The sequence below is a fragment of the Typha latifolia genome, chromosome 3 (assembly GCF_019914945.1).
Source record: "Typha latifolia isolate L0001 chromosome 3, TyphaL0001v2, whole genome shotgun sequence".
Lineage (NCBI taxonomy): Eukaryota > Viridiplantae > Streptophyta > Magnoliopsida > Poales > Typhaceae > Typha > Typha latifolia.
Genome location: NC_133088.1, coordinates 12696093 through 12838364, shown reverse-complemented (window position 1 = coordinate 12838364; position 142272 = coordinate 12696093). Strand labels below are relative to the sequence as shown.

At 36.1% G+C, this 142272-nt stretch overlaps 7 protein-coding genes across 15 annotated transcripts; 6 read left to right on the top strand and 1 right to left on the bottom strand.

Moving 5' to 3' along the window:
• The first annotated feature begins 2579 nt into the window (after window positions 1-2579).
• LOC140783290 (CLIP-associated protein) lies at window positions 2580-20415 on the top strand. Its single transcript, XM_073130118.1, has 21 exons — window positions 2580-3055; window positions 3787-3942; window positions 4038-4100; window positions 6351-6419; window positions 6589-6754; window positions 7218-7379; window positions 8403-8500; window positions 9964-10038; window positions 10112-10180; window positions 10276-10361; window positions 10437-10554; window positions 11110-11208; window positions 11290-11650; window positions 11843-13650; window positions 13949-14050; window positions 16415-16519; window positions 16609-16683; window positions 16762-16830; window positions 16944-17012; window positions 19320-19421; window positions 19856-20415. Exons 1-21 carry the CDS (start codon window positions 2723-2725, stop codon window positions 20012-20014), a joined length of 4344 nt encoding a protein of 1447 aa, XP_072986219.1. The 5' UTR covers window positions 2580-2722; the 3' UTR covers window positions 20015-20415.
• Window positions 20416-22182: 1767 nt separating this feature from the next.
• Window positions 22183-30688, top strand: LOC140783291 (chaperonin CPN60-1, mitochondrial-like). 2 transcript variants are annotated; one of them, XM_073130120.1, is made up of 19 exons: window positions 22319-22446; window positions 22579-22603; window positions 23062-23193; window positions 24306-24360; window positions 24593-24752; window positions 25304-25479; window positions 25643-25738; window positions 26479-26583; window positions 26672-26758; window positions 26880-26969; window positions 27055-27135; window positions 27219-27287; window positions 27587-27664; window positions 27773-27868; window positions 28964-29063; window positions 29136-29239; window positions 29328-29433; window positions 29527-29605; window positions 29978-30688. In XM_073130120.1, the coding sequence occupies exons 5-19, from the start codon at window positions 24695-24697 to the stop codon at window positions 30081-30083; spliced, it is 1431 nt and encodes a 476-aa protein (XP_072986221.1). In that variant the 5' UTR covers window positions 22319-22446; window positions 22579-22603; window positions 23062-23193; window positions 24306-24360; window positions 24593-24694; the 3' UTR covers window positions 30084-30688. The 2 variants fall into 2 exon arrangements, with proteins under 2 accessions (XP_072986220.1, XP_072986221.1); XM_073130119.1 differs by lacking the exon at window positions 24306-24360 and having other exon boundaries at window positions 22183-22446.
• A 1427-nt stretch (window positions 30689-32115) lies between these two features.
• LOC140783478 (uncharacterized) lies at window positions 32116-38985 on the top strand. Of its 3 annotated transcripts, XM_073130372.1 has the most exons (8): window positions 32116-32236; window positions 33470-33583; window positions 34539-34664; window positions 34865-34969; window positions 35051-35167; window positions 36619-36724; window positions 36799-36856; window positions 36965-38985. In XM_073130372.1, exons 1-8 carry the CDS (start codon window positions 32137-32139, stop codon window positions 38177-38179), a joined length of 1941 nt encoding a protein of 646 aa, XP_072986473.1. In that variant the 5' UTR covers window positions 32116-32136; the 3' UTR covers window positions 38180-38985. The 3 variants fall into 3 exon arrangements, with proteins under 3 accessions (XP_072986473.1, XP_072986474.1, XP_072986475.1); XM_073130374.1 differs by lacking the exon at window positions 32116-32236 and having other exon boundaries at window positions 33470-33615; XM_073130373.1 differs by lacking the exons at window positions 34865-34969; window positions 35051-35167 and having other exon boundaries at window positions 32124-32236.
• Window positions 38986-40766: 1781 nt separating this feature from the next.
• LOC140783213 (PHD finger protein ING1) lies at window positions 40767-45930 on the top strand. 4 transcript variants are annotated; one of them, XM_073130001.1, is made up of 8 exons: window positions 40767-40961; window positions 41612-41683; window positions 43069-43256; window positions 44401-44461; window positions 44567-44672; window positions 44747-44870; window positions 44979-45113; window positions 45350-45930. In XM_073130001.1, exons 1-7 carry the CDS (start codon window positions 40934-40936, stop codon window positions 45087-45089), a joined length of 690 nt encoding a protein of 229 aa, XP_072986102.1. In that variant the 5' UTR covers window positions 40767-40933; the 3' UTR covers window positions 45090-45113; window positions 45350-45930. The 4 variants fall into 4 exon arrangements, with proteins under 4 accessions (XP_072986102.1, XP_072986100.1, XP_072986101.1 ...); XM_073129999.1 differs by having other exon boundaries at window positions 44564-44672; XM_073130000.1 differs by having other exon boundaries at window positions 44979-45930.
• Window positions 45931-48408: 2478 nt separating this feature from the next.
• Window positions 48409-76618, bottom strand: LOC140784150 (uncharacterized). The gene is made up of 13 exons (XM_073131382.1): window positions 76165-76618; window positions 73558-73729; window positions 73255-73472; window positions 71561-71624; window positions 69358-69430; window positions 66757-66834; window positions 65948-66105; window positions 60327-60495; window positions 57312-57774; window positions 56708-57091; window positions 54575-54778; window positions 51626-51759; window positions 48409-48903 (listed from the first exon to the last, which is right to left on the bottom strand). The coding sequence occupies exons 1-13, from the start codon at window positions 76528-76530 to the stop codon at window positions 48723-48725; spliced, it is 2664 nt and encodes an 887-aa protein (XP_072987483.1). The 5' UTR covers window positions 76531-76618; the 3' UTR covers window positions 48409-48722.
• Window positions 76619-76821: 203 nt separating this feature from the next.
• LOC140784151 (protein LOW PSII ACCUMULATION 1, chloroplastic) lies at window positions 76822-80855 on the top strand. Its single transcript, XM_073131383.1, has 5 exons — window positions 76822-77083; window positions 78074-78646; window positions 78731-78781; window positions 79029-79194; window positions 80504-80855. Exons 2-4 carry the CDS (start codon window positions 78126-78128, stop codon window positions 79168-79170), a joined length of 714 nt encoding a protein of 237 aa, XP_072987484.1. The 5' UTR covers window positions 76822-77083; window positions 78074-78125; the 3' UTR covers window positions 79171-79194; window positions 80504-80855.
• A 4665-nt stretch (window positions 80856-85520) lies between these two features.
• On the top strand, window positions 85521-137840 carry LOC140784421 (DNA mismatch repair protein MSH1, mitochondrial). 3 transcript variants are annotated; one of them, XM_073131824.1, is made up of 22 exons: window positions 85521-85876; window positions 87610-87742; window positions 87848-87936; window positions 88553-88628; window positions 89320-89439; window positions 91776-91823; window positions 98514-98578; window positions 104770-104855; window positions 107765-107929; window positions 108193-108302; window positions 114486-114591; window positions 114688-114763; window positions 117263-117321; window positions 118677-118744; window positions 119425-119598; window positions 122579-122785; window positions 126573-126829; window positions 126985-127128; window positions 132958-133015; window positions 135466-135762; window positions 136463-137170; window positions 137255-137840. In XM_073131824.1, the coding sequence occupies exons 1-22, from the start codon at window positions 85764-85766 to the stop codon at window positions 137480-137482; spliced, it is 3387 nt and encodes a 1128-aa protein (XP_072987925.1). In that variant the 5' UTR covers window positions 85521-85763; the 3' UTR covers window positions 137483-137840. The 3 variants fall into 3 exon arrangements, with proteins under 3 accessions (XP_072987925.1, XP_072987924.1, XP_072987926.1); XM_073131823.1 differs by having other exon boundaries at window positions 87839-87936; XM_073131825.1 differs by having other exon boundaries at window positions 87610-87753; window positions 87839-87936.
• Window positions 137841-142272: the final 4432 nt, after the last annotated feature.

The following is a 142272-nucleotide window of genomic DNA, read 5'->3' as shown; positions in this document are numbered from 1 at the left end:
ATACTAGATGTCGATTTAATTTAAAATTACGCTCGAAGTCGATCTTTACGAGTTGATATTGATTAGTTGAGATAAATGTCTAGGTATAATGTTGAGATTCTTAGGTTCTGATACTTTGTAATGGTGATAGAAATTATTGGAGATGTTGATATGTTGAAAATTTATCTGAGATATTTTGAATAGATATAACATATTTCAAAATTTTGATATTTTCATGGATGAACTTAGGAATTAGAAAATGATCTAGATGTGAGTACATGTTCATCCTATTAATCTAGTCGAGGTAACTGATCTTTGTTGTAGTAATGGTTGGTGGGTGTATGAAGTGCTCTACTGAGTTGGCGATAGGTTATGGAGAGGTGGGTTGGGATTTTTATCGCCAATCGTCTTGAGCCAGCATGACCAACTAGGGTCATCGTGTTATATATCGATTCTTGTTGTTATAGTAGGTTGAGTGTTCTTATTTCTTCGGCCTCTTGAACATTTATTGAATCCCGATAAAGCCACACGGTGACTTTAGGCCGTTTGCTCCTACAAATTATCTAGGGTCATGCTTTTTTGTTATATTTTAGTTTATGCTTTTAAACTTAATATTTTGCTTTCTTTGATGGTACCGCTTATTTTTGTAACTAAATGTGGGACTTGTGTCAAATGGTCATCACCTTATCTCTCTCAAAATTTGTGTATTAGATTATCTCAATTATTCTATTGAAATTTTGTGTATACCGGTTTTCTCTTAAAAATAAAAATTAATAAATAGTAGATAATAGGGTGTGCAACTTCTTAACCCTACAATTGTAATTAAATAATAAAAATTATTATTAAAATGGAGTTGGCTAGGTTCGAACCATGCTCAAGTTAAGCTAAGCTATAAAGTAATCTTTTTCTTTAGAGTGAAGGAAGAACTTAATAGCGTCTCAGTTTGTTGTGTTAGCTACTATATCATATAAACAAAATGATACAAGTTGGCAATCACGAGATGAAGTAGAATGATCCAATTAACGGCTATATCATATAAGCAGCTGATCAGTTTAGCGTTTTTGTTATGACTATAGTGAATTAGACTCATTTAATAGTAAATTTGACGAGTATTCTATTTCGGTAAAAAAAAATTGGAACGAGGCTAGTTTGATCAAAAACTCTCCACGTGTAACCATAACTTCAATCCCCAAGCAAACATAACACACAAGCTTATACACTAAGTGGGGCTATATATACATACAAGCTTGAAAAATAAATATTCTTAGCTTTATATGTGCCCAAAATATTAGTTCTCAGAATCAATTCCAGCCCACTTCTATTATTAGATGTTGATGTACAAAATCATATCATATAGTCTATCCCTAATGCTATCGAACAAATGCAATCCTAACGTAACCCAACTTATCCGTAGGCCTACCTCAATAAGCATCCAAAATTGTACTCATCTAGGTATAACAAAATGGTTTAGGTTGATAAAGCACCAAATGATGTTCATAAGATTAATTTTATGTCTAGAATAAATTTTGTTTCGAACAATATTTGCCCATACTTTCTAATCTCCCTACAACTAAATTAGGGTTGGACATAATTATCTACTTTGACTTCCTTAAAATTCATGATTGATATAAAAAGAAGACATAATATATATATATATATTTTTTTGTATATCTGAAATCTTGTGCAGATTCCAGTAGGACCGCCTGCAGTTTGAGTCTTATACGAGATTAGCTTTGAAACTGGCGAAGGATAATTGTATAATAAATTGTAGGTATAAGAAATTGCAACCTTTTACTAGCCAGATCCTACGGTACAAAATTAACTGCAAAAATCGATCAGAGCCGTCCAAAATAGTGGAGGAAGAACTCTCGGAATAAGCTATCGCTAGACAATGCTGCATAATTGCATATAAATCCCCACTTGGAAATTATTTAGGATGAACCACCCTGTAATAGAATCCAAAAAAAATACAAGTGACAGCATGGAGACCTACCAACCGGAATGATGGTTACATCTCAACTAACTTTTTCTTCTCTTTTACCCTTTTTTTTTGTGGTCTTTTCACAAAATAGCCCTCTAATCTCCCATTATCCTCAAATCAGCCCAGTAGCCAGTAATTCTGTCCTAGCGCGAATCTTGGCGGACACGTGGCGATCAATCGGGTGGATGATGCAGTAATTAATTTGCATCTCCGTAGGGCCAACGGGCGGAGGATTCTACGATTGGGATCGAGCCACGTGTGATGGCAGGGGGCAATCCGTTAAATAGTCTCCATCGTGTGGCGATTTGTTAAGCTTTTGGTTCCAGAAGTTTCTTTAACTTCTAAGCAGCGATACCAGAAACAACGCCGGAGGTGAGCTCTGCATATAAATTTGCGTACGTTGTAGTATTGAGACCGTTGGATGGAGAATAAAAGCCGGATCCTTTTTTCCGCATACATTATATAGTATGCGGAGTAAAGTTTCACCGGGGTAATAAAAAATCAATTGCATTTATTTCCAGAGAAAGTGGCAATAACGTAAATTATTCTATTTTAAGTGGCAATTGGTTTCAATTCCTACTATCAAACCTTTTACCCCTTTTCTCTCTCCACTCCACTCACCTCTTTCCCCTTCTCTCTCTTCGATCTCGATCTCTTCCAATTCCGAGCAGATCCGAACCTTTCCTTCTGCTTCTCCTCGATCGGAAACCCTAACTAACCCTAGATCTCCCCGGAACCCTAACCGTAGCAGGGGAGGAAAGCATGGAGGAGGCATTGGAGATGGCGCGGGCGAAGGACACCAAGGAGAGGATGGCCGGGGTGGAGCGGCTGCACGAGCTCCTCGAGGCGACGAGGAAGGGGCTCTCGTCGGCGGAGGTCACCTCACTTGTCGATTGCTGCATGGATCTTCTCAAGGACAACAATTTCCGGGTAGCCCAGGGTGGACTGCAGGCTCTCTCGTCGGCTGCTGTGCTCGCCGGGGAACATTTCAAGCTCCATTTCAATGGGCTCGTTCCGGCCGTCGTGGAGCGGCTCGGGGATGGGAAGCAGCCAGTTAGGGATGCGGCAAGGCAGCTTTTGATCACTCTCATGGAGGTGCGACTTCGATTTCTCTCGGAAATGAAGATTTTTTTTCTAGACTTCGTTTCCCTTCTGATCTCTGTATTTGAAGAATTAGGAAGGTTCTAGTAGAATTTTAGTGGTTGGATTGGTGAAGGATGAGGGAGATTTGTGGAAATGCGGGGTGTTGGAATGTTTGGGGATCTTAGAGTGGATGGAATCGCTGGATCTGTTGATGCCTGAACTGCCTATCTCAAGTGTGGGGTTTTAGATCTTATTCGTCTTTAGATAACTACATAACAGCAAATAGTCTTGGATTTTTGCCTTTATATGGATATGCTGTCCTCAAATTCTAGTCAATTGGCGTCCATTGTGTTAATCCAGTATTTTGCTTAGATTGGTTGACCATGATAATTGATGATATAGTGGATCCTTGTTAGCTGACGGGTCATGATTTAGAACGAGGTGGTTGCTAAATACTTACCAAAGAAGGAACCATCCAAAGTCTCAAAACTTTGCTATTTTAGTTTTACATATTTTAGTTGTAATTTTATTTTTCTTCCTCCTGGACGTTAATGCATTCGTTGTCTAGCATGATCTTGAGTTTCAAAGTAGGGGCACTGTGTACTGGAGAAAAAAAAGCATCATATCTTTACTGTCATTCCATTTAAGGAATAACTCCGCTCATCTCTGTCTCTCCATTTTTGTATTGTTTTGTTTTGTTTTTCCTCTCAGTACTGCTTTTTTAACAGTATTATGTAAATTAGGTTTCTTCGCCAACAATCATAGTTGAAAGAGCTGGAAGTTATGCGTGGACTCACAAAAGCTGGAGAGTACGAGAAGAATTTGCCCGTACAGTTGCAGCAGCTGTTGGTCTTTTTGCATCTACCGAGCTTCCTCTTCAGCGAGTTCTACTTCCACCTGTATGTTTTCTTTTGATTTGCTATTTATGCTCTCTGTGTTCATATATATACTTTTCCTGGAGTTTGCTGCAGTTGATGCATTTGTTGCTTCACAGGTTTTGCAGTTATTGAATGATTCTAACCAGAGTGTCAGAGAAGCTGCTACATCATGTATTGAGGTTGGTTCGTTTTTATTTATCTGCTAGTTCACATATTCTTTAAATTTGCATAGGTTAACTATGGTTTTAGAGGATTATTTGTCATATATGTTGATTTTACCACCTGAGCAGCATGCTAATTGGCTTAAGTAATATTAAATTGGTATACTAAGTACATAGTTGTTCTATCTTCTGACGATCAATGTCCAAAAGTTAAAGCAAGAAGTAACACTTATTTTCAGGCAAATGACATGTTTGTCACAAAGTTGGTGATAAGCTATGATATCATACAACTTTTCTAGCAATGAGTTATTGGACATTTTCCCTTTTTTGCTGTGTCATTCGTCAAGGGTCACACTACTATATGATTGTAACTCTAATTATGGTCATTCAGTGTATAGTTGCTTACTTGCATACTTCTCTATACATGAGCATGTGTGATACTGAGATATTCAACACAAGTATGTGATTTTAACCAAAGAAATTTGATCTTAACAGAAACATAGGTAGATTAGATAATGCTTTTCACCTGGCTTCTATTATGTATCACAAATCATTCTTTTCACTTTTTCAAGCATTTCCTTTCCGACTGTCTTTAGAAATGGAATTGTGGTTCTGTAATGAGCCAAGCAACAACATTTTTCCCTTTTTGAAGATTTTCTTTTTTTGCAATCTATAGTCTCCCTGATGTAGCCTTGTCAAATCTTGGCAGTTCATATTAACATACAGTTGTCCCATGTTTTCAGACTTTTGGATGTCCTAACTTTACTGATAAAGCAATAAGCTGGCAAGGGAGTAAATGGTTAATAACGTATCTCAAGGAGCATGATTATATGACTTAATTAGTGAGAGAATTTAATTGAGCATATGTAAGAAAAGGAACCGGAAAAACTGGTGTATATCAATATATCTAGCTTCTTCTGAAACTTTAACCTTGATGTTATCAATGTACCGTCATGGAAAGGAATGTTGTGAACGTTGTTTTCTCCATCATTTAGCTTATTGATATGGGAGTCGAGAAGTTCACTTATTGAGGTTGTTAGTGTGGAATGAGCAACATCTTGATTCAATTAGTGAGCTAATGACTTGGCGGTCATATCAAGGAGGAGAATGTGACTGCTAATCGAAAATGACTCCATTGCTAAACCAAGTAAGCTAGAAAATGGGAGCTTAATTGGTCTTAATTGGTTCGTTCCAAGGGTTTTAGTTCTGTCAGCACACTGTGTGCCGGTGGCTTGCAGACGGAGACATGTGGGGCAGGTTTCCATGCCATTCGTCATATCCCATCATGCCATAAGGGAGCGGCAAAGGGAGGGATCAGTGAAGTACAGAGATTGCAGTGTGAGATCAATAGAGGGGGAGAGCATCAATTAGTGTGATAGGGCAGCTGATACATGATGAAATCCTAAGAAAAAAGAGAGGAGATGAGCCATATCAGGAGGCATTATAAGATGGGTAACTTATCATTCTAGCATTCTGCAACATGAGTGCATCAGTGGTACCAGTCGGCTTGTAGAATGCTGGGCAACACTTAAAAGTTAAATCCTGAGCTCTTAAGAAGGACTTTGTTAGTTGTTTGTTTTGATTTGTGGAATGGTGTAAGAATCTCCAAGTCTAGAGTCCTTTGTTTCATTTCATTGCTACTCTATTGTCGAAAGTGTAGCTTCTGTTGTTTTAGCTTAATACTTCTCCCTGGTCACTTGAAAATATGTTTCTCGCTTATCATAAAGGGAGAAAACAAGAAACTTCTTTGGCAATTTGTGGAGCTATGAATTGTATTTTTTGATTCTTTGTCTACTAAAGTAGAACAAAATATCATCATTCATTTTGTGAGTGCGTAAATTCTTTAAATTTTGCTGAGTTACTGACATCTTTCTGGAAATTGTAATCACATTTCCTGTAGAGCTGGCACCTTTGGATGTTGTCAGGGTTGCTTGTAGCAATTCCCATACTACTTTGAACTACTGTTTGGTGATGACAGCTAAAAAGAAAGCACTGATAAGTAGTTAAGTACATTAAAGCTAGATTTTCCTTCAACGCACCATTGTTGGCTGAGATGGCAAACCCCATAGTCATTGTTCTGAGATGTTTGATGCACATGCAAGATATGGCTGGAAAATTTCCTAACAATTTTCTTGAGATGGATGTTGTTCTAGCTAAAGTGTGATATCCGCCCTGCCTTGTATGTTCAATGAGATAAATAAATGATTGAGTTCTATATGAGCTGGACTTCTTTTAACTAACCTAATCTCGTTATGCTGTTTCCTGTAGGAGATGTACAAACATGTGGGGCCTCAATTTCATGAAGAATTGCAGCGTCATCATCTTCCTTCATCTATGGTAATATGTTAAGATTTGATATGTTACTCTAAGCCTTGTGTTTATGTGAAAAGTTTTGCGTGTTGTTTAAGTGTCTGTCTGCAACATGTGAGATGGCTTAGCATAGAGAAGCTATTTCGAGTTTCTGCACCAGAGATTACTTCTTGATATCAATTCTTGATATCTGCAGATGAAAGAGATAACTGCTAGATTAGAAAGGATAGAGCCAAAGGTTCGTCCATCTGACGGGTTTGGGGTTCAGTGCGTTTCCAAAGAAGTAAAATCTTTCAACACTAACCAGAAAAGAAGCAGTCCGAGAGCCAAGAGCACCCCAAGGGAAAGCTCACTGTTTGGAGGCAAGTTTAATTTTATTGAAAATTTAGCACATAAGTACTTACTTTCAATAGTAGTAGGAATATTTTTTTCAACATAGCTACTGAAGTTTACGCCACCTTTTATATTGTCGTTTCCCATGTTTCTTCATACAGTTCAATATTTCTACAATGTAAGCTGGGATATTACACTGTTTGGTTTTTGTTCTGTCCAAAATCATGTCATATTCATATGCAATGTGTCTACTTGTACTCATGAAAGTTAATCATGCTGATTTCTGGTTCTCAGCATATAGTTCGAACTTTGAATTGTCATCCTTATGGTGAATTTAATTGGTTCTTCTACTGTAGGTTTTATCTTTTACATTCTCACTAATATGCACTTTCCATGTACTATGCTTTATTTGAGGTCATTTTCCTCTGCTTTCTGCTACTTGTAACGACATATAATCAATAATATTGTATTATATATATATATATATTACAGGGGAAACTGATGTTACTGAAAAGCCAGTGGATCCAATTAAAGTGTACTCAGAGAAGGAATTAATTAGGGAAATTGAGAAGATTGCATCCACCCTTGTGCCAGAAAAAGATTGGTCACTCCGCATTGCTGCTATGCAAAGAGTTGAAGCTCTTGTTTTTGGAGGTAAAAGTTTGTAAGTTTATGTCATTATGCATTTCATGTGCCTGTTTACACTCTTACGATAAGGAAGTTGTTTTTGGTTGATCATTAATTTCTTGTTTCTGCAAAAGTTTAACTTCTTGTTGGGATACTTTAGGTGGATTGCATTTTTGCACATGTACTATTTTCGCCATTTAGGATCAGTAAAGTTTTTTGATATACTTTCTGCAAGATAACATTCATGGAATGCATAGTGTCTTCTGCCTTTGAAGACTGATGTACTTGGCTGTGCCCTCATAATCTTTTGTTCATAACAATGATCGCTTCAGGATAAGGATATGACCAAAAGAAATCATGTCAAGGAAAAATAATAAATTTGTCTATCTATGTTCCGCAAGTTTTTGGTCCCTGTCGTTGTTGAATGTCAGCAAAATAGGAAATACTTGAAGGTGAATCGGAAAAGGTTTTTGAATTACATGACTTCATGTTCTGCAAATTGTTGTGGTTGAATTAAGCAATACTCAGGCTTGAGTTAAGATACTCAGACCATTGAAAGCAAGGATGGTTTTGAAATTTCCATCTAATTACCAGTTCACCTAGATGTTCTGGTTTGTGTTTTTCTGGGTGGTCACTGACCAACCAAAAGAACTGGTCACTGTTGGTTAAATAGGAAAGATACTTTTTTCTGTGTCATTTGTTTTGGTTGTCTCTCGTTCTGATATATTACTGGAAGCGGAAGGCAAAATTTTACATGTGCCGCTACAGTGGCTTACGTGCTATTAGAAACATGAACCATGTAAAGCTTGACATGGATTCACAATTCCTACTTCTCTCTCATCATGGAACAGATTCTAATTATCGTGATTATCTCCCATTATAATTTTATTGCATCAGCTGGGTCTGGTGCTTTCTCAGTTATCTTTTTTGATATTTGTTATGAAATTTCCTTGAGCAAGTAGTGCACCTATATTGTGTAAATTGATTTTTTTTTTCAGATTTTGTGTTGCTTATGTTATCTTTTATTGAAAAGCTGATGTTTTCTATCAGGTGCTACTGATTATCCATCATTTCCCATGCTCTTAAAGCAGCTTGTTCCTCCTCTATCCACTCAACTATCTGATCGACGATCCAGCATTGTAAAACAGGTAATGCTTCCAACTTATAGGGTTTTCCTTTATATGATTTACATGCAACTTTTTCCTAATCTCTTCTTAATACATTTTATTTTTAATTTTTCTTCGGGGGAGGGTTAGAATGATAATTTGGACATAGAATTTTTTTGGTCGGGCTTTGACACAATAAAATGCTAAATAGGAAGTGCCACTGCTTTTTTTTTTAGCATGGCATAGGCTATGAAATAGTCAGGTATATTCCCAGCACAAAATTTGAACTTGCCAAAAAGTCAATTGCACCTCAAAAGTTTGAATCATATTCTTTATTTTGTACACTATAACCAGAACCAAGTAAGAAGCCATCATTGTCTCTCTTAATATTATGTATTTGTTCATAAATGGGACCTTAATGCATGATATCATTAATTTTATATCTGAATTGAGAAGTTGAGAGTTCTTTAAATCCTATTCCTTATATATGTAGATCCAAAATAGGTAGACTAGGCACAACTGTAAATTTTTTGTTTTCCTTTCAATCTGGAGATAGATGCCTCGGTTTGACTTTCATGCAGCATGATATTCATATGAGGTATCTAAATATGTACTTATGGTTATTCATTTTCAGTTTTGAAGTCCTGTATCTCTTTTAAACTTTATCTCATCTTACAAGTGGGCTTTAGGTAGAATTTATGGTACCTTGTATTATATGAAAGCTTTACTAGTGTTTTTAGGAATTTATTCCGAAATTATCTTTTTTGTTTTTTGGTTCTCCCTTTTCTTTTTTGAACTTCCGAGGTTTAACCCATACTAAAAATGATGAGCAGCAAGAAACTGAAATAAGAACGCAATGTTATGACTAGCTTGTGCGAAAAAGCCATCTGGTTAACGAGACCATTTTTGTCATAAAGGTTGAAAATAAATGTTGTCTATTGGTTGACTAGCATATTTTTTATAGAGGAAGTTCACATTTTCATGAGATTCTTATTTTCTTTTTCTTTTTTACCTCATTTTCTAGAAGCATATTTTGTTCATTCGCTATATCTGCATCTAAGTGATACACCTTTAGAGTTTAGACTCTTCTAGATTTTAGTATAGTTTCTCAACTTTTTTTAATTACAATTAAAACATCATCTATTGTTTCTTTTGTGGCCCCTTTTTATTCTTCCGATCAAAGTTCAACGATGAATTTATGTGGTCCTAGATGACTTCACGAAGATGACTATGTTGCAAAATTTGATACAAGAAGTTACGAGGGGACATGTCTTTGGCAGTTAGTACATCATGAAAAACATGGAACTTCATATGCAAATATGTGCCTCTATTGAAAATTTCATAGTGGTTCCTCTTTTTACCGTTTTGTCCATTTATATTTTTATATTGCTTTTTTCTTGCTCTTTAGATAGTGTTTTTTTTTTGGCTCCTTCATAGAACTGAAATGCATTCATAAGAGTGCATTATCAATTGTTGTGTTCTCTGAATATAGTAGCTTTCTGTAGGCTTGTCATCTTCTAAACATGTTATCAAAAGAACTTCTTGGAGACTTTGAGGCTTGTGCAGAAATATTTATTCCGGTAATTTTCAGCCAAACCTTCAAATTATGGATTTGGGTGTTGGGAACATTGCTAACTTGCTTGTATTCCTCAGATACTATTTAAGCTTGTTGTGATAACTGTCCTTGTGATTGCTGAATCTGCAGACAATTGCATAAAAACTGTAAGAACCACTGCCACCTGTTCTGCAATTATTATTCTTTACTATTATGAGGTTTCCTGCCTTTATTTCTTTTAGTAATTTGTGGCTTTATCTAGATGTTGCGGAACTGCAAGGTTGCACGTGTTCTTCCTCGGATAGCTGATGCTGCAAAAAATGACCGAAGTGCAATTCTTCGTGCTAGGTATGTGTATTTCCTATTTTATTGATGTTGAACTGCCTTCTGGAGTTGCTCAAGCTTACATGTCTGTTATATCAGGTGTTGTGAATATGCGCTTTTAATTTTAGAGTACTGGGCAGATGCCCCCGAAATACAACGTTCTGCTGATCTCTATGAAGATTTTATAAGGTGCTGTGTGGCAGATGCAATGAGTGAGGTAGGATATTACATTGTTACACTATCCTGTTATTCTGATAAAAAACATGTTGAACTCATTGTCAACCTAACAAAAAGGCATGGAAATTGCATTTTTTTTCTTGTATATGAAATTCAGAATATTAAGTATAATGTTAGTGTTTTACTGTAAATTGCTAAAAGTATTTCTTTCTTTGTCGACAAAAGGGCAGCAAGGCTGTGTTTCACTAGACAGAAAAGAGGAAAAAAAAACAGAACTCAGTTTTCCTCAAGGAATAATTAGACTTCAAAATACATCACTAAAAAATTATTTCATCCTTGCACACCTTTTTTTACGACCAACCTTGAATAACAGATTCTAAATAACAGTTTAATGATCACAAAATATACATCCTAAAGAAAACAATAAATTGCTCAAAATTTACATTTTATAGATCCTAACTCATTATAAGCTGAATGTTTTGTTTTAATCATTTCATCATCAATGAAGTTTTTCTGCAGTTGAATGTTTACTTTTAAAGAAAAAGGAGTTATTTTGATTTAACATGGCATTTGTGTCTTATTTAAATATCCATAGGTGCGTGCAATTGCAAGAACATGCTACAGGATGTTTACAAAAACTTGGCCAGAACGCTCACGCCGTCTGTTTTTGTCGTTTGATCCTGTTATACAGAGGGTATGCTGCATATTCTTTTATCTTTTTTATGTATCTTTTGTTAACATTATAGCTTTCATACTAAGGTATAAGCATTTGCAGATAATAAATGATGAAGATGGGGGAATGCACAAAAGATATGCTTCTCCATCGCTACGTGATAAAGGCATGCAGCTTTCACGTGCTCCATCACATGCTTCTGCTACAAATGTTCCTGGATATGGTACTTCGGCTATTGTTGCAATGGATAAGAGTGCAACTGTTGCTACGGAAGCATCTCTTTCTTCAAGCAGTCTTCTCTTATCACAGTCTAAGACACGTGGTAAAAGTTCAGAACGAAGCTTGGAGAGTGTGCTTAGTTCTAGCAAACAGAAGGTTTCGGCCATTGAAAGTTTATTGAAAGGTGTAAGCACATTGGACAAACAGAATTTTTCAATTGCACGCTCAACAAGCTTGGATCTAGGTATTGTTAAGATTCTTTGTTGAAATTGTTAGTTAGAAATCAAGTAATCAACAATAATTGTCATGTAGGTTCTAGGTAGTCTTCTCTCTACTTTGTGAAGAACTGTTTCTTTTAATGTGGTTATGGATCATATTTCATGACGGCTAATGTTTCCAGATGAGAGTTGCTTATTTCCTTTTCCTCCTAGTACAGGAGTTGATCCTCCATCTTCTCGGGATCCACCTTTTCCTCTTGCTGCTCCTGCCTCAAATCATCTATCTTTACAAAGTTCAGCATCAGTGGATTCAACTATGGCTAACATTTCAAGAGGTAGTATTAGAAATGGTGGTATGTTAGATGTCACGACTTCTCAGCTCCAGGCTTCAAAAGATCATTCAAGATCATCTTATTTGAGTCATCTGTCATCTGAATCTCTATCAGCTTTGTCAATTCCTTATATGAGAAGATCTTCTGAAAGGTTCCAAGAGGAAAGTAGCACTGAAGAGAATACTGATATCAGATCAACTAGGCGGTTTCCCAACATGCAGATTGATAAACATTTCTTGGAGATGTCATACAAGGATACTGGCTACAGAGATGCACATAATAACTATGTTCCAAATTTTCAGAGACCTCTTCTCAGAAAGCAAGTGACAACAAGGGCTTCTGCAAGTGGTAGAAATAGTTTTGATGATAGCCAAATCTTGGGGAGTGAAATGTCTAGCTATGTTGATACTCCAGCATCTTTAAATGATGCACTTTCTGAGGGTCTAAGTCCTAGTTCAGACTGGGTAGCCAGGGTTTCAGCTTTTAACTGTCTTCGGACTTTATTGCAACAGGGCCCAAAAGGTGTGCAAGAAATCACTCAGAACCTTGAGAAGGTCATGAAGTTGTTTTTCCGTCACTTGGATGATCCTCACCATAAAGTTGCTCAGGCTGCTCTTTCCACACTTGCAGAGATTATTCCAGCCTGTAAGAAGCCATTTGAGAGCTATATTGAAAGAATCTTACCTCATGTCTTTTCAAGGCTAATTGATCCAAAGGAATTGGTCAGACAACCTTGTGTAACAACGTTGGATATTGTTGGTAAGACATACAGTATTGATACTTTGCTACCTGCTCTTCTGCGTTCGCTAGATGAACAGAGGTCTCCAAAGGCAAAATTAGCTGTTATTGAGTTTGCAAATAAATCCTTCAACAAGCATGCAATAATTTCTGATGGTTATAGTAATAGTGGTTTTCTTAAGCTATGGCTTTCTAAGTTGGCACCTTTAGTAAATGGTAAGAACTCAAAGCTGAAAGATGCTTCAATTGCCGGCATCATATCAGTCTATTCTCATTTTGATTCAACAGCAGTCCTGAATTTTATTCTTAGTTTGTCGGTCGAAGAGCAGAATTTATTGAGACGGGCACTCAAGCAATATACTCCTCGTATTGAGGTTGATCTAGTGAACTTCTTGCAGAGTAAGAAGGAACGCCAACGTCTCAAATCCTTTTATGACCAGACAGATGTTGGAACTTCTTCTGAGGAAGGTTACATTGGCTTATCAAAGAAAGGGCACCATTTTGGTCAGTATTCAGCAGGTTCCCTTGATGGCGAAAGTGGGAGGAAGTGGAGTTCCATGCAAGAATCTATCATGCTTGATGCTTCTGCTGGTCAAGCAATCTCTGATGTGGCGCAGGAGCATATTAACCAAAACTTGGAAACTCGCAGTGAAACAGATATTCTTGTTGCTAAAAGCAGGGAATCAAAGATTCAAGCAAATCCTGTGGTGGAAAATATTGGTTCTTGGGCAAATAACCTTGAAAAGGCAGATGGCAGTGTGGAACGGGAGAGTTCTATCTCTACTCCACGTTTAGATATCAGCAAACTGGTCATTTCTGACGGGCATAAGGCTGTTGGGTTGACTCATGTTAGTGAAAGCATTCAAAATTCAGATCCCACAAATGAGAAACCTAATTCTGTCAAGAACAGTCCCCATATTGAGAATGGACCTAGCATACCCCAACTTCTTCATCTGGTATTTTCAAATCTTGCCTTCTTTTTTGTTAATTACTTTGGTCTTGTTTGATTTGAGGTTAAGCTCTGAACTCGATTAGTTAGTCTCGTTTTTTAGTCTTAATTTTTTAGAGAGTAAACTTGGTTAGATATAAAAAAGATAAAAAGATGTTTGGTTATTAAATCAGATTAGGGGTTCCTGAATCAGTTCAAGGGGGTCCCTAAATTCAAAACAAATAAGGCCTTTAAGAATGTGTTATTTAAGTCCTTTTTGTTGCTTGCAAATAGTAAATTGGACATTTTGGGGTACTGTTGTGCAGATATGTAACGGCAATGATGATAGTTCAAGTTTAGACAAGCATGAGGCATTACAGCAGTTGGCTAAAGCTTCTACAGTTAACGATAGATCCATTTGGACCAAGGTGTGCACCTATAGTCTGTACCATCTAATTGCTTTACCTGAACTAGCTTGTTATTCTAAATTTCGTGAGCTTATTTAATTATTGATGTCGTCATATTTCTATGAATTTCTTTTAATACTTTGACCTAATTTTTTAACCAATTGCTGGTGAAACCAATCTTTTGTCTAAAAAGAAAATCTGGAAGTATTATGGGATGCAAATTCAACCTTTTCAAACAATTAAGTGGCTTTGAAACAGAAGCCGAGTCTTAGATTTGTCTCTTGTTAAAAAGAAATTCATGAAGTATCATGGTGTAGAATTTCAACCTTTCAACAATTAAGTGCCTTGAAATTGAATCCAAGTCTCACGTTCATTATTAGGGATCATGGTGAACCAAAATATATTTTGGACTAAAGGACACGTCTTGCTGTGAATTGCTTTCTTCATGTTGGTTTGATTACTACTTGATTGGATATTTACTGATCTGACATTAAAAAACATATGTTAACTGATTCAAGTCAGATTTATCGATTATGTAGGGTTTTGAGGTGAAATCTTACACAGTAGCTATGCAAACATGCATTGTGAGTTCCAAACTTGATAAGTTGGTTCACTTTGAATGACTTGACTGGTTAGATTTGTTAATAGGCCATCGAACAATATTTGTAAATGTTGCACTATAATGGAGATCTAAGTGCCTTGGAGGCAAATACTGGATCAGACATGATTTTGGTGTATATATGGTTCCAATGATGATTTAAATAAGAATTCCTGCCTTTTATGAGAGAATCTACAGAATCTTATTAAGATTGTACTTGTCCATATATAGCACATGAATGACAACTAGGACAACTTGGCAAGGATTGTCGTGCCAACCCGCACGGGACACGCGGGGCAACACATACCATTTCGACACAGTGTCGGCACTTCAGAGGTTGTTTTGATGCGGAGGAGAGGTGGAGGATGCTATTGCAGCGGTCGAGGGGCAGAAGAGGTGGATTTCTTAGTGTGGAGGACATAGATTGTCACGGTGAAGGGCAGCTTGACGTGCTCAATCGTATGTGAGGCATAAGACGATCCACTCAACTAGATCCTCTTTTGAACCTCGACTCGTTAATAGGTTATTAAATAGTTCCAAACCATTTAATAAGTTGGATCCAACAAGAGGATCCAACTTAAATCCCCAATCCTTCTTCCTCCCAATCACCTAGGGGCATCCTGGCAGTGGAGATGAGATGGCTAGGAGAGAGTTATATATTTACAATGACGATAACTCAAAACCCAATTAAGTGTCCTGTCTCCCTCCCCCCTCTCTCTCCTCTTTGTTTTCCTCTTTTAAAGATTTTCTTGGTGTTGGCACAGTGTGTCAGCATGGCATGTGCCATTTTGATTGCCAACTGGCATGCCCCATGCCAACATCAAGTAAATCGTTTCAACTTGATATAAGATATGACATGTGCCAACAAGTAAATCCTTGCAACTTGGTATAAGACACGACACGTGCCAATAGCAAGTAAATCCTTGCAATTTGATATAAGATATATCTAGTTGCTTGTTGCAGAGACCTATGATTATTCACAGTTTCCAACTAAAAAAGATATTGACATGAACAAATTATCTGGCCATATCTTTGTGGAAAATTCCTGCAAAAGATAACACTCAAGGGTGTAGTATTTGCATGCATCCATCTACATAAATTTGTTTAGGCATCTATAAATGTGCATGTAGATCAAGAATGTATTTTGCATTTGTATTAGCAGATATATGATGAACCTTGATCATCAATAAAAGTGTTCTTTTAAGTTTTAGGGAAATCTATCAAAAATACCTATATTTTGCTTTTATTATAGTTTATATCCTTTCATATGGATATTTATCATTCGACCCTTGCATTTTGCCTAAAATTCTTCAAAAACACCTAGATTAACTTTATTCTTGCAGTAGTCAATGGAATAGAGAATATTTTGTTATTTTTAAAAATAAATAATTAAAATATATAAAATACCCCTAATTTGATTTTAATGATAGTCCTCTAGTTAATTTTACCTTAACCTAAAAAAACTTATTTAAGGGTATGGTAGTTATTTTGCACATATGGTTATCTTAACTCATCTATATAGTAATTGACAGTTAACAAAGCTAAGGGCATATTTTTGAGGAATTTTAGGTAAAATGTAGGGGTCGAATTATAAATATCTATATGGTACGGTGCAAACGATAATAAAAGTAAAAGATGGTGTTTTTGATAGATATCCCGAAATTTTAATGTATGGATTCTCTATGTTCCTGTCTTCTGTATTTATATGTTTGTTTATTCTTTTGCTATGTTAGAAGATGAAAAGATAAGTTTTATGTACATTCTAATCGTGGATTTATGTGTGTCAGTACTTCAATCAAATTTTGACAGCTGTCCTTGAGGTATTGGATGATTCTGATTCGTCCACGAGGGAGCTTGCTCTTTCTTTAATAGTTGAAATGCTCATCAATCAGGTCGATATGAAATCCATTGACATGTAAAAACTAGCTAGATCATTGCTTAATACATCATATTTTCCTACTAATATGTTGGTTCATTCCAGAAAGATGCTATGGAAGAATCAATTGAGATTGTTATTGAAAAATTGCTCCATGTGACCAGGGATGTGGTCCCAAAGGTATCAAACATATGTTCCCCTTTGAGAGCTACCTAGCTATAATGTCTTCTGTATCTTATTTCCTTCATTGTATTCCAGGTTTCAAATGAGGCGCACCAATGTTTAAGTATTGTGTTGGCTCAGTATGATCCCTTTAGATGTCTTGCAGTACGTATCAAAATTTAAATGGTTTTTCCTTTGCATTAGAAAAAAAAATCAAATTTCCTGTGCTTAATATTTTCCTTTTGTTGTCTATTCGTCTTGGTTGCAAATGCCATCAGGTTGTTGTACCTTTGCTGGTCAGCGATGATGAAAAGACACTTGTTGTCTGTATCAACTGTTTGACTAAGGTATTTCATTCTTGGAACTTAATTATTCATAATTCATTAATATGTTTGATGGTATTCCAAAATATTGTACTGTAGCAGCCAACTCACAATTATGAAATTCCTTCTGCTTTTCCTTTTACACATTCCCTATGAAGGGTACTTCAACATTCTTCCAGTGAAATGATTGCGCATGGTTGCCAATTATCTACTTAAGCGGGCAATTGGCCTGTATCTCATAGAGTAGTTGCTATGTCGCTATTTGCATTGGCAATTATGCTTGGCTGATGATTTGCTTCTCTTGGTATTATTTCCTGATGAGAAGTGTGTAACACTCATGAACTGACTCCTAAGCCAGATAATTCTGACTTTGTGACTTACTGACTTGTTAAAGTCTATTATTTGTTCACTGTAGTTATCAGAAATAACTACTCCATCAGTCCATCTGTGGTCTTCGGCAGCAATGTCTTGCCTGTACAAATCTCAGTTGTTGGAAATATCATTTCCTAAGGGTGCTATTTTTTATTGAAAGCAAATTGTACAATATAGCAGGCACAAAAATCAGATGCTGCCCATAATTACTGCTGAGAGCTACAATTAGCCTATTATGAGCTAACTTATGCACTACCTTATCTTTTGCTCTCCATATGTTTCAGGAAATGATATTTTTGTGTTGAAAATCTAGGACAACCAGAATCCATAGATTGTTTTCCATGGAATGCAGGAAAAGTAAACAGAAAGATCCTTTTTGTTTTGAAAATCTGCGCATCATATCAGGAGATATTCCAACTTGCTAATAGTAGTACGGAACATATCTTCATGAGACCTAATGTTTGTTAGTGATATGTAGGAGTAGTTGAAAAGGATAATCCTGAGTTGATAGATGATTGAAACTTCAACATTTAGAAACTAAATATTCTCTATATATGCTTAAGAATATTAAGGAATACTGAACCGAAGATGATTTTGTTTTCATTGTTAGAAATTTTCTTAGTAATTTTGTCCTGTCTGAGAAAGTAGGATTAGTATGTTGTTATGTCGAAAACAAGTCCTCTATTGCTGTGTTGGCCTGTTATTCTATTGATGAGGACCATTGCTACTACGGTTTGTTGCAATTGGGAAAATTGTGCTGCTTACTGAGAGACATGCTAGAGTGCTCTAGTTTGCAAGATAATGGGAATTAATTCTCATTTTAACCTTGTCCCACTTCTCAGCCCTACATGATTTAGATATGGTGCATAATGAGTGTTCTCAATCACAATTCCACTTCATATGAACATATAAGTGCTGAATGCAATTATGTTGCTGATAAATGAAAGAGAGTCTACTTGATCAACAAAGGGTTTCTTTTGCAGGTTTAAATTGTGATTTTCTAGTTCTATCAGTTAAACGAATAATGTTTTCTTGTATTCGTTTACAATTCTTTCGTAGGAAGAGAAAATGGCTATTGGTTTTTAACAGAAGTTTGTTCTGGCTTCTCCATAAATAATGATGGAACTATGGTGAGGTTACTATTCAAATGAGTTTTTGAATGGAGACAGGGAGATTATGCTAAAATTACTAGAAGAATAAAAATCCTAAGTTTTACATTAATGAAAGCTTCTCCCCCCTCATGACATGATTTCAAATTATAACATTAAAACCCTATTATCGTTCTGTAACTATGATATCATTTCCTGATGGGACTTGAGAATCACTTTACTTTTAGAAGCTGCGGATCAGTTTACAATTTTACACGGATATTATCATCTGAGAAATTGCAGAATTCAAGTGACTTCTCATAGGACACAATGGATATTGAATGTAACTTCTACTGCTTGTGACAGTAAGGCTTGCCCCTTACATCTAAAAGGTCACGGGTTTAAATCTTGGAAGCAACCTCAAAAATGAGGGTAAGCTTGTGTACATTTCTTCTCTAGGCAGGAACCTCATCTACTTGTGTACATTTCTTCTCTAGGCGGGAGCCTCATCTTTTCCAGTGCGTGGGTTATTCTTTTACATGATAGTTGGAATATTCCTTTGCTTTGTGGACACAACTTTGTCTGACCTTGAATTTATAAGGTTCGATCAGGAAGTATAATGAGTTGATCTGTTTATTATTTAGCTAATGTTATCTTGATCTTGTGCTTATACATGTGAAATGTTTGGAGCTTCCATATTATTTGTGGATGTTGTCAATGTAAATGTCTGTTGTCTGGGCAGATTGTAGAGTATCACCTGGTGCTTGTTTTTCAGTTGTGAAAATCTAATGAATTAGATTATCATATATCTAATAATACTTTTGTATTTCATGTTGAAGTGTCTGATATTGATCTCTGTTGTTCTTTTCAGCTTGTTGGGCGACTTTCACAGGAGGAGCTGATGACTCAATTGCCTACATTTTTACCTGCACTTTTTGAGGCTTTTGGCAACCAGAGCCCAGATGTTCGGAAGGTATAGAGTTCTCTTGCAACTATGCACCTTTCTCTTGTGATGCAGCAATAGTGGTTTTTCTTTTAATGCCTTGAAACTGTTTTAGCAAAATATTTCCCAAGAGGTTTTTGATGACTTCGATAATTGTAGTAGTACTAGTAGATACTCAAGAGTCAAGGCCATAATATGCAAACATGGGTAATTAAGTATTAGAATATTTTCAACAAGTCATGCCTATCTTTGTGCAATACATGGTCAATAAAACTCTTTGTAAAACTATTAGCTTTCATGCGGTTTACCCATGATAAGAGACTTGTACTGCTAATTATCTCCTTATTTCTTAGTTTTCATTTAGCTTTCTTGTTCCATCTTTTATATCATTAAAATGTTAAATCCAAGTCTCTGTCCTTCCATATGTTTCTGATCACAGTTGCTTTATTCTATTCTTCTTGCAGACTGTCGTCTTTTGCCTAGTGGATATCTACATCATGCTTGGCAAAGCATTCTTACCATATTTGGAGGGGCTCAGTAGCACGCAGCTGCGATTAGTAACTATCTATGCAAACCGCATTTCACAAGCGAGATCTGGTGCTCCAATTGATGCTAACCATTGACAGAGTGGTGTTATTCTTTCATTATATGTAAGTATTTGTTTGGATGAGTTGGGAGCATTTAGATTTCATTCTTTTTGTGTATTTGTATAGTAGAGACAAAATGTTCCCTTGAGTCAGGAGGGTGTGGCTTTTCCTGTGTGATATTTAGTTTCTGGTTTTAAGAAGGGCAAACGTTAGAGATGCCCGTGTGTTTAGCATTTCATACTGTACAAAAGAGTGAAAAGCGGCTTCATGGTTTTGTGCAAGAGGGACATCAAACTTTCCGCTGTTTCTTTGGTAGGTCGAGCAAGAGTTTGTTTGCCGGTATTATATCATGTTTGAAGGCCTGGTAAACACCATTGTTGAGTATGTAACATTTCCGAGATGCATTTCTGAAAGTTGTGTATTGGTTTATTCTTCAACTTGTGGTTTTGTAAATCTGTGGGTTTGGGCAGAATATAGACTCTTGGTACTACCAATATTCAACTCAAACTGGGTTCAATTTAATTTTTATTTAATGCCTGCTTGTTGCTTAGATTCACTAAAAGCGACCGCGTGACATTCTTTAATGGAAATTTCTGACGAATAATTAACGAAAGATACTTTACACGGTTAAATTGTCAACGTGTCCAAAAATAAAAATAAATGTGGAGGTCTATGTGCAAATATAGTTCATTTATGAGCGAGGTATAATTATAACTAGTAACAGGTTGCTTTTATATGGGTGAAAAAGGAGGTGGCTATCTTGAGGGGGCATAATTACCTTAATAAATTATGTAATTAATGTGATCCCTCTGTGCTATATATCCTTATCTACAAGGATAGTTTGGGTGATGGAAAAGATTGAGAATGGGTATTGTTTATGGGAGAAGAATTTGTAAGGAAATGGTAGATGTCGAAGGGTTGAATCGTTTAATTAAGTTGAATCGTTTAGGCTTAAAAATTTAGCCAGATTTTTACCTTTCTTGCGTGGGGTAGTGTATACTGGGCAGATGTTTAAAACCAGTTTATGCTGGTGAGTGCAAAATGGGAGAAAAATAAAGTTCTAGAAAGATATTTGGATTGCTCCTCTCTAGTTGTTAGATTTCCTTCTCTGTTTAATATGATCTAGGATGATCATGTGGTAATTGCTCAAGTTTGGGATGGTAGAGAACAGTATGGCAGAGCATTGGATGAGAGGATGATAGATGGAGAAGCAGTAGATGATCGTTGTTGGTGGTTCTCTTCTAATAGAATATTTCCGGTGAAATCTTTATATCGTTTTTTAAACAATAGTGGGCAATTGTTAAATGTTCTTCCTGAGATTTTGGAAGATTAAAATTCATCAAGTTGAGAGCATTCCTGTTGTTGGTTTACAATAACAAGATTTCGACCATGGATAACTTGATTCAAAGATCAAAAGTACTTTTCCCTACTGGATATATATAAATGCTGCTTAAGGAGAATAAATAGGCAAAGGTAAATAGGCAAAGGCAAGGAAGATGCTCCAGAAAGGGGCGACAGCCCATCAAATAGTGATCCTTTGAGATGAAGAAAGACTAAATAGGAGATATTGTCTCCTATTGTAAGGAATTCTGGGGTGTACTTGGTTAAACTTCTGGAACATTGTGGTTTGTTTTGTAGTTGTGGCTGTGCTGTTGTTCTAGGTGTGAGTTTGACTGGTGCTGGTGGTAGTTAGATGGATAGTTGATAATATTTTGTGTAAGTTTGTGGATTTGGATGCGGTTAGATTGGCTATTTTTTTTCACAGGATTTTGGTGGCCTAGATGACTTATATCCATGGTTGTTTATTATTATCTATGATGTTTTGGTGGGTTGTTACTAATGATTTTAGTCTAGCTGGGCTGAAGCATTTTGACATTTCTAATGAAACCAGATCTATAAATAAATAGTTGACATTTCCAGAGTAATGTTGTATTATAAATCTTCTGAACATAACAATCACATTAGTATAAATTCTCCAAGGGGGTAATTTGGGTCTTTTATAATTTAATTATTGGTTTTATTTTATAATAATAATTCGAGTTTTATATGCTAAATGCTGTTAAATCGTAATAAAAAGCTCTGATAACTTGTATACTTTTTAGTTTTTTAGAATGTAATGTGATATTAGAATGTATGTTTATATGTTTAAAAATATATAGTTTAGTAACAAGAGATTAGAGCGATGTGCATGGCACCTTCTCGCTAGTTCAAACCCAAATTTTACCATTTATTGTTAAACTCTTCTCTAAAGCCCTAAACCCTAGAAGAGAGTTTCTAGAAACTTCTGGTACTGCATTCCAATTTTCTCTTCAATCTCCCTCAGCCACTGACTGCTCTTCCATTCCAAGCTCTACTTCGATTCTTTAATTCTCTTGTCTCTCGACTCCTCGTCCTCTCAATCTCTTGGAGCTCTGCTTCCTCTCTCTGCAAATGTATCGTGCTGCCGCTAGCCTCGCCTCCAAAGCCCGGTATGAAATCGGTAGAGCTGTTAGAGCTGGGAAAAGTTTTGATCTTTTTGGTTGTTCGGTTTAATTGTTCCGTTCAGTTTGATCTTTTTGGGTTTTGGGCCTTGATGGTCTTCCTTTTTCTTCGTTTTGTAGGGTTGCCGGGAGCAGCAGTAGACAGGTATGATTATAACTTATTGCTGGAGAAAAGAGATTTTTTTTTTCCCTTTAATTCAATGGGTGCTGTGTTTTGATTTGGATATTTAGCCACTTGTTGGAATCTTTTGGTATACGGTGTCTTGGAATGCTTCCGAAGGGTAGGCGGTTTATTCCCATTCTTTTCAGTCAACCTTTCAATTTGTAAAAAGAATGGTTGCTGTGCCTGTTACATTTTGTGTAGGAATACTCTCGGGTTTGTTTAGAGGTTTACTGAGTTGGGTTGTTGGTTTTGTAACTCAAAATGGGGAAAATTAACTGTTATGATTATGTAGTTACTAGAGGTGATCCAATATTTCAATTGGAAGGTTGAGGTTTTTATTTGGGTTGGAATAAGATCAATTTGCTGCTTGGTGAAATACCTTCTGTGTTCTTGGAGTAGCTGAAGCCTGCCGAGTCATCAGATGAATTTCTGTGTTGCAGGTAGGAAGTAGGCTAGGTTGGAGCAGAAACTATGCTGCCAAGGACATAAGGTTTGGCGTTGAAGCTCGTGCATTGATGCTTAAGGGTGTTGAGGAGTTAGCTGATGCTGTGAAAGTGACTATGGGGCCTAAGGTATGAGTCATATGACATCATTTTATTTGCCATACATGCTTTTCTGGATGTTTTGATTTTAGAGGTTCCTATGTGTATAAGCTTTTCCCTGTGACTTGTGCTTAGACGATTAATAAATATGGTTTATTTCACTAGTGCAGAAAGCTATTAAAAATTTCAATAGATCTCTTATTATAGTCATCCTTTTGTTTCAGAACAATCCAGTAAATCTTGATATCTGCTTTCTATGAAAGAACCAAGATAATTTTTTCTTAATTTCCCAAATAGAATTCTCAATATTTGATATTTACCCATATGATTCTTTGTGATTTGTGGCAATAAGTCCTCAATTTTCTTTTCAGGGGCTTGCATTTCTTTTGGCTTTTACTTCCTTATGGATGGATACATGTGATGTGTAATCATCCACCACATGTAGCAAGATGCTTTTTATGTCTAGGCAGACAATGAAGAGTTTCTCATTGATCGTGACAAACAATTACACTTACAAAATCACCTTCTATGTTTTATGGCATGGGCCTCTTTTTATATACTATGCAAAAGTTGGGGCCTAATTGCAATTTATGGGGGCAGATTTACATCAAATATATAGCTATTCTTCCAAGAGACTATTTCACTATTATTTTGCATTCAGGTGGCTTTGTATTATTGAGATCGATTAACTTGCTTGTCATAGATGAAGTAAGAGTATCCCACTAAGTTGCTACTCTTAGGTTACCTGCAATATAGTCTGACTAAATTTATTGTAGGTTATGTGGTCTACCTTGTGTTAGCTCTAGGTATAGGTTCTTATTGAGCTGTTTTATTCCATTTGATCACTCATACCTACTGTTCATCCAATGGAACCTATTAGTTTATATTCACCAAAAAATGGTTAAGATGTCCTTATTAGCATGGATCCTAGTTTCAGCCAATCCCGAGACAAATTGGGATTGGTCATAGTTGATCCCGATTTCGGTCTTGAACTAAACAGTATGATGACCGGTTTCGGTCTGGCATTAGCCAGTTTTTGTCATATCAATCAAATTGGGATTAGTCGTATTGGTCAAAACTAGCCAAAATGATTTTTTCCCATTTGTCTCCCACTTTTAACTTCTCGTTTCTTACTGTTGCAGAACAACAGTGGAGAGAGAGAGTGATCTCTTCATCGCACTTCTGCAACAGTAATTTGTGAGTATAAAAATTTATCAAATTAGTTCGGAATTCATCATTGTTTCGAGTGAGTAACTTTTTTTAGTTTGTAGGCTTTATATGTGAGTAATTTTTATTTTCTTATATTTTGTCACTTTTTATAAATCTTTAGAAATTTTCCTACGTTCATACCTATTGAGACTCTTGACTTGTGGCCTGTCCTTGTTTAAGTTAGAAAACAATTTATGTCCTACTATGTTCTGCCATACAGGGCCGTAATGTGGTTCTAGAGCAAAGCTGGGGCGCACCTAAAGTTACAAAAGATGGGGTTACTGTTGCAAAGAGCATTGAGTTTAAAGACAAGGTGAAAAACATGGGTGCAAGCCTAGTGAAGCAGGTTGCTAATGCAACTAATGATGTTGCTGGTGATGGTAATGATAATACTCCCATACCTTATGTTTTTCATTCAGTCTGATTTATTTTATACAAATAATGTTACTTGCAAGGAAAAGATTATATGCATTTGTATGTCAAATAAAAGCGAAAGTTAGTATGTTGACAAAGACTAAGAAATGTAACTTATATTGTACATAATGAGAACAGAGCTATATATTGAGCTTCTCATGTGGAGTTTTTATTAATTGAGCTAATAATATGTTTTATTGTATCTGTACAACTTGCAGTACGGTTTGCCTTCATTAGCAATTGGAATGAAATTATTGTTGTAGTGCACATTCAAAATTCTGAAGTCTAGGAATTTTCCTGTACTTGTTGGCAATTAGCTCTATTGTTCCACAACATAGTCAATATCTGCATTAGCTTTGTCAATTAACATAAGGTTAGAATTCATATAGTTGAATCACTTCTGGGCACTTCCATCAAAAGGAATGATAGTTTATATTGATTTTGCCTCCTCCAAACTCATTTTTTCTTAATCATGTATTGATTTGATTGCCCTTTTTTATGTCTTAAATATTTGCAGGTACGACATGTGCCACAATTCTCACAAAAGCAATATTTGCTGAAGGATGCAAGTCTGTGGCAGCTGGAATGAATCCAATGGATCTAAGACGTGGCATAACAATGGCTGTTGATGCTGTAGTGACCAACTTAAAGAGCAGGACAAGGATGATCAGCACATCTGAGGAGATAGCACAGGTAGTTGAATGTTGATATTTTGAACAAACAAGACTTGTAAAATCTCCTACGTCATTTTCTTTCATTTACTATGTTTTATGCTTTTGTGTGGGTTAATAGAAGGAAGTTGCAGTATGCTTGTTTTTTTCTTCTTATAATCTTGATTATCCTTCTCCTTTGAAAGGTTGGAACCATATCTGCTAATGGAGAAAGAGAAATTGGTGAGCTTATTGCTAAGGCTATGGAGAAAGTTGGTAAAGAGGGAGTGATAACCATCTCAGTAAGTCATATATATATATATGCTAGTTTCTTATCAATAGCATGTTAATGGTCAGTTAATTATACTGTATGGATATATGCCAAGTTGACTTATTTAAGTTTTTTGTCAGTAGCAATTCTTTTGTTAAATATGCTCAATAGGCCAATCCTTTTTCTTCTGACTCACATGACTTGCCCTTTGTGGCCCTTACTAGATTAAGTCCCCAATTTGGATGTCTTTTACATGGCATCATTGGAGTTTCATACATGATTTTTTTTTTTCTCTTTATAAACTTTATTAGTTTTGAGCACACACTTGATGGTTTATCTAAAGGGAATACTTACACACTATTGTCTACTAGTCCATGCCTTGAGTCTGTGGCTAGAATAATATGGTGGGTAGGTTATGATGCAGCTTGTCAACCTGTGAACTACTACATTCTTTCCATGATGGGTTAAGAATGGATAAGGGATTGACCTGTGGTCATATGTAAAATGCTAATACAATCCCAACTATTTGGGGCCGACCATATGGATCCCTTTCCTCCATTCAACTCTGTTTAGAAGGACAACCTGCATAACAGGGTTTCTTTTATAAATGATTAAGGCATTTTCAGGACAGCCTAGCAGAGTTCTGCCTGAATTGGGTATAGAAAATATATGTATTTAACTTTGCAAGATCATAGACAATGAACCACCTCCCCATTCTATCTAAAGTTTCCTTCTCAAGGTAAAATGCATAACATGTTTGTTAAACTTCAGGATGGTAATACTCTGTACAATGAGCTGGAAGTTGTGGAGGGAATGAAACTTGATCGGGGCTATATATCTCCCTATTTCATCACTAGCCAGAAAAACCAGAAATGTGTAAGAGCCTGTTGCTGCTAACATGTTTACTGTTCCTCGGCCTTCTACTCTGAAATTTTCCTACATATCTTATTCTGGTTTCTTGCAGGAGCTAGAGGATCCTCTCATTTTGATACATGAAAAGAAAATATCAAACCTTAATGCAGTGGTAAAAGTATTAGAATTAGCCTTGAAGGTATGCATTTTCTCCCTTTTGAAACTCCATTTGATTTCATTTTTTCAGTTTTCACCTCTAATAGAATGAGTTATCCACAAGATATTTGGTGAAATGACTGGATTTGCCTATGTCTATGCAGCAACAAAAGCCTCTACTTATTGTCGCTGAAGATGTAGACAGTGATGCATTGGCAACACTCATTCTCAATAAACTTCGTGCAGGAATTAAGGTTTCTTTATATATTTTAAAATATCTAATCTTTATGGGAATTAACCTGAACAGTATTCTTTGCTAAATAAAAATGTTCTACACAGGTCTGTGCCATCAAAGCTCCTGGTTTTGGGGAGAACAGGAAAGCCTATTTGCAAGACCTTGCTATACTAACTGGGGGTGAAGTGAGTTTGTCGTTTAAGTTCGTTTATTTGCATATGCATGACTTTCTGGATTTATCTACTGACCTTTGTTTCTCATAACCTAGCTCATAACTGAGGAACTTGGCATGAACCTTGATAAAGTTGAACCTCATATGTTTGGTGCGTGCAAGAAGGTAGTATGTCTTAAGCTGAATGATTAATCAGTTATCTGATTGTTTTGTCAGTCTTATGTTTATTTCTGTGATTAATTTTACTTGTAGTTCTTCCATTGATGATCTGATTGTCATTTTTCTCTGCAAGTTTTTGCTTTTTTTTTTCTTCCCTTACATTTAGTTTATTGTGTATAAGATTTACCTGTTCTAAATGTTATAAGCTTGATCTGCTTTGCTACATAGATTGACTCTGAAACATCTTAATTTAACTTGATATAAATAACTTTTGGTTTTAACTGCAACGGTCTGCAATTCTGCAGGTGACAATATCAAAGGATGACACTGTTATTCTTGATGGGGCTGGAGATAAGAAGGTCCTCGAGGAAAGATGTGACCAGGTTTGTGTTCTTTATGATTAAATTTGTTGAAGCGCATGACTTTGGTTTTATTATCTAATTGATCTGGATGGCAGTTATCAATATTTAAATGCTTGGTCTGTGTAACAGCTGAGATCTGCAATTGAAACAAGCACGTCTGACTATGACAAAGAGAAAATACAGGAAAGGTTGGCGAAGCTTTCTGGAGGTGTTGCTGTCTTAAAGGTACTCCAATTTTGTCCGTTTTGCTAGTTTCTTTTCTTCTTCTTCTTCTTTTCTTTGGGGTGGGGTGTGGGGGTGTTCTTCCATTCATAATAGATGGTTTTGGTAGTGCTGGCGGCTTCATAAAGGATTGAGGTACTTTACTAGCAACAGATTTTGCAACACAAATTTCATTTTGCTTCTGGTTAGATGCCCTCCTTTTCCAGTTATGTAGGAGCACAATTGTGCAAGGAACAGATCTCTGACATTCATCTGGCACAATAAGGAATTTTTTCATCTTTTCAACTTAAATTAGTACGGATCAAACTCTTCCACTCCAGAGAAATATCTAGTAATGAATAACATTTGCTGGAAACAGAATATGAGCAATTAAAGCTTAAGAGAAAATGACATGAGGAAGGAAGGATTACCCTTTACATTGTGCAGATTTTCTAATGCGTCATAACTTACAAATGCATGAATAGACTTTATAAGCATATGTTAGACTGTGGTATATTCATACTTTCTATGCATATGTTGGACCTGCCAGTATATGCACATTTACATGATAAAAATTGTTAGTTGATCTAATAAATTGCATGCTTTAGATAATCCACATTATTAAAAAGTGTGTTCTATTTTTCACTTCAATTTTTTTTAATGCATTTTGCAAGGTTTGGAGATGTTGGTAGCTAATAAGCAAAATTTCAGGGAAGTTGAAGGTAAATTATTATCAATGGTATCTAAGGAGACTTATTCTGGCACAATTGTTGGAAATTTCATCCTGAGAAACCTATTGATTATAGTTTGTATTTTTCTCTTTTCCATCAGTATTGTATTAGATCACTTGTCAGATTTCTTAATGGTAAATTTGCATTAGAAGCATTTAAAAAATATTTCTCTCCTATTATAAGTTTGGAAAGATTACACAAATGGTACTTCTAAAAATGTAAATATATCTATTTATTTCTTTCCTTTTTCATTTAACAAGCTGCATAATAGATTCTCCTCTTTTCTTTTGGTTTTCCCTTTTTGAGGCAAGAATGCTGTGGTGAGATCTCAAGACTTAAGGTAATTCTTTTGATAACTTCTCGGGATGTTTTATGGTCCATTTGGCAGATTGGAGGTGCAAGCGAAGCTGAAGTTGGTGAGAAGAAGGATAGAGTGACTGATGCTTTAAATGCTACTAAAGCTGCTGTTGAAGAGGGTATTGTACCAGGTAGTGTATCATAAAATGTATTTCTTTCCATATTGATCTGGAACAGTTGTGCCTAACTAACTTTTGTTAAAGGTGGTGGTGTTGCACTTCTTTATGCTTCAAAGGAGTTGGAGAATTTGCAGACTGCCAACTTTGATCAGAAGATTGGTGTCCAAATAATTCAAAATGCTCTGAAGGTTTTGCAGCATTTGATCTTATCATTAGTGAATCTATATCTTGTTGTAGTTCCATCGAATTTTTTTCTTATTTGCTTTCTTTTTGCAGACCCCAGTACACACCATTGCTACTAATGCAGGAGTCGAAGGGGCGGTGGTTGTTGGCAAGCTTTTGGAGCAGGAGAATACTGATCTTGGCTATGATGCAGCGAAAGGTTGGTCCTTGTTTTACAACATTTCCATCTGTATTGTTGTTCTTTTCCTTTATGTGGTTATTGTATGTAAAATTTATTTGATTTCTTGTTTAGGTGAATTTGTCGACATGGTCAAGGCAGGCATCATTGACCCACTGAAAGTTATTAGAACTGCATTGGTGGATGCTGCAAGGTAAACTTTTCATCCTAATTTTTAGTGAATTTGGTGATAAATCTTATTTGGAAGGAGATGTGTGTAAAGTTGGCATGATTTTTTTTTTCTGTATAAAATATTTACTTTGGTCTATAAGCTCTCTTAAGGGAAACTATTCTTCCACTAACTTTAATTACAAGAGAACGAATGAACTCAAAAGAACACTATAAATACTTTAGGTGGCACTGTGGCATAGCTCTTCTTTCCGTTCCAACACTTAATTTCTCATTATAAATGTTTGGAACACTTGATTTACTTTCTGGAACTGAAATTGGATGGATTCTTGAGGTATCCAAGTAAAATTACGGGCAGTTAACTTATCAGCCTAATTTTCTATTTGGTGTATTGCAGTGTTTCATCATTGATGACTACTACTGAGGCTGTTGTTGTGGAACTCCCTAAAGAAGACAAGGGTGCCCCTCCAATGGGCGGTGGTATGGGAGGAATGGATTATTAAATTCTTCCAAACCGCAACAAAACAACTTAGAACATGTAGATTAGGAATTTGAGGCCGGAGTCAACTTGTCGTTGTACAGGAAGAGATGGTTGTCAACAAAAAATGTTTCTGCTCGGAATAAATGTGTTTCGAAATGTAGTCCATTTTTCTTTCCTTGCTGAGGATTGAGACAGGTTCACATACACACTGAGGTTCTGCAGAACACTGCCACCTTATTCTTGCAATTGTAATAATATAACCTTGTAGAGAAAGTGCAGATGATTTTGTAGTTTCTAACCTAGGGGTTTTTTATGTCAGTTTTCATGTGTGAGATCCAGAACCACAATTCTTGCATTATGCTGCCCTGCCATGAGAGAACAGCTACCAGCATGAATGGCAAGGTCTGGAATCATTTGAAGTGCCCATGAATTTTATGGTTAGAAATAGTCATTGAAATAGATGATAGGAATGGCTTAATATTTCTGGGTAATGTGAAATCTAATTTGTGTATCTTACTAGATGTAATCCTACCCAGACTAGAGTACGTATGTGCTATCTTGAGATGTAATAATTGCAAAAAATTTCTTCTCAAACGTTAATTGCAATTATATTTTTCTTTGTTGCAATATCATCTCATGAGGTTGTAGCATATTCTTAGTGAAATGTGTAGAAGAAAAAGTTCTAGTGCTTGTGGTTGGATGATTAAAAATTCACATATTGTATGAATATTTTTAAATTTAAATTTCGGTATGCATTAGGACATCATTAAATTCTCATATGCCCTTTTAAAAGCTAAGATATCTGATCCTTTTGAAAACTAAATGGCCTACTGTTGTGAATATGAGCTTTGTTAACATGGTCTTTATTGTATTGGAATGTCTGCAATTAGGGTCATATATCAGACTATTTTGGTCATTTTCTCCTCCTCCCACTTAGGAAAGGATCCAATTTCTGGATCTTGAGTCTAGTACAATTACCCTGGAGTCATCCAACCAGAAGGTCCTAACGATGGCCTGGCTGGCATATATTATGGCACTTAAAAATCTCGCCAAAATTTAAACTGTTCATCTACAAATTGGTGTGGAATAGACTGCTCATCGGCCTTGTAATTGTAATTGTTGGGATGGGTCTAGCCACTTCTAAAACATGTCAGGTTTGTAGTATATTTGAGGAGATTGTGGATCATTTGTTCTTCTCCGGCTTACTCCGGCTTACTCACTCTCGGGCCATGTGGTTCGCTTTTATCATGCTAGATACCCTTTCGGTCATGCTTTTGACATATTTGAAAGCAAAGGAGTAACAATTGATTCATTCGGTTCGCGAAACCCTGATATCCCCTATTTGTAGATTCTGAGAGTACTGACGGCTCATTCTTAGGTCTCAAAGAACCTTGTTGGGAAGGATTCCTTGATTATAGCCGGCAATTGTTTCAGTCTCTTTCATTCCAATTTATCTGCCAAAGTATTCGCCATCAAGGACATGCTCATATATTTAAGAAGCAAAACTATCACCCATTTGGAGGTTGAGAGTGGCTCATTGCTACTCGTAAACATATCGAAGGGTCTCAACCCAGTGTCTAGTCTGTGGCTTCTCTTATTGAAGACTCATATGTATATACCCAATTGTAAAATTAATCATATACATTATAAAACTAACAAAGCAACTGACCGGCTAGTTAACTAAGGAAGAAACATAGATTTTGAATGTATCTTGGAGACATTCTTGCTCGCCTACTATTTAAGTGACATCTTTTATTTACTTTTTAAAAAGAAAAAAAATATATCGTCAATAAAGATACTTTTATCTCTATTTATAACAAAGAGATTATTAATTAGTTCAATTTTGGTAGTTGGTAGAAATGTAATAAATCGTTAAACTTATTAATCAACCAAAAATATAAATAAGTAAAGAATATAAAACTCCGTTCCACAACGATAAAAACGATGTAAACCCTCACGAAATAACCGCCTCTGAAACGGTATGAGCCGAACTGGCCCCACTTCCATTTTCTTCGGTTAAAGTGGTTAAGGTTACCGCCGACTGATCCGATGGACCCAATTTTGGCGCGCAGGTGATGGATCGTCGTAACCCTAGACCTTCACTTAAGCGCTCGCGAGGAGCTCCCATCTCCCAAACCTCCTCAGTTCCTAGGCTTCGATGCGATCCTGCTTCCGGTACCAATCTCTCGTTGTATTGTCATCCGTACTGTCTGATGTTTGATCGAGCGTCTGATTTGGCTGTTTTAAGGTTGCTAAGATTGCGTACCCCTTCTTGAATTGAACTGGGTTCTGGTCCAGTTTGGTTCGTTAGAGGGATGGAGAGGAAGAGGATATTGGGATCATATAGAGAGAGAAGAGGATTAGGAATTTTACTTGGAGAAGTTAAGGTCTTCTTTCGTGTGTTTGGTTTGGTTTTGATGCTTCAAAGCCGTCACTTCTTTTTGTGAGAGTTCTAGGTTTCTATCTGGGTAACTAAGTGACATTAAGTAGGAGATAAATTGCTTATATTTGTTCCCTGGATATACAAATTTCTGTTTGGAGTGGTGATTATTGTCACTCTTTTCTGCAGCCGCTAATCCGAATTGAGTATCTGTGAGGTCAGAATATCAATATTTAACTTTTATGACAACTGTTCAATGGATGGATTTTTGCTGTTTTCACATTAATGTATTATTCAGTACTGCACAAGAGGGTATGTTTTGAAAGTGCACATGTATACTATGCAGAGTAAGCCAACTGGAAGGAGGCACTTTCGAGTTTCTACCACCTTGTATCATGATAAGACATACTGTTGAACAGTATGAGTTTGATCAAATATTGAGCTGAAATAGATGACTTTCACTTGTTTCTGGAATTCTTATTAAAAAAAATTATTTGTGGAATAGTAGTTTCAAATCAAATATTTGAGATTGATTAATAGTTCAGGAAAATTGTTGTAGTACCAGATGTAAAATCCGCTTCTAACAACCTGTGATGATATTCTAATGGTTTTGTCTCTTTGATGGCTTGATATCCTAATCTCCAAGGGAAGTTTCTTTCAAAGTGGTAGTTTTCTTATTTCCATCCTTTTACAATTCATCTTTCCTAAGGAATGAATGAATATTTCATCCATCATATAGGTCGACACAGATGAATGAGAATTTCATTCATCATAGAGGTTAACATTAGATTTACTAGTTGACACTATAATATTCTAGTGAGAGCTTCTGTAAATTACTTTGTAGTCCTCTTTAACTCATCTTCGTACTGCTAGCTTACTTCTGAAAAAACTATTAATAGCTTAAAATGCTTATTTGAAAACTTTCTTCTCCTTTTGATATTCTTTATAATTTTATATTGTTGCAAGTAGAAATGAAGGAATTATTTTAATTACTCTGCTTATAATCAAATTGTTTGTCTGTTAACCAGGTGCAAAACAAAGGAAAAAGGTGAAGTTTGCAGATTCTGTTGGTACTACAGACATCTCTAGTAAACAGGATGCACCATTACTTCAAACAGAAAGAAGTCAATCTCCAACTTTAGGTTCTCATCCGTAGTTCCACTTTCCTTCTCAGGTCAATATGTAGAAATTCGTGACTCAGATATGCTGTATTTCTTATAATATTTGACATTCATAAAGGGAAAAAATCATAGTTTCTCTTTTGTAACTGTTGGAGAGGGATAAGTGTTACTTGTTATATTGATCTGCAAATCAGTATCTTTCCACTAATTAAAAGGTACTCCAGAATTGGGATGTGAATCAATTTATTTCCATTCGATTATTCACAGGGTAGTCTTTCAGTTGAATAAGAATCACACAAACTGGAGATGGGATAGATGAGCTGTGATCCATTTACAATACTATCAACCCTGTTTTAATTTTCCCATTTCATGTCTACATAATAATTTTGTCGCACAGTTGAGATTATTTTAGTTATTTTTTAGCCTGAAACTTGATCTAATCAGATCATTACCCTAATCTTATTCCACATTACCCTTTCATGTACTCTCTCTCTCTCTCTCTCTCTCTCTCTCTCTCTCTCAACTATCTCTATCAGGTGGTGCTCATTCCTTCTCTCTCCTAAGAAGGAAATTCATGTTTCATATAGCGGAAGGAACCACTACTGGTTAAATGCTCGACATGACCCTCATCTTCTTTTCCATAAGTTATCTCCTCCTCTTGTTTTAGTGTATTGGCTACAGGCTAAGCCTACTTCTAGACTCTCTTCTGTTATTAGATCAGTTGTGCTTATTACTAGTAATCTGGTAGTTCTCAGATTCTTTGCTGATTTAGGACCACACATGTCATTGGTCTATTTGTTACCAGTCCCTCTGAATGTTTTCTGTGTAGACGATCGAGGTGGTTATGCTGAACAATGCTGATTTCTGGTATCCCAAGATAAAAACTACTTGTCGTTGTCTTTTCTGATGATGAAGTTTTACGTCTATTACTCTATTATGCTCATCAACAGTTGATCATCTTCTTCACACTCTGCAGTTGATGGTGCAAAGACCTCTGAGTTCAAATATTTCAAGAAGTTAAGTGAAGAAGCTGATCATAAACTTCTTTCATATAAACTGCCACCTCAAGATGTTGATCTGAAGACATCCAAAGAAAGGGATGGTAAGAACCTCACTTCAGATGCAAATTAAGGGTTAGGATTTTTTATGTTTTCAATTTGAAGTTTCATACTTTCATCAGTTCATGTCTCTCTTTTTTCTAATGATGGTTTCCTTTGTGCACTATAATAAATGCAAGCTTTCATATTAAAGTTGGAATATTTTTTGTTTATCTGAGCTTTTCTTTTGCATAATTGCATTTAGTGGCATCCAAGTCTGACATAAGAAGGTTTTTAATGCCTATTCAAAAGGCCACACCTACTGCTGTTAGGTCCTCTGTTTCACCAAGTAGATTTTCACGAGAGTGTGGTGAGCATTCAAATGAACTTATTCTAGTTTTTAAACTTTTATAGCTATTCATATCAGATTATCTAATCCTTATTTTTACAGAATTAAATGCAGTCACATGCAGATCTGATCGAAACAGGTATTTGTTGCCTGTCCTTAGTGCCACGCCTATAGCGCAGAGGTCATCATTTACATTACCAGAGGCTTCAAAGCACTCTGGTGAGCATCTGAACAAGTAGCTTTTGTTTGTACGTTAGAAAAATAACCATGTGGACTTTGACACCTTCCAAGTTTGTTGTTGGGCTATAGGTTATTTCTATAACATCTAAAAATTTTTGGAACAATTTTAACTCATGGGCATTGAATGAAAAACTAGATTTTAATATGTCATGAACACATTGTCTTTGCTTACATCAGATTTTGTCTATTGTTCAATCTTTTCAACTTTGGAAGTTCTAGCAAGTCAAAAGACATAATGAGCTTTGAGCTAGTTGAAACTTTAGAACTGAGCATCACCCCTTATTTATGAATCCAGCGCTCAAACTAACCAAAACCACCCTCTCATGTTTGTACATTGGTGTTGTAACGTAGCTTATAGACTTGGGAGTCCAGAATTTACTTGCGACATGAGAAGTTTGACCTTCAGATGTTTCAACCTGAACATACATTCATTAACTTAGTGAATTGATAACCAGCAAATGAGATACTGATATTGTTCGTTCTTCTAAAATTTAAGCTATCCAAAATTGAAGCGTAGTCTAGCACTTAGGGCATAATTGCAAAGCAAATGGTCCATCCCTGCCATCTCCTGATTACATATTCATGGAGTACGATTCACTTTCAAGATGCCTTGATGGTGAAATGGTAGACATGCGAGATGGTAGAGCTCCACTCCTGCAATTGGGTCGTTGCCGGAAATTCTCTCTTACCCTATCGGACTCCAGCTTGGTGGTTTCCACCTACTGTCTAGAAACCAGATATGGAGATGGCGACTAGGGTTGTTGTTTCCATTTTCAAATACCTGTAAGTGAGACCTATTTGGGAACAGGATCAGAGTCGCACCAGAAAGGTGAAAGAAAAATGTAAGAGATAGAATCACATATCAGATCAATGTGTTAACTTCATTACCTAAAATTACATACTTACATGCCATGCCTGCTTATATGTTTGGCTTCAGAACATATAAACATGCCTTGGAAAAGATGAAGAGTTCTTTTTCTTTTTAAGAGGTCTACTTTTCATCAAGGTTTACGCAACAATGCTACAACTCTAAAAAAGCATGTGTGGTATACATGTCTTATATGTGCTTTGATTTTGAATTTTTACGTAAAATAGATTCCCATTGTTTTTCTGTAAATTTTGTAAACTGCAGCTCTATCCTTATTGTGCTAGGTATTGATTTGATATCAATTCTATTATTTAGCTGGTACCTTGGGCTTATGTTACATGAGCAAGGAACCAGTAACAGTAAGAGTGTGAATTACCAGAAATGTCTGTAGGCTCTCACTTGCTTTCATTGGGATATTTTGTCCACTGGCCCATTGGAGTTAATGTAGATAATGCATCAAGCTGACTATATCAAAAGAATTCTATTTGGTCATTTCGTTTAGCTTCTATTAGGATAGAAACCAAATTGAGTAGTACATTATGATGCTGTCTTATGGTTTCAGGAACAGTTTTTGAACATGAGGGGATGTTTTTGGAGAAGAGGAGCAAGCTATTAAAATTAGCATCCAAGACATTATCTATAGAAATGGATGAGTTCCCAGTAAGAAGGTTAATTGCATCCATCAGAAGATCCGTTAGTTTCCATAATTTCTTGTATTATTTTTAAGTCTTTATTCCGACAGATCAGATTTAATCACAGAGTTATTGCAAAGGCTGCGCATTGTGAAAAAATCAGACAATGTATGCTTGTTCAACTTGTTTATGAATTGGATCTCTTTTCATGCCTGTTATACTTATTTACCTTATATCTACTTTTCAATGTCAATCATTAATCTGTTGTCATTGCAGCATGAGAAGCTTTCAAATTCATTTCTGAATGTAGCTCGTGGGATTCATCATTCACTTGCTTCTTCCAACTTCCATGGTTCGTCTGAAGAACTGTATGACCAGGAACAGACTATCTTTGGTTCAACTGGAAGGAAAAGCTTGAGAAAGGATTCTCTTTCTCATGGGTCTAAAGAAGCTGGCGAGTTGCTCATAGCTTCACCTTGGGAATATGCTGATGTTGAGGCTTTTCCACACCTGCATGCTCTTGAATCTGGTCTTCAGCATATCAAGAAATCCAATTGGGCAGACTTGCAAAGCTCAGAACCGCATGTACTGAATGAATCACCTTCAGTTGTCGAATTGACCATGGAATGTGAATATGGCAATTATAGGCATCATCCTAAAGGACACATGTTATCTTTATCCTCTTCTCCAAACATAATACCAAACCAGTTCTCTTCTCACTGTCGCCTTGCAGAGCAATCAGTTGTACCTTTCACCAACTCAACTTCCTTGGGGCTATGTAGTCTTCACAATCCAGCAGAGCAGTTTACTTCTCAATTAATAGGTTGGACAGAAGAAGCTCTAGAAGAGACAGAGTTAGCTGCTACTTACAGTGAGTTTCCTATAGAGATTGATCTATCGCCCCTGAAATCAGTTGTGCCTTTCACCAACTCAACTTCCTTGGGGCTATGTAGTCTTTGCAATCCAGTAGAGCAGTTTACTTCTCAATTAATAAGATGGAATGAAAAAGCTCTAGAAGAGACAGAGTTAGCTGCTACTTACAGTGAGATTCCTATAGAGATTGGTCAATTACCCCTGAAATTTTGCAATGCTTCAAGTTTTCCTGATCTAAGAAGAGATTGTGAGATCTTTGATGTATATATAGGTAGAAATATCCTAATGTCTCCAAGTAAGAGGCGTAATATAACGGTGAAAGATATAGATAACCAGAATCTGGACAATCAATTTTCAACTTCACTGTTTGGTTATGAGCTGGAAAGGAATACTTTACCTTTTCTTGGATGGGATTGCCCATTATTCCATTCCAAGTTTCAATATCCTGGAGGAGACTTGGGAAAGGAACTGGATTGCAGGTCTACTGGAGACGGGTATAGTCACCCTGCAGATGAAAGAAGCATCCTGTTAGTCCACAATAAGCCTCTGTGTGACATATCTAACTTCTCATTCCTGGATCCGAAATTTTCCTGGACAGTCTACAAGGGATCACCATAGTCCACTTAAAGGATAAAGCTGACATTGATGTCAAACAAAATTCTCATTACTGATGTGATGGCAGATCCATCCTGCAGCTGTTCAGCTGAATTTAATATTCAACTGATTAAACTAGGATGCTTTTATCAGATGACCTAAGTCTTTGTTACCTGCAAATTATTCAGTGGAGGGAACAACACACGTAGAAATGAAGCCTCAACGTATGAACTACTTTTATGGTGCAAGGAAGTAGCTATGCCACATTGCATGGAAGCATGCTCCTGTGATTGAAAAGTAAGCTGCAAACCTCTTAATTGAAATCAATCTTAGCTGTACCCAGTATAGCTGAAATTAGCAGCAGAAACCTTTATATCTCCTTGAATGTTTGATGCATCAATATGATTACAGCTGATCATTGTACAAAAGGTTTGGCACTTGAACATCTCATGCTATATCAGTTCATGATTTACTCTGTGAAAAATGAGAGTCAAGTTGACTGCAGGATAGACAGACATCAACATACCTCATAGACCTTAGGCAATAAATTCATTTGGCTACACATTTTTATGTTCTTCCTCATAATATACCAATTGATTGCCCTAACACTTATAGGTTCTCAATTTCTCTTATGGGTGTCTGTTAATTCTTCATCTGATTCTAGAGAGAAGGAATGCTTGTCTTATTTATGAATAAGCAAAAGACTAATGCAAATGGCAACTTACAAACAGAGCATATAAGAAGCCAAAGACCGTAAGTTTAACTGTATTTGTATATTTTATGATGAAAGAAGTCTATGAAAACTTCCTACGATGGGAATTTTAATCTTCCTTTTCCTTCATGTTCTATGTGTCAGCTGTGGAGAAAACTTCCTTTTCCTTCATGTTCTATGTGTGAATTTTAATCTCTACGATGGGAATTCAATCAACAAAAATACATGGGTACAATTCGTGCATAGTAGCTTAATGTAAATATAGACACATATAAAATGCATATGTTAGGAAAATAGATATTAGTAGTTCAAACTTAAATTTAGCAGTGAAGGATGCTGCACTCCTAAACTCTCGTTCAACTGGTGATTGCTTACTAGTTTTCCTCTAAGTAATGTTTTGATGTTAAAATCCTCCACTAATCACACGCACTTACAAGTACAAAATAGAGAGGTTATGATTTAATTTGGATAATTTGAATACTAAAAACATACAAAGAGATATCTAATTTCAATCAGATTATCTCAAAAGGTGTAGACGAGAGATAGGAATTTGATTTGAATCAGATTCTCTCCCCCTTATCTTAAACCAAACACTAAATAAAAGATAGAAAATATGATCGGATTAAAATATTGAATATTTGGGTTAAATACTTCTCCTAAAAATATAAGAGATTAAATAACTTACAAAGGGGAGAGAAGGAGGAGGGAGTGAGGGAGAAATATTAAAGATTACAAAGTTTTGAAGGAAAAAAAAAATAGTAAACGAACCTACTGTACTTCATTTTCATTTTGTATCACTTAGCTTGTGAATGTAAAACTAATGATATTATTAACATAATATTTAAATTTTCAAAAATACTTCCATTACTTTTGTTAGATAAAAGAGAGAGGTTTTAACTTAAACAACACCCCCTCCTCCCTTTTTCTACACTAGATTAGAGAAAGATTTTAACTCAATTTTTAATTTATGTGTGATGAACTGGTGGATTGGTTTTGGAAATTGTATGCATTGACACTGTTAATTCCAATGTCAATGCATCCTAATATTTAAAATTATCAAAATACTCTTATTTCTTTTTATTAGATAAAAAAGAATGGTTTTTATTAAACAACAACATCCCTTTCTTCTCCTCTTTCAACTCATTTTTCAATTTGGATGTCACAATAGAGGGGTATTTTAACCTATAAAAATTTAAAAAAAAATGATCATTTTTGAAAGTTTTATGCATTGAGACAGTTAATTTAATTTGGATGGAAAATTTAACCGTCTTAAATTGAGAGTGATTAAGTGATACAAAATAAAATAGAGGCCAAAGTGAATTTATACTCAGATTGGGAGTAAAATGCATTTAACCTCAAAAGGTTTTATAAATTAGATTTCCCAAGAGCTAATTCATAGGATGTGCAAATTGAGGACTCTTTGATGAAGATATCCAAAATTTTGACCAAACTACTCTACACAGTATTTATTTTACATGTTCGGTATAATTCAAAAGTTAAATAGGAGACTAGATTAGTTTGAAAATTGTTGATCTAATTAACAACTTTTAAATATAAGCTATAAATTTATATAGAAATTATAAATTCTCTAGATAAAATTATTATATATGAATTTTTTTTTCATATAAATCGTTAATCTAGTTAATGATTTATATTTAAAAATTATTGAAACAGAAAGTGACTTATATAAAAAAAAATTCCTTAAAACTTAGCAATTTTTTATATTTGAAAGTCAACTTAATAATTTTATATTTAAAAGTTATTGACTTAATTGACTTTTAAACACATCTAGTATCGTATTTAAATTTTAAAATAAATTAGATATTAAAAAAATAAATAGATATCCGTCATATTAAGTACTAAGAGGATAAATATGCAAATAAGTAGTTTTCGGAGGCTAAATGGGTTTTGCGCAACAAGACCCGGATAAGTATTATTCCTCCTTATTCGTCTTCTCAAACCAGTTCTCTCCTATCGGAGCCGAAGCTGAATAAGAAGTTAGGGCGGGAATAAGAAGCGTTAAACCGGGAACCAAATCGGAGATACCTCTCCTTCAATCTGAGGCAATGGGTTTCCTCGAGGATTTCCAAGCGAGTAAGAAGCTCTTCCTCCTCCTCCTCCTCCTCCTCCTCCTCCTCTTCTCTTCCAATGAGGACCTAAATGTACAAATATGTTCGATAATGTTTCTGTATGCGGTCCTTGCTTGCAATTCCGAGATAAGTTAACTTAAGTTAGATCCACTCTGCGGATCTTTTTATTTCGACCTGTTTTGGGTAGTCCTCTTCACGCTGGGGCGTGCAACCGATGAGGAGGGTGAAGGCGAGAGGGACGGCGAGAGTGGTGTTGAGAGCGATGGCGACGGCGGCACTGTAAATAGCCTCCCTCTCCTCTCTCCTCTTTTTTTTCTTTCTCTCCCTTTGGGCCGGCGGCTGAGCCTCTTTTCTCGTGACACGATTAGCAAGTGCCACGGCATGTGCTGTGCCCCATGAACAACAATCCTTAGTGAAGTTTATCTAGGATAAATCTTGAAGTAGGGCTTACTGAGAAAAAAAAGTTTGAGTTGGTGGAATTCGGATTAGACTCTAACTACTAATGAGAAAATGAGTTTTCTTGGAAACTAAAAGAAAGAATCCATTGAAAAGTGAACATGAAAAATTACATTTAATTACCATTGCAATTGTAGTTAACAACCATTGCATAATGATGCACTTATTTATTGCTCTGACATTTAATTATTTTTTCAGGCCTTGAGTCCCTACCAGCCATGCTACAACGTAACTATGCACTTATGCGAGATCTTGACAAAAGCTTGCAAGGTAATTTATTGAGACTGTTTACAGTAATTTATCACTAACATCGTCCTTTTATATTCTTTCTGCTTTAGAGATATGCTAGGTTTTCAATTAAAACTTGCAATCTTGAAATAGAATTCATGGCAGAGGAAATGAACTGAAATGACTTGGGCATGATCAGTCAGTCATTTGTTTCTAGTATCACAGAAATGTTCTTTTATGTATCAATATGAAGCATGGATATGGATATGCTACGATGCGGATATGCTAAGAACATGATACGTTTAGGACACATAGCTCATATATATATTAATGAACTTCTGTACTTGCATTTCTCAATTGAGAAATTATATATAAATGTTGCTTATGATAGTCTGTATAAGGAGGCTTCCAATCAATTAAAGCAAAACTATTATTCATGACAAGGGTCATGTATGTTACGTAGTATATTGATAAACAAGCTAATTCAATCTATAAATTAGAAGAAATTGACCATTATAACATGATTTCTTAATATAGATTATAAAATAACTAAAATTTTTTAACTCAATTTTTTCACTAGGAGAAACCTTTTAAATCTTATAAGAAATGAAAGTTACTAGTCTTCTTCAATTTGATTCATATCTGAAAAGTATCCGAGGAGTATCCATACCATTAATTTTAGGGTTAAATACATTTTACACCCCCTGTACGTATCTCCCTGTATAATCTTTTATTTCAAATCAATTTCTGTATTTATGGCTAACATGAGACTACTAGATTTCTTATTGAATTTAATAGAGCGCATGCAAACTACCAAAATACGCCCTTGTATTTATTAGACAAAACAATTGGGGAGAAGGTTTTTGGTTAACTCTTCAACACAGTAGCATGACCTTGAAAAAATGCTCATAGAATTAAAGAAAAATAAATAACCATTTCTTTGGAGGGAAAATAATATATACAAAAGGGTAGAGGATATTTTGGTCTATACAATATAAGAAATGGAGGGAATAGAACTCGCCAACTACTTTTGGACAATATTTAAGCATGTTCTATTAAATTGGACAGAAAATTTAATAGTCTCACTTTAATCATAAGTACATAAATTGATTTGATAAAAAAGTTTGTATAAGAAAATAAAGTGATTTTGGATATAAATATAGGAAGGCAAAATGTATTTAATTTTTAATTTTATTTTTAAAATATCGGCGGGCACTTATGAAAATATCCGATAGTTATCCAATGAGTATCATATCCAATATTTATACAATGAGATTATGAAAGTCTCTATATTTCCTAGATGTATAGTAAATTCTCTCAGCATGCTTTTCCTTCTACTCAATAGTAGTTGCTACGTGCATGCTGCAAGATGATCTGCCCATCTTTTCCATATTGTATGGTTACTTTTTTTTCCCCCATACATGCAGGAGTCCAGCAACAGAATGAGCAGCGCTGTGAGCAAGAAATAGAGGATATTAGGCATGGAATTGAGTCTGGTAACATTACACCTGATTCGGCACTCATCAGATTTTCTGATGAAGCTATTGACGAACAGAAACATAGCATTAGAATTGCTGATGAAAAGGTTGCTTTGGCTACTCAAGCTTATGATATGGTATGTAAACTCTACGTCTTAGGTTTTTGGTAGAGAACTTATGGTTTATGTATAATAGTCAAATTGTTAGTTTTATTGTGCCAGAATTTTGAAATCTAAATGCATCAGGTCATTTATGTTTTAGAGGATAACTCTATTTTTAGTTTTTGTCAGTATCTTGCACAATACTTTAAGAGGATTGAGGTTTCAATGGATGGCTCTCTCCAGAAAGTAAAATAAGAATGGTGTATTCAAAACAGACAACCTGTAGCTATCAGTGGTTGTCTTAAGTAGCCAGACAAATTGGGCCTCCTGAATGCATCATATCGGGTAAGGAAGGTTATCAAAAAGTGTGAACTCTTAGGTAGCATTGGTTGTCTGAAAATGTCTCTTTGCTTCTATCGCATAAATAACTTCCTGTTAAGTCTCCATGTTCTGCCTTTTGTTCAAGGTTTTCTAAATCCTCACTCAAGCATTAAATAGAAATGATCGGTTAAAACATTGGTGCCAAGGTACTAGCGAAAGTAAATTATCTTTAAAGAAAAAAAAGGGAAAACAATGGAGGAGCTGAGGTTGCTTGAAAGCTATAAAACCAGATAGTGGGTAGAATAGTTTGCCTTTGTGGTTGCAATTTAGGCACATGCCCAGGAGAAAACCTTCTGAAAGTCATGTGGACAGAGATCTTTTAAGTGTGGAAGAAAGATGGCAGCTTTACTTAAGGACTAGTCTTTGTCTCTAAGGTATGATTAAGAGTTAAGAAAATTCTACAAATGAAGATTAGTCTAATAATTATGCATTATATTGAGGGAATATTTTTATGTGTGTTGAGCTGCACTCTGGATTAGGTTAAGATATCATTTCCCTGTGTCTCATCATCAGTAAACAACAGCGTCTTAATCATTTTCTTCTGCCATTGAGCGAACACATTGGCAATTGACTTTCCAAAATGTATGTTTTCTCACAACTTCGAGACAGCAGGCCCTGGACATAATGCAGGGCAACTACATATCTTCCATGTTCAAGTCTGATCACTGACTTGGACCAGTTGTATTTTCATATTCTGTTACTATTGATACCAAACCCTAATGTTTTTGATAAATGATATTAGGAAATTTGAATGGGAAATTACCTCTTGTAATGTTGCTGACAAAGATCTGTGTTATAGGTTGATGCTCATATCCAACAACTTGATCAATATATGAGGAAGCTTGAAGAGCTTCGGCAGGGTGCCTCCCTCTCTCTAGCATGTGTATTTTCTTGCAAAGTTTGCTTTGAATTCTCTATCTTGTTAAACATGGAGATGCCCTTGTGTGCTCTCTTGTGTATAGCAGAAAAGGAACTAGCAGCTAGTGCCAGTGTTGGTGCTGGCACTCCGAACACAGAGGCAAGCACAAGATCTGGAAGGGCTAGTGGAAGTGGCAGAGGGGGTCGAAAAAAGTATGTCATTTTCTTAAGATCTTATCAAGAAATGATACTTATTCAGTTAATTGATGTTCCATTTGTTGGATTAGGACAAGATTAGCGGCTGAACCACCAAGCATAGCTCTAGAATTGCCTGTGGACCCAAATGAACCGACATACTGTCTCTGCAACCAAGTTAGCTATGGAGAGATGGTTGCTTGTGATTATCCTGATGTATGTGCTACTTTTCCTTCTTTCTTTCGCTCTCCCCAGTCCCTTTTACTAATCTGGTTTTCCTCTTGTTTGATTTGTTGTGATACCTGCTTTTATCTTTTCTGACAGTGCAAGATAGAGTGGTTTCATTTTGGATGTGTTGGTTTGAAAGAACAACCAAAAGGGAAGTGGTACTGCCCTAACTGTGTTGGGCTGCAGAAGCGTCGGAAAGTCAAGTAAATGTTAATAGAAGTTTGTAGCTTGGTAAGATATACTGAGAAATGCATCTGAGTGGAGACAGAATTTTGCTGCTAACGTTTTTATTTTCATTCTCTGCATCTCCATCTCTAACACGGTCTAGAGCTCACCATTCATAAGTAGAGTTAAAGCTGACATGCATATAGTTCTTCTTTTCTTTTCTTTTTCTAAACCACCATCTTTGCAGGTGTCTTTGTAATTTCTAGATAATCATAATCTTGTTTACTCTTTCCCTTCTTCAGGTTGCTTGAAATTCTTTTGTGTGCTAATTTCACTTTCAAAGGATGTAAAACTCCATTATTTTTAACTCAGTGGTTCAATATTATCAACTCGTGATGGAGCTCATAAGTTTAATTCTCCTTCTAAACATTGGGGTTTTATCTTCATGATCTGAGCTCATTGTGGTCCATTTCGTAAGATGGTTGACTTAGTTGTCTAAACATGTATCGGGAATGCAATGCTGAAGTCTGAACAAGTGAAGAGTCTTGGTTGGGAGGAGTTGATAGATGACCATTGATTCGCCTTCAAACTGGATATGCACTCAGGCTATATGTCACAAGCATGGTCTATGGTTATATTGTTAAGAATTATAATTTTCGAACACTGCAGCTAAATAAGCGTCCCAGAAACTTAATTGCAAGATCATTATTTCTATGGTGTCTTGTATAGGATCACTAATCGCAGATGCTTGCAGATCCCAAATTTTGTAAAAGGGTTGGACAGTACGGGAGTCTGGCTCTTGTAACCATCATACACAATGTTTATTTTGGATTCATAACTTTCAAAATCTAATGGAAAGTTTAGAGCCGGATATACTACAAAATTGAATGCCTAGTATGCTGTTAAATATTTATGTAATGGAAAGTTGTGATAACTTTTTCAATCATCCTTTAATGATAAAAAAAAATAAAACATTATGCTATTCACATGCTTACCAAAAATGAAAAAAAAGGTCAAGATCATCAGTTGTGATGCAAACTTATTAGATATCAAATACTTTGAACCAAGTGGGTTTAGGCCAATTTTCTCTTTCCAGAGGAAACATATGTATTAGTTAAAAGTTGTCCTTATTGACGCATAGTATTTAATCAATTACTGATGGCATCCTGCAGTCTTTCAAACCGTTATCCTTTTCTGCCTCTGAAAGGCTGACTAACAAAACTTCCTTTCCATCATGTAAAACCAAAGCTTATAAAGCTCTCTCAAAATAAAAACATAGCTTAGTATGGGAATATGTCTATGCCCTCAAGAACAGGGCAAAAAGCTGCAAATCTAAAACTGTTCAAAGAATCGTATGAATAATATTTGTAATATTCAAGAGAGAGAGAGAGAGAGAGAGAGAAGGGGAGGGCTGTCGCATGTGCCTCACCCTTCTCCTCCTTTCCTTCTCTTCTCTTCTTTCCTTCTCCAACTCAGGTTAGGGCCAATTGCCGAATTTTCCATGATGCCCTAGCTGGAAAGCCTAGCAAACCCCTCCTTGAGAAGCATCAAGAATTTTCTTCTCATTCTCTTCCTTCTTTCCCTTATCTTTTTTTTTCTTCTTCCACCACCGAAGTTGTTGTTGTTGGGGTTAAGTCATCAGAGTGCTGCCAGAGTAAATTACCATCACTAAACAAGCCGCCTATGAGTCCTATCCCACTCCCACAATTTTAATTTGAGTTTAATAAGATAGATTTAAAATATCTAAATTTTGGGCATTTGTGGTTTTACTAGAAACTTTGCATCTTTGCATCGTTGGCTTTATGTAGTGGGTACTTCTTTATGTAGTGGGTACATCGATCGTCAATGGTCAACCCGACCTCTTCTATTCCCGAGCACATGGCTGCAATGGTGAAGAGTCGTTGAGTATTGTTGGAGAATCACCACCGACGGTGGTCGTTGGTAGTCTCTCTCTCATCGTTCCCTTCAAGGAAGAAAATGATAGACTTGAGCAACCCAAGTCTAATATTCTTCAAGTTGAGGGGACTAGGGTTGGGTTTGGGTTTCAAATCCAAAGAACCCGATCCAACTTATTCGTTTTATGAGATTGGTCCTTTAGCCCAATCCATTTAAGTTGGATTTTTGGGTAGGTTGCGGACCGGCCATTGTTTGAGCCTAACCCGTTGAGCTTGAATTAGCCCATTGTAACAATTTAATTAGTTTTACATATAATAACTTTGGTTATTGTTAAATTAAAATAAGTATGGATGAAGGTGAAGATTTGCACTTAGCTCTAGATTGTTGACCCTAGGTTAGGTTAGGAGATTTATTAACGCATTTATCCTCTCATGTTTTGTATTACAATTTATATATCCGTTTCATTCTTCGTTTATCATTATTGTTTTCATGATGCATTTATGCATTGTGCCATACATTATTTCATAAAATATTATTCTTTGTGCAATTAAACAATATATTAGTTATAAGTAGCTTTATTGGCTTGAGTTATAAGTAAGTGAGGCTTTGAGAACTGACTCAGGCTAGATATTCTTTGTGTATCTTCTTGTGATGACTTAAGTTTACCTTGAATTCCAAAAGACAGACATATTCTTAGGTGACTCGGGTAAAATCAGGAGGCAGTCTCAGACTAAACTAGAAGTCTTCTTGAAGGGACACTAATATTTCTCTACGATTAATGAAAAAGACAAGCTGCATTTATCACATTGTGACACCTTATGGTGACACTAACTAAATTAGCTATGAGGGAAAACTCGAGAGCCATCTCGAAGTGATTGCTAGTTAATGTGGATCAAAATAGTTGGCGATATTGAGATTAAGAAAACTTGCAAAATAAATTTAAGCATATTATTAGCTTATTAATTGTACCATCATTGCTTGTGCTTATTATTCATATTATGAGCATGATAGCTATTGTTATTAACAATGAAGCTTTGATTAAGATTTCATATCGGATAAAGTATAATTATTTTTCTAATTTTTTAGTGAATTCACTTACTGGACTAAAATTGTTAGCTTATTAAACTATTTTACTATTTTAAATGCTAGTCTGTGTAGCAAATATGGAATCGAAACTCTACCTACACTTAGAATTTTGAACTTTACACTTTATAACAGTATTATTTTTTAAATTAAAAAGCTAAATATTGCTTTAGCAATATTTGATTGTATAATTTAAGTATATTTATGTCTTTTAAAGTTTTTGAAATAGAGTTAATCAAATAAATTTTAAGTTTTATGAGTTAGATAATTACAGTTAAAGCTTCATATATCTCTAGCCTATTCTGATACATGACCAATAATGATTTCATTTGGGGTTGTGACAATATTATCCAGATTCAAAAACAACAAGACATTATCTTACTTTATGATAAAAAAAATCTTTATCTTGATCCCAGAAAGAAAGACAGTGTGCGTTGTCATTCGAAAAAGAAAAAAAGAAGGGGGAAAGAAAAAAAGAAGTCATCATCTAAACTGAAGAAAAAAGAAGAAAAAGTTGTGGGGTCCGTTTATACACATGACTGACTACACATGGAACAATCATTTCATTCTAATCAAGTCAGTCCCTCAGTTTCTATCTAAGCTACCAAAATGACGCGACTGTACTTGATCTTCAGGTCAAGAGAACAGACATGCTCTGATCTCATTTAAGAAGGTCTGCAAAGAATTCCACAAGAACTACTCCTGAATAGGTAACTCCTCTGTCATAGAATCAACATTTTGTCTAGTGGAAAGCACCTTGTCTAGAGTCTGGTCTGGAACCTTGATTCCTGTGGTCTCCATATCTGCAACTATTGCAATGGCTGCATCAACTTCTCCAAGATCGAGGCACAGCAGGATGACTTCATCATATAATGGGCTGAATCCATCGTATACAATAACGAAAAAGGATATTTAGTCATGGAAATCATATCATGAACATGACGCTAGAAAGTATATCATTTATTGAGCAAATAAAACTATGACGCCAATTATGTAGTGTTAAAACTGCTGCCAAAACCATGTATAACACGTTATAGCTTAGCACCTGATAAAATATAAAGAGCACAGATTATGCATAATCTTAATACAAATATATCATCCATATAGTTGTTAAAATATACTTTGATTCGCATCTCTTTATATGGTAACCAAGGTTGTTCCATTGTCTTATCAATATAATCTCAAGCCGCAGAAAAGCAGTGATGACAATATCATGCATAACCATGTCCCAGAATTAGAAATGTTCATGCTCTGGGCCAAACAGTTGGGTCAAGGTTATTGCTATGGTAAAGCTGCAGGACTACTCATTATCTGATGACCAAACTAAGTGGCTAAAAAAGCTACATTAATAAAGCAGAAAACTCAGTAAACGATCAGCTAAAATATCAAGGAAATGTTAAAACTCTCTAGAGCAGCCAAGGTGTAGTTATTTTGAAGTTGTCATACTCACTTTAGGTTATCAATTCTCACACTAATATGACTATTCCTCCCACTATAATTACTTATTAAGCTCATTATGTATTGAAAATCTAATGGACAAATTATTATTATTGTGGTACAATGATTAAAGTGCTGCAATGTGTCTTCTACATGGAATCATGGGCATACAAATACAGCCATCTGATGTTTATGAGAATATGCACTAGAACTAAATGGTTTATCTAGTGCATTTAAAAGATGGACTTGGAATCTGGAAACAAGATGTAAATATAAATATGAATAAGGACATGATTACACAACAAATTCTGGAAAAGTAGGAAAACACACAATTGATATACAACTATGAAGAAATATACTAATTCATGCCTGTCCAAAAGTCAGTGTAACCAAAGTATTCATATCATTTACTCAACTGTCAACATCTAAGTCTTTTTCCCTACATTATGGTTTTACTAGAGCATATATCAAATTAGAGAAGGCTTTATGGAAGAATTAGAAATTGGGTAAGAACTGACTTAAACCCTCTAGCGATGTGCTAAGTCTTGGGAAAAAGATACATCAAGAGAAGGCATGTAGCGGTATGTCTGTGCACTAAACAACAACAATAATTCTGGTTAATTACAGAATATTCTGGAAGATATTGTCTTATATTTGGTCATGACATGAGGCACAACAGTTCTTGTGAACTAATCTTAATGTTATATACAACAAACAAAGAAGTTACCACAAATGGGTTGCAATTATAGATATCTAAATTCCAAAGAATAGTAAGTAGAAATATCTTTATCAGGTCGGAAGGAGGGGAAAGGAGGGGGACAAAGGGCAGGATCTTTCAGCAGCAAATTCACAAAGTATTGTGATTTTCACACATTCAAATTATGTTGTGCGTAGTTCTTATCTGAGGCACATTTATAAAAATAAAAAGATAGTAAGATTGTATACTATATTACAAGGGTTCAACTGATGCTAAGAAACACTTTCAATTCAATAAATTCTCATCTATCAATCTTCATAGAGCCATCATGACAAGTAGGACAGAAACTTCTCTAGGTTCTTTACCCAAAATACAGCAGAATTGAAAGAACAAAAAGAAGAGAAAAACAAAAGGAATTACCGTCAAACAAATAACTTGACGCTCATGTCTAAAAGGAATGGAACTAAAACAATGAATATGATGATTTTTCACTTACTTAAATCAAGGATGGCTATATCTACCTGCATGCCTTGTGCTGATCGGCACTTTTCGTGCTAATGGAGTATCAACACCCAGCAGAGGTTGTGCCAATGGCGCAACTCCATGCCGGGGTTTGCCAACCCATGTCAAACTAGCACGGCCTTGTGCTGACCCATGTCGATCAGCATAGATTCTTTTTTCTTTTTCTTTTTTTTTGTACTTTAAAAACTAATTTGGGATACATAAATGATAGATATAGCTCAATTTTGCTAGATCAATTATTTGAAAAGAGTCTTTCTATATAAATCTAATATTTTGATGCTAGATCTATAAAAAATACTTTTAAAATGTAGGAATCAAAGAAAATCTAATTGCCCCAAAATTTTCCCCCAAATTTTAGAAAAATCTAAAATTTAATATGCCAAATTCATTCAAATTGGGTCAAAATTGATATAGAAATATATTCGATTAACTCTATATGAGTTGATTTGAACTAAAATTTTATAATTTTAGCTAAAATTCTAGCATGATTATATTTCCCCCTATTTTCCCAAATTTCAAAAAACAAAAGTCAATATTGTCAACAAATTGGGTCAAAATTGATATAGGAACATGTTAGAATAAACTAAGTTCAACTAATTTCGTTTTAATTATTAAACTATAATCAATTCATATATGTATTCAATCATATTATGTGTTACCTCATATTTCTACTTGAATATTGCTTTATCTTTAATAAAATGTTATTTACAATATTATTTAAGGATAAAGACTCTAATGTAAGTTTTATGTATATTCAAACTAAAAACATGTATAAAAACCCTAAAAATATATTAGAGGCATGTCAATGCATGCCACAGCATGCAGAGGCATCCCAAGCTGGTGCGACAATCCTTTAAACTCAATTGCATCCAAAAGCATCTAGCAAGATTCACCATATTAAATGTCACCCTAGCCCACCAAGAAACGAGAAATTTCAGTTTACCTTCCAAAAACATAACCAAGGCTATGTGTTGCCTGCAATATTGTAAGAAAAGCGGATGGAAGAGGAGCTCTTATAGCAGCACGCAGTACCATGGCACAATCTCCAATTGTTGGAGTTCCACCTAATTCTACAACCTGAAATATGACCAAGTACTGCTATTCAAATACTGTAACTGCAAAATCAGAAACTTTCATTTGCAGAAAAGCATGGTGAAACATCTAGACTAGAAAAGCTTTCTGCTGAATCCAGGACTAGTAATTAAGAAAAAGTAATTTCTTTTACAGATCAACTACAATGAGGCTTACAGATCAACTACAATGAGGCAATTATAAATCTTTAATGATCAGTCCTGACAACTTGAATAAATGTATGGACAAGTTCCACAAGTTGATATAATCCTCTTCATATTTAAATGTTATAGAAACACAAAAGCATGAATTGAGAGAAACAATGAGTGATGCTGGATTATATTAAGAATGAGTATCAACACAAACAATCTATTTTATTCCATGGATCCTAATACTGTTATTCTGAATATCTTCTGCAGAAAAAAAAAATGTGGATCAAAGCATTTGGTCAAAACTATGCTTGTGTTGTCACCTTTTAGTTAAAATTGGAGATGTCTTGGTGGTGCTAGTTGATTTACAATGTTTTAACTATAGGAACCTAAAACTTAAGGACTTTATAATTATGTGTTAGGATTTATAATGTGGCAATCAAGGCTTGCTATCCAAGGTTCCAAGTATCGGGATCAGGATTGATATCAGTCACTTGAAAAAAACAATACATATTGACCACATAGTGCCTCTTCCCATCTTTGTCACTCTCCTCCTACTCCTCCTACTCCCACTCACCCTCCCTCTCCTAAGAGCAATTCCAACCGGGCTCCAAATTACCAAATTTGGAGCTCAATTGTGCTCTAATGGGACTCCAGTTGTTTAGAGCTAACTCCAAATAGCTATTTAACTTTTTAAAATTCCAATTTTGCCATATAAAAGTTTAATCCAACAATTTTAATTTCGTCTATATCATTTATTAAATAATCTAGTTAGTTAAACGGAGTATATAATTAGTTTTACTAATAGGTTTTTAACAAAAATAATACCTCTCATCGAGACCTTAAAATGAGTAGTAATTAAATTATTTTTGAGTTATCTTAAATTTTTTATTTTTTAAATTATATAATAAATATTTTTTTCTTATTTATTATTTAAAATTGGAGTGTTCTAAAATTATTCGGACAATGACTCCAAATTATTTTCCAATGTAAACACTAAAATATTAAAATAATCAAACATGAAATAACAGACTATCAAACATGAAGAAAGAGATGGCTACGGAGATGACATACCAAACTATTAAATACTTATTGTTTCTATTATTTCATGTTAATTTCTGCTTATTTTGTGTAATATAATTTTGATACTTTTCATAATGACATGTAATGTTTATTTTGATATTTATTTCGTGTAATATAATTTTGATGCATTTAACTTAAGTAGTAATTTAAAATTACTTCTAAAACTTTTGAATATTAGTCTTATTTTAAAAATCTCGATAAGAGTTTTCTAACGATATATTTTTATTAAAAAATGATAACATTAAGAAGACCTAGTAAATGACTTAAAATATATAATATAAATATAAATTTTTTATATTTATTAAGTAATAAATATAAAGCCTAGTGCATTGGAGTGCACCGGGCTCTTGGCTCTATATTTAGAGCCTTTGGGCTTCAAATATAGAGCCCTCCATGGAGATGCTCTAAACAAATCGATGCTTCTCAGCATAGATTCAACCTCCATCAACATACAGTGAACTTTGACGCAAATTCGATTCCGTCGACCTTCGATGACCTCGGGAGTGCATTTTTTCCTTCTACTTTTTTTTGCTCCCTGACAAGCTCTCTCTCTCTCTATCTATCTATCTTTCTCTCTCTCTCTCTCTCTTCCTTTCTCTCTCGGTTTTGGTTCGTTTTGGCCAAAACTCGCTTGATCCGAATCAAATATTGACCGATACAATAGATACCTCAAACCAATTAATAGACTCATTTCAAGGGATGAGCCGAAACTAGGAACCTTGTTGCTACCGAACACTAAGGTTGCCAGATTCAAATCATTGAAATAGCCTCTTAACTATGTAGTTAAAATTCCTTATATGTCATAAACCCATATTTATCATCTATATCACTAGCAGATCTAAATATTAGTTTACATTTTTTTTCTTTATTAATATGTCTGCCAAGTAAAAAAAACGTATGGTTATTAGGTTTCTTGTGTTACATCAATCAATTCAATTTTCACATCTTGATGTCTTTCATTATCTCAGATTGCTCACAGCCTTATACAAATATTTTGAGAAACTATTTCAACTATCCATCCCAATATCAAATTGGCATATTTCACATTTACATATTTACTAATGTCCATGTAAGTATGTAACCAACAGCTTCATGTATTCCATGCACTATATACAGTTTCTTCATTGGACATGAAAATGATGGCAAAAATCCACTTTCCTTCAGCCAACTGTTGTCAGAGTTCAACTCCATACGGGACTGGTGAATGTTAATTTGGCACAAAAAGAGTTAGCAGTGATAAATCAAGAATATCTTGTTTCGAACATGCCATCAAAACAGTACTAAGAGAATGAATCAGTAATCATATATTAATAGATTTCTATTTGCAAAATGTATGCTTAATCAGCTTCTTTATAAACCCAGGAAAAATAGAAACTACAAAACTTGGCTTGTCATCATGGAACCTACATAATGCCAAATAACTTTAGTTAAGAAGTTGGCAACTTGACACCATATAGTAAAGGAAATTACTTTACCAAGACATCCATGAATATGTAATTAAATAAATTTTTTTGTTATTAATCAACATAGGCAAGAAATAAGTAGCAAAAGTCGATTTTCTCCAACCAAACACTGATAAAAGAACATACCTTCTGCATGATTTTGATTGCCAACTCAACTTCCCATTCTTGTGACCATCTGCGAGGCATTCTGTTTTGCAAGTCACTCTCCCAGGTCCAACCCCATGCATCCGCAATTGTAAACATATCTGATACATCAAAAACCTTTCTCTCCCTCATGACTTTAAATGCATCATGTACATCCTCTGGAAACCAATCTTCATTAGCATCATCCTACACAAACAACATTCTTTCAAATATCTATGCATCAACATGAGAGCTTAGCCTCCCTATTGACTTTAAATAAGTGCATGAAAGATATACCAGCTGATTACAAGAAAAAAGTTGAAACAAAATGTTTCTTCTGACAAACACCAAATTGGTAGAAACAAGTAAATGGATGCAATATATTGGAGATTGTCCGCAAGATGCTAACCATCAAAAGTAGCTAACTAAAAACTCACCAATAGTTCCAATACATAATACCCATCCCTTCAGCTGTTTATGCACTCAGTGGTCAAGAAAAGCAAAATCAAGCTTTTAACATAATTATTCACAAGGACTATAAATTATGTAATGCATGCAGTCAGATATGTTGAATCAATCACAATGTGCTATACATTAAGGTGACAGATTTAGCAAAGAGATTGCTACTGTACAGCACACTAAACAATTCTCTGATGGTCCAAGGCAGAATCTCATTTTTCAAAGAAATCAAAGACTACTAGTCTACTATTATTGCCACTTCCCATGCTAACTTGGTCAAATAACAACTGTGATGGATCCTTCTTTTCATTCTGGAGCCGAAATGAACTTCCCGTTTTATGTATCCGTTGTTCTAGTTAAGCGGAGTTCACGTATTCTGAAAATCTTCTTTATTCCACTACCGATGATGGCTTCAGACTTGTTTTCATAGGCGAACTTAAAATTTCTTTCTTCAATAAGAAAAGCTGATCAATTGGGCAGACTATTATTTTTTATAGTATCAAATATCAATTACTACATCAAATTCCATTTTTCAAAGCACATTATCCTGTAAAAGTAGACATAATAAAGTAAAAGTTAGACCAAGCAAATTTTGCTTTTCCAAATTCTAACAGAACTTTCTAAGCCAAATACTTTCTTAAAGGTAATAAAATTGGGTATAAGAATACAAAAGATGACTTGTATCTGTAAAATATTCTTCTCATGATTTAAAATAACTTGTATATTTATTGGGTTTTTTTCGTTCTCCATGCACATGCATGTGTCCTTTCATTAGTGATACATAGACTGATAGGCATACATATATCATTTTACATAACTAATAAATATGTGAACCAATGATGGCCATGGCCAGCCCCATGCAAGAGAGGGAGAGGGAGACTCCCACCATGACATCACCGTCGCCCTCGTTGCCATGCTCGTCATCGTGCCTCTCCATCTTTCGCATGCACTAGGTGACAATGAAGAAGACATTGGCATCCGCTACTTAAGTTAGATCCGTTTATGGATCCTTTTCATTACAACCTTGCCATCGTCTTCTTCATTCTCACCTAGGGCACATAAACGATGGAGGCACGATGATGAAAAGACGACGGTTTCGCAAAGACACTCTCTTCCGTGGAGAGGTACGTGACAGCGACAGCGATGACACTCTCCGCACAAGAAGAAAGGATACCGTGTGGCACCCCTCGTGCCACATGCTGGTATTGCGCCGGCAGGGCCATCATTGATGTGAACAGATTGATATAATGCATGCACATACATGCATGCTTGAAGGATTGAAGCAACCAATCTACAAGGTAGTAGGCTTGCCACATGGGAGACAATATCAGCAGAAAAGCTTTTTACCTACAGCAAATGTAACCAAGTACTAGAAATCAGTAGTAATTGGCTACTTGCTATTAAATTTGAGAAGAAAATCAGATGAAATTTCTCTGCCTCTGCATTGCCATATAGCAAAATTTTATGAGTATTGCAATAACCCTTTCATCCACAAAAAGTCATTCATCACAAAGAAAACTGATTATAGATTACATGAGAAAACAAAAATATCAGGAGTACAAAAAGTCTTCCATAGAAAGTATAGTCATTATAGACAAAAATTATGTTAGGACATCAGGTATAAAAGTTAAATCACTAAGATGCAACTCAATAAACTTTGACTGTGTAAGTACAGACCTCAATAGATGCTCGGGACACCTTTCTTCGCGATTTTCGTGAAGAAGTAGCTGTTTCTTCCGAATCTTTCAATAGTTGAACTCCAATCATTTGAAGAGGCTTGGCTCTCTCAACTTCTTTTTCCTTATTAATATCGCCACTTTGACTTTCTGTTTGTTCAACAACTTCCTCCTCCTCATCTACCTCATCTTCCTCTGCTTCTTTTGCCGCATCTTCCACAGAATCAACATCATCCAGCATATCAGGAAGATCTGGATCTTCTGTGTCAATATCCTCTTCATGGACTTCATATAAGCTTTCACCCAGAAAACGCCGTTTCCAGAACTCTGTATTTCCATCTTCTAGCTTAATTCTTGATACTAGTTCATCTAACTCTTCGTCAACCTAGGAAGAGAATAGCAAAGGAAACGTTTTATCTAGATCTGACTAACAAACCTGCAAATATTGCTATATATAGGAGTCATACAAATTAAGAAATCTAAGACAACAATAAAAAAAAGGAGTACTAGAAGCATACAGATTTGCAGATTTGCATATTTGCAGAAAATGTATATAGATTTGCACTCAGAAATCAGGAGCATACAGATTTGCAGTCAATGTATACCTCTTCTTCTTCCTCTTCCACTGGAGGAACCCAAAGTGGTCGGCCGCGTGAACGGTTTATTCTTCTGGCTTTTTGTACTCGTTGGTAGAGTACTTGTCTGGTTCCATCTGTAGGCAAGCCTTGTGCATCAAGCTCTTCTTTTAACTCCGAGACTATCATTTTACTAGCAGCTTTTGGTTTCAAGGCATTCTGGTCTGGCCCTTTAATAATTTTTCGCAATCTCTCCTCCACTCTAAGGACATCAGTTTCTGAGACATCACCTAAAATTGCAGGCCCTTCATTCCGCAAAGTTTTCAGGAGTTTCCGATGGTAGATCTTCCATTCCTCTAAACAGCGCTGTTTGAAAGAAGTTTCTATTGGATTTGAATAAGCAAACCCAACAGCATCTGGATCCAAAGGGGTTTTCCCCCTATGTGGCACCCACCTCTTGCGTTCTCCTGTAAGACCTCCTTCTGCTATATACCTATATAATGGGCACTTATGTAAAAACATACCAGTGTGAGCAAAAGATTGTTAGAGGAAGGACTGAACATAACAATATTATAGTAGATTTATCATGAGATTATTCTTTCACTGCACCACTGCGCTAATGGTCAAAAAAATATCTTGACTAATGTGCAGGTTCTTTAAGGAACGTTTTGCTAGATATTGACTTTGGATTGGTTAGGAAGTCCAGTCACTGGCCCACTACCCCAGTTGGATACTTATTGTTGTCCTCCACTCAGGAGAACCTACACAAAACAAACTGAAAAGTTCTGCTGTCCCCTCTTGACTAGGGCTGAAGTGCTTCTTTTACTTCTTAGTTTCATATGTATCTTTGATTTTACTGAGCAACCAAAACTTGTCTGTAAGTCCTGCTAACTTCAGTGATATGGCTGTGAACTGGACCACCATATAATTGCATCAGTCACCATCCCCAGCCAGTACACACGAAGAAAATGTCCTAGACTACTAGAAATGATGTTGGTATTCAATGAAGCCCAATGGGAGGAAGATTTAGAAAAGGACATCCATAAAAAGGCAAAGAAAATAATAATAAAATATTCCAATTTAACATATTGAAAGCAGGAAATCAATGGCATAAACAGAGTTGAATAATATACGTCAGTCCAAGACTTAAAAAAAACACGAAGGAAATAATGAAACAATTGAAGATGGTAAAATAAAGTGTGAAATGAAGGTTGAATCGTTGAAGCTTAAATAAGACATTCAATGTTAAAAGCAGATCCATTGATATATCTATCTTCAAAAAGCAAGGCAGATTGAAAAACTAGAGAGCTAGCATAGGGTAGTAGTGTATTATGAAACACTAATCACATGAGAAGGATAAGTAATAAGAGTGAAATATTTTGGGCACCCATGACAGATAAGAGTTTCAAAAAGACAAATACCCATCAATATCTTAGCTTAGCATTCTCAATAAGAAGTAATTTTCTAGTGTTTGGGACAATAGGTGGAATATAACCAGGATAACATTCAATAGTATTCATTTGTTTCAAAAGATTTACATGAATGACATATAGACAAGGTCGGAAAAATCTCCCTTTCGGTGAAATTGTGCTTTTGCAATAATTATTCTTAAAGGCATGATATGCATTGTTAGTTCGTTACCTAACAGTATAAGCTTTTAGAGCCTGGTGAGTTAACACGAGGAAGAGTTTCTGAGTTCAAATCCCACCAGACTTGCCTTGTCAATTAAATACAAAAACATCCACTCATTTAAGTCAAGTCCACTTCTTGGGTCTTTTAAAATATCCTAAGCTTAGAAGTAAGGGAAGTGTAAGAATATAAAAGATAAAAACAACTATTTTTTAACAGCTTCAGTTTTTGGGTCAACCGGTTATCTAACATAGTATTAAAACCGAATTTTCTAGATATTATACAAAACTTGTCAGCCTGTCTTTATTCCTTATTTTCAAGTTTCTATTCTAATGGTGTGGTGGGCTATGGGCCACACGTTAGGGGCCGTGTTAAAGACGTGATATATTATGTTGGTTTGTTATTGAATAGCTTAAGTTTTTAGAGGAATTAATGAAATAGCAACTATGAGAAGAGAACAATGTGAGACAAGGACTATTTCATATTTTACATATACCACACTTGTATATCTTCCACCTAGTAGCATTATTACATACTGTATCATACTAGCATAAGTGGTTAGGCAGTCGGCCTTGCCTAAATTGTTGCATAACTATATATCCCAGACAGAATGAAAGACATTCTTAAGATGGGAAGATTTCACTTTTAGAAACTGTTTTGCTAGGTGCTAAAATTAACTTCCCTATAGGCCGAAATACTTAGTAATAACTAGATTTATACCTCTATCACAGTTTCTCCAAAACAGCTCACAACATTCACTGAATGATCCTCAGCTCTTCAATCAGGATATCCCAGCCATTCAACCACCTCTAATCACGGCTGTCTGGCTACCTTTAAGTCCAATAACACACCATTGCTGAAATAGTACCTCTCTGTCCATAACTCATGGAAGCGACATTTGTAGATGCTCTATTAAGTCTGACATGCTTGTTGGACAAAAGACAGGATATCTAACATATGCATGTTCCAGAGTCCCAGAGAAAAGATAAGGAAATTCTTTAAAAAAAGGATGAAAAGATACACAGGAGAATTATTTATATTCTGTTAGTCAACACAGAAACTCAAGGGTGATTAAGTTTTTTATCTAATAAAGGGTTCAGCATTAGTGCAGTCTTAAGCATCAAAAATTCAAAACACAATGGCCAAAAAGAACGTAATGAAATTCTAATAAAATGAACGGGACTTTAAACTTTTATCTATTCCAGACAGCCATTGGAACATAGATATTAGGAAAAACAAAAAAATAAAACCACAAACATAACCATAGATCATCCAGGAGCATAGAAGTAGAACTGTAGAAATATTCATATTTCATACAAGTGATAGCTAAAAGGCAGCAATGAACAAATCAACAAAAGAAGCAGAAATTCAACCTCCAAGAGATAATTAGTCTAAGTTAATACTTAATAGGCATACCTTGCAACATAATCTATTTCGAAACCAACATCAGCTTCCTCTTGTAAGGGTTCTATCCATGAACTCACTAATGTACGATATTTTCTGCTAAAGATCATGGCTCTTGGCGCAATACATTGATTATCTTCAGCCATTGCTTCCAAAGCTTCAAGCAACTCAACAGCTCTTCCTGATTGGAAAAAAATATCCATTCAGGGAAGTACTAAATTCACAAAAACAGAAGAACCATTAACATTAGAGGATAAGAACTACAACAAATGTAATGAAAATTACATGGAAGAAAACAACACTGCAGACTGCACTCAGTATCCTTAAGTACAATATTGCAGTTACAACATAAATAAGGGAAAAAGTTTTAAAAGCCAGCATGGTTACAGTTATTCCGCAGGAACCTGAATAGGTGAATTACATATATTAAGGAGCTGAAGATACAATCTTTTAGAAAGATTAATCAAATAAATCTGCCCAAATAATAGCTTACATGCGACAAATAGTTATCTCTTGATTTATATAGAAAAGAAATTCTGGAATTGACGGAATCATAGAAACAAGAAGCCCAAAATTATCACTGGAAATTCTTGTATGATAAATAAAGCAGGAAATATGCGGAACAAACTATATTACTGATTTAGAAAAAATCAACCAACAGGGAATGCCAAAATACCAATTAATACCACTCTTGCCATCTACATATTGTCTGATAACCTACAATTTGTCTTTGCATTTGTGCATAATAGCTTTCATAGTGTTGAGTCCCTCTAGGATCTCACCTACTACGAGCTATTTGTAGAAAAAAAAATCCTTAGGTTTTGGTTATTATAAGATTGGACTCTTAAAACTGAATACGTTTATTTTTTATGCTAAATACACATCTTTTTATAATAAAATATGCACAACTTACACATGAGATGTGCACAATGGCCTATTTTTCGTATTTGGAAAACTAAAATGTTTTTTGTGCAAATGCCTCCATTTACTACTTACTAGACCATTTTGGGGCAAATTGAAAATGATTTCACTATTGTAGCATTCTTCTTTTTGCAGTGTTCAGTACCAATCAAATATAAATAAACTTTTACTCCTATCCACTCATAGGACTTCAGATGCATTGAGGAACGAAGTGGACTACAAACGGAGGGGGAAATCTACTAAGAAAGAATTCTATTCTGGAAATAATAGTCCAACAATCTAGTTTCTCCTAATTATTGCTATTTTGAATCAACGATGGCAGTGCAACTATCGGCACACCTTTACGTGCCACTGATACGCATTTATAATATTTTTAATAAATTTTTTAAGATATTTAGAGATATTTTTTAATCTTCAGTATATCAATCTTTAATTTTTGGTTTAAATATATGTATTAAAATCTACATTATAGTGTTTTATCTTTAAATTATTTTTGTAAATGATCTATTTTATTTAAAATAATAATAGTTAAATATAATTATTATTCAACACATAATATGATTGAATACATTCATTAAAACTAATATTAATAATTGAACACTCCATAATAAAATTGAACACATAATATTAATTGATAATAGTTCAATAATTAAAACTAATATCTAGTTGAACGTAAAATGATGAAGATGACCAAAAACTTCATTTGCTGGCACAAGAATAATACGAGAATGTTGCATTAAATACTATCGATATTCTTTAAAACTCATCCACTAATCGTATTACTCGTTCTAATATCTCACATAGTATTCATACAAATAAGAATTTTACAATTTTCTTATAATATAATCTAAATATTAAACATATATGAAAATGACCAACACCAAATAGGAACACCATAAACAATGCAGATTATAGATATAAAGTATAATAAGAGTGTTGTGGCTCTTGTGAGTATGATTGATATGATAGTAATAATGATGAAAATTTCTGTAGGTACACCTCTCCTAATGTCCTACTACCTACAAAGACTCAAGTTTTCTATAAAAATAATATCTCTCTAATAAGAATGTATAACAGGGATGCATATCTCATCTCCATCATTACTGTCACCAGACTTAGTCACGTCATCATCACCATCATCATTATCAATTTTAGTCTCATCATCATCAATTTTATCTAATAGTCAATTGATCAGTTTATTTGATAATGATTGATAAAAATAGAAAAATAAAATAAAAGAAAAAGGCTCCACATGGCATATTGACCGACAAACTGCCGTGTCGGACCGGCGCGGCCATCCATGTTTTGAATGTTGAATGATGAGATGCCTCCAGAGGCATTAGTTAGTAGCTACCTTCATATCAATTTGATTGGCTTGAATTTTGTCGGATACTGTGAGACAATTGAAATTGACCATTAAATATGGCCATAAATTTTATTTTTCTAGGTTTATATGTGAGAGAACTTAGTAATTGCTTCCCTCTGCAGTTCCCACAACGGAACATGAAATACTCCTACTACTTTCGAAACAAGCAAAGTCACAAAATCTTAATAACTATATTTTGACAAAGACGCTTTAGAAGGATGACTTAAAAGTATAATGAAAAATACAAAGTGCAAGTAGGATGTTTGTAACACCCTAAAATTAATATATAAAAAAACCCGACGCACGCGCTAAGCGCGTGTGTCACAGCCCTGCCACCCCGTCCTTTCCTTTTTTTCTTCTTCTTCCCCTGCCATGCACGCCACTGACGCTCCCCACCCCTTTTACTCCCTCCACCCCGCTATATCTTTCTCATTCTCCTCTCTCTCGGGTTGCTGACGCTAGAGCCGACGAAGCCCCGGAGCCGACAAAGCCAAGCGCACGAACCCATGGTAAGCCCCTAACCCCCCGTAATTTAGTAGATTAACCCCTCCCCTTCACCGTCATCGGAATCCCCGGCAGCCGACGACTTTGCGTCTAGCCGCCGGTCCGAGAGCTCCTGTGGAAGGGAGGGGCTCTCTAGTCAGGCTTCTGGCCCTTAGCGTTGGGAGGAGGGACCTCCATGGCCGTCGGCCATGGAGCGCACCTCACCGCAGGGCGAGCTACCCCCATCCCCCCCCATAGGCGGGGAGGACAGGCGACGACTCCACCACGGCTCGAGTTATGCCCGCCGCCGTCGAGCCAAGCCCTCCTCCTCCTCTTTCCCCTTCCCTTCGCTTCGACTAGTCATCCTCCTCTTCGGTGAGGGTCGCAGCCGCCCGACCTCGAGGGCGGGCTGCCGGCGGCATGGGCCACTGGTAGCGCCGGGCCCCTTTCCTCTCCCCCCTCTATCTCCTTCCTTCGAAGGAGATGGTGAGGGTTAAACTAACCCCCACTCATCTCTTGGTAGGCTGCGGTTCAGACCGCAGCCCACTAAGCCCAATCCTGATTTTTGGTGGGCTGCAGGCTGCAACCCACCAACCCAAGCTTTTAGTGGACTACAGTACACTAAATCAAAGATTTGGGTGGACTGCAGTCCACCAATCAAATCCTTGGTGGGTTGTGGTTAGACCCCTAGCCCACCACAGCTAACCTTGTGGGCTGCAATTGGACTGCAGCCCACCAAGGCCTCCCTTACCCTATTGGGTTGGGCTCGAGCTAACCCAACACCCCCTAGGCCCATTTGGGGTCATTTTGACCCTATAGCCTCATTTCTCTATTCCACCTGATTAATTAGCCTAACCACTCCCCTAAAGATAAATTATTATCACCTGAATAGTGTGAATTTTAGGATGACATAGAACTCACCCTAGGAGACTCTTGACTTATATATATGCATAAACCTAAATTCTCTAATAAGGTAATTAATTCTATTAATTCGCTAACTTTACGTATGGCTTTACTTGCGTGAATTAATAGGATCGACACTGCGTGAGGAGGATTCTGGGATTCCGGAGGAGCCGGTTAGCTGAGGAGAATTAGAGTACTGTGGAGACCCCCCAGGCAAGTAGAGTTTATACAAGTCTAAAATAATATAGTTGCAGCTATTATACCTTCCATGACACTGTAGAAAATGTTAGTATTAATACATGCATCTAGTGTACCATAATATATCTTGACATGTGCAGTTATTGATAGTTTACTCATCATGATGTTATGAAAATGTTAATGTTAGCATATGCATTAGTGTAACAATGATCTACATGTATCATGTATGATAAATCTTTGCATAAATATCTGTTGTGAATATAGAATGTAACAACCATGATGACTATGACATGACTTGTACAGTCACATACACTGCACCACTTTCACTTATCATTAGTAGTCAGGTTCTGACTAGGCAGTGCCCCTACTCGCTCAGCCCGAGATTAACATAAAGTGTATCATATATGACTATATTATTAGTGGCCTACACCTAAGGTCGAGAGCTTGTGTGGCATTCAGGTAATTATACTCCATAGTCAGAACTAGATTATGATGATAATAACATGATTGTGAGGCAGAGATATATCTCTAGCGGTGCCCGACGACACAAGGTTAGGTCGTCCATTGATGAGCTGAGGGCTCCTGATTCTCCCGCTAAGGGCAGTGATGATTTAGAGATAGTGAGATATGGGCCCACGACCGAGGTCCTTAGTCTGATGCCTACAAACAACCGGTCACATACAGTGTCGCCATACATATTTAGGTGGCATTACCGCTAAATGTGTATATATCCCTTCTCGATGTATGAGATGATGGATGGTTATATGATGGATGATTTTCTTGAGAATATCTATATTGTGTGGTGAGTGGCTCGTTGAGCTATGATAAAACATAATTAATGCCTTGGTGAGCATGAAATGACTAAACTACTCTTTTACTTCTAAGCATAACATTTAAATACTATGATTAGGATTTGTATGAATAAATGTATCAGGCTTTATACCTGTGTGGACTTATCCTGATATGATTAAGAGTTGGCATGTTCCAGGATAGTGACGTGTAAACTTTATTGCTTGCATTGATTTAGTAACTTATGGTAAGTCATTCAAATAAGCGTATTTTTATTGCTAGCAACTATAGGCATGCATTGGATATGCACCTGTGATTTCATTATTCTAGATTGTATGGATTCTACTCGCTGGGCTGTGTGCTCATCACCTCTTGGTGGCATCATTTCAGAGCTGAGGGAAGCAGGTGCGGATAACGAAGAGTAGCTGCCTTTTATTCTAGTTATGACTATTTCTATTAGTTGTATTGAGCCCCTACGAGGGTGTTATGATTGACGTTGTATTTTGGACATTAGAGTTGCATTTTGGATGTGTATCTTGAAGGCTTATTGTGGCCTGTGGAACTTGTAGCCGGACTCATATTTGTTTGAGATTATTTATGGTATGAACTTATATTTCTATGTGCCTTGTGGAAATCTATTACTGACAGATCACGTGATGCACCGCATGTGGGGACTTACCCACACAATATACACGTGTATAAAAAGGTTTGGGTGTTTCAATGTTTCTAGTGGACAAGAAGATATTCATTAATCAATAACCATAAAAAATGCAAGGAACATTGCAAGACTTCCATCTAAATAAATCATTCAAACATGAGCATAAAACCATCATTCTATATAGTTAATATTTCTTATCCATGATAAACTCATAGAGTACTAAATGCATGGAATATGTTGCTTGAGAATATTTCATAATCCATTTTCTCATAATTCTTTGGCGAATTTAGTTAGACATATGGTTAATAACAATACCTTCACGGCATAAAGCTCGGAGATAAAGAGAAAGCGGATCGCCAAAGTTCCCTTCATTATATAGAACTTTTGTCCCTCCAGGAATATTCCTAAGGGCTCGAAAATGACGGATAGCTTCCTTAATGACACAATATTTTGTAAAACATTCCACTAACAACCTGACCAGAAGTTGAAGATCAAAAGAAAAAATCATTATCTAAAAGCACAGTATTAAATCACTCATAAAGACGATCTTGAATAATGGACAAAGAGGAGAAATTTGGTACCTACAACCTGAAAAGTAAATATGCAAGTTGAAATCAGAAGATATGTTAAAAGAGAGATTGACACTACAAAAAGATTTGACCTTTATTTTTATATTTCAGAGTACATGTATTATAAGTCTCCACTGAGATACTAGTCCAAAATGCAGCAGTTATCCATGAGATACAATCAGGCTAGTGTATGAACTATAAAGTGACCATACTTCATGAACATATTTTCATATTTTGTAAATCTTCCCGTACCAACCTAATAACGAAACCAAACAGTAAAAGAAATTTCATTTAAAATAAAATATTCAGCCATTAGTAGGAAAACCACAAATGCCTCAAAAAGGAGCAATATGGCATCCATAGAAATTGGGGTAAATTTGAAACAACTGAGATGTAGTGTGCAGAGACAGGCATGAAAAGGAGGATTGTCCTTCAGTTCTAATGTTTAATTTCAGTCTCCACTTTATGCCACACATACAGCAAAGCTATCTGAAATGTCATTGATTCATCACCATTTTCAAATAAAATTAGCAAAAACACAAGGAATGTACTTACGCGTAAGTCTTAACATTAGGTTGCAAGCGTTTATGATCTTCAACCATCATCCCAAGTAATTCTGCCACATCCTGTATTCTATGGATCAAATGAAGAAATTAACAAAGTCAATAGTGGAACAGTAGGAACTTGTGAGCTACATGCATTAGGATTAAAGATGAATAAATCGAAGAAATCTTGTTAACAATTGCTATAGATTTGGTGCTTAATGTTTTGATGGATCAGAGATAGAGCACAATATCTCATGAGTGATTGAGTGGTATCAAGAGATATCATTCAGCAAAGTGGGTGAAGAATAAAGAAAGAAAGAAATCATTGGATATAACATCAGGGATATAACAAAAGACATAGAGAACTTAACAGAGAATTCTATGGTGATTCAGTTCCTTAATATAAGATTTGCTCTCTTTATCAGAACTCAGAAATGAAAGTTATATTATTGATTGGTCAAGTACATATACATTGGCTAGTCTACAAACTTCACACTAAAACTTTGAAGTTTGCACAATGCTATAATGCTGTTGCCGTTGAATGTGCCTCGGGATTCGCAAATACTCATACCGAGGTGAAAAGTGAACAGACTTCGTCTCTCCACCTTAGTATTAGTTTTTATGGATCATGGCATGCATTAAATGGTTAGAAAGTGTTAAATAATTTGTAGCTGAACAATATCTATTCACACAGAAACACATAAACATATATATGTATTGTCCCTCAAGACTTACTCGAACAATTACTCAACAGAAAATGAGAGCTTTGGTTTCCTCTCATCGAGATAGAGGCAGGCAAAAGAGGGATTTTCGTCGTTTGTGGATCACTCGGATAAATGCATTCATTTTATCATTTTCATTTACATCTGGCTATGGTAATTAGTACTAATATCAAGTAAGAATTATTGTGCTGACAAAAGCATCAGTCCCACCATCTGCCTCTCGCACTTAAGCTATCTAATCCCTCAGCTGCCTCTTTTTTTAATCTTATGTACTCTTTGGCTTCTTTTGCTTTGGGCTCGCTGCCCTAGCTGTCTGGCATTAGTTATACTCACTGCGGTCATCACAGGTGGTGGCAAAGCTCGAGGTGGGGCAGAGAAGCTTGTGGTGCATCAAAAGGAGGTAGTGTGGCAATTAAGCCGCCTACAGCAACAAACAGAGGTGCATAGCATGGAAGGAAGCAGCAAACGTGTAGGAAATGGAGGCCGAGATCTGGTGAGTGAGAGAGGAAGCAAGGACTTCAGTTGAGGGTCTAGAGAGCTAGCAAAGGTAGATGATTGTGGAAAGAAAGCAAGAGATTAAGGAAAAGCAGTCTAAATTGCCAGAGAATTAGTTGTGAGCCATGCTAAGCTTGTGAGTGGGTAGAGCAGATTACAAGTGGAGTTCACTGTTCCCTATTGCTCAAAAGAGAGAATCAACATCTTTCTCCCACAACAAACCAATGTGGACTAACTCACTAATAAAGGTGTTGACCATGATGATTATCGGCCAACCTGTGTTAGTTAGATGTGTACATCTTACTGCAGTCATGCCTACTTGGCACAAGGGACTGCTGAGCCATGCTAGTTGCCATGTTTAGGAAGTATACTTTGGTATAGCAAATCCATGCTGTGTCTTAACTTATCATGAACTCGAGGAAACATTAATTTACCTGCCTCGGTGCAACAAGAGAAGGAAACTACTTTAGCTACATATGAAAATAAATGCTAAGGTTTTAAAGATCATGCCATGATGATGTGTCATGATCGTTGGAATGAGATGTGCCAATGGATGCATAGTCATCTCTTGTCAGTACAAGATATGATGGCGATATGGCCCAAACCGCTTAGTACATCTCAGATAGAGGAAAGATTGGAGAAAAGAGGGCCAATAGGAATTGATGGAGGGAGGGGAGTAGCGACAAAGCAGAAGAACCAACAGATATAGGATCAGTAGAGAGAATGATGGTATCCTAATAAAACGTCTGAATCAGTCAGAAAAGCCTAATCCTTTGCACAACCTGCATCTTAAATTAACCTAAGAAAGTTGTTGGGTCATGAGTGGAGGCTTACGTACTTTAATCCAAGCCCTTTAACCCATCTTATTCCTGATACTAATTCGACAAACTTTCCCATTATTGCTGCCAACCCCCAACTGCTACCAACCGACTGGCACAGGATTGTGCTGCACAGTAATCACATTTCAAGCACTTAGATCCTCACTAACTATATTTTGACCATATACAAGTACTTTAAAATTTTCAGCACTCCCAAGAAGTACAGCAAGTCATTCTAAATGGAGCACAACCTAATCCAAGTGAATATATTGAAAAACTCAACGTAGTTCAAGCTTGGTTTAAGACTAAAAGCATAAGCCCAAAATTCTTTCTGCAAGCAATAGAAAAGAAGGCTTTTAAAAATTATGTATAGGACTTAAGAGAGAAGTATCACCACACAGCTGAAAATTGCCATCTTAATAATAATGCAGCAATTGATTAAAAGTTTGAAACAATCAACTACTTACAGTATATTGTAGCAATTGCTTTGAGTGTAGGATTTTACCAGCACTATTAGTCTATGGAACAAAACTTGATGCAAAACAAACAAGAGGAAAGCAAAATTAACGGTATTACCTGTCATAGGACTCGGCTCTAGTATATGCTTGTATAACCCAATTATATGTCTCCGTATCAGGTTTCATGAAATCTGCAGAAGATGTGTATCTACTTGTAAGCTAGAGGATATTTCTTGAATATCACAAGCAACAGCATGCATAGAATTTAGAAAATTATGTCTTTGACCATGTATCAAAACAAAGAGTTGTGGTCTTTTTTGCATCTTTTATAATGCTTTGCAGCAAGAGACTCGACCTAAGACCAGAACTGAAAGTAAATAACTGGGCAAGCAAAAAAGGAAGATGAAATAAAGATTCTATACATCCAACCTAATAGAAAAATATACAAGAAATCAGGTCCCCTAAAAGAATAAGGAAAGCACAATAATGAAAAGTGTTCAAGCAAACACAAGATTACAAAGAGTAGCAATTGACAGTTAATCTAACCCTTGAAATTAGGTGAAGTAAAATCAACTATTTTACATACAAAGATATGAAGTTTCAGAACCAAATGATCTGAAACCACCATGTTTTTTTGGGTCTTCATCCAGATTATGATTTTCAACCGATACTCCTTGAGCTTTGACATTTCCAACATATTTTTTATTTTTCACTTCGTACTTTCCTTTTAAGTGGAGGACAATTAAGCCATGTTGGCTCCTCCAGAAACATTCCTCAAGTATAACTATAGTCCATAGGTATCTCAAGCAAAAAGGCTATGCTGACCGGCACTTGCCGTGCCAATGGTGGAACGACATCTAACTTCTTGAGCTTTGACGTTTCCAACATACTTTTCAATTTTCATCTTCTTACTTTCCTTTAAGTGGAGGACAATTAAGCCATGTTGGCTCCTCCAAAAACGTCCCACAAGTATAACTATAGGTATCTCAAGCAAAAAGGCCATGTCGACCGACACTTGCCGTGCTAATGGTGACACGACATTTGGCATAGAGATGTGCCAGTGGCACACCTCCATGCCGAGCTGTGTTGACCAGCGGGGTGCGTGCCGACTCGAGCAGATAGACTGACACGCAGTGGTGTGCCGATGTGTTAACCGGTGATCGACATAGCATGTGCCTTCGGCATAACCATCATTGATCTCAAGGTGCAAAACAAGGCCTTTGTGTTAAAACCTTCACCTTCTAAAAGAAAAACTATGAAATAGGTCGACCTATAAAGAATTATACATGGCCTATCACATCTCACTTGTTAAATTTCACAAAAATGTGCATATACTAAATTACTAATTGTGTAGAAAACATATTATTGCAATTTCATCTCATTTCTCACTTCCTAGAATGTTTATATATATTAATAGTCAACATAAATCAGATACTTTATGTGAAATTAACCTGAACAATCAACTGAAAGTTATTGCAAAAATTATTTTACATGTTTTTTCTATTTCATTATAATTTTTCCAATATTAAATTTCTTTGACAACTTTTTCACCTGCAGCTATAAAAGAAAGAGAATAGACAAAACTGCCAAAACTATTGTGATAAAAATTATAAAATGATAGCAGTACTTTAATCTTTATCGCTATGTGATTTCTGCATGCTATCTCAGTTCAATCTAGTCATTCGAAAATGAATGTGTGTTTACAATATTGACTCTTTTCTAACCTTATTGGTCCATCAAGGAATAATCTGGTACAATCATCATTACAACAAGGCAGAAAGAAATTATTTTTCATTTGTTTTCAGTACAACATAACAAAAGGTCTCAGGCACATAAACCATAGGGCATCTACAGGACTAGATCCTAACATACATGCAATGCATGAGACCTGATTAAGTGTTGATAAAAGAGAATTGGGAATAAGGTCAGCAGTGTCGATGATGTATTGCACCAAAATTAAGAAAGGAAAATGCACAGAACACTGTCTTATGGTGGACATTCTCAGTGTTTCCTTTCAATGGGGAAAAAATTGAGTCTAGATTACTAAGATTGAAAGCATGAAAACCTCAAGATGTAATAACAACAGGTAATCAGAAAGAAAGATAATTGATAATGCTGATGCTTGTGAAAATAAATAGATGTAATTATATTGAACATTGATCATGTGCATGGAACAATATGAGGTGGAGAGTTTGGTTTTTCTGTTTTTCTGCTTCAATCTCAAGAACAGACTTCCATATGATAATACTCATTCAGTAAAGGATATAACACCAAAAGCATCAATTATATTTCTATTACACAGATTGGAACGACATCTATACCTTCTCCTCCATATTCCATATTTTCAAATGTCGCAAAAGCAATTTCTGGTATTCCACAAGTAGCCTGCCAGAGATACCAAGATAGAAAGAGATTGGTGGGAGCTATGCAAAAGAATAAGTGTGCAAACAACATGATTTCATGGCAACAAAAATATACTCTTCAAATGAGGAAAAAAATTATAACAATAGCTAATAGTAACAAAAAGGAATGAAATTGATACCATGAGCATTGAGGGGTGCTGCAAGTGCCTGCAACTATAGACTTCAAGCATTATATCAGAAGCAAAAACATCACAGCACATCAATTACATAATTTAATGAGTTTTTCTGCATTAGGCCCTTACATTTTAGCAATATGTCAAAAAAACCATCTTACCAGTATTAGCAAAATGAGACTAAGTTATTAGAAAATTTCTCAATATCTCAAATCGTTAGTAATGGAGAGATCATGAAAGTTTTATTTCACATAACCCCTTCCCTTTTGCAAAATTGAAAAATGGCAACTGTATTAAGTCAAGAATTTTTCAAAGGTACCTCTGGGCACTGAGAACTAAGCATTCTTTGGTGGCATATCTTCAATCATAACATTGAAGAACATTAAAAGAGAACGGCCAAAGTAACATATTTAACACACTGTCAAGTATTCATTGATTTCCTTCATAGAACGCTTCTTAATTACTCCCTTTTGACAGTACTTGAACTCATAAAAAAAATATTTTATCAATTAGCTTGAGTCTGCCTCTAGGAAAAAAGGAAATCAATAGAAAAGAACAACAAAAAGTGAGAGATCAATAACCTCAAAGGAACAACTAGTATGTTTACACTTCACTTTTTCTTCAGCAGTGCAACTAAGATGTTTCACACTTCACTTTTACTTCAACATTGCTCCCTAATTACTGACAACCTCCTTTTACATATTTTGTGATAATGTCATAATGAGCATCATCTTTTACACGTTTTACAAAAGAAAAGGAGCCATACACAAAAAGACTCCTTACATGAGGCCTCCATAGTATCACTATGGTGCAACTTGAGGACTAGTAGTTTTTTGGATGTTTTTGAAATACTTTTTGGGCCATTCTGCAATATTATAAGGAATAGGCTCTGTGCAAATAAATGAACGCATGAGCTCATATAAAAAGGTACCATAGAGAACTGGAAGATGAGTTCTTTCATAACCAGCCATATGCTTTCAACAATCAAATAACATCAGCACACATGAAACTTGATTTATAGTTTAAAAAATAAATACTAAGCCTACAAGACATATAATTGCACACTTAGTGTCATCTCCAACCAAAATGAACAATTGTGAGTAAGAAAAGGAGCAGGTTTTACCACTCAAAAAAAATTTCAAGACAAACAAAAGCATATTAATATCAGTATCAAGTTGGTGAATCAATGTGATACACATTGCCATAAGAGCGCATGTCTAGGTTTACTACTCAAATTGTCAATTTCCAAGCAGCATAGATTTACTTGCCTCGACAAGGTAGCATGCCTATTGACAATCAGATGGTATGGCATAATATGGAGCATGAGAATGCTCGACGGTGTTGGCATGCCCACATATAGAACCATGATCACCACATGCCAACAAGCATAGCTACCCATGAACTAAAGCCAATCAAATGGAAGACAAATTTTTACATTATGTAGTATTAAAACCAAGAAAATGAACTAATTAATGTCACCTGTACACTAAGAAGGCAATTAAAATGAAATGTGGTAGCCATTCTTCCTGCAGCCTCCATCTCATATGCAATGGTTAGAGCATTAGAATGGTCCCCAGATTTACAGTCTTCTTCAATCAGAAGATCATAAAGTTCATCAGTGGCTCTTAATCCTCCTTTAGATCCTTTCAAGAATACAGTATTGGCATCATCCAGATAGCGGTTTCTGATTAGCTCCTCTGCATTCAAAGAGAAACATATTTCTTACTGAACTATTGCAGAACAGAATCTGTCACAATGTACTAGCATATAGAAGTTCTGTACCAACAAGAATCAACCAAGCCTTGCGGATGTCAAATTTTAATTTTTCCATAGCTGCAAGAATTTCCATCCCCCTGGTTGCATGACCTCGGGAGCCAAACAAACGAATCAAAGCAACAAAGGTTTCATGTAGAGGGCGTAGGCCTGCACTTAATTCCCTTCTCAGAGACTGCATCTGCAATATGCAGATTAGTCATTCAGCACCAACATATAGTACTTTCATATTTAAAATACAAGATGCAACCAAAAGTCTAGAAGATCAGCTTCCTCTGGGTAGCTGCTCAAAAGAAAGAGGTGAAAAGAATGGAGGGGATGCAGAAGTTAAATTAAGTTAATCAATTATATCATCTTCTGTTTTCCTTTCTCATCCCTCTATCATTATGTAGGCATATCGCTTCACCATTTTCCTCAGGCACAAGTAATTTACGCATTCGTACAAAACTTATAATTGGTTCTCATTTTAGCCCTTCAAAACATAGACACATGTCCCACTCCACATTCTTGCCAAATACCATTAACATTAGAATCTAGAAAACAAAATAACTAAATAGAACTAAAAGGAGATGGATAGAAGCAAGGGAAATAGATCGGGAATAAAGGCCCTGTTATGAGGTATAGACACAAGTTCTCCTATCTGTTTCCCTGTTAGGCCATCTAAGCCATCAAAAGTTCAACTTTCTTTTTACTACTTCGCCATCTACAGACCAATCCCAAAGCACCCACCTGAAATAAAACCATTAGCTCCTCCTAATCTATGTTACCATCTAAAGTAACTACCTCAAAATCCCACTTAACTTGTCATATTCATCGCATACTAGTCTCCGCACAACCTTTACAATAATCTTAATTATAGTTTGAAAAGTTATCATCCAGTTAAAGGAATTTTTCTGTAGACATATCTCTAAATAAAAGATTCTCATCTTTCTTGATCATCCAGATTGCTCCAATGTCTAGACTCTAGAGGATATTCTAAAGGATTGCTCTTGGTAGCATGGCCCTAAAGTGCAACTTAGAAGATGGATATTCTACTCGTCAGTTAGCCATCACTCTTACGAAAGTTCTCTCAATTGCCTGATTTCTTCTGGAACCTTCTCATTTGACTGGTTCTCTACCCAACACCACATTGTCGGAAGAAGGCTGTTTTTATTTCAATATACCCGCTCAATAATAAATTTCTTGAATCATAACTAGGAAAATTCAGAAAAAAGAAAAGAAAAGAAACAGCATTCATAATAGGGGTGGCAATCGGGTCGGGTTAAGCGGGTTCGGGTCGGGTCAGATTCGGGTCGGGTCAACTTTATCCTAACACGAACACGACCCAATTAATAAACGGGTTGCATTTATTAGACACGAACACGACCCGATTATTAAACGGGTAACACGACACGACCCGTCTAACCCGTTTAATAAACGGGTCGTGTTAACACGACACGGTAACACGGCCCGTCTAACCCGTTTAATAAACATGTCGTGTTAACATGACACGATAACACAACCCGTCTAACCTGATTACCCTATATAAAATTTAAATTTTATTCTATAAAAATAATGCTTTTAAGAAACAAATTAACCTACTTTCATCATCAAACTCATTCAAACATAAAAATTACAGTTCTATTAATTTTAGCTAGATCCCGAGCAAAAAGAAGGGCAGCCGCCGCTTCGAGAGGAGTGCCGACGACAGCCACCGGGAGGAGTTGCTAGATTTGAAGTCGACGGGGAGAAGGGAACAGAGCTCCCAGCTATGCGATTAACAAGGCGGAGGCGGCAGACCGGGGCGGAGGCAAAGGCAGAGGCAGCAGACGGAGGTGGCAGAGATGGGGGCGAAGGCGGAGGCGGCAGATGGAGGCTAAGGCTGAGGCGGCAAACGGAGGCGAAGGCGGCAAACAGAGGCAGAAGCGGTAGACGGAGGCGGAAGCGAAGCGCGCAGGCGTGAGACGAAGCGCGCGAGAGATAGGGCGAAGGCGGAGGCGGCAGATGGAGGCTAAGGCCGAGGCAGCAGACGGAGGCTAAGGTCGAGACGGCAAACGGAGGCGAAGGCGGCGAGACGGAGGTGAAGGCTGCGAGACGGAGGCGAAGCGCGCAAACGGGCGAAGGTAGAGGCGGCGAGACGGAGGCGAAGCGAGGCGCGAGAGACGGGGCGAAGGCGGAGGCGGCGAAGGTGAAGGCGGGCGAATTTTTTCCCCCCCTTTTTGTTGAGGCGGCTGGAGAGGAGTGAAGAGTGGAGAGGTGGTGTTAGGGAAATGTAATTAGATCTAGGGTTTTAGTTTATATATATATTAAACGGGTTAAACGGGTTAGCGGGTTGACCCGACCTGATCCGATCCGACCCGTATGCTTAAACGGGTCAAACGGGTCAAAACAGGTCAGTAGTATAAACCCGAACACGACCCGATTATTAAACGGGTTAGACGGGTTGACCCGTTTACGACCCGAACCCGATTATACTAAACCCAAACCCGATTAAGAGTCGGGTTATCGTGTCGGGTTATCGGGTCGGGTCAAATTTTGCCACCCCTAATTCATAACAACAACACCATCGAACAACTGAACTGCAAATATCTAGGTAAAAAGATAGGATCACATTTTTGCATCGCCAAGAGTGTGTACCGCGGCCTCCTCGTCGCCAGAGAGGGTCTGGGAGACGACGAGCCCATGAAAGGAGCGGGGACCAGGGTTTAGCCCAGCGGCAACCATGTCGTATATGACGTCAGCCACACCGGCAGCGTCGCGGCTCCTTGCCCTGTCCATCAGCTCCTCCATGAAGGTGAAACGCAGTCCTCGCTCTACCGTCGACACCGAAACAATCGAAGAAGAAGAAGAAGTCGATGGGTCTTCGTCTTTGGGCTGCTTCTTCCTCCGGCCTTTCCTCTCGGCGGCTGAGACAGCAAAGAAGACGGGGAACGATCGGGGTTTTGGAGAGAAAGGATGGGAAACGCGGGAGAAATGGTGGCTGGAGGTCAAGGGAAACGCCATTGGTTTCTCCCTCTCAGAGTCGGAAGAGAAGAGAGGAGTGGAGTGGGGGAAATGGATAAGAGAAGAACGGGTTTTTTAGGAGGGAGAAAGAGAGGGAGAATGGGGGTTTAGGAAACGAAACGGGTCTATTTATGTCGGATCCATACGAATCCGGTATTTGTTAATAAGCTCTTCTGATCTCGATAAAATCCATCTACCGGATCCACATCCGGCCCACATAGGATCCACATCCGGCCCACATAGGATCCACATCCGGTAATTATAGCAGTCGTTATATCCAGTGCATTAGAAGCGTACAAATCTACGCGTAGGCGGCTCTTGGGATCCTCTCAAACACAAGGCCATGGTTGCCGTTACGCTCGTCGCCCCCCTTATCTCCTCCCCCAACTCTAATCCTCCTTGCGGAACCCTATCCTTCCCCCAAATCTCTTCTCATACTAAGAAAAGAGAGGAATTCTTCTTCTCCTTTCCCCTCGCGGAGAACAAAGAGAACCCAATGCTCGCGTATCCGCTGCTCTGCGGCTAACAAGCCTTCTTCGGCCACTGAGATCAGGTAGTGTATTGTGCTTGACTCCATCTGATATGGTATTTGGATTAAATTACTGCAAGAAGCACGACGGGTTCCTTTCAGATTTCTTTATTTAATAGGATTCTGTCGACAAAAAATATTTTTATGTTCTTTTAGCTATAAGTGGTCATTGTTGGCATGCTCATGGTTTCTTTGGAGAGATTTATGAGAAGAGTCATCAGTCCACCTCTCCGTTAGAGTCTGAATCAATTGAGCGTGGTTAAGTACGGTAGCTGGAATTCGCTATTTTCTCTCGTGTCAGACTTCTTAGAGAAAATAAGAGAAGAATTGGAGGAAAAAAAACTGTTTGAATCTTGCTCTGCAACAAGTAGGACTAGCTGTAAATTAGTAGAAGTTGCTACTGAAAAAGACATGTAAGCAAATATGCTATTCCTGATGCAGGTCAAAGTTATAAGTTAACTACTAGTTGGCATCAATTCATCCTTAATATGTGAACTTAGTAACGCTGACAGTTAACTGACATCAAACTTCATTACTGGATACCTTTTCATTGAGCAGCTGAAAGTTGGCAAAGCATATCGTTTCTGTTCTGAAAATTTATATTCTTTTAGTACTCTACCATTTTGTAGATCTCTCTATCTAGAAATTAAGATGGGAATAAACCAATAACCAATGTTAAGAAGGCACCAGTCTATCATTTGAGTAAAATAGATAGAAGTTTTTGCTTATAAGAGGCTTAACATCTGTAACAATCCTAGCTTTCTATTACTTGATGTCTCTTGCTCATTTAATCCCTTGTGGATCACTAATTTAGGCTTTTTGTTTTCAAGTAAGTAGTGCGATTTATCACCTTGAATATTTTCTTCTAATATATTTGTTTATTCGAGTCATTTATTTGAGCCTATCAGGTCATATTTCACGAGTAAGGTTTCTGTACAGCCCAAGTTTGTTTGAGCCTATCAGATTGTATTTCATGAGTTAGGTTTCTTGTTCTAAATTTCATTTGTTCTTCAGCTCATCAGCTAAGATAAGAAGTGAAGTTCTTTCACCTTTTCGCACAGTGCGGATGTTCTTTTATCTTGCATTCATTGCAAGTGGCACTTTAGGAGCATTAATAGCAATTACACAATTGGTGCCTGCTCTGGCAAATTCATCAAAAGCAGCTGAGCTTCCTGAAATGGTAAAGGGTCTTGGCATAGATATTGGAGCAGTTTTACTTTTTGCATTTCTCTATTCAAGGGATAACAAAGCCAAAAACGCCCAACTGGCAAAGCTATCAAGAGAGGAAGGCCTTTCAAAACTTAAGCTGCGGCTTAGTGAGAACAGAATTATATCTGTTGGTGAATTGAGAGGAATTGCACGTCTTGTCATTCTCTCTGGCCCTGCCACTTACCTTGATGAATCCTTTAAACTTAGTAAGCCTTTCACTGATGGCCTTCTTGATCGAGGGGTACTGGTTGTTCCTTTTTCAACAGATGGAAATACGCCTAATTTTGAATTTGATGAGAGTGGTGAGGAGGCGACTGTTAATGACAAGAAGAAGAGGCTTTGGCAAATGGTTCCTGTTTACACTTCGGAGTGGGCCAAGTAAGAGATTATATGAAGAAAATAAAATTAGCATTTCCTACCATAAAGGCATAAACATTCTGTTTTGACTTTTGTCTCATGAAGTTGGATAGATGAACAGAAGAAACTGGCCAATGTCACTCTTGATTCTCCAGTGTAAGTTTTCTGTCTTGTCTCTCCTAATTAACCAATGGAAAGAAAATATTGTGCATGTCTCATGCACATCAGAAAAGCCATATATAAAGAATTAGTATGTTCTTTTATGTGTATTATGATCTTTTTGGTCTTTTGTAGCTCTTCCAGTTAACCAGCATGCAATTTTTATGTGAATCAGAGAATGTGATTCAAGCTTTTAATTGAAAATCAATTGTTTGTAAGAATTCAGTGTTCTGTTTTATTGAAGGTACCTCTCCCTGCGCATGGATGGACGTGTTCGTGGAAGTGGTATTGGTTATCCTCCTTGGAATGCTTTTGTTGCTCAATTGCCAATAGTAAAAGGAATTTGGTCAGGGCTTCTTGATGGCATGGATGGAAGAGTACTTTAACAATATCAGATCAATATACAAATGGTAACCATTTTCTGCATGATCTTTTTGTGTGTCCTTTTTTGGAATTTATGTTTTCAACTTTTGATGTGAGATTCATTTCTGTGCTTTTTTGTGATCACGATCTCTCAGTCGCTACCATTGATATTATGTCATATGGATCCATGGAGTTGAATGTCATGTTTTGTTTTTGGTTCTTGGCCAAGTAAAATTGATAATATTCCTACAATATGAACACACAAAATCTATAATACTACTCAATTCTCAGTTCCTCAACAATTATATGTTTGTGGATAAAGAAGTGATTTTTGCACGAGTATTTGGAGCTATCAGAATCTGAACTGACTAATAGGGAAGCGTACTTGAGATTTCTAAAGACCTGAAATGTGTACAAGACCAAGTTCTGAAGTAGAGGCTGCACACCTATATTTCTTTTTTCCACACCATGGGCATATCAGCTTCTGCTCTTCTTCATAAGTCATGACATCCTCACATCAGTATGGATTAGTTCAAGGTAACCAACTCAGTCTTGTAGTAGTATGTCCAAGATTAGTTAGTAATTCCTTCAAGTTTTAGCCTTGAATAAATTTACATTCTCAGTAGAGTTCCCACAAGTGAAATATGATATTTTGCAAGGTAGAAACTCCATATTTTTTCACCAGGATATTCATCTAAAATTGCTCCTATTTCATAGGGTTTCTTGTGTTTGATACTTCCATCCTGTCAAGTAGGACAGCCTCATTAGCTAGGTGAGCTCACCATGCTAGGATTTGGGAAGAAGTGGAACTTTGAGAATTGAAAGATTTATTATGCTCTAATTTTATGTTATTGAGCTTGGTAATTGGACCTTTTATTAAGGAAGAGCTTTTCACCCAAGCTGACATCAATGACGGAAAATCTTCTCTGTCTCAAAATGACATGTATTGTCAACAGTGATTTATTTTCTTAGCTTTTGCTTTGGGTGATTGATTACCTATCCACGGCATCTCTAGTCAGCTGAAGGTATGTGCATATAAATAATACTCTCTCTAAAAAATCATTCCTTGAATTTATCTGATTCACTTGTTCAATACTACTTGATGGAAAGCTACTTGTAATAGGCTCGACACATTGAAGATTGCTTTTAAACTAAATTTCCACGTACCTGGTGAGGAATATTTGGCTCTTTAAATATTTATCTTGACAGAAATTCTACTTATCCATGGACACTAAGTGCTTTGTAGCCTGATGTGAATTATTTTCATGCATACTCTGTTTGAACTTACATTATTCGTTAGTGTCTCTGAGACTCGTTGGTATCCATTATTATTAATTTTTCTGTTGCAAATGGCAGAACATCAAGCCTGCATGTGCATTATATGCAAAGCAGATGCACAAAAAACACAAGGACAAGTAACAATATTTGGAAGGAGTTGACAAGTAATCAGGCAAGAACATCTAAAGTGAAGCACAAGAAAGGACATGGCCACCTGAATTATAGTTTGTTAATACTCAAGCACGCACATCTGCAAGTGTCGTTGTTTTCTGAAGTTGCAAGTGTCGTTGTTTTCTTCTTCTGGGACAGGAGAAAATCCTTATTGTAAAATAGTTGTAATATACCACAAGTGAGAAGATTTATACTATCGCACATCTGACTAAATTGCTGATATGATAATGGAGATTTGGATGGAAAGAAGCTTTCCCAACTTTTTCAGGGAGTAACAAAGTCGAGGACAAAAACTGTGGTTGTCAAAGCTTTCTTCTTAAAATTCCTCGCATTCCCCTATGAACTTTACTTCTTTTCAGATTGTTAAAGTCAAATTTACATCTCATAATACAATCGAGAAACTAAGGAAGCAAAAGAAGTCTATTATTTCTCATTAATGATCTACTTGATCGTTATTTCTTATTCCAAAATCTTCATAGGAGGAGAAGCCGAGGTGCAGCCTAGGTAGATGTCGCACTACTTGATGGGTTCAGCCAGCGCTAGTTTGGGTGAAGGTGAAGGATGGTGTTTATACTCAAGGCAAACCCTAAGGTGGGGCTGAGGCAGTGCTTATGGTGCTTATGGCCACAGCTGGCTCCTTGATGGCGGTGGCCTAGGCACTGACTATGAGCGAGTCAACTTTGTAGGTTGAGGGGAGGGTACTCAGACTAGGTTTGATGTGTCGCAAGCCACAACAATGTTGATGTTGAGATTGACTCGCGAGAGTTAGTCCAGATTGATAGGAACAAGTCAGTTGTCTTTAGGGTTTTAGGGGGCTAGTTGCCGAGTGCGATGCGCTACTCAGCTCTTTTACAAACATAGGGCGGTTGACTGGGCGGCCAAGCACGAGAAAGGGATGTCGGGTCTCGTGTGGTTTAGGCCAATGGATCCAATACCACCCAAGCTATATAACCTTATTTTTGCAAATGCCTAACCCCTCTCGAGGGTTAGTTACAGCTAAATTTAGCTTCTTCTTTTTTTAAAATAATAATCTATTTGATCGCATTCTCATAATCAATTGAGTTTCGGAGGTTTTGTTCTTGGGTGGAAAGGGAGTTCAAGGTTAAGATTTGAACCTTATTATTTCAACAACAACAAATATTTGAAATAAACGATGAGGCCCAGTTATATATTATTTAAAAGAGAGAACATTATTTGAAAAATTACATTGCAAGATTAGTTTATAATTTTCATATGTTTGTGTTTGATTGCTCCTATATATGTGAAGCTTATGTATGTTTTTTTTATGCGAAAAGAGGGTAATCATTCAATTATATTAGGAAATAAGAATGTATAAGGAGGAAAAAAAAAGGAGGGATTACAATACGCAAGGGGTTGAGAACTCAGCGAAAGAGACTTTACAATTAAAATATTTATATTTTCGCCAAAGTGGGGAAAGTTCAAGTAGAAAACCAGTAGGGGTATATTGAAGTGAAATTTTTTGGCATTCTCATCACTCCAAAATTTTCGATAGAAGATATTTTTTGATAACAAGAAACATATTTACGACTTTATACAATCCAGGTGGAATGCAAATCGCTCACCAAGTCCAAAAGGAATTCCACAGTGTCAACCTAGACTGCATCGCCAGATATCAAGATAAGTGATTCAAATTGGAAATGGTAAGTGAAGCTAATAGATGTTTGGCACAGTCTCACAAATAAAATTGCATATATTTAAGTAGTTTCTATCTACATTTCACTGCATCAAAATTTCAGAACACACCAGAACGACTGAACAAAGCTTGTTTTCGCTTTAATCTTTTCTCAATCCAATTAGAGGAAATTAATTACTTTTTTAACCACTTTTTTCTTTTTTCTAGTACATCTAAACATGAAGAGAAAAATCATTTTTTGTCCTCTCTTTTTCTATTCAAACAGAGTGTAAGAACTTTTTTTAAAGAGATAAAGTCTACACACTAAAGCTGAAGTTTAGTATGTATAATTTCTCTCACATAAAGAGAAAATTTTTGTGGACCATGAAGAATTAAAGAAGATGCATATGTACAAGAAAATTAAAAGTGTAGTTTCATAATTCCTTCAATGGTGGCTGTGAGTCAATTAGTAAGGATTCGACTTCCGCAAATTTGATTTCGCCATACCCGGGGATGGTTGGGCTAAGGGGACAGGCGAGGGGATGGGGGGGACGATGTAGGCGACTTGTATAATAGCTTTAGTCAACAATAGCTATGGAACATGGGCTCAAGTGGTAAAGGGGAACAATCCAGCCAATATCGTATACAAATTGGCTCTAAGAAGACTTAGAACTATTCTACAACATATACTGAATATGGTGTCGACTGATGATGAGGATTGCTTTGAATGGATCCGAATGTGTTGCATGGTAGCATGGAAGAGTAGAAATATGACCTATGATAAATTCTTAGGAAGATTAATTTCTATTGAGGTCTTGAGGACTGTTCTAGCCAAAATATGGTTGGTCTCGATGCCATTCTTGTCTTCTGATATGCAAGTGAGGTTTTACCTTTTTTGGCTATCGTCGGAAGATGACATGGTGCAAGTGCTTACCAAGGGCCCTTGGACTATTAGGGGATAAGTCCTAAACCTCATGCTATGGAGACTTGACTTTCAGGCCTCGAAGAAAATTATCAAATAGGGGCTCAGCTAGGTAAACCTCTTCGTGTTGATAACACCACGATTTCTAAAAAAGAAGTCAATTTGTGTAGATCTCGATCTATCTAAGTTGCTAAAGCAAGTTATTCTGATAGAGATTGGTGATAATGAAGATCTCCCTGATTTTTGTTTTGCTTGTGGTGGAATTGGGCATGTTTTTGCATATTTCCTGGACCCGCCCAAACATAAGGCTCTTGAGGAATCGACATCTAGATGGGTGTCGGAGATGATCGGAGATGATTGATCCGGATGCTAGCTCCTCCACGGTGGCTGAGGCACACTTAGTGGATGGCCTGTGATGATTCCATTAGTGATATTTTATATAGCCTGTGGCACAGGTTGTGCAAGAGTCGCGATAGGGCAGCAAGGGACGTAACCACTTCGTTAGCAGCTTGTCCGCTGGGCTTGGTGGTGGACCGCTTAAAACTAGGATTGATGCTACTAATACCTTGAAATATGCTCACAGATTGGGCTCGCAATGACATGCGGAGGCAATTGCAAGTAGTGGGTCGCACTGGAAGTATTATGTTATGTTGGAGGAAGGGGGAGCTCTGGGTTACACCATTCCATTCCTAGTTTTAGGCTTTGCATGCTACAATCATAATGGATAATATGGATCCTTAGGTTGTCTCTTCTATCTTTGTTAAAGACGGAGATGAAGGGATGTATGATATTTCACTCACGATAGGAAATATTTTTCTATTGTAAGGATATTGTTTATCTATTTGAAGGATATTGTTGTCATAATGTTAATTAAATCCTACAAGGTGCATATAAAATTGAACGATTTGAGTTGAGAAATAAGATAGACAAAACAAGTCGACAGTCTAAGTCATTTTGATGTTAGACCAAAATTCAAATAGTATAAGTGTAATTTAAACCTAATGATTTCAACAAAGTAAATTTCGTGCTAATAAGATTGGGCTAAAGTTGGATAAAAAGACTTTATCCTTAGTTTTAAATTGGGTTAATTACGCTGATATCCCTTGTACTATACTCGGCTTTCACGGAGATTCCTTAAACGTTTTTAGGTTACAATGTCAACTCTAAACTTTTAGAAAATTTCAATGGCACCCTTCCGTTAGTCTACCATCAGAATAATTGCGCGAGTTAGCTTACGTGACAGTTAATTAACCCCCAAATAACTTAGATGTCTTCATAAACCCTTTAATTAAATCAGAAAAAAAAGAAATATACTATAATAATTAAATTTAACTTATTATCAAAGATTTTCATCTTCTTCCCTTATCCACCATCATCGACTTCCCCCTCACCATCATCAACCACCCCTTCACCATCGTCGGCAGCCAACATCACCTCCCTGCTGTCAGCTTGCTATAGCTAGGCACCAGCCAACCAAGATAGCTAATCTCATACCTTGCCCTCCTCCCCTTTCCCCGTTTCATCGTAGGGGCATCAGCGAGAGGAGGAGCTTCTGCCTGCAATGAGGGTTAGGGAAAGGGCCGAGCTAGCTGAGTCGTTTGGGTTTGGCTTCTTCACCAAGCTCGTCATCTCGCAGCTCATGAAGGCGCTCAGTCGCTATGCCACCAAGAGCAAGGTGTGCATGTGTGCCGGCGAGGAGCCAAGCAGCCTCATTGACTTCTGGATTCATGATCTATGCCAGTAACGACATCGAGCAAGAGGTCATGCTTTGTGGCCTCGTCCAAGCCTTTCTCGAGCCCAATAGCATCGCCTCGCCCGCTGTGGAATTCGACAGTGAAGAGGAGTTGGATGATACTAGTGGTTGTGATACTGGTGTCGAGGCAGTGGAGGAGGTACGAAAGCTTCTTGATCCTTACTCTAAAAGGGATCCATTCCAAATCTTGCTTTAGAGGAAAATGGTCATTGCGATGGAAGCATTGGTTGTGCTCCGTCCAAGCCGATCGGGTTTTCGAAGAGCAGTGATGGTGAGGCTTTGAGAGGGAGGTTACACGCTCATGAGGTGATCGGCGTAGGTTTGGTGGCGGAGACACGCGGTTTGAGTTAGGTAATTTACTATTTTTTTTATAAATTGATGAACTCGTTAACTTACTAAAGGTATAGTCGGTTATTATATGTTTTTAGTCACTGCACCAAAGTTTAAGGGTAATATTATAACCTAAAAAAAAACTTAGGGGTTCTCATAAAAACAGAGTATACTTGGGGGGTGTTAGCGTAATTAACCTTTTTAAATTCTAACATCTCCTAAAACTGCATATGGTTTGAAGAAGGTTTATAACCGTTATAAAGTGGTATACCAGTATAACACCGTTGCTGAACGGCCAAATTAATCCAACCAAAAAAAAAAAAAAAATCCAACCACGGTGCACGGATGCCGGTGTCTCCTCCTCAGTACTCGACTTCCCAATAAGTCTCGCCATATTGGCGGGAAGAACGAAGCGCAGCAAAAGGGCGCAAGGATCAAAACCCTAAACCCTTCTCTCCTTCTCCCTCCCTTCCAGTCGCTCTCTGCTCTCCTCCATAAAGGAAACCCTAGAGAAACCCCAGCCCTCTGCATGCATCGGCTCGTAACAAGCTCTCTCATGGCCTCGTCGCCTCGCTGGCTTTCCATCGCGTGGTCTCTGCAACCCTCCGTTCTTCGTCGGTTCAAGAAATCGCCCCTTCCGCTGTAAGTTTCGAATCCGTAGACTCTTTTGGTTTTCTTTTTCGATACGCAGTGGAAATTTGACTTGTTTCTTGGGTTCTCCAATGCTCGTGTTTGTCTCTCGTCCCTTCGTCAGATTGAAATCACACAATTTCTGTATTACATAGGTTTTGTCGTTGATTCTGTGGTTGATAAAGATGTATGGGTGGTGGTTTATGGTTAATTAGGTATATTTCTTTTCCCATATAAGAGATGCGTTTCTTGACTTAGAATTTCGCGATTGAAGGTCTCGTGGAGACTTATTTTCTTGCCAAGGAATATGATAATGGAATTGAAAATTGGTAGCAGTTGTGAAATTTTTCGAGCATGAGCTGGAATTTCACGAGGCCAACATATAACCACCTAAAAGGTTTTCCGGGTGTAAATTTGATCACAGCTAGACAGTAGCAACTTGCTGCAAACATTGTTCTTTGGTTCTATCAAATTCCATATGTATTCCTTCAAAAGACATCATATTGCTTAGATCTCTTTGAATGTTGATGATATAAAGCATTTAGACAGCCAGTATTGATTTGAATTATCCTTTGGTTTCCAAACTGACTGGCGTATTAACCTACTATAATCCCTTTCTTTTTTCAACTTAATTGCTAGTCCAAGCTACTTCTGCTGAAATAATCTGGTTAAAAGAATGGCTGATTGGCAATTAATATTTTGGCAAAGGTGTTTATAGGCAAGGATGAACTAATGTTTTAGGTGCCTTAATACAATTCTTTGCCTTTTTTCTGCACCCAATCATACTTAAAATGCTATTTCTTGTATTTGGTTATTTTGATTTTTGATCACAAGATGTTGTTAGCAGGAGGATATTGTGGATGTTTGCTAATAGAAGGAATATACTTGTGTTACTTGGTTGTTCTGATAATTTATTCAATACAGCTAAAAAGCTTCACGATGTGGTACCGCCACAAAGCACATAGATTAGTGGATATGAAGGATGCTTTTCTTCACAGCACTTTTTCCTTATATACATTTCTTCTGATTCATCTGGTTGTGTGATGATCAAAGTTGCTTGGTTTTGATAATGTATTTCACATGTACTTGATGTTATTTGTTTCTTTTGGTAGTTTGAAACTTGCCGAAATATCTGTATACCAGAAATTTTGAAACCATTTTGCTCCTTGCCCTGCCAAGGTTGTGATGATATTTGAATTTTCGAAGGAGAGGGCTCCTTGAGTCCTTGGTTTGCATTTAATTGAAGCAGGATGAAACCATTAATTCAAAAGTCACTCTTATAGAAAGCTCTATACATTGTTGTTTGACTCCATGAAAGGCCATCGTTTGATAGCATGTGGTCCTCTTAAGACTTGTCAAAATTTAAAGTGCTTAAATAGATGACTCTGACTGAAATTCCATAAGACTGGATTATTGTGGTGTTTTTGAGCTGTACTGTAATTTAGGCAAAGTCCTCAAGAGCTTTTGTCCTGAGAATGGGCATTTATAAACTTTCTTCTTCATGCGCTTATATGCTAAATGGAGGTGTGTGCAGTAGTATGAGACAAGTCAAAGAGCACATTGATTTATGTGCCTCTCTGTATATCCATGATGCTGATTTTTTTCCCTATAACTAACATATGAATCTGCCACATATCTTTTCTCCGAGTTTAGTTGGTACATGAATGCATTTGCTATTTCTTTGAAGGCTTATCTTATAATACATCATTATTGGTTTTGCTCACGCATTACTGATATTGTTGCAGTTTGTCTGAAAGAAAATATTGTTATAGACCAAATAAAGCTTCAACAGGAGTTCCTTTAGCAACCAGGAAAGTGAACAAACAAAAGTGTCTTAGCGAAGAAGCCAATCAGTCCCATATTTTATGGTGGAAAGAGGTGTTGTGCAAGTACTGACATTCAGAGCTTTTACTTTCCCCTGAGGATGACTATTATTATTTATTATTGCCATCTAATGCTATGATTAATTTGCAGAAGATGCAGTTGTGCAAGAAGCCTTCTTCTATTCAGCTGGCCCAGAGGCTTACCTACTCAAATTTGTTGGGTTTGGATGTCAATTTAAGAAATGGAAGGTGGAATGCTCTTTGTACTAACAATAGCGCGTATAATGTAATATTGTTGATGATTTGGCCTAGTATAATTACTGTCTCAAATTGTCCTGACACCTGATTGCACCAAGAACAGAAGATGTCTAAGTTTGTTGGATGCGAAAGTTGCACCTTTGACATGCCACTTTCAAAAATTTCTTTTTCATTAAATATAGATTAATCTTAAATATTTTGTACTAATTTATGGAAACATCTAAAAGATTCGAAATAATGCTCAAGAAATTAATAAGTAGCAATCTTAAAATATGCTCTACTGTGGTCTGGAAGCATCGTTGCTTTTTACAAACTTTTAGGCCACCTAGAGTTAGATGGACTATGACTTAGAGTCTAAGAAAAATGTTTTAAACTCTCAGATGGAACTCAAAATTGTGGGTAAGATAGTGCAACGTGGAATGCTTAACCTTTAGAAATATGTAAATTAGTTATGGATGCCATTTTTGTCGAGCACCATTATGTTTCTTCTGTGCAGTATGGTGTACTTTAACCATATTAATGCCTTAATGGTGCTTTAATTCTTTTTCTGGTTGTTCTTTCTATCTCCATAGATTTTGATTATGGTCAACGGATCATATTTCTGCAGTTTGAAAGAAGGAACTCTGAACATGGAAATGTTGCAATTCAAATCGAAGTTTCCTCGTGAAGTTCTACTTTGCAGAGTATGTATTGTACTCATTTGGTTTTATGGTCTTAATTTGTAGAAGGCTATCCTTTGGTTGTGCTTCCGAATATCAACTCTCATTTAAATAGCTCTTTCGAGGAGCTCATGTTTTGCCCATCCTTTAGGAGGTGCCTATGATTGATTACATAGAATTTATTCCTGAAAGGCCTGCTTGGTTGCAGCCTTGCAGGATGAGAAAAAACAAGGCCGATATTAAGGTGGGGATTATCGTGGACTAAAGGAGTTATGCTATCCTTATCTTTATTTTATTGTTTTGTTAGAAAAATAAGAATAGAGTGTAGTTATTATAGGGGATAAGAAACATTTATCTCCTATCCTACCTTAAAGGTGTGATAAGAAAATTGTAATGGTTTATCATGATTCCTTACCCCAACCCTATTATCTCGTGTTTGGTTGTTATTTCGGAGATAGGGGATTGGGATATTGATAGATTTTGTTGCTTATTTCTCTCCAGTTTTCTTATCCGTTGGAATTAAACATTGGCTGTATCCTACAGTGTCTTGTACATCTGTATCTTCTCTGTAATGAGTTCTTTTATCTTCAAATGAATCTTTTCTAATACAACTGAATGGACTTCTTTTTCTTCTTCAGTAGCTCCTACTTTTGATTTTGAACAGTACTTTAACTTACAGTACTTGGTATTGTACCTAACATAACTTCTAATTTAGGTTGGAGATTTCTATGAAGCTATTGGGTTTGATGCCTGTATTCTTGTCGAGCATGCGGGTTTAAATCCTTTTGGAGGCCTGCGTTCAGATAGTATTCCTAAAGCTGGCTGCCCTGTTGTGGTGAGTTATATATGTTGACTATAATTTATTGAAGTCTAAGTTATTGCATGCTCGAAGAATGGGGGATCTTCAGTTGTGGTTCCTTTCTTCATGTCAACTTGTTCCTTTTCTTTGGGGAATTGAATTTCTTTTATGTTACCAAGTGAACAAATTAATGTATATGCAGTAACAGAATATAAATAACAATCCTTTTAAATTTTACTTGATACAATTATTGATTGCCTATCTATCTCACATATCTGTTCCCAGGAAAGTGAACAAAAAACCATCAGAAGTAACTCTAGGTTACTATTTCTTTATCAATCTTCTTCCATTTATATCTGATGACAGAGAAATGGCTTGTCTTTTGTGAACTCTATGGCAGTCTATGTTTTCTTCCTTTTCTGAGAATAAGTATTCTATGTCTAGCTGTTTTTTTTATGTTATTCTTGTTGGTGGATGAATATACTTATGAGTTGTGAACTTGTAAAACTTGTCTCCTAGTGGTACTATGAAATCCTATTTCTTACAATTTTTTGCTTCAAATGACTGAATTATCTCCTCCAAATGGGTTTTATGGATTTTTAAGGAATTCCTTATGTTTCTTCCATGGTTCCAAGTTTTGGCCGATCTTGAGTGGGATCGGCCGAAACGGATTGGCTCGATCCAGGGCCAATACTCGATTCGTTCCGGGCATGGTTCGCCAAATCGGTCGATCTCGATCGAGGCCCAATTCGAACTCTCTCTTTATCTCTTTCAATCTTTCTTCTCACTCTCTCTCTTTCTCTCTTTCACTCTTTCTTTCTCTTTTTCTCGCCTTACCATATAACTATTGTTTCTCTTACGGAGATATCTAGATCTGGTGAACCAGCGATGCAGATTTAACTATGGCGAACTCCAGTATATAATTTTTTAATTTATTTCTTTATCTCTTTTAGTTTTTTTTTTCATTTCTTCCACTCTCTCCCTTTTTTTCCTTTTCTTCTTCTTCTTTTTCACTGCTCTATGATTTTTCTTTCTTTTGTTTGATTTTCTTTCACTCACTTTTTTTCTAACCTCCTCTTCTTTTTAGCTTTCATTGCACCATAGTTTTTCTTTCTTTACTTTCTTATTTTTAAAAAGTTTCTTGCATTTTGAAATAATATTTAGAATTTTACGTAATTAAAAAGTTAGATTAGATCCAAACGATGGATCTAGCAACTATATATCGTTTTTTCGGAAGGCCAATTTCTATCCTGATCCCGATTTTTCGAACCTTGGTTCCAAGTTGAGATTGGCCGTATTGGTCAAAATCGATCGAAATTGGGAGAGAGAGAGAGAGGGAGAAAGAGAGGGAGGAGGGTAAGACAAAAAAGAGAGAAAGAGAGAGAAGAGAGAGGAGCGAGCTCATTGGAGTGAGTGAGAGAGAAAAAGAGAAAATACCCTATCGAGAAAGTATCGCCGGAGAAGAATCAAAGAGGGAGAGACCAAGAGAGAAGGGAGTCGGTGAGGGAAAGGGAGAGTTAGTGGGAGAGAGGAGAGAGAATTGGAGAGGGAGAGATCAAGAGAAGGGAGTCAGTGAGAGAGAGAGAGTTAATGGGAGAGAGGAGAGAGAATCAGAGAGTGAGAGATCAAGAGAAGGGAGTCAGTGAGAGAGAGAGTTAATGAGAGAGGGAGGGGAGTCGGTGAGGGTGAAGGAAATGGTAGTAGGAGAGAGAGAGAGGTAGTGGGAGAAGAAATTAATAAGAGAGAGGAAGAGAGTTTGATAAGAGAAAATTAGTGAGAGAGAGATTAAGAATTTTTTTTATTTGTATGAGAGGGAGAGAGAGTGTGAGTGGTAGAAAGAGAGATAAAAATTAAGAAAATAATATTTATTTTTTTGATTTTTAGATTTATATATGAATAATTTATATTTATATCTTATTATTATTATTTTTTTAAAACTTTAGATTTGTTTTGTATTTTAAAAATTATTTTAAAATACAAATCGATACGGACAGCCAATACTGCCGATATCGCTGATATGACCGATATGTATTGTTTTTTTGGATGACCGATCTTGATTCCGATTCTAATACTTAGAACCTTAGTTTCTCTCGATTTTGACACGTTGTGTAATGTGTCGAGCTTAGGTTGATAGTCGTTCATTAAAAGTTGTCAGTTGTTTCATTTATACTTTTAAATTTTGACTGAGGTCCATATGATCCTATCTTGTTGTGGAGGCTTGTTCTGTGTAATCAGTGTATAATGTATATAGCTCATTGCTGCACTTCTATGGAAGTTATCATCAAATATTTCAATTATTGGTGTGACTCTTTGTACTTCTACAGTTTCTTTGCAGTTTCTTTCTGACAGATTTATTTGATTTTTTCCCACAGAACTTGCGTCAGACTTTGGATGACTTGACTCGTAGTGGGTTTTCTGTTGTGAGTTACTGTCTAATCTTGGATGTCTTTAATTTTATTATTTTATTTTGTACTCTGAGCCAGTACATGATCACATTTCTAACTTACAGAGCATGAATACTAAATGTTATGAGCCCCTCACAAGTTTATCTTTTGAGTCGGATAAAAGCAACAAAACAAAATTAATACTGTTTAGAGAATTAGAGACATTTCTGTCATTCCAAGATATAGGATTCTGAAACTTTATCACATAATTATATTTCTAGCATCAGGTTTTTAATCTTTCTTCTGAAATACGTGGCATTATTTCTTCCCCGGATTAATAGATAGCAGTTATTTGCAGGAGCAGATCCTACTTGTTCATGCCAGTTTAACCCATAGTCTCTCGGTTCTGTTCCATTATACAAGCAGATGTTCTAAATTGATTATTATGATCATGATTTTGACCATGCGGTGGTGCTGCTGCATGCTATTAGGTGGCTGTATTGTGGTAGCTTTTTGTGATCTAGGTACTGTGGGAGTGCTATAAAAGTAGATGAGGTTGATTTTTCTATGGCTTGAAGTTTTGTCCATAACTGAGACATTTCGCCGAAACAGTTCGCATTTTGGTCCATCCGATCCGAAACTAGCTTGCAACTCCATAAATATATATACATTTTTAATATATGTTTTAAATTCAAAGCTGGATTTGACTTGAATCCAATTTGTACCTTACTCAATATCAACCTCGTTGCTTAAATGCTATTAGATTTTGTGTGATGCATTGAAAAATAAGATAAAGAAGACTATTTATTAAAAGAAGTCTGAAAGTGATACAGTGACTAGAAACCAAAGTGACCAAAATGTTTCGTTTTTTAACCAACCCGAAACCCAAACCGTAAACGAAACCTCGAACTATGGATTTTGTTTGATACTAAACAGCAATTACATGACCATGCTTTGGTACTTATACCTTTCTGGCACAACTCTGCACAAGTATCTTGGATCAGCGCATTGAGTGCATGACCTATAAGTGCTTGATTTATGAGATCCACAGTTATATCTTTTGACAACAGAGGCATGCCATTTTATGTGAGACACATCATGCATGTCTTCTTATGCATCCTCGAGACAATAGTGTGTTTCTCTTGTGATAAATGACCTAAGAGTAGCTATAAGTATTAAATAGCTATCTAAAAGATATCGTCACGATCCGAAATAAAAAATCATGACCGGCCATGCATCTCAATATGCTTGAGATACACGAAGCCTTAATAATACTTTCTACTAGTACGATGGCAAATAAATAAATAAATTAAAAATCTGCTTTATTAAATTTAAAATTAATTGTAATAAACATAAAACAATGTTATTGTTTTTGAGTCTCTAACGAAATAAATAAATCTTCCAATCTAAAGCATAAAATTCTAAAGAGCGGAAAAGTAAATAGGTGAATCCTAAGTGGAGGTGGAGTCCGAGTACATCTCGCTCAGTTGCCCTGCTGACTATTACCTGAGATAGATAAATAAATACAAAAACAGAATCCATGAGCCAACAACTATAGCTCAGTGAGTGGAGTCCACTCGAAAACCAAATAAATTCTAAATTATATTAATGCTGAATAAAATTAAACTAAAAACAACAATATTCATAACAATTTGCAATAAACATGCTATTTAAATAATGACAATGATAATAATAGAGAGTCACAACTTGTAACCTTGCACAGTTTCAACGTATTAATATCTTTTCAAAATTTATACTGTCAAATGTTTCAATGGGTCTAAACCCTATGAATCCACATCAATTAGAAGTCACCTCGAGATGACGCTTGGGATTTTTCTTCATAGCTGATTCGGTTAGGGTCATCAAATGGTATCACTATGTGATCAACACATTCTATCTTTTTCATTAACCGTTGGGAGAAGTTAGAGTCACCTAGGAATTTATCATTCATCCTTTGACTGTTCCCTAATCCCGTCAAAGTCACATAAGAAAGTCACCGTAGTGATCGATTTAGGACTTTTCCCCGGACTTCCCAGATAGACTTGAGTCACCACGAAAAATTGTAAGCGATTTAGACCGAGATTGTTTTCTAAGTCGTACCAATACTAGCCTCGTTTTTTTTCACTAATTTCAATATTTGCATAATGTATGGTGATGCACTTAGTATAATGATTAAATGTACACAGAAAATGTAACAATTAAATTTTTGCACGTACGAATGAAAATAATAATAATTTTGCACAAAGAAAATTTATGTGAAAATAATAATTTTGCACACAGAAAAATTTACATGGTCCGACAAAGGCATGAAATATAATAAAATAAATATGGTGATGCACTGAGTATAATGATTAAATGTACACAGAAAATGTAACAATTAAATTTTTGCACGTACGAATGAAAATAATAATAATTTTGCACACAGAAAATTTACGTGAAAATAATAATTTTGCACACAAAAATTTACATGATCCGACAAAGGTACGAAATATAATAAAATAAATATGTGAGTGAACCCACTCACCTGAGTCTAGGCAAGACAACCGAAATCTCAAATCTCTAGCTCACGTACTAAAAATCACCACCTTTAATAATAAATAATAATAAAATTTTTAATTTGAATAATATCAATATTTTTAAAATTAAAAAAAAACCTAAAAAGAACTAAAATGGGTTTAATTACCTATTGGATTAGGCTTGGGCTGCTGCAGGCCCGACCCAATCCAAAAAGGAATCTAATTAATTAGGTTGGGCCGAGGCCCAACCAAAATTAAGTGGATTGGGCTACGGGCTAACCCACAGCCCACCCAAATAAATTGTTCGGTTCGGGTCGGGTCTTTCGATCCGAAATTCAACCTGAACCCGAACCCAAAACTTAATAGAAAAGGGTTGGCTCGTGTTAAACCCGAGCCCCACTCACAACCTTCTCTTCCCGCGACTGACGCGAGGAAGAGAAGGATCGAGAGAGAGTGGCCGCCGGCGACCCTGCCGGTGGCGGTTCACGACCGGCTCTCTCTCTCTCTCTTTACTTCGTCGTCCTCACGAGGTGGAGGAGAACCCACCACCGACGGCCGACATCGATTGGAGCCACGAGGGCTCCCTAGAAGATATCACCGACATTGGGCTTAGAGCATGAAGCTTCCGGTGACGATGCGGTTGCAACCCGAAGCCGCCGGCCAGCCTGATTTGCTGATGAAGTCGAGAAACCCAAATTTAGGTAATTTCGCTATATCCTATTAATCTTTAATTAAATTTGAGGGGTGGGAGAAGGCTTACTAAGGAGTCACGTGGTGGTCTCCGATGGCTCCGGCGGCGCTCCGGCAGGTCAATTCCATGGCGTGACTCCGTCGGTGAGGAAGAAGAAAGCGAAAGAGGGGAGGAAAAAGAGAGAGAATGGGCTGAGGTGGTTAAGCAAAGAGAGAAAAAAAATTAGGGTTTAATTTATTGATTAAAAGAAGATTAAATCTAATCCGATTCGGATTAGATGAAATCTTTTCTGCTCCTCGTCGCGTGCCAGAGAGGGAGAGGGGAGGGGCTGCACGTGCAGAGCACGTGCACCCTCCTCTCTCAACCCCTGATTATTATTATTATATATATATATATATTTTTTTTTTGGTTCTTACATATCTGTCACGATCCGAAATCAGAATTATAACTGACTATGTACCTCAATACACTTAAGATATTCGAAGCCTTAATAGATAATTTTCTAAGTTTACTATGACAAAAATTTAATATAAATATCTGATTCCAATAAATGCAATCCAATAATAAGGAAAATGTCCAATGTCACCACTAATGTGTCTCTGATCAAATTAAAATAACAGATTGTTTAGAATATAAAGACTACTACAACTTAAAGATAAAATAGATAAATCTTAAGTGGAGATAAGGTCCCGGTGCATCACGCTCAATTGCCACGTTGATTAGTACCTGAAATTCTAAGAGGAATCTCATAAGCTAACATCTATAGCTCAGTGAGTGGAATCCACTCAAAAGCCAAATAAATGCGAAATTGCGAATTCATAAACATAACTTTTAATAAATACACGTTTAATAATATAAAATAAAACTCCTACTAAGCATGCTTATGATAACAATAATAATAACAACACAAGTAATAACAGAGTAAGTCATATCGCATAACATGCTTAGCATTAACATACTGAATTTTTCTTAATAATAATAAATATGTCATGTCTCGGTTAGGTTAATACCCTGTGGGTCCATATCAACTAAAAGTCATCTCAAGATACGCTCGAGTTTTCTCTTCATAACTAATCCGGTTAGGATCATTAGGTGTCAATATGTGATAAATGCAACCTGTCTTTTTCACTAACCATAGAAATTAAGATCACCTTAGGGAGAATCTTGGTCTAGCCTGAGATTGTTCTTTAATCGCGTCAGGGTCATCTAGACAGATCATATGCTGATCAAGTATAAGTCTGTTACATGGATTGTTCTTTAACCGTGTTAGAGCCATCTAAACGGATCATATGCTAATCAGGTATAGGTCAGTTCCCTGGACTATTCTCCAATCGTGCTAGAGTCACCTAAACGAATCATATGCTGATCAGGTATAGATCTATTCCTTAGATTTTAAGGTAGATTTGAGTCACTATAGGGAGATGTATGAAGAATATCTAGCCCGTGTCTATTATCAAAGTCTTACTAACTCGTAGCCAATATTTTATTATTTGCACAAAGAATAGTAATGCACAAAGATCAACATTTCAAGAACTAAAGTATTGCACGTAGTAGAGTATGACACGAAATACAACACAACATAAAAAGATGATAATGCACGGAGTATAATACTACACAAATAATAGTACAAAGGAATCATAGTAGGAAATACGAGACGATAATTATGTGAGTAAATTCATTTACTTTAACTTCACGTGGGATAGCTCAAGTTCTCAGTTCAAGTACAAGTATAAATCTTCATATCTATCCATAAATAATTCCACTCTTGAATGGTATTTTCAGAATTTCAAACAACTTGAACCTCCCTAATTGGGCTAAAATAAAACCCAATACTTGGGCTGCCTATAGCCCCAAATATTAAACAATTGGTTGGGCTAAGACCCAACCCAAACCAAAATGGATTGGGTTAGAAGGTCACAACCCACCTACATTTATTAATTGGACCTTAAATGGCCCAATCACTAAAGTCCAACTCACCAACTTATTAAACCACCAACTCACTAACCTACTAACCCATTAACCCATTAATCCGCTAACTAAAACCCATTAACTAAAGTTCACACACACACACAAGTTGGGCCCATGTTCTTTCTTCCTCATTTGAAGAAGGAAGATGAAAAGGAAGGGAAGATGTTTGCCGATTCCCCCTCACCGCTGGCATTTACACTGTTAATGCCGACGCCGACACTGGCCCTATGATCTTGAGGAACCACAATGGATGAAAAACAGCTCCAAGTGGTTGATGGGGAGACTCACCACGATGGTCGTCATCCATGGTGGAGCACCTATTGGGGCTTCTAGAACAAGAAGGAAATATACCCATGACACGAGGTCATCAACGTGAAGCTATTGGACAAATTTGGCGTCAATTGATATGGCCAGTTGATGGATTGCTCCGACGAAGCTATGAACACTAAAATTATGTTTTTATAATCTAACCCATTAATCTCTAATTAAATATGTGGGGGTGGGGGAGGACTCACCTGTGATGCTTTTGGTGTTGTTCTCTCACTCCGGCGACTCTTCAATGTCCAGATCCAACAATGGTGGGTTCGACGAGGAATGATGTAGAAACAAAAGATTAAGAAGAGGAAGTAGGAGATGACCTCCCTGGAGGGGAATAAGCCTCAATTTATATAGGAAAAGAGTTGTTAGAGTTTATGGATTCTTTCTGCGACAAAATCGTCGAAAAAAAAGAAAAAGAAAAAGATTTTGCTCCTTCTGTCTCCGAAAGGGAGAAGGCAGAACAATGCCGCACGTGCTAGGCATGTGCGACCCTCTTATTTTTATTTGTTTATATATATTTTTTGAATGTTACAATATCCTGCTATTTCTATACTGCAATTCTGGGAGGATATGTTAGTTGGAATCAAATTGATAGTGTGCATCTGGAATGAAGCCATATTGATCATTCTCCCAGTCTCCACCAGTTAACGCATTTTAGAAAAAATAATTTGTGTCAGCATATGAAATACACGCCTTTCTCGTCACTTCTATTGTTTTAAAGGAGTTCTCATCGCCTTCAACTTATGATCCTCATAATAGTATCCTGACCATCGTTAAGTGATGGCGAAATAGCTTGGAGTCAGTTGATGAGTCTCTTTATTTTTTAATCTTTAGCTTCTTTACCTTGCTATTTTTTGTAGAGAAAGACTGAATTTTCTGATTATAAGGCAGGACTCTGGACAAAATATTTCTGGAGATTCCTAATTCTTATGTAAGAGTTCGAAGATTTCACAGTGCTGGGATACCTTTAAGCATATACTTTTGTCTTAAACATCTGATAAGGTATATTATGAGGGAGATTGTCATTTTGTTTTCCTGGAGCAGGAAGGGCTGTATCAAGTTAAACCACACTGATTTTATACATTACATTAGGTGTTCGATGTATATATTCTGTCATATATCATCTGAGTGCTTGCGTTCCCATTCCGAAGTGTTTCTATGCTGCTTAAATCTTTTGTAAACTCATGAAGATGCTAATCATGTACAACAAGTAAAACTGTCGTATCCTTGCAGTGCATAGTTGAGGAAGTCCAAGGTCCAACACAGGCTCGTTCTCGCAAAAGTCGATTTATTTCTGGGTAATCACTAGTTAGCTTAAGCATATGGATCATTTACCTGTTAATAGGTTTGCTAAGTACTTCTCTATTTACTTATTGGCCTTTTGCAGAATATGATACTATATTTAATGTTAAATGTGGCTTCTGGATGATCAAAATACTGAACTCAGTTTTTTCATTTAAGAAGATGAGCTATTATCCTATTAATTAGCTAAACAGTGGTTTCAATAGGGTTAATACTTAATGGTGCACTTGATCTACTTATTCATGCAGCTATGACACAAATGGTAATGTTATATTCAAGAATTGCCATGTCAGTTGGATGTGCCATGCTGATATGTCATGTCACATGCCTGTCGACGCTCCCTAGTGTGCCAGCGGCATTATGGCATGCATATTGCACGTCTCTAATATGTTCTTCTAGGTTTTTAATATTTTAGGTTCTAATATATGTATTAATATTTATATTAGAGTTTTTATCTCAGGAATATGTTGTAATTTGTAAATGATTTATTTTGCTAATGATATAACAATAGTCAAGTAGAAATATAATTTTGGTTCAAAATTATATAACTTGTGTTCAAATCAAATTATATGGAGTTAGTCTAACACATTCTCATACCAATTTTGACCAAATCTAAATGAATTCAGTATACTACTTTTGGATTTTTTTGAAACTTTGGGCAAATCTTGGGAGAAATCAAATTTCCCCATTGATTCTACATTTTGAAGAGTACTTTTTATAGATCTAGCACTAAAAGCAAAGTTCGAAAAGCAGGATTGAGATCAGGATCAGCCTTATGGGAAAACGATACGTATCGGTTGGATCGGCTATATCGGTCGCCCGGATCGGATTAGACTTTTGTTAATAATATAAATTATAAATATTATTTAAAAATGTAGAAAAATTTCTAAAAATTTAGAAAACATGATAAAAAGAAAATAATAGTTATTCACATATGGGCCCTAAAAATTAAACAATAGTACTAACTTATTCAAAAGTCAAAACTCCGATGAATACGGAGCTAACTCTCGTAAATCCCTATGGTTATCATTATAATCACTATAAATAACCAGTATATGAATTTTGTGATGGTTCCAAACAATGATTACTTGATGAACCATAGTTCGTTGGAGCTAGATCTCTCCGTTAGAAAGTGAGAATAAGAAGAATAAGAGAGGAGAGAGAGAGAGAGAGAGAGAGAGAGAGAGAGAGAGAGAGAGAGAGAGAGAGAGAGAGAGAGAGAGAGCTTGGGAACATCAATAATTGATATCCTCGGGTTAGATCCGGGTCGGATTTATCATGGATCTGGCCTGGTTTAATTAAAACCGTTCGATCTTGATTTGGATTGGCCGATCCTGGTAGATCCTAGTCGTTTGACTGGGATCGGGCTTGGATTGGGATCGGCGGATCCGACGAATATTGCTAAAAAGTTAGTATTAAAATACTAGATCTATGTAGAATGACTATTACAAATGATAGATATAGCAAAATTAAGTTAGATCTATAATTTGAAGTTTCGTTCTCCCCAAATTGGTTGCTAAAGTGAAACAAATGAACGGCTTAAGAGAATGAAAGGAAATTTCAGTTTTTACCTTCTGATGAGATTTGAAGAAAAAATCTTTAAACCTCTGAGATCTCCTCTCTTACTCCTTTTCTTCTCGAACTCTCACTCTCTATTTGGTAAAGGTGCTGCCAAAAAGAGTCTAATTTTGGGTCTCTTTGACTTAATGGGTCTTGTGTAGCATATAATTAGAGTTAGTTGATGTTGTAACCGTATCACCCGTATTGGGCGATACGGGATCGGTCTAGCCTACCATGGAGCCATGGCATTGTGCCAGTAGGTTATCGCCACAACAAGTGCCGGTCAACATCACAATTTTCTATATTATTTATTTTACTAATAAAAACTGTGCCTCTTTTTATGATAGAGGACCTTTCTGGGGCAGATAGAAAATGAACTTATCCTGCTGATGGAGTTATTCTACTTCTGCACCATTTTCCAATACTCATAGGAGCTCTTGCCATTGAAATTTGTTCTGAGTTGTATTTTATTATCCATTTAAATAAAATGTAACTAGTTTAAGATTGATTAAAATTATGTCTATAGAAGCCTACGAAGATAGGAGATGGCCATTTGCTATCTTCCAAAAACTTGGTGGCTAAGTTGGATTGTTTTAGTTGTTCACTTGTTTGAGCCGCTGTATTATCAAATTTTATTCTGTTTATAGTTGTTTAGGCATTTTTGATGTGGGCATCATCTTCAATTTGACCAAAATAAAATTGCTTGAGTCCAATTTTGGTCTAATTGAGCTAATTAGGCTCAACTTATTTTCACATTTAATTTGTTGAGTTAATTTTTAGTTCAAATAATCAATTGAATTAGTCAATTGATAGGTATGGTAAGCCTATATGCGGGGATGTCCGTATTGAGTTATTACCTAAATTGAGTTAGTCAATTTAGGTAAGACTTAATCAATTAGGATTCTATTACGAAATGAATTCCTATTAAAATCTCAATTGATAGTTATAGTAAGCTTATATGTGGGGGATGTCCATATTGATTTATTACCTAAATTGGGTTAGTCAATTTAGGTAAGATGATCAATTAGAGTTCTATTAGGAAATAAGTTCCTATTAGAATCAGCTAGAATCAGAGTTGTTAACCTATTTAAGGGTTATTGCATGAGAAACAATGAACGATTTGGAATAAGATTTATTTGAGATCCCTCATTTTCTTCCTTGCGGTCTTTTCTTTTCTCACTTTCTCTCCCTTTTTCCTACTCCATCTTAAGATTCTTCTCTAATCTCCTCTATTTCCTCTCTAAGCCTCTCTCCTCCTTCAATCTCTACTTTCCATTGGTTACTGCTGCTGTCCAGAAGATTCCAGTAGTGAAAGAGAATATTTGGGTGCCCAGACGTGAAGAGGAGGACTTGGTTTCAAATTAAAAGCACTACTATTCTATTTATTGGTAAACCTAAACTCTAAAGTCTTTCCTTACACTATATTTTAGGCCTTTTTATTATCGACATATTTATTTGAGAGTTGAGGAAGCTATTGCCTTATCTGAGTGGTTTTCTCTCCTTCCATCTAGTAGTGATCCTTTTAATCAATTAACTTATTATCAGTTATTGCTTACTAAATTTTATTTTAGTTACTTGTTTGGGTCGATTGTTCTCCAAAACATTGCATTCATACTAGATTTGCATCAATTTTCTTTTAATAACTATCTTATGGATATAGCATCAGTGAATTTATAAAAAATAAGGAACTTCTCACTATTGGAAACCAATAGTGGTTTCATTTTCGTGAAACCTATGAATTATTCGTTATAGTTTCATCTTTCGTAATGAAAATCCCTATGGTTTATTATGGTATAAAATAAGTAGCATGGTTCAAAACTTTTGAAAGTGTTCCTTTGTCAATTCAAGCCATAAGCAGTAGTCTTTATAGTAAAGTAAAGACATATATGGAGTATAGAGTACAATGGCCGTGCCATGCCACTAGGGGTGTAAATGAGCTGAGCTTGAGCGAGTTGGGCCCAGCTCGGCTCGGCTCGAGAGGTGATAACTTCTAGCTTGGCTTGAGCTTGAGCTCAATTCGAGCTGGAAAAGCTTAGCCCACTCGGCTCGGCTTCCGCCTTGATGAGGCTCGAGATCGGCTCAACAGCTTGTGGGCTTAATGGGCCTACGTGGGCTTTCAAAATTTAATTTTTATATTAGGCTAAGCTAATGCAGAAGCTAATTTTATTACATTTAGAGGGAATGGTAGTTATAAAGGCATATCTATATCACTCAATTTTCGATATGGGACTAAACATCTAAGAGACTACAAAAAAAATAGAGAATAAATGGTATAGGGGAGGATTTGAACATTGGTCGGCTAGGTTGATAAAAACTGCTTTAACCAGCTATGCTATATGCCATTTATAGTTTTATTTTGTATATGTATATATATTGTCATCTCACATATTATGTATCGAGCCGAGCTCGAGCGAGCTGACTCAAGCTCGGCTCGGCTCGATTAATCTTTCGAGCTCAAAAGTCCAGCTCGAGTTGAGCTCTTAATGACCCGAGCTCACGAGCCTCGCGAGATGCCACCATTGGCACGACATGTGTTGGTTGGCAGAGGTGCCAACAACCACGCCTTTGACATATTTTTAATAAAAAAATTAGAATATTTAGAGATGTTTTTGGGTCTTCCGCACGTCAATTTTTTATTTTTGGTTTAATATATGTATTAAAACCTATATTACAGTATTTTATTTTTAGATTAATTTTGTAAATGACCTATTTATTAAAGATATATTAATAGTCATATATAAATATTATTTAACACAATATGATTGGAGATATTTATCAAAACTAACATTAATGGTTGAACACTCCCTAATATGATTAAGTACATAATAACATTCAATACATAGTATTAACTGATAATACTTTAATAATTAAAACTAATATTTGATTAAACGTAGAATGACGGGAATGATTAAAGACTTCATTTGTTGGTATAAGAATGACACAAGAATGTTGCATGAAATACTAAAGTTGATTGACGATGATTGATTGAAAAAAAAAGAAAAAAAAAAGGCTCCACATCGGCATGGGTCGGCATGCACCTGTGCCGGACCAGCACGACCATTGTTGGCATGGATTACTTCAAAATTATTGCAAAACCATAAGGATCTTTTATAGAAATGAAACCATTAGGATCAATTCTATAAAGTTGTGGCCATGAATTTTTGTGATAAAAATGGAAGTACGGGGACCAATTAAAAGTTATTGCAAGTTATTGTGAATCGCAACTGTTTTAATAGTTCTCCAAATTATCACATTCTTCCCTGATGATTCTTTCTATGTCGTATTTTGGGCTTCCCTCCATGGGTTCAGACTTATTGTCATCACGAGCTCATGCCAAGTGGACTACTGTTGTTTTGGTTCTTGGCTGAAGGGAATTCATATTGTATATAGTATATATATTATGAGGTTCCCTCCCATGCAGGTCTGGGGAGGGCAAGATGTCTGCAGCTGTACCCTTATTACTACTGAAGATATAGAGTGTCTTTGACTGAGTGTAGATGTTATTCATCCAAAAACCATAATCATAATTGAGGCATGTGATTCAACCATTCTAACTGAAGTAGCTTTTCCTATTGAAATTTGGGAAGTCTTATGTGTCTTTCTAGATTGACTTGTTAACTTATTGAGAATCATGATCAGCATCTTAACAGTTCTTTTACTTCTTTAAAGAACAGCTTTTTTGACAAAACAATGGACAAGTATGCAAAAGTTCAGTGAGTTAAGAATATTGGAACCCTTGTTTTCATATATCTCCTGCTTTCTGACATATAAATTGCATGATCTAGGGCTGTCTCTTTATATCATCTTCTGACATGCTGTTCATTGTACATTACACATTCAAATTTAATGGTTACCTGTTTTTTCATCTCTATCTTTCATACTCATTCCTGATTTTTGTCGACATGTCTAGCTTTTTATTTCAGATTTGCATGATTGGATTTTGCATCCTTTCCTTTTCTCCTTCTCAGTTTTTCTTCAGTTATTTTGGAACAGCATCATAATTAGAACTTTTCGGCCGACAAGGAACCAAAGGTTAAACATTTAAGTGACTACTAAGTACTTAACCTAAGCCATTAGTTTGGTTATCATCCTCAAATAAGCCACGGATCGAGACTGGAAGGAATCCAAAGGAGTGAATCCAACCTGAAGCTATTCATGTGGAGAAAAGGATACCAACAATACCATCACCTTGTGAACAACTCTGGTATCATGTTAATCCAACAAATTGACTTGTTAGGAACTTTGCTAACATGGACAACATTTGGATATGTTTATAACATGTAAGTTGTAGCCACCCTGTTTCCAATTTAGAGACATATCTACAGTTGATATTGATTATTATATTAAAACATACTAATAGTTTACATTTTTGAACTTATATTATGTTTACAATTGTGTGTCTCCCTTATAGTTTTCATTTCTCTGTACATATTCTAGAATAATGTGGCTCATATTCATGTTTCAAAATTTCTTTCTTCGTATCCTTTGTGTATTACTTTTGATCTCATCTTGGCATAAATTTTTATTTGAAATTGCTGATTTTAGTGTGTTTGTTTGGTAATTGTTTTTCCCTTCTTCTTTTGACATTTTTTTTTGTATATAATTCTGACTTGGTGATTTGTTGCAGTCATGCACATCCAGGTAGCCCATATGTTTTTGGACTTGCTGGAGTTGACCATGATGTTGAGTTTCCAGATCCAATGCCTGTAGTTGGTAATTTATTCATTATCTGATGATTTTCATGTTTATGTTGGGACACTTTTCCTTGGTTTTATGTAATATTATGTTGCTGACTTGACTAATTCAAACCAATATTTTGTCCGACAAATATATCTTGTACATGTGTAAGAACTTCATATGATATATTTTCATTGTCTTTCTGTTGTTTCTTATTTTGTTTTGATGCTTAGCAAAATCTTTGTTGTTCTAGATTGCTTTTCATTCAAGAAAGTAGACTAAACCTGATACGAACCAGGTCAAATTGGATTGACTCATAGGGGCATTTGGCTCGATGGATTTAGTTTATTTATCTTTTACGTAAGCCTTTAAGACAAGTCTAGTTATGTTATATAAGCCTTTAAGATAAATCTAGTTATGTCATGTAAGCTCTTAAGACAAGTTTAGTTAAGTCAAGTAAGTCTTTAAAGCAAATTCAATTAAACCATATAAACATTTAAGACAAATCCTAGTTCGAATCGTGTAATTCTTTAGGACAAATTTTATTTCGAGTTGTGGAAGCCTTTAAGGCAAATCCTAGTTCGAATCGTATAAGCTTTTATGGCTAGTCCTAATAGAACTCATTGTACCCGTCGTTTATATATAGAAGAGCTGAGTTTCTTTATTGAATCATTCAAGCATTTAATGAAGAATTAAGAATTATGTTTGAGATTTTTACAAATCACACACTACATTTTACCTATTTTGTGATTTGCATGTCGTTCTTGAGAATTTTGTAACCTGCCCCTTCTTTTCCTCTATAATTCTTATTTAACACTTTAATGTTATTTTGTCTAACTAATGTCGACTAAATTACTAAAATACCCCCACCATTCTCTTTCATATTCTATATCCCTCCATCTTCCCCTTCTATCTCCTTTGCCGCGTCACCGTTGCCGCCACCACCTTTCCTCATTTTTCCCTCTCCCTCTCCTCTTCCTTTTCTTTTTCTTCTTCTTCTTCTTTGGGAAGAGAAAATTAGAATGAAGAAAATAGGGGTAATTTAGATATTTATAAATTATTTTGTATATTATAACGAAATATTTCTTTTCTAGTACTGTCTAAGTTAACTCAGGGTGTTAAATGAGAATTATAGGAGAAAATGAGGGGTTGGTTTACAAAATCCTTAAAGACGGGTGTGAATCACAAAATAGGCAAAATATAGGCTGTGATTTGTAAATATTTTATTATATTTTGACCTTAGACTATCTTAGGAGTAAGAGTAAAAGTAGCATAGGAGTAGTCATAAGAGTAAACTAGGAGTAGAAGTGAATTACTCTTTCATCATCACCTCTATTACCGTTTATCTTCTCTTTCCAAACCCTAGTTAGCATCTTCCTTCACAAGCACCCTACTTTACGGCGGTCCATCACCACCCTCCGACAACTGCGGACGGTCCAGAAAGGAACTCGTCTGTTTAGCGGCGCTGTTTATAGGTCATGCCATCGATTGCCCAAATAAATCGTCTACAAAGCTATTTGAGAACCCGCGTGGCCCAATGATCTTTTGTATATTTTTCCATGGCCCCACTTCTACTCGTGGTACCACCTCCGCGCATGTCCAAGCTCAAAATGCACCCTCTAAGCAATCGAGTTGCAATGTTTGATATTTTCACTTCTGTCCTGTTTTGACCTTCCCTTACTGTTTTATTTTTAATTTTTCATCCAGATCTCAGAATCATGTGAAACCAAAGCCCGTTAGATCCGTGCTTCTGAGACTTTCTCCCATAAAAATATCATAATTTTCATATGTTCTGATCATTCCAGAATTGGTTTGTAACAAAACCATGATGATTAGTACAGCTATACTGATTCACTACTTTTAAACATGCATTTTAAATTAACCCAAATTCATTCTCAGTTAACTGCATGTAAATTCATACTAACCTAGTGAAAACTCCAAGAGTGTTTTTTTCTCCATGCATTTGCTCCTTTACATCTATATACTGTCATTTCCATTGCATCTTATAAATCAGCCCTGCCAGCTTAGTTTTATGACTTTCTGTGTCACTTGTATATGGAATTCTTTATTTGTTCAACTGTAACGATGTCAAACTTGGGAATTGAATTAACATAAATTAAGTGTGGTAATGAGATGTGCATCTGGGATTGAAAACAGTTGAATTTTATCCATCCGATTTCATGTGAGCCCCTGATTCTTCATATATTTTATTGATTCACTATATATCTGAGTGAATCTGACTATTGATAAATCTGATGTCCACTTCTAATCCGGATACCCAGTCACTGTTACCAAGTTCATTATCAACTTATTGACCTGACTCTCTTTAGCTGTAACTGGAATAGAAAACTGGATATAGACTTGGCCTGTCCAATTAGTATCGGATCCTTTTGTACCCTTTTATGATGACCTATTGCCAGAGGCCCAAGCAAGTAAATGTAGATGGCTAGATGCTAGTTATCATCTGTACATTTTGTTTTAAATTTTCTGCATATCAACTTGCCAGCATAAGATGTATCGTATTCTTTTTTGCTACTATGTGCATTTTTTTCTCTCATAGATCTACCCTAACAAGACCATTCTTTAAGGTTCTTAAGATGATATTTTCTGTGAAAATATGGTGTACATTTTGTTGGCATGAGAACAATTAATATAAGATCTATTTGGTTCTTCTGCTTTTCTATTTTCTTTATCCAGAAATATGCTTCCTCTGTTGCTGTCTAGGATCTGCTTTGTTGTGAACTAGATCATCCTTGCTCTTGTAATGTTAACATGTATTGAATGAAATCAATTATGTTACTAAATATCCTCCAAAACATGAATACCTGTTCCATCAGGAAATTGGCCTAAATGTAACTAATGATTACAAGCTCTGCAATGAACAGACAATTACTTTAGTTTGATCATTCTACTAGCAACTTTATGGACTTCACTTTGTTTTTCAGGAATCTCACATTCTGCAAAAGGATATTGCATGATATCAGTACTAGAAACCATGAAAACATATTTAGCAGAAGATGGGCTCACAGAAGAGGCAATAGTTACCAAGATTCGTACTTGTCGTTATCATCATTTATACCTGCATACTTCTTTGAGACATAATTCTTCAGGTTTGGACATTAAGCCAGATTCTTACAAATGTCTTTGTCTGATATTTTTATTATAATTAATTAACAGATGCTTTCACCTTAACAATACCGTATTTGATGGTAGATGATTTGTTGTGATGGAGATTAGCATGTCTCTGCATTTTACTTGGTAGTTCAATGAATATGTTTACTTATTCCATTACAATTTCTGCCAGTATGATTTTCTGTTTGACATTTTTGTCCTTTTGTTTTAAGTAAATGATGATGATTAGCGCCACCTTCAGGCACATCTCGCTGGGGAGAATATGGTGATGGAGGTTTGTTGTGGGGAGAATGTAATGGAAAGCCCTTTGAATGGTTTGATGGTGCTCCTGTTGAAGACCTATTGTGCAAGGTCTGTATTTTAATATGGTTGTTACTTTTGTCTGTTTATTTGTATTTGCAATCATTCACCTTAATTTTGAAGCATCAAAACCACCTCGCATCTTTTTCTTTTTACTTCTCTCCCAAGATGACATGGTCCACAAGATAAAGTTTTTATTCTGAACATAGGAGCTTGTATGTGTTCCTTGACAACCTTATATGGTGAATCTTTGGTACTTCTTCGGTCAGTTGACAGTGTATCTGTGTATTATTATGGAAGAGATTATTTAATACAGATAATCTTCTTGAAGAGCATCGTGGCCGTTAAGTTCAATTCACATGATTTCATGTAGTAAATATTTTTTGAACTTACCTTCATTGCGAGTGTGGCCTCTATCAATCAGCCTTCTTTTGAAACTATCCTTATGATCAATAGTTGTGGCAACATATCTTGATGGAGGAATTTACTTCAGAACCATCTTGGAGACTTACTGAATCTGCTACTATGGAGACATTATTGGTACTGCACACTATTTTATATATATATATGAGCTGTATTAACAAAATCTACTGTGCTAATTCCAAGAAAGAAAAACAAAAAAGATTCCAAACCCTCAAAATGTTGCCAAATATCTTGATATGCAGAAATTTATACCAAATTGGTAGCAGAGATTTCGGTTCTTTCAGATGATAGCATTAGTACCAAAATACTCATTTCAATTACAAGCCATGTTCTTTGAAGCTTTCTCATACTGCCAAAAGATATTGTAAGGTGATTCAATGTATTTTAGGAGAGTTGTAGATCTTGTTTGTACATTTCACCGTACAATCAACACTTTTGATGCCACCTATGTCTTAACATACATGGTCATCATGCTCTACCCATTAACATGTAGAAAAAAATTGAAGGAATGAAATTTGTTAGATCACTAAAGAAAGACAAAATGGGTATTTAGACTAAGGAAACATTTGAAATTAACTCGAGGAACAGTCATAAGTAACTAGTGGTTTCTTCGGTTATTCCTAATCACACTGTCTTGTGTCAACTGATGAGTACTTGCTTGGTGCCTAGTTGGCCCTTTTCATACTTTTAGATAAATAATTGACCTAAAAGGGACCATGGATGGCTGTTTCAACTGGCACATGGCATGGCGAATGCCTATGACACCTCCTTTAAAGGCTTGTGAAGTGTTCCTGTGAGGTAGAAAGACTCACACTTTTCGTAGATGCATGGAGAGGCTAAAACTACCGTCGAAGCCTTCAACACATAATATTAAAGTTGATTGATGATAATTGATGGAATTAAGAAAAAGTTAAAAAAGGGGCTCCACATATCATATTATGTTTGTTAAGAAAATGACTAAAGTTGATTTGATGATGATTGACAAAAATAGGAAAAAAAAAGGCTCCACATCGGTTCGGAGACTGCACTGAGGCGTTTGTTGAGCACTAGAGTACATTATTCTAATTGATAAAATAGTCAATATGCTGCAAAATGCTGACTTAAGTCATGGATGGCCGTGCTAGTAATGGCACGACACTTGGAATGGGGTGTGCTAGTTGCATACCCCTGTGTCAACCGGCATGCGTGCCGTGCCGAGTTGTGCTTGTCATTATACCATGTGGAATATTTTTTTTAGTTTTTTCTATTTTCATCAATTGTTATCAAATCAATTGATCAATCGACCATGTGGAAGACGTAGATATAATTGATGATGATGAGACTATAGATGTTAATGACGAGACTAAATGGCAGTAATGATGGAGATGAGACATGCTTTTCTGTAGCACAACTTTCTCATAGATGTATTTTTTTTATAAATAATTTGAGTTTGTAGGTAGCAGAATTTTAGGAGAGGTGCACTCATAGGATAATGAGTTCATTATTATTACTTTCATATCAATCACACCAATCGAAGCCACAACATCCTTATTATACTATATATCCACAATCTGTATATACTTATGGTGAAACACCCAAATCTCCAAATACACGCGTATACCGCATGGATAAATCCCTCCACGCGGCGCATCACGTGACCTGCCAGTAATAGGTTTTCACAAGGCACATATATGTTCATATCATAATTAATCTCAAACAAATATGAGTCCGGATACAAGTTCCACAGGCCACAATAAGCCTTCAAGATACACATCCAAAATGCAACTCTAATGTCCAAAATACAACGTCCATCATAACACCCTCGCAGGGGCTCAATACAACTAATAGAAATAGTCATAACTAGAATAAAAGGCAGCTACTCTTCGTTGTCCGCACCTGCTTCCCTCAGCTCTGAAATGATGCCACCAAGAGGTGGTGAGCACACAGCTCAGCGAGTAGAATTCATACAATCTATAATAATGAAATCACAGGTGCATATCCAATGCATGCCTATAGTTGCTAGCAATAAAAATACGCTTATTTGAATGACTTACTATAAGTTACTAAATCAATGCAAGCAATAAAGTTTACACGTCACTATCCTGGAATACTCCAACTCCTAATCATATCAGGATAAGTCCACACAGGTATAAAGCCTGATACATTTATTCATACAAATCCTAATCATAGTATTTAAATGTTATGCTTAGAAGTAAAAGAGTAGTTTAGTCATTTCATGCTCACCAAGGCATTAATTATGTTTTATCATAGCTCACCGAGCCACTCACCACACAATGTAGATATTCTCAAGAAAATCATCCATCATATAACCATCCATCATCTCATACATCAAGAAGGGATATATACACATTTAGCGGTAATGCCACCTAAATATGTATGGCGACACTGTATGTGACCGGTTGTCTGTAGCCATCAGACTAAGGACCTCGGTCGTGGGCCCATATCTCACTATCTCTAAATCATCACTGCCCTTAGCGGGAGAATCAGGAGCCCTCAACTCATCAATGGACGTTCTAACCTTGCGTTGTCGGGTACCGCTAGAGATATATCTCCGTCTCACAATCATGTTCTTACTATCATCATAATCTAGTTCTAAGTATAGAGTATAAACCCTCAGCTAGCCGGCTCCTCCGGAATCCCAAAATCCTCCTCACGCAGTGTCGATCCTATTAATTCATACAAGTAAAGCCATATGTTAAATTAGCGAATTAATAGAATTAATTACCTTATTAGAAAATTTAGGTTTAGACATATACATGAGTCAAAGGTCTCTTAGGGTGAGTTCTATGCCATCCTAAAATTTACACTATTTAGGTGATAATAATTTGTCTTTAAAGGAGTGGTTAGGCTAATTAATTAGGTGGAATAAAGAAATGGAGCTATAGGGTCCAAATGACCCCAAATGGGCCTAGGCTAGGGTGTTAGGTTGGGCTCAAGCCTAACCCAATAGGCAAGGGAGGCCTTGGTGGGCTGCAGTCCCACTGCAGCCCACAAGGCTAGCTGTGGTGGGCTACGGTTGGACCACAGCCCACCAAAGATTTGATTGGTGGGCTGCAGTCTGTAGCCCACCCAAATCTTAGTTTAGTGGGATGCGGTCTGACCGCAGCCCACCAAGATTGGGTTGGTGGGCTGTGCGGTCTGCAGCCCACCAAAGTTGGCTTAATGGGCTGCGGGCTGAACCGCATCAGCCCGCAGCCCACTAAGGGGATGGGTGGGGGTTAAATAAACCCTCACCGTCCCTCACCATCTCCTTCAGAAGGAAGGAGACAGGGGGGAGAGAGAAGGGCCCGACGCTGCCGGTGGGGCCACGCTGCGGGTAGCCCACCCTCGAGGTCGGTGGCCCGCGGCTCTCACCCGGGGTGGGTGGCTAGCCGGAGGGAAGGGGATGGAAAAGAGAAGAGGAAATCGAGGAGAGAGATGCAACCACTATCAAGGTCGACGGCGCAGCCACGCAGTCGGGTAAGGCACAACGACCGAGGGGGTAAGTACAGGGAAGAAAGAAAACAACAACAACAAAAAACGATTTATCGAGGGGTCGTGCGGTTGGCCTCGTCGGCCGTTGGCTCCGCGGCTTCGGCGTCGGCAACCCGAGAGAAGGTGAGGGAGGGGGGATGGCGTAGTGGGGGGAAAGGAAATAGGGGAGGGGCGTCGGTGGCATGTACGGCAGGGGAAGAAGAAGAAGAAGAGAAGGAGAAAGAGGACGGGTGGCAGGGGAAACAGGGACGCACTCACTTGGCGCTTGCATTGGGTTTTTTATTTTATTTTATTTTAGAGTGTTACATATGGTGTGCCTGTGTTGGTGCTAGTCGTTCTTGTGTATGTTCAATATTCATATCATATCATAAGAGAATTATAAAATTCTTATTTGTATGAAGATTATGTGGGATGTTACAACGAGCAATACTATCAGTTGAGTTTTGAAGAATATCAATAGAATGCAATATTTTCGTGTTATTTTTGTGCCGACAAATGAAGTTTTTGATTTTTTTTATCATTTTACGTTCAACTAGATATTATTAATTATTGAACTATTATTAATTAATATTATGTGTTCAATTATATTATGGAGTGTTTAATTATTAGCTTTAATGAATATATTCAATTATATTATGTGTTGACTATTGAGTAATATTTATATTATCTATTGCTTTATCTTTAATAAAATAGGTTATTTACAAAAATAATTTAAAGATTAAACACTATAATGTATGTTTTAACACATATATTTGAACGAAAAACTAAAGATTGATATACCGGAGATCTAAAAACATCGCTATATTTCTTAAAAAATTATTAAAAATATTATAAATGCGTATCGGTGGCACGTAAAGGCGTGCCACTAGTACGCAATGGTGTGCCACTAGCGTACAGGAGCATGTCGATAGTGGTATGACACGACACATGCCACTAGCACGACCATCGTTGGACTTAACAATGTTGCAAATTCTTAGTACTTAATATGAGCACAAGATGCCTAAATCTTCTAATTCATTTCATTTTATTTGGAGGGCTCTCTTTTTTAATGAGAAACTGTATCTGTATACTACTGGTCTTCCTCATATCAGTTTATTAAGAGGATTTTCAATCTCAATTTTCTCTTTGGTAGTGGGTTGCTTCATCTCATGCAGATTATAAATATTTCTTGCAAGTTTCAGGCTCAGTATTTCATTGATTAAACAGTTGTAGTCCTTTCCACAGAAGATGAATTTTCTTGTAAAAATAAATATTTCTTGCAAGTTTCTTCATACATGGTTTGCCACGTCACTGTTGCCCTAGCGTAAACTATTACAAGCAAGTAAGAGAATAATTTGCCAATCTTTCCAAGAGAAAGGAAAAGCGTTTGTAATCATGGTATCAAATGCTATTTTTTGTGAAGGTCAAGAGTTCAAAATTCATCAAGCCCGATGAAAATGTTTGGCATTGATTATTGAACATGGTATCAGTCTATTAGAGCTTATTTTTCTGGAGGACGTAATATCAAGCCCCAATTACTCCCTATTGTTCTATTATATATTCTAGTGTGGTGTTAAGGGAGGTACATTCTCTTGTCTCTCATCTGCCCACATGTAATGTATAGGGGCCCGCATATGATGTTGTTTGTTAAGGCATAACATGCATTATTGATATTTTACCTCCATCTTAAGCTTTTGGCCCGACCTGTTAGATCACATTATTGATATTTTACCTCTATCATAAGCTTTTGGCCTAATTTGTTATCCAATGGGTTAACAACTTAATGATCTATCATATCTTTATCTCAAAATACTAAATGCTTAGTTGTTTAAATTATAAGATATTACAAGTGTTGTTAACACCCTAAGATTGAACTCTGGCTCCGATCCAACATATGGTCAACAATTTGTAGTAGTGTCATCTATTTAACAATGGATATTTTCATATTGTTACTGACCTGCAGTCCCCTGATAACAGAATGAATATCATGGTTTTGTTATAAGTTGTTTAAAGCTGTTATGCAAATTGTCATTTATTAACATTCAATTTACAAAGGATAGTGGCATAGCGCTGAAGTTGCTTTTCAACAATTCTACTTTTTGACAATTTATTAATTTACTTTGTAATGATGATTTTGCAGATGTAAAATGGAATAAAGGTGCATCTAGTATACATATGTTTTAAATTATGTTTATGCCGGATCCTTTTTGGTCTTCTTTTCAGCATTTCAGTAAAGTTACAAATTAAAATAGTAAAATCTGCTATTCATTTGTGGTGCTGATTTATCATTTTTTTCCTTACAATAATCCTCTTTAATTTAGCTTGTAATTGATAACTAATAGTTTTTTCCTTTTCAAGGTAAAAGAACTTTATGGTCTGGATGAACAAACCACATTCCGAAATGTCACTATATCTTCGGAAAATAGACCCCAACCTTTGTATCTTGGAACTGCAACACAAATAGGTTACAGTAAATTATTTAAACTAAATATTTGTGTTTGTGCAGGTTGAAATTAGAAAATTATTACTGACTATTTATGTACTAATGTTCTTTACTTAGGAGTAATACCTACTGAGGGAATACCTAGTTTGTTAAAGGTGTTGCTTCCATCAAACTGTGTTGGGCTTCCACAATTGTAAGTTGAATGAATTTTGTTTTGTCATTTTCCTTTCAACTAGAAATTGAGGGAAGAGAATGAGCTTGATTTGCTGTACCCAATATTTTTTTTGTTTATTTGGGATAACAACTTATAAATCTCTTCAATTACTAATGTTGACTTGAGTTTTCTTATACTTGGCTCTGTTTTCAGTGAAAGAATATTTTAACTTAATTAATTGGCTTGTGGATCACTGGACTATTTAAATTGTTTTGACAACTTGGATCAAATGATTGCTTTTTTAGCGTGAATCTGTGAACCTCTTAGATTTGGTATTGTAATATTTAGTTGTTCTAGATTGAAGATATCCAATTTGGAGGCTATATTGGGATGTGGCTTAAATTGGCTTCAGGAGTATAACCTAGATGGTGAATTTACACTGACCGTATCCAAGTCCGATCTTCAAGACTAACCTTTTGTAGGTTGTACAACTTTGACATTTCGGTTGTCAGAATTGGACCATAGAACAGTATGACGACCCAGTGTTGGCCAAGTTGGCCAACCTTAAAATAGAGGCGATATGAGACCTTTAGTGCTTTAAATCTCGTGGGAAAATCCTGATTTTACTATTGCAGGAAAGGTTTGACTAAATCATATATTCTAAACAATGAAGAATAAGCTAAAGTTGTTGAGAGACAAATTTGATATAGAGATCCTAGCTCACTGAATGATTCTGGACCTTTTCATAATTTTCCCTCTTCACTGGGACCTATCTGATCAGGATTGGATGACTTCACACTACTGAAAGTTGAGTCATGGATCATGGAACCTAAGAATAAAGGAGGGAGGGTAAGAGGTAGTGCATTTGTTGACTCTCGAGTGAGAATAACATGGCTGATCTGTAATATATTACCATTCAAAAGAATTGTATATTGATTCGAATATTCGATGTGAAAGGGGCTGAACCTACTTCTTTACCATATCAGTCCTCTATTGAAGTGCGCAGAGAGAAAGGCTGAAACCTTATTTTCCATCAAACTCTGTTTTTCTTCCTTGTTTTTCATTTTTCTTCTAAAGCACTTGAGTATAGCAGATTGGCAGAAATTGTATGGTTTTCGATTGGAGCAAGCTGACATCAGGGAATTATTTTGTTAGGAAGCTGGGAAAGCAAGAGTTCTTTAATACTTTAGTTCTAGTTTAGCACAACTAAATTCTTTAAAGTGGGGTGACTTGATTCAGGGTGATCACATTGATATAAGAGCCTAGGTCCTCTATTGGTGGTGTCCTTGTACACGGTGCAAACTTGTAAGGAACATATTACATAGCTATTCATGCATAACATCCACAGAAAGTGAAGAATGAGTTTGGTGGCAGCTATGAACGATGATGTGCATAATCTACTTCCCATAGTTGATACCTGCTGTTCCCTGTGGCTAATAATTTGGCTTCTTGCCTTGTCTTTCGTAACTAGAGGTTTAACAACTAGGGAATTGTATAATGAGATGTTAGAACGTGTGAACTTTTCTATTTTCCCTAACTTCTATTAAAGATGTTGATATGGATAAAAAATAGAACAGTTTGACTGGCATCTACAAATGTCACTGAAAATATTGTCAAAACACTTCTACGAGAAGGTTTTATTGAAAACATTCGGAAACATCAGGAAAGTAACAAATATTTCTTGGTTTCAACTCTACGACATGGAAAGAATGGAAAAATAATATATAGCACTAGAACCATTTTAAAGCGTATCAGCTGACCTGGCTGACAAATTGATTCCAATTTCCAGCTATCAACAAATTCCTAATGGGAATTGTAATTTTTTACTTTTCAAGTTATAATGACAGATTGAGAAATTCAACTAGAAAGTAGAAAGAATTGGAGGAGAAATATTCTTTTGTCTATGGTAATCCTCCCCCACTAGTATCCGAATTTTATATCCAACTTTCTATTTGTAAGATAGAGAGGAAATTGATTTACGTAACTCTTCATCCATTAGTTGATAGTTCAAATTTTATAACTGAAAAGCAGGAGCCAAGTGAAGAATCAGGAAAATACAAAGTAGGGTGTCAAGAGTGGTTCTAACTTCTAATCAGACAAAAGTAAATACAGTAATAATGATTTAATCTGGAATCTATTGATTAACTCATTTTCTTAGTTATCGTTCTTTACTTCTTTTTAGATTGTCATGATTTCTCTTTTATGAATTTTTAGGTGCTATTCCAAAATTCTTTCTTTTTGATTGTTTCTTTTATTTAATTAACCTCCTTTTTAAAACGTTGTAGGCCTTTTTTAATGCATTCCGATAGCTACTTCAATAAATTGAATAATTTGTTGCGTTTCCTTATCTAGTTATCTTGTTTGTGTATCTAGAATTATTGCTGTAAGTTTTAATGTTCAATCTTATTTTTCCTTTTCTTTTGTTCTATTGCGTGGAGATGCTCTCTTTCCAGTTTTTGTCTTGATTTTTTGTAGCAATAGTTAGTATGATACTATGATCTTTATATAATTAACTTTAGGCAAGAACATCTTGTTTAGGTACATTAGAGATCTTCTCCTTAACCCTCCTACGATTGAGATTGCTTCAGCTATTCAAGGTAAATCCAGTTATCATTTCTGTTATGTATTTAGTTAATCTATGGATTTTATTGAGTAAGACTAGAATTACTTTTTTTCTTGACTCTTGATAAAATATGAAAACACTATGATGTATTCAGATTATGCTACTTAAACATTTACATGTGGGAACTAATTAATCTTAGTCATGGCAAGTTTCATTGATAGTACTGGTCAACAACTGTAAATGCAAAAACATAGAACTGTACAGGGTGTGTTTTACTTGCACACTATAATTGGAAATATCTTCATCTTTAATGTATTATTCCCTGAGAGGGTCATATGCTTCCAGTAAAACAATATTGTTGCACTTAAGGGGCTTACCTTGTAGAGGGTCATGAGCTACATGCTTGCTTGGTTAATTTTAATTGTAAACTTGTCAAAATTTTCATATCTAGTACTCATTATTTCGTCAACTGGGAAGCTCCTTATAATGTGCCTCTTGATAAGAGATAGAACTTTAAGAGCGAGATTTCATATACAAGAAGTCAATATGATATTTACAGAAAAACCCATAGAGTATGGGTTTTGTAAAAAGACTAGGAGGACTCTACCCTCCTATTTTTACTCTGTGCGACACTGCAACCTAACTTTAACTTTACAAAAAGGAGTCTTCTAGGAATATCTTTTTTTTTGCCATCTAACATAATGTATGAAAATATGACACTCTTCACTTCAATATAGTCTTCTTTTCTTTTAAATTTCAGTTTCATCGGTCTAGTGATGAAACTAGAAGCAGTTCCATATATTCAATAATCTTCTACTTCATTTTATTTTCCTTTCTTTTCCTTTTTCGTTCTTGACCTGCCACTTTAAATAAGGTTTTATTCTTGGTTCTTAAAGTTAAAAACTTGGCTTTTAGTGACCTAAGGCCATGTCTCATAACAACTTGGAGGGGTTGCTCTTGGGCTTCTTGAGTGTAAACTTAAACCTAGAACATATATTGTTCTATTTCTACATGCCTTGTAGTTAATCCCCTCTATTGTCCAATTTTGCTTTTGTTAAAAGTTTTGACACTAACTTTTAGAGGGTTGATATCATATTGACAAATGAAAAATTTTATAATTTTTTTTGGAGACTTTGCATTCTTGATTTATACTATTTGTTAGGAAAAGGGCTTCGTTGCTTATGATAATTCTTTACTCAATACTCATTACCGCAATGTAGTTTTTCAACATTTTGTTCCCTATTAATGCTTTCTTGCTCTTGGAATTCTTATGTTATTTTGACTTTTATATAATGCCAACTTGAGAATTTTATGCTCTGATCTGTTTAGTAGAATGTTATTTATTTTATCTTTTACTGTGACCTTCTAAGTTTTAGCTTTTCATTTCAGAGGCTTGCAGGCTCATGAGCAACATAAATTGTTCGATTCCTGAATTTTCTTGCATGCCAGCAGCAAAGGTTGTAACTTGGGTTCTCAATCAGCAGAGTGGAGATTATCTTACTGTTCCTCAGCCTTTGTTCTTCTTTATATATCAAATTAGTCAATATACTTTTAATAGGCTATAGTTTGTGGTTTGCAGTTCTTTTAAATTTTAATGGCCCTCACAATCATATTTAGCAATTAGCAGATATCAGGATGTCATTACTTGGGAGTTAGCGTATTTTCATTCACTTGAATTTCCTTTTTTTTCTGTGTTCTTTTGACTTTTTGAACTTTAGAATTCGAAGTGGGAAATATGTTTTGTTATCCTGCTTTATTTTTGTTTCCTTAACTTCCATGACTTCTAAAAAGATTTTGCTGTGATATTGTTTATTCATTGCTATTTTCTTTTCATTCTTGTAATAAAACAATAACTTTTACTATAATAAGAAGGAAGATGGTTGCACTCTCCTAGTGAGTTGTCTTCGATCTGTTTCCTCAGACTCTGCCATCTAAATTATTGATTCAAAAGTCGAAACTGACAGCACAGAAATTAAAGTTACGGAATCAATGGTCAACCTGCTTCTCTTTGAAAGTTATGCAGTTGTTACCAAGCATATGCATGCACTCTTCTAAATTTGGCAAATATGCTTCCATTTTCTTTGGATGTTTTACACTTTTTACTATGTAGACCTATATATTTTGTGTGATATTGCAGCTTGTGAAGTTGCTAGAGTCCAAGGAGGCTAATCACATTGAATTCTGTCGAATAAAGAATGCTATGGATGAAATTCTGCACATGAATAGAAATGCTGAGCTTTCAGCTATCCTGTTTATATTATTGGAACCTACTTGGGTGGCAACTGGATTAAAAGTTGAATATGACATACTAGTAAGTTTTTGTTTTGCTACTAGAATTTGATATTCTACTTTTTTAAATTTATCCATTTTATTACTTATTTTCTTTTATTAATTTTGTGCTTTTTCTATGTGAGGTTAAAATCTGGAGACTGACACTAAATTGACTCAAGGTCATCTTTTTTCATAATAATGACAATATTATGCAGGAATAATCATCAATATTTTACCTACTAGATTTTCATTCATTAGTATGTAGTAATGCGAAAATCAGTAGTAACATTAATTAAACTGTGACACAGCAGCCCTGTGAGTTTTATTGACATAAACGGATTAGGGAAAACAGAGCATAATAAATGAATTATTTCTTGAAAGTTTGGAAGATGAACTGCATGAGCAATTTTTTTACTTATCACACTAAAGAACAGGCAGTGCTAAATAAATACAAATCTACATTGCTGTGTGATAAGAGTATATTTCTGGGGGTACTGGTGGAAAAAGGTTGACGGAAAGTGACATGGGAAGCGAAATTTGACTTTGCTGCTTAGGTGCTTCAATGAAAGAGTTGAGAGAACAGCTGGATGGAGAAATTTCCATGTGGAGGAAAGAAGTGACTTTGGGTTTTTCTTTTTTCCTGTACTTGTCATGGTTTGACTTCTCTCTGTGTCCAGAAAAAATGACCAGCAAAAGTTTTTGACCTCTGCTGGTCAAAATATTTTTGTGGGACATTAAGATCAATGCTTATATCTTACTACCTTGCTGATCATGTAAGCAATGCAATCAATATCTATGGTGTTTAAAGATTCTGATTTTGAGAAATAAGGACATTGTTGAGGGTTGAAAGTTGAAACAACCTAGAAGCTTCTCCAAAAAGGTATCATCAACTTCAGCTATTAAGGGCGTAAGCTATGAAGCACAGACACCTCTCCTAGGGGGAGGTGTCCGTGTCAGACACGTGTCGGACACGAACACGCTTCGGACACGCGTGGGACACGTGTCCGACACATGTCTGAAGTATCCTTAATTAAAAAAATATTGGACACAGGGGACACGGCGGGACACGGGAGGGACACGGCAGGACTGATATCAGTGTTAATGGGTCAGGTTTGGGTCCTTTTTATTAATCCAAATCCAAACCCAAAATTTATTTTCCCCAATCCCCCAACTCTTGGAGGAAATCTCTCTCTCTCAGCCCTAAATCCTCACCTCGACGAACGAGCGGTTGCGATAAACTTTTTCTTTAGATGTATCAATAATTATATATATTTTATTTATTTATTTCGCCGTGTCCTATGCCGTGTTGCCGTGTCCGTATCGTGTCGTATCCGTGTCCCGTGTCCGTGTCCGTGCTTCATTGGGCGTAAGTATATGGTGTGGTGATGCAGGACAAAAGAACAAAGTGTTAAGGTGTCTTTGATTGAGTTGATATCTGTGTTTAATCATGAATAGACAATATTGTTTTACAAAACCTAAAACCTGAAATATGGTAGACTAATCCTTGTAATATCAAATCCTTATGAGATATACTATCCTATATAAATACAAAATTCCTTTTGACATCATCTATCATATGCTTGGCAGAAGTCTTCATACTGATTATTGATGTCCCTGCCAGTCGGATTCTATTTATAAGACTTGATCCGACCTGTTTAGGGCTTTCAGTACCAATTGGTGTTTGGCCACATCCAATACACGTCAGATTTGGCCGATCTGGCTGAAACTAACTTGAAACTAGTCAGTAAACTGGTTTCTGGGTTGGATACGTATCGGCTATGGCTGATCCATATTGGGAGCAGTCTAAACTTTGTTCCATATTTCATAGCATTCCAGGGGTTTGGTCTGAAGCCATCACGAATCCTAGACCTAATTTGCATTCTCATCCTAATTAATCATTCTCGCGTGAATATTTTCCTGCCTTATCTCATCCTAAATCTGTTTCTATTGAAAATTCCATTCACCTACCAATGTATATTGGCTATATTCTTCTATGAAAACCACATCACAGTACTAATGTAATTTCTCTTCAATGTTAGAAATATGACATGCCTTTTGTGTATTCCGACATGATTCAGGTGGAACTTTTGTTACAAAGCAATTTATTTGGTCAAACGTAAAACCAACATAAGTTGTTTTCTATGACATGAATGATAACATTAACCATAAGGAATAATCAGTGTCAAAAAGAACTGAAAATTGCAACGTCATGGCCTTGAATTAAGAAGAAGAGTCTGTGGATATGAAATTGGGAAATAGGGATTGACAGTGTCACTGTTAGCATGTATAGAAATGTGGCAGTAAAAAGTTACTGGAAAACAGAAAACCTTGAAGACATTGAAATGAAACTAAATTTCAATTTTAGGTTTGACAAAGTTCGAATAATTTCATTTTAAGAATAATGAAACTTTTGTTTTATTATTATTCTTGACTGTGAATGGAATTCAGTAATTCCTGTTTATGAAGTACTGAAATTACAAATCCTAAAGCTAGAAGATTTGTGTGCTGGAAAATGAGCTCTGCTGGCAATCCTGCTACATTGTGCGATACAGTAACAATCTAAAATTTAGGTCTATCCTTGAAATATGAAACAATGAAGTTTGATATGACTCAATTTTATGATTCTGTATCATATTAATAAACTGAACTCTCGTGGTCAGCTTGACAGCTAATTCCCAGGAAACCTCAAATGATTTGTGGTTAGGATTCAACTAGTCATGAAGATTCAAAAGTTGAAGGCCAGATAAGTTTGAAGGGCATGCTGCATACATATATATTGATTTTCTGGTGTACTATGATATCTAAAAGACTAAAACAGAAAGACATCACAACACTCTGTAGGCTGTTTGCACTTGTCTTCTGCCAAATTTTGATGTGAACATTTTCTATTTGTGTTTTATCTTATGCTAATCCTTTGCATGTTCCTTTTCTTCATTACTTTAATTTATTTCTGGGACTTCTTGTTAGCCCAAAACCAATTTCTTTTTCGGAAGTGTAATATGATGTGTTTTCATATTTAGGTTAGTGAATGCAGTTTGATTTCACAAAGAATATCTGAGATAATCTCTCTGGACGGAGAAAGTGATCGGAAAATAAACTCATTTGATATCATTCCTCAAGAGTTCTTTGATGATATGGAGTCCTCTTGGAAAGGTCGTGTTAAAAGGGTCCATGCTGAGGTGGAATTCGCTGAAGTGGACAAAGCTGCTGAGGCATTGTCAACTGCAGTATGTTTTAAAACCATTTTCTGCCTTTACATCTATTGGTTGCTTTAAGTATCTTTTCTTGTCTAACTAGAGAATGAAATGCTCTTACTTCAGTTTTAATTAGTATGTTGTCATAGAGAGACTATCTTTGCACCATTCCTTGAGTAAAAATTATTATCTATGCTAGTAGTAGGCTAGTAGTTTAACATTCTTCTTCGCTAAGACCTGCAGCCTAGGTACTTAGGCAATTCGGTGAGAGGTGTTAGTGGCAAATAAGTAATTGCTCAGCAGTGTTTTAAAAAGCATGACTTGGCAATGGCGGGGCGGCACGCCAGCTGCCCCACCAACAGGAAAGGCAGCCAACCCCTGGCCGCTAGGCCACGCTTGGAGGACCGCCAAGCAGCATGGCAGGCCAAGCGGCCCGTTAAATGAAATTGCGGGTCAGCCTGCAATGAGATGGATTTCAATTTTTTTGGGTCAGATTCACTATTTGCTAACCGCCTAACACATCAACCATTTTGAAAAAAAACCCAATAACTCTCTCCCTCACTCTCTTGATCTGAGCCCTAAAAACTCTCCCTCTATCATCTTTGAGTGGCAGCAAGAAGTTAACGGCAGCAAACGAGGTACCCCTAACTCTTCTTTTCTTCTCTTTCTTATTCCCTTTTTTTGATTTCTTCCCTTCTCACTCTCTGTGACCACCTCCACCTCCCAATTTGGCCACCGAGAGTGAAAGGTCGCCGCCGTAACAATAGGTTTCTCCCGGTTTTCCTTTTCCATTTTTCCTTCTCTTTCTTCCTTCCACTACAGTAACAGTAGGTTCCTTCTCTAATTAATAATTAACCGTGTTAATTACTAACAACAATAGGTAAATCACTAGCATTATATTAAAAATTATAAATATACCATATATAATTACTTTTATATTAAAAAAAATGCTAAATTGCTTTGTCACTTGCTTTTCGCCTTAGCGCTAGGGGGTGGGGTGACTGCCCGCCATCCGTGGCCGCCTTTTAAAACATTGTTGCTCAGTGCCTCAAAGTGTGAATTTGTGGTTTTTTTTTTTGTATACTTTTTTATTAATATCAAATATTGTATTGAAAGGCGGCCACAGGTGGCGAATGGTCACCCCATTGCATAACGCCTAAGCAAAAGGTGGGCGCTAAGATGGTTTAACATTTTTAATATATAAAAATTAAAAAATAATCTTTATGATATATAATAGTACTAATGTAATATATATAAAATTTTTAATAGTGCACTACACCAAAGTACTAAATGATATATCACAATTCACAACCATAATAACAAATAACCTGATCAAAATTGTCACGACTAGAAAAAATAACATAATCAAAATCAATCAAATTCCATAGACTTGGTGTTGATAAAATGATGACTTGGATAAGGAAATGTTGCTCGACCACAAATATAGACTATGTATTAAATTAGCTGAAAAATTAAAAGACTATTCAATACGATGAATGAAAACGAGGCACAACTTGGCTGTCAAATAGTGTAGTACATGTAGAAACTAGGATGAACAACTATATAGCAGGGGATTAATAGTTTAATACACTAAGCAGTTCTCATATCAAGAAATAGGCACCTACTGTGCTATCATAGCAGGGAAGATAGAGAAAAAACAGACAAGTGAAATTGAAGAAAGAGATGAAACAAAGTAAAAGTGAAAGGGAAGAAACAAAGAAGAGGAAAGAGAAGAGATAGAAAAGAGAGAACAGGAAAAGGAAGGTACCTTCTGTTACTTGCCGCCGCTCAAGAGGGGGTAACACCAAGAAAGAAGAAAAAATGGAAATACCGCATAACGATAGAAGAGAAGCTCATTTACTCCTATGTGTCTTTAGACAGCTCGTTGACTTTACGTTGGTTTCGGTTCAATCAATTATCCTTTTTGAAGCGGATAGTTCACAGTGCTCATTCTCAAAAAAAAAAAAAAAAAAAAAAAAAAAGTCAGAAAAGCCAACTCATCATGATCTTTCCACTCCATTTTCAGAGAGAGGAGACATGGGTTTGAGGGGTTAGGGCTCAGATCGATTGATAGGGAGTGAGGAAGAGAGGAGAGATTGTTTTTGTAAATTGGTTAGTTGTTCACCTGTTAGCATCCAATAATGTTCGACATATTAGCTAAGCACCTGATCCATTCCAACGCCAAAGTGGGCCACTCGATCTGCTAGGTGACAAGGCGGCCTGCCAAGACTGCCATGACAGTGTGTCCACCTTTTGCTGGTGTCAGTCCTATTTTGTGGGTGACTGGGGTGCCGCCCTGCCAAGATGGCCTCCTGAAGCATCATTCAAGACAGTGATGTTGAATATATGATAATATTGGTAATAGAATATGTTTTCATCCTTAAGACCTTGGTCTAAGTACTGATGGTAGAAAGAGTACTAATGGTATATAATTAGTGCGTAATGTTTATTGTATGGGTATTGGGTACTGTGATGGTATTTCTTTTTCTTGTAAGTTTTATATATTTAAGGATTACTACACCTATAATTGAAAAGAATATCAAGGTTGCACTAAAGGATGTGCTCGTAAAGGTAAAATATAATGTGGAATAAAATGAACGAAACTCTCGGTTCTAGTATTCTGGGGCAATTTGCTTCTCTCTTCTAGGTTCTATTAAAATGGGAATTAGCTAGAATGTACAATAAAACATAGATATGCAACATTGGTGGTAGATACACTGTTCTATGGCACACAGTCATGCAAGCGTGCTGACATTTAATCCTCGAGAATGGAAACTGGTAACCTTTTCCCTCTGGTGAAGAGGACTAGGAAATATAATACACTATATACTCTAGGAAGACAAATAATTGATATGGCATCTCAAGTAACAACTTTTGATACATAAAAATGCCAAATCGCTCCCAGTATATTACTTGTGGCTGTTTGAGTTGTAACTTGGCATAATCCAAATATTGAAGCCATGAACTACATGCCTCTACCACAACATACTATAATATGATTAGTATCCATCTGCACACTGCACAGTTTTTGAAGTTGGAGTTTTCACGATAGGTTTCCAAGACATTTACCAACTTATTAAGCATACAGTGTATGTGGGTAGAGTTTAGCCGCTAAATGTCAGTGTGCTTGCAGTTATAGTTTAGAGCTGATATTGATTTGCTCTTCGGGTTTCTTATCCTGGAGCTGAGATCATTTTACTCCGTAGCAATTTTTGTTTTTGGTTTACTTGCTTCTACATGAAGAATTGTTCTATTTTCCCAAATGGGTAGAATCTTGTCTTCAGTTCAGCACCGGCATTAACTATTTCATATCTCTTATTTATCCCAATCACAGTTGCAGATGATGGGAGATGTGAAGGTCTGGACGATACATTAATCTACATGGCTAATCGGAATAAACTATGTCATTATTGTGTGATGGTATTAATAAAATGTTAGGTGGTACCTAAAAGTAATGGTCTGTTAACTGTGAATGGTGAGTTACTATGGCTCTTCTAAGTTTTATATGATATTATTGGTGAATTTCATGGTACTTAGAATGGATGATGCTAAACTAGCTAGATAAGGAAAATGAAAACCTACCATACTATATCTTATATAATTAGTCTTGAAAACACTCTCCTGCAAGTTGGGTAAGGCTACATGCCTCTTGCCCTTTCCATACCCTGCATTGGTTGGAGTCTCCACTTGCAAAATACCAATGTTATCATCTTTATTTTGTATTCTCATGGTTCACACTTAACATTGATTTATGTAATATTATCGACAGGTGCCCTTATTTTTTATGTGAGCTTTCTTATTCTATCCTATTATGCTTTAGGTCATGGAAGATTTCTTCCCAATTGTTTCAAGAGTAAAATCTGTGATGTCCCCTCTCGGAGGTCCAAAGGGAGAAATATGCTACGCGAGAGAACATGAAGCTGTTTGGTTTAAAGGAAAGCGTTTTATGCCAAATGTTTGGGCAAACACCCCTGGAGAGGAACAGATAAAGCAGCTCAGATCTGCTACCGATTCGAAAGGTAGAAAGGTTGGAGAGGAATGGTTTACAACAGGCAAGGTTGAGAGTGCTTTAAGCCGGTAATTATTTACAATTATTTTCAACTATTCCTTGAGACATTTTATTGGCTTTCAGAACAGTTAAAGGAGTTAATAGAAAGTAATGGTTCTCTATGTTGATGTTAGCTGTCACCACCATCCTTGCTTTTATCTCTCTCTCTTTTTTTCTCTTTCAGGTATTATGAAGCTTGTGATAAGGCAAGGAATAAAGTTCTGGAGCTATTAAGATCACTTTCAAGTGAATTGCAGAACAAAATAAACATTCTTGTTTTCTCTTCTATGTTGCTTGTCATATCAAAGGCACTTTTTAGTCATGTTAGGTAAAGCCTTTTCTCCTGAACCTAATTTTAAGTATATTTATGGAACTCCTGTTTCTTTACTTGTTATTTTGTATAGTTGTGTCCAAGGATGGCCGTGTTGACGACGTATCGGCATGTGGCACGAGGGGTGCCGCACGACACCCCTCATAATAGCTTTGCCACGACCTCGTCGTCGAGCTCGCTGTCGCTGTCGCCGCTCGTCGACGCCGTCACCGCTCCCGGTCGCCGTCGCCGCTCGCCCGAGCTCGCGTCGGGTGCCCTAGTTGAGGGAGGGGAAGAAAGAGATTGAGATCAAGATCAAGAGAGAGAGAGGGGTTTATCGGTTAAAAACTTAAGTTGCGGATTCGGATCACCGGGAGCGGCGACGGCCAAGGTGGTACATTTTTCTCTCCCTTTCTTACGGCATGGCCGGCACGTGCCGTGCCGTGCCATGCCGGTCGGCGGTCGGCACGGGCCGTGCCTAATGGCCGTCGTTTAATCTCTGACATAAAATCATCTATGTCATTAATCTTTTCTTGGAGAGGAGTGGCCTTTGATATAATTTGTTAAGTGCCATGTAATGTCTACAGCTCTACAATTTTGACTTGTAGCAACTGCAGACGTTTTGTTTTCTTTGACCCAACATTAGATATGTTCATTTTACTAGGACTGATGAGATGGAAGTCTGTTGGTAAATTTTAAAATTATCATCAGACATGTGTAGCGAAGCTCAAGGATTAAGTTATCTGAGACACTATTTTGTAAATAAATGTCTAAGAAGTTTTATAGTGAAATGCCAATATCTAAGCTTTATCTTAGGAGTTTCTTTCTGTAACAGAGAGTGAATATCTGATAATAAGTTATCAGGTAAACATAAAAATGTGATCATCTGCTTAACATTTCCCACCTGAACATCATTATTCTGCACGATCATCTTAATCTGATGCACAAAATGGATTAATTTCCAAATGTTTCTTTCAGAAGTAACTTGTTTTTATATAAATTCTTTATTTTTCCTCTCAAATAAACTAAGAAGTAAGAAAATGTTTGTGTCGCTACTTACCAATTTGATGATTGAGATCAGGAGAGATCAAACTTTTTTGTATTACTTATTCATTGGTTTAAAAGGAGAAGAAAGTAGATTTGTATGAAATATTGGATAGAAATTTTAAGTTAAAATTACCGAGATCAATTATGTCAAATAGTTAAGTTGGAAATGCTTCGAAGTTTTGTTTGTAACCGAGACATTTCATTGAAACATTTCACATTTCTGTCCTATCCGATCCAAACCTTCCCTGAAACTAGCATCCAAATGAAACAACAATAATGATAACTTTTTTAATGTATGTTTTAAATTCAAAGATGAATTTGACTTGAATCCAACTTGTACTTGACTCACTATCAAGTTCATTGCTTAAAAGTTATTAGATTTTGTGTGATGCATTGAAAGATAAGATAAAGAAGATTATTCATCAAAAGAAGTCTCAAATCGATATGATGAAACTAGAGCAAAACCTACTGAAACTGATTGAAATGTTTCATTTTTTTTACCAAGCCAGAACCCAAACCAAAATTTTGAACTATGGTTAGAAGCTAACAAACAGGAAGAAATGTTATATCATTGTTGCAAATACAAAGCCACTTAATATGATTCGTCTGATGAATTAATCCAAGAAATTAAGAGAGGATCTAACTTCTAGGAGCTAGATGGATGATGCAACTCTGATGGACTTGTACACGGTAAATGATATGATAATTAAAATTTTGGCTATTGACAATATTGTTTTCCCTTAAAAGTTGTTATCTACTTTTGAAGAGGCTACAGTTGAAGTGGCATAAATGGGTGAGCATAAACAATAGGTGACAAATAGGTATGGAGATGTGTACCCTAGGCCCTAGCAATTTGCAAAAAGAGGGTTTGCAAAAGTGATGCTATTCTCTGTGAAATAGAGGGAAAGCTAAAAGCCAAAATTTACTTGTATAATTCCTTTGATGCATCGACTCTCATAACCTCCACTCTCTCTCTCTATTTAGTAAATACCTGTTTTAGTTGCAACCTACTGTATTAACAATTTTGTGACAAGAAGTTTGCTATGGTTAATTGTTTATAATGTTGCTAGTTATAGAAAGCTTTATCCAATTTTTGCTCAGACAGTTCATCTGGATAAGTTTCAGCACGTCAGCATGTCCTAAATATATACTAGTTCCCAAGAAGCATGTGATTGATGCTTATTCACCAGTTTTCCCAGAAGACTCAGGATTCAGAATTTTATGAACTTAGGGAGTTGATAACAGTGATTACTTTGTTGGAATATATATATATATATATTATAGTTTGGATGAATGAAGCATGGTTCGCCGTATCAGCCGATCCCGATACGGATCGGATCGGTCGAACCCGATCTCGATCAGTTTGACCGATCCGATCCAGACTCGTTCCGAACTCTTTTTCTCTTTCACTCTTTCTTTTTGCTCTCTCTTACTTTTTTTTCTTTTTTTACTCTTTCTTTCTTTTTTTCTCTTCTTACATATAATGATTGTTTCTCTAACGGAGAGATCTAGCTCCGGTGAACTCCGACGAACTCTAGTATATAATTTTTTAATTAATTTTTTTTATTTCTCCCAGTTTTTTCATTTTTTCCACTTTCTCTCTTTTTCTTCTCTTTTCTTCTTCTTCTTCTTGTTCTTCTTCTTCTTCACTGCAGCATGTTTTTTTTAATTTTTTTCCACTCACGCTCTTTCTAATCTCTTCTTCTTTTCAATTTTTATTGCACCGTAATTTTTTCTTTTTTCTTTTCTTATTTTTGGTAAACTTTTTTCTAAATATTTAGAAGTTTTCCTGTATTTTTAAATAATATTTAGAATTTTATAATAAAATGTCCGATCTGATCCAAGCAACCGATACGGCCGATCCGGCCGATACCTTTTTGAAAACTACATTAACATTTCTCTTTCTTTCTTCTCTAAAAAAATAAGAGAAGAAAAGTCACAAATCTACTTACGGGTGAGTCACGTGACAATTTTGGGCAGAAAAACATAATGGAGAACTAATGGAAGGAAGATTTGAGAGGTTTCTAATAGTTTAGGGGGTCTATATGTATTAAAAAAAGTTTATGGGGTATACGTGGAAATCGGCAATAGATCATAGGGTTTAAGTAGAATTATCTCTACATCTTTTAATAGCTATAGTTTGCATGATATAGCAATGGGAAATCTACTTAAGTGGTGGGTACTTACAGGAAGGACAGACGGTTACTGCTTGTTTTTAAGTCCTAGCTCCCAAATTGGAAATTTAGATTTATTAATCACTTGATAAAAAATGGACAGCCATTTAAGATAGCCGTAATAAGTATCAATCTATTCTCTAATACTGATCAATCAATAATAATTATCTCTTCTGTTAAATTAGTCTTTGCATACCAGTCTAATGGCACTCAGTGAACCATTACCAGCAATGTATGAGCCCTGGTCTACTGGCGGCTTAAGCTCCCAATTCTGTTAGCTTCGGTTTTTCAAATATGAGGCACTGAATGAAGAGTGAGCTGCAATCAAAAGAAGAGAGAGTGCTTGGTCTATAACTATGAGAGGTGCCTTGGATTTGTGCATAATCTGACAGCGGCTGCGAGGTGGTCTGCTTGTGCATGAGAAAGAAAAGATAAGATATATAGGGCTAAATCCATGCTATGAGAATTAAAGAAAGTTAATTTAGGATTAGTAAAGTTAGAATTGGGTTAGAACTAGTATCAGGTCTGTTGGCTTGAGAAATGAAAGGGGATGGACAGAAGTACCGACCATCACATATCATGCTGATGGGGTATCGGTATGTGGCACAGGGAAGTGCCGAAGCCCAAAGCCCCATGTTGTTTTTTACTGAACTAAAATTAGAAAGCTTAAGGGGGTTTTTGGAAAAAAACATTACTTAGAGCTTAATAGTTGTAAGATCTATAGCTACTAATACAAGTGGATCTCAACATAAATTTTGCAATTATTGGTTATAATTGCAGCCACGAATACAAACTATTGGTTTTCTTTCAAATTTCCTACATAATTTTGAAATATAGAAAAAAGAGTAGAGAAATTGTCAAGTTGGAACCTAATTTGTGTAAGATTTAGCTAGATCTACCTTCTAGGTGCTTATCTACTTTGAGTCACTACAGTTTTTCCCATCAATTTGAGTTAAACATGTATGCAATTTATAGCTTCCAGATTCTTTTGTGCCTTTAGATTAGTGTGTATTCTTATTTGTACACAAAATTACATTTGTTACACCAATATCTAGGGCTAACTATCTTCAATTTAGCCACTGAAACTATTTCAGGTACTAAAGAGGCACAAAACCTTTTTAAGAATGTCCTGAGGGTGTGGCACTGTCTCAATGGTACAAATGATGTGTGACGTGATTGTGCCATGCCGAGCTAGGGCGGGCATGCTCCATGTCACCAACACTACAATCCTTGAACAATTTACCAGTAGAAAATTACCTATAATACCTATGTGATATTAAGTTCCTTTTGTTTAGGTTTTTCACTATGTTAATAAAAGTATAAGGCCATGTTTGCTGATCTACTTTGAGTCACTACAGTTTTTCCCATCAATTTGAGTTAAACATGTATGCAATTTATAGCTTCCAGATTATTTTGTGCCTTTAGATTAGTGTGCATTCTTATTTGTACACAAAATTACATTTGTTACACCAATATCTAGGGCTAACTATCTTCAATTTAGCCACTGAAGCTATTTCAGGTACTAAAGAGGCACAAAACCTTTTTAAGAATGTCCTGAGGGTGTGGCACTGTCTCAATGGTACAAATGATGTGTGATGTGATTGTGCCATGCCGAGCTAGGGCGGGCATGCTCCATATCACCAACACTACAATCCTTGAACAATTTACCAGTATAAAATTACCTATAATACCTATGTGATATTAAGTTCCTTTTTGCTAGGTTTTTCACTATGTTAATAAAAGTATAAGGCCATGTTTGCTTTGAGTTCAGAGACTCCCCCTTGAATTAGTTCAGGGACTCCTAACTTGGTTCAGTAACCAAACAATTTTTTAATCTTTTTTTATATCTAACCAAATTCACTCTCTAAAAAATCAAAACTAAGAAGTGAGACCAACTAATCGAATTCAGGGCTTAGCCTCAAACTAAATAAGGCCTAAGATTACAAAGTCTCCTCTTTACATCTGACTTCTGTGATACTTGCATTGGTAGAAATCTCATTGATTGCCAATCAACTCACTATGGTATCATGATTCATCTATGATCCCAAGGAAGACTGATTTCTATCTATTATTTTCCTCTTGGAGATAATAAATGTGCACTAATTCAAGGATAACTTCTATATTCCAGTGTTTATAATCTCATTTTGAGTGGAAGGCAGAATAGTCTTAGTGTGAAAAAGTTAATCTTGATGTCTTCTAGTTAAACCTTTGTATAGTTGAATCCGCAGTGGATTTTTTTGTCTTCCCAAGTAAACACAACTTCTGCAAGAAAATTAATTTTTTATGTAATCTGACAACCTGCGGTGATTCCTAATTGAACATGAAAAATCATGTTTTGGTTCTAGTTCAACTGTTCTTGATCTTCAGTGTAATTTTACCCTTCCCCAAGTAAACATCAGCCTTGGCATTAAACCCTACTACCTTGTAATATGTTTGCCGAAGTATATGCTGGATACTGCAAGGTTTTTTGTAGTAATTAACCCATGATAGCAGTATTTCTCGACTAAATCTTTGTTGTATGATATTAATTTCATGACTGCTATTGCCAATGATCCGATCTTATTGCTATTATCTAGAAAGTTCTGGCTAGATCCTTATCCCTTTTCTTTAATCTGTTCCTCTGCAGTGAAGGCCGGCGACGGGGATGGGTGTTTCCAAAAGTAATAGGCTCTTCCTTTTCGAAGGTATTATGAACGTGAGATTGTACTGAGATTGATTCTTTGCTAGTTAAGAAGAGTTCTGGTACTATTACTGTCTTACTAGTTATAATTGTTACATATTTTGTAGCAAACTAGTTGTAATTTGATACATTACCTGCTACCTTTTATACATTTCAACATAGTTTAGTGACAGTTTAGTCACTCATAGAAGAACTGTGGCCCTGATTTTGATTCAATTATGTAAGAAAACTGTAGAGTATCATTCATGTTAGAGTACGATGGATTTAAATTTTAAACTATCATTCTCTAATAACTTAAACTTTTAGAGTAATTGATGAGTTATTATGGTAGCAGAGTAGTCCTAACTTTTAATCCCTCTAGACAGATTTATCATTTAAATTATAAAACCTTCACTCATTTAATTCAAAGCTATTTATTGGTTCAATTAAAATGTCCCAATCCCATAAATGAGTAGAGGCAGCAAAAAAAAAGATAAAAAAATCCTGTACTCTAACAACTTAAGCTTTTTGAGTAACTATTGATGTCAAATCATAATTGTAAATATATTTTGGGAATAAAATAAACATTTAAGCTCCGTTTGCTTTGAGATTAAAGGATAATTAGAGTAGCTTTTCTAGTTTCTTACTCTTAAAATTGTATCTCTAATATAGAGTAGGATATTCTAATATTTGCTTGTAATTTATAATAGTGGTGTGATAGTTATTTTTGATGTGACATAAAGTTGAAGTAAAAGTACATATACAGTGTGAAATTGATTCAGATACCCTTAATTTGATATATGAATTTTTTTGTAGATATGTTATTGCATACTTGAGTAAGAAGCGAGGATATAGGTGAGAAAATTGAGCGAAAGTTTTTGGTTTGTGGAATGAGATAGATGGATGGTAGGAGAGAGGTGAGAGAAGTTTTAAAATAACTTCAGTCAAATCAAGGGTAAAATTATAATTGAGCTTATGTGTGGAATAATTTGAATAATATTTCTAATCTATAGTAAAGATAATTTGCTTTCTAATCTAGAGTAGTGTTCTCTAATCTAGAATCAGAAAAAGGATAATCCTAAGGCAAATGGGGTCTTAGGCATTGCTTCTTGTATAGGCCCAACATTCTCACATGGTTCATCAAATTTAGTTTCTCATCCTATTGGTATTCTCCTTATGCGGTCTCCCATTTTTCAGGCTACAAAATGGAGTGTTCTGATCATTCCTCATTTTACTAAATGCATATTCCATCTCATTATGAGTAGCCCTTTTGCTGTGCTAGATAATGCCAAGTAGATAATGATATGTCAGCATATGATTTGTAAAAAAATAGAAGAAATGGCTGACAAATGAAGCTGTATAGTGTATCACTATATGGAGCTACATTATGAACATATATATAGTAGTCTAGTAGATTTGTTGTCTCGGTGTGGTTTTGTTGTGGTATCTTTTTTTTCTCTTTCTTTTCTATCTCTTTTAAACCTCGGGGTGGGCGTTAGGAAGACCTCATGTAAGTAGGATTACAGGCTCAGACACAAATAGGAATATGAAACCACACTGGGAGATGCAATTGAAGACTTGATAAATCTTTAAGGGGCAATAGTGCAGAAAAGGTAGCAACTGTCAAAGTATAGATATAAGTTATAACACCAAGTGGTCCAGATTGTTGAGCCAACTTCTCATGTTATAGTTGTCCTAAAATCTTGTGGAAGGGGATACTGTTCAAATTTCTTTGGAGACCATTATGTTATCTCCCTTTGTAGTACAAAATTTACTTGTCCTCTGCAGATTGGTTGAGGTTCTCTTTTACTGAACTTGTTTATGAACTAGCATAGTGGTATACTGGTATCTGTTTTATCGCTATCCTTTACCTGAGTCTCCGTGTCTCTCTCAACTTGCTTGAAGGTTTAGTTGCTTAGCAAGATGCTGTTGCATTTTGTTCCTGGACAAACTGCTCTGATTATGCTCACCCTAAATTCTCTAGCTTCCACTCTTAAGTACATATCATTTGAAGTAATTTTATTGCTTCCTTATTGCAGCAGCCCATGTTAATCCAAAACTTGTGTCTGGCGTAATTTGTGAAAACTTGCAAAACATGTGAATTGCAAATCATGATCTTGGTACTTAGTCTTTGATTCTTGATGCTGAGTTTTGAGTCTTTTGACCTTGATTCTTGATCTTACTTCTCAAGCCTATTGTTGTCTCCTTGTCTACTTGCTACATTTTTGCAGCCTTTTCCCCTGAAACCTAGATAGAACCACATCTTATTCAAGAATTCAGATCCAATCAATCTTGAGTAGAACCACCCCCACCCCCCCTCCCTGAATCGAATTTAATGTTTGCTGCTCTTGTATTCAAAAAATGTCTTCATGCTTTTGTGCTATCTTGCCTTTTGTGATAAACTTCTTGTTCTCGTGTCTTGGATTCTCTATTGTAAAATTTGATAAATGAAACACACTTTTATTTGTACTACAGGACAAAGCAGCAGAAATTACATGCGAAATGGATTTATCAGGATTGTCTCCTTACTGGTTTGATGTTGCTCGAGGCAATGCAATTCTGAATAATATAAAAATGCACTCTCTATTCCTTCTGACTGGGCCAAATGGTGGTGGGAAATCCAGTATACTTCGATCAGTTTGTGCTGCTGCCTTACTTGGAATATGTGGGCTTATGGTGCCAGCTGAATCAGCTGTCATTCCTCATTTTGATTCTGTTATGTTGCATATCAAAGCTTATGACAGTCCTGCTGATGGGAAAAGCTCATTCCAGGTGTGAAACAGATGCTTGAGATTTTATGCTTTTGTTGGATATTTGTTTTTGTTTTTACTCTGATATTTGTTCACTGGTTTTCTTTAAAATGAATCAATTCCTTCACACTGAATTGTGGTTTAATGGTTTGTTTGTTTTATATTTCGACCACTGCCTTCATTCCAATTTGCTAACATAGAGGATATCCACCAAGTTTGTTACTTTCACAATCAAGTTTGTATGGAAATGGTCATATCATTTAGCATTGTTCCTTCTATAGTTTGTCAGTTTTGGACCATGGATATTATTTTCCACATTTCTTGGGGATCTCTTTTTTTGTATATATTATTGATTAGTGGGTCATTCCAATTATGGTTCTTATGTTGTTCTGTGATAGTTCAGGAATATGACTTCTTTTGCTTAGTGCTCTGATTTGTTTCTGATATTTATTGCATCACTTCACCACTGTGAGTTGGCCATGTCTGTTGTGCATGGCTTTTCCTATCTTTCATCATGCTCCACTGTTCATAGGTCGATGGATTACATGTTATGTAGTGCTGCAGATATTTACTCAGTGCTCGGTCATGCACCGTTTACGCATGTCAAACAGCTGCACCTTTCTAACAGAGGACTCCAATTCACTTCCTAATTCCTATCTGTTTTACTATTTTGAACAAAATAAATCCTACTGACATCTTTTGACTCATTAATACCATCTCAGGTCGAAATGTCCGAGATACGTTCTCTGGTCACTCGAGCTAGCTCGAGGAGTCTTATTCTCGTTGATGAGATATGTAGAGGCACAGAAACTGCCAAAGGAACTTGTATAGCTGGCAGCATAGTTGAGATGCTCGATCACATTGGCTGCCTTGGTATCATATCAACCCACTTACATGGCATTTTTGATTTGCCTTTAGTGACGAGAAATACTGTCCACAAGGCAATGGGAACAGAGGTTATAGATGGGTGTGTTGTACCAACATGGAAATTAATAGATGGGGTCTGTAGAGAAAGCTTAGCCTTTCAAACTGCTTTGAACGAAGGTATTCCCAAAACAATAATTACAAGAGCTGAAGAGCTGTATGTTGCAATGAATGCAGATAATGTACTCCCAATGTCAACTACAAGTGCGAAGCATCTTCTTCCCAAATCTCATGTAAATAGCTTTGGTGAATTGTTTGATTCACGGCAACATGGCTTAGACCTTCCATCTAGCACCTTGGAGATACTGCAGAAGGAAGTTGAGAGTGCTGTTACTATAATCTGCCAGAAGAAACTGATAGAACTTTACAATAAGAAAAGCATCTCAGAACTTACCGAGGTGGTGTGTGTTGCTGTTGGAGCAAGGGAACAGCCTCCACCATCGACAATAGGTGCCTCCAGCATTTATGTTCTCTTTAGACCTGATCAGAAATTGTACGTGGGACAGGTAATTTCTTGTGCTAGAATTTATTAGAATATACTTTTTCTAGTGCTTTAAAAGGGGCACGATTTTGAAAGTTTTGAATTGCAGACGGATGACTTGGTGGGCCGACTTCATGCTCATCGATCAAAGGCAGGCATGCAGGAAGCAGTGTTCATATACATTGTAGTGCCAGGGAAGAGCATAGCATGCCAACTGGAGACTCTCCTTATTAACCAACTTCCTTTAAAGGGCTTTAGACTCATAAATAAGGCTGATGGTAAGCATCGAAATTTCGGCTCAGCTGGACTTTCTATGGAAGCTCTTGCACTGCAGTGATGAACCAAATTCGTTTTTCCAACTCAATCATATTTCATTATGACGAGCAAGCATCACCTCTTGTTTCGATTGTTACATCCTAGAAGCAGTAGGTATTCTCACTCGAAAGATGGTGCTGGCACCAATTTTGTCTCTTAGGTATTAGCTCGAGTTTTGCAAATAGTAGAGGCATGCACATTGTTGCTTTCTATGAAAGTAGAGGATACTCATGCTTGATGTAAATGTGTAATTACCACTACAAAGTTAATTTACTGCAATAGCCATAGCCATAACATTGGTGGCGGTGAAATTTGCAGCAGTTGGGAAACAATTTATAGTATATTTCTCACACAGATGCCTACAAGGGGAATCAGGCCAACATTCGTGTCGATGCTTATTCATTATGCATTTCACTGTCTGAAATTAGTGATCTGTTTAGTGTTCTTAATCTGATCTTAGTTCAGATGTTTAGTGGTAAATACAGAGTGTTGCAGGTGTTGTGGCGTAATGAACGAAGATTCCAATCTCTGCTGGGTTCTAGCTATAAATGTCAACTATGTCCATGACCTGTTGGGCCTGTCATGGGCCACAATCTTGTGTTATCAAATTGTTCCTTTTCATATTTGTTATATACTCACCGTAATGCTTTTCCTTTTCTATAACCGTGATCATTTTGTACTATTTATCACATCGACGCAATTACTCACCTGAGATGCTCCATTCTGGAAGGCGATTGATAAGGATTTGATACAAAATCTAAGCACCAGAACATGGGATTAGCAGTAGCGTGAGTTAATCAACGGCTTATAGGTAGCAGAAGCTTTCGTTGCCAACCAATTCGATGATGTGACCCTTGAGCTAATACTGTGTTCCATGATGGCTACGTTCACGTGATGAGGGAAGAAGAAAAAAAAAATAGACTGGAAATTTTCGTCTAACACCACACATTTTAAGTCATCTTCTTCAAAGCGATTTTGTTGTAGTAACTTTCAATTTCCACTAGTTGCATATCTTTTCCGTAATTGAGAGAAATTTGTAGATAGGTTAAGCGTAATGCCATTATATTGGATGGCATAAAAAGAAAATTGTTATATTTCATATGGTTAAAATGGCTCATTAAATCCGAGTTTGATTTTTAATTTAATTGAATTCATTTCTCTCTTAAAAAAAAAAGAGAAAAAAAAGAATATCCAATCTCATTCCAACCTACTTAGCTCAATGCCATTGATTCCAGCAACCAAACAGCTAGAACATTTACAAGATGGACAGGGAGCGATTTATTAGCAGCAATTAGGGTTTGTACCACAAAATTTCTTAAATGCAGCCAAAATTATTCTATTATAGGGTGCAATATGCCAAATTCTTAAAACAATTTAATAATAAAAAAAAATTAAAAACAAAAAAATACAAAGATTATAGTTGACGTGGGGTTGATAGAATGAAAGTGATGTAGGTCATCGGTAGGCCATGTGCACATGGGATGAGCTAATGGCGTTTGTTGCTATGTGGGGTCAACGTGTTGGCATAACACGTACTACTATTAAACTACCCTAAAGAGACAAATGACTACATCCCCACCTTTCGTCCGTCGGATCATCTGCACTCCTGACAGCAGGAATCTCCTACAAATCCATCTTCACCAAAGTTACCTTCACTCCATCAAACTTCCTCCAATCTTGGTCTTGGCTGCCCCTCCCCTCCTCCCAAAACCTACTTATATTTCATTCTTCTATTGCATTGAACGGAAGGAGGTGCTCTTAGAATTCCAAAAGGTAGATGGCATCTACCATTCCCCACAAATGTTATCTTGGTTTCTTCTCCCCCCTTGCCCAATAATCCTCTCTGAGATTCTTCCTTTCTTTGTTTGGGTGCAAACTTGTTTCATTAATTAAGCTAAGTAATGGGTTAGAGCAAATATTCCCTGCAAGACTCAAGAATATCATATTCGATCTTCTTGGTCTTTTGTATTATTTGGGAAGCTTTGCCAAAAGCTTCCAATGAAGTTGTTGGTTAAACAAAGAGGTGCAAGAAAGGTGTGCTATGAATACTTGGAAATGCTTAGTTTGTACATTAGGTATATGTTTAAGTAGCATTGTTTTCTTTTCCACTTTTATATCACTGGTCAACTATCTTTTTATTTGGAGCTACATGAATTTTGTAAGAAAAGTCTTTGATTGATGCCAAAAGATCATATACTAGTAGATAATTATACTTAGATCCTCTAAACTATTGTCTATTTTTATAGCGAGCTCTTTATTTATTTTTCTGATGTATACTTTAACTCTCTCAATTATTAATCTCTCACTCGTCTGTCTGTCGATCAAAAATATGAAATGATCAATTTATCTAAATTTCTATTTCTTTCATTTAAATAAAAGTAAAATGGTCTTCAAAGTGTGTAATTATTTTAAGAGAAATGTGCACTCCAGTTAAACCGGTGATGTTGGGGTTCCAATTTGGGTACTCTTATACAACATAAGTTTTAACAATCTGAGTACTTTCTATTAGTCTTAGAGCATTAAAATTGAAAAGGGATTAGAGGAGTGAGATATCCTGGATACTAGTAGTTTTTATCCCAATTTAGTTTTGTGTATTTGATTGAAAAATTTTGGATAAGTATAAGATAAAAATATGAAATAAGATGGTATTTGACTGGGTAGTTGGGATTAGAAATGAAAATAATCAAATTGATCTTATTGACTTTTTCATAGTATAAGTTAAATAGACATTTATTATTTCTTTTTTATTATAGAAAGATAAGAAATACTTAAATATAATTTATAATTTTATGTTCCAGTAACTATATTATCATATCATAATTATTTTTAGAATTTCTAGCTAAAAGTAATTTACATAATATAGATACTATCATAAATTAATATTTCATATCAAAACATATATATTCACTACAAATATATTTTAATATATTATATTAAAGTTTCACTACAATTCGTAATATATTCTAATATATTATAGTCATATCAGATGCATATTACAAATTCAGTAATTTTGCTTTTGGACAAATTAGTAATTTACATTTGTTTAGATATAGGGGTGGGATATCCAAAAACTGGGATAAATATATTCCAATAAACTCACTTTATCCTGTTTTTTAATCCCAGCTCTCTAATACTTATTTGGGAAGATTTTTTGAAATAAAGTAGGGTTTTATCTTGACAAGATTTTTTGAAAATAGTGGGGGTTTATCCAGGATAAACTCCCCTTATTCTACTTCTCCAAACGGCGCTGTAATAAAAAAAAATATATTAAAAGGATAACTAACATAAGTTATTTTACATCATTGAGGAGGTAAATAGACCATGAAATATAATAGGGAATCTATATATAAATAAACAGTAGTTTAAGAGTTCTAGGTGTAATTATCTGAGACTAATATTCAATACTAAAAAGTTTAAGAAACTTTTGCAACATCTAGTACGGAGAAAGAGAGAAACTAACATAGTAGCTTCGCAATGAGGCTTTGGTTCACAATACAAAAAAAACATCAAAAGTGCAGTTTCTTTTACATCTATTTACTAAGGATGCCTTGTTCAAGAACATAAAGCCTCTCTTCCTTGGTTATTGTGTATGTAGTAGAAGTCATAAGACTGTAAACATTAGTTCCTCAGTGGTTATAAATGTTGCAAAAGTAATGGAATTCAAGGGAAGTTTGACTGAGTCTACTCAGGCCCACAGGGAAAGATCTGTTCCTTACTACTGAAGCCCTGGAGATGCTATTTGCAGTCACTAAAGCTCCGGAGCATAATTTAGACTCTTTGAATTTGACTCTATTACCCTAATCAATATTATCAACCGCACTATTATGACCTCGTGGAAATATAAGCATTAATGCGGGAATATCCACAACCTTTCTGTCACCTTTTCTAATATCTTGTTTGCTCGTTGACTTAGGGTTAGCAATCTTTACCGAAGCTCTAAAACTCCCGAGCATAATTTAGACTCTGATATCGTTGAATTTTACTCTACTATCCTAATCAACATGATCAACTGTAATGAGTAAATATCGACAACCTTTCTCTAATACCTTGTTTGCTCGCTGCCTTAGGGCTAGCAATTAGGTTGCTGATTGGTAGGCTAAGTTAGGGTAAATTCAGGATTTCGCTTCTTTTTGGATCTTATTTGCCCCTGCTGGTCTCCAATAGATCTTGCTTAGGGATCCATTACTAGATAGCTGATTTAGTAGCTTTGCACCCTCTTTTTTTTGGTGATTAATGAATTTTCATTTTATATGTAAAAGAAAAAGAATGTAAATCAATTCCTTATTCCTGAAGAGGATTCAAAGCTGTACATCAATCATTCTTCCAAAGCAAAAATCATTACAAATATTGGTTAGCTAATAGAATTCCATAATTATGAAAAGAACATGGATTTGAAGCTGTACATCAATCATTTTTCATTTTTAATCTGTTTAATTATTAATATAACATATGGATTTGAATTAAATAATGTGAGTGATTTATATTTTGATAATCCTAAACAGTATAAAACAGATGATCTCTTACTCTGATATCATACAAATCCAAATATGAATAACAAATGGATACCAAGATTTAATTTCTTACCGGACTTGTTGTTATATATTTTGATTTATAAAAATTTTCATATCGAATTCGTCTTCATAACTTTCGCGACAAATCTAAATTTATATCGAAAATAAAAACTCGAATACGAATACGAAAACTTATTCTCGAACTCATTTACCACCCTCATCCTGCATCACATCGGTTTCATCTCTGAATCAGAGGAAGCAATCATCAATTCAATAATTTCTTTCTTCTTCTTATCTTTTG

Coding starts and splice junctions, on each gene's coding strand:
- LOC140783290 (XM_073130118.1), top strand. CDS start 2,723: ATGGAGGAGGCATTGGAGATGGCGCGGGCGAAGGACACCAAGGAGAGG. Junction 14,051..16,414: donor ATAGATCCATTTGGACCAAG/GTGTGCACCTAT, acceptor TATGTGTGTCAG/TACTTCAATCAAATTTTGAC. Junction 19,422..19,855: donor AGAGCCCAGATGTTCGGAAG/GTATAGAGTTCT, acceptor TTCTTCTTGCAG/ACTGTCGTCTTTTGCCTAGT.
- LOC140783291 (XM_073130119.1), top strand. CDS start 22,409: ATGTATCGTGCTGCCGCTAGCCTCGCCTCCAAAGCCCG. Junction 26,970..27,054: donor AACTTCGTGCAGGAATTAAG/GTTTCTTTATAT, acceptor TGTTCTACACAG/GTCTGTGCCATCAAAGCTCC. Junction 27,136..27,218: donor CTATACTAACTGGGGGTGAA/GTGAGTTTGTCG, acceptor CTCATAACCTAG/CTCATAACTGAGGAACTTGG.
- LOC140783478 (XM_073130372.1), top strand. CDS start 32,137: ATGGATCGTCGTAACCCTAGACCTTCACTTAAGCGCTCGCGAGGAGCT. Junction 33,584..34,538: donor AAGTCAATCTCCAACTTTAG/GTTCTCATCCGT, acceptor CACACTCTGCAG/TTGATGGTGCAAAGACCTCT. Junction 34,665..34,864: donor GACATCCAAAGAAAGGGATG/GTAAGAACCTCA, acceptor AATTGCATTTAG/TGGCATCCAAGTCTGACATA.
- LOC140783213 (XM_073129999.1), top strand. CDS start 40,934: ATGGGTTTCCTCGAGGATTTCCAAGCGA. Junction 41,684..43,068: donor TCTTGACAAAAGCTTGCAAG/GTAATTTATTGA, acceptor CCATACATGCAG/GAGTCCAGCAACAGAATGAG. Junction 44,462..44,563: donor GCTTGAAGAGCTTCGGCAGG/GTGCCTCCCTCT, acceptor TCTTGTGTATAG/CAGAAAAGGAACTAGCAGCT.
- LOC140784150 (XM_073131382.1), bottom strand. CDS start 76,530: ATGGCGTTTCCCTTGACCTCCAGCCACCATTTCTCCCGCGTTTCCCAT. Junction 69,431..71,560: donor TATGGAATATGGAGGAGAAG/GTATAGATGTCG, acceptor CATCTTCTGCAG/ATTTCATGAAACCTGATACG. Junction 60,496..65,947: donor CCGAGCTTTATGCCGTGAAG/GTATTGTTATTA, acceptor TTTTCCAATCAG/GAAGAGCTGTTGAGTTGCTT.
- LOC140784151 (XM_073131383.1), top strand. CDS start 78,126: ATGTTCTTTTATCTTGCATTCATTGCAAGTGGCACTTTAGGAGCATTA. Junction 78,647..78,730: donor TACACTTCGGAGTGGGCCAA/GTAAGAGATTAT, acceptor TGTCTCATGAAG/TTGGATAGATGAACAGAAGA. Junction 78,782..79,028: donor GTCACTCTTGATTCTCCAGT/GTAAGTTTTCTG, acceptor GTTTTATTGAAG/GTACCTCTCCCTGCGCATGG.
- LOC140784421 (XM_073131823.1), top strand. CDS start 85,764: ATGCATCGGCTCGTAACAAGCTCTCTCATGGCCTCGTCGCCTCGCTGG. Junction 98,579..104,769: donor AAAAGTCGATTTATTTCTGG/GTAATCACTAGT, acceptor GATTTGTTGCAG/TCATGCACATCCAGGTAGCC. Junction 133,016..135,465: donor TAGGCTCTTCCTTTTCGAAG/GTATTATGAACG, acceptor TTTGTACTACAG/GACAAAGCAGCAGAAATTAC.